General features: G+C 38.4%; 5 protein-coding genes across 7 annotated transcripts; 2 read left to right on the top strand and 3 right to left on the bottom strand.

Annotated features, from left to right (window-relative positions):
* Window positions 1-215: 215 nt before the first annotated feature.
* On the bottom strand, window positions 216-18,792 carry LOC129737662 (uncharacterized transmembrane protein DDB_G0289901-like). Its single transcript, XM_055728822.1, has 7 exons — window positions 18,590-18,792; window positions 18,396-18,473; window positions 11,379-11,507; window positions 10,785-10,931; window positions 10,495-10,617; window positions 628-834; window positions 216-558 (listed from the first exon to the last, which is right to left on the bottom strand). The coding sequence occupies exons 1-7, from the start codon at window positions 18,763-18,765 to the stop codon at window positions 216-218; spliced, it is 1,203 nt and encodes a 400-aa protein (XP_055584797.1). The 5' UTR covers window positions 18,766-18,792.
* A 17,879-nt stretch (window positions 18,793-36,671) lies between these two features.
* On the bottom strand, window positions 36,672-40,550 carry LOC129752773 (ADP-ribosylation factor GTPase-activating protein 2-like). 2 transcript variants are annotated; one of them, XM_055748545.1, is made up of 7 exons: window positions 40,206-40,550; window positions 39,948-40,139; window positions 39,743-39,874; window positions 38,761-38,922; window positions 37,914-38,643; window positions 37,612-37,839; window positions 36,672-37,551 (listed from the first exon to the last, which is right to left on the bottom strand). In XM_055748545.1, the coding sequence occupies exons 1-7, from the start codon at window positions 40,275-40,277 to the stop codon at window positions 37,406-37,408; spliced, it is 1,662 nt and encodes a 553-aa protein (XP_055604520.1). In that variant the 5' UTR covers window positions 40,278-40,550; the 3' UTR covers window positions 36,672-37,405. The 2 variants fall into 2 exon arrangements, with proteins under 2 accessions (XP_055604520.1, XP_055604523.1); XM_055748548.1 differs by lacking the exon at window positions 38,761-38,922.
* A 132-nt stretch (window positions 40,551-40,682) lies between these two features.
* On the top strand, window positions 40,683-41,999 carry LOC129738985 (cytoplasmic tRNA 2-thiolation protein 1). The gene is made up of 2 exons (XM_055730336.1): window positions 40,683-40,818; window positions 40,986-41,999. The coding sequence occupies exons 1-2, from the start codon at window positions 40,771-40,773 to the stop codon at window positions 41,967-41,969; spliced, it is 1,032 nt and encodes a 343-aa protein (XP_055586311.1). The 5' UTR covers window positions 40,683-40,770; the 3' UTR covers window positions 41,970-41,999.
* A 264-nt stretch (window positions 42,000-42,263) lies between these two features.
* LOC129751632 (nucleobindin-2-like) lies at window positions 42,264-45,285 on the top strand. The gene is made up of 6 exons (XM_055747245.1): window positions 42,264-42,399; window positions 42,524-42,707; window positions 42,900-43,004; window positions 43,107-43,943; window positions 44,061-44,108; window positions 44,169-45,285. The coding sequence occupies exons 2-6, from the start codon at window positions 42,552-42,554 to the stop codon at window positions 44,838-44,840; spliced, it is 1,818 nt and encodes a 605-aa protein (XP_055603220.1). The 5' UTR covers window positions 42,264-42,399; window positions 42,524-42,551; the 3' UTR covers window positions 44,841-45,285.
* Window positions 45,286-60,490: 15,205 nt separating this feature from the next.
* LOC129756498 (probable serine/threonine-protein kinase DDB_G0282963) lies at window positions 60,491-125,922 on the bottom strand. Of its 2 annotated transcripts, XM_055753403.1 has the most exons (8): window positions 125,781-125,922; window positions 110,348-110,585; window positions 77,490-77,800; window positions 65,526-65,614; window positions 63,081-65,444; window positions 62,673-62,834; window positions 62,370-62,495; window positions 60,491-62,215 (listed from the first exon to the last, which is right to left on the bottom strand). In XM_055753403.1, the coding sequence occupies exons 2-8, from the start codon at window positions 110,395-110,397 to the stop codon at window positions 61,847-61,849; spliced, it is 3,471 nt and encodes a 1,156-aa protein (XP_055609378.1). In that variant the 5' UTR covers window positions 110,398-110,585; window positions 125,781-125,922; the 3' UTR covers window positions 60,491-61,846. The 2 variants fall into 2 exon arrangements, with proteins under 2 accessions (XP_055609378.1, XP_055609383.1); XM_055753408.1 differs by lacking the exon at window positions 62,673-62,834.
* Window positions 125,923-128,917: the final 2,995 nt, after the last annotated feature.

Below are 128,917 nucleotides of genomic sequence, written 5' to 3'. Positions count from 1 at the left end.
CAAACTCATTGAGAGCCCCGCTCATTCCTCGCCTACTTACTGTGAAAGTCGGAGAACCTCGTGTATCTAAGAACCTTGGCCTCGACAACACCCCCAGGCCCCAGCTGTAGTTAGAATAAAACACTAGGATTTCAAGACTAGGAATTATCAAATCGAATTTTCATGAGCATGATGAACGATTTTTAATAAATAAAACTTATTCAGAAACAATTTTTTCAATTAAAACTAAACGAGCTACCATCGGAATACGCCGTCGAGCCGCCATCCATTCCGGCGGAAGTCGAAAATCCAGCCGAGTAGGACAACGTGATGTCTTTATAGTAGGGAATTTTATAGGTCTGGCTTCCCGAATGGGCACTGGAACCGCTGATTCCCCCGGGACCTACGCTGAAACCTTGTGAATGGGCTGCTGAATTGGAAGCACCGAAAGATCCCCCCAGTCCCGAACTCTGCCAAGAATTCGACTGGGCCCCTGCCGAGCTGCTCCCGAATCCACCCGTACCGAAACCGTGCGTGTACGAATTAGCATTTGCATTCGCGGATGACACTCCGAAGCCGCTGAAAAAGTGTTAATTCAATTAGTGACCTACCCATTTTGTACCTAAATGTTGAAAACGTTGAACTCACCCAAATTGATGGCTCATTGAGTTGGCATTTCCGTTCGAGGCCGAAGTTCCTGATACGCCGGCATTGATAACGGCAGTTTGGGCATTGGCTGCTGCTGAAGTACTTCCACTTCCGGCTGCTATTCCAGCGCTAGATCCGAACGATGGTCCTTGGGATGCTTGATGAGTTGCTGCATTCGCACTGGAACTAGATCCCGCGTAGCTAAATCTGTAAAATACGTTAAGATCCTGATCATAGCCGACTACCTATAATATGACTAGTATTTTTTTCAAAAACTTATATTTGTCTTGTGATTGCTTGATAAAAATGACTTGAAAAATTGATTTTGTCTAAAAAAAAATTGAAATATCAGCTTTTGTGCTATGCACTACAAGGTTGTTTGTAAGTAAACTTTTAGACTCCTTTTCTGTAATACTTAGAAACTATGAAATGAAAATTAATATTGCCAAAAAACAGTCAATCGACCTTATATCTCTCGTTTATCATGTAAAGGTCCCCTGTATAAAGAAACAAGGATGAGGTCTCTTAAAACTTCAAAACAAATGAAAAAAATCGATACACAATAATTTTAATTTTTGTAGCAGCAAAACTTGAAATTATGTGCTTCAGTTGCGAATTTTTTCCAAAAAAATGCGATGAAAACAAGGTAATTAAAAGGATCAAGTCTCCTCATTCTCCTCTACATAATTAACTTTTTGTACAAGTTGTGTATTTTTGTGTATTTGTGGAACAATTTCAACAATAAATTCATAAAATTATAGCCTTGAAGCAGTCTTGACATTTTACCAATTTAAGTAATTGAAGTGTGTAAAAATTTTAGCCGCAAAAGTACTGCAAATTCAATTCTGATGTTTGTTTGTTTGAATTTTTTTAAACCATAAAGTTTTTCGAAGAACAAAAGTTTTTTGAAATCACAAAACTAATCTAAACTTAAAATACAGATGGGGGTTACTTGATTCCTCAGCTCCAGTTTGAGGAATTTCTGACAAAAATCAAATGTTCTAGAAAAACATGTCAAATTGAGCCAAACCTCAATGCTGTAACCTCAGAGAATTAAAAATAAAAGTATGATTTCTGAGTTATTGAATTTTTGATTAAAAAAATTTACCCCACAGATCTTTTTTCTTCATATTCAACATGAACAAAATTGATCAGAAATATTTAATTCAATATGTCAATTATTGAGGAATGATAGTAACTTCATAATGCCTCAATTTCAAAGCAAAGCTTTACTCTTAATTTTTTTTTAGGAAAAGTTTTCTAAAATGTTACTTATGGATTCAATTTATGAGTGAATGAGTTGTGAGTAAATGAGTTGTGAGTAAATGAGTTGTTGAAAGCGCAGGTTTCAGTGGTGGAATAGAGTTATCTTTATTCATGTTTCGTCTGTGAGCTCAGTAGAATACAACTACATATATTAATTAGCGATAGCTAATTGTCACTTTCCACTTCTTATATTCCCTAACCGGGAAAATACTCATTTCTCAATGAGTACTTTGATATCTTACCCAGAATATCTGGCAACACTGTTGTGTTACCACGAACCCAATTTGAGTAGTCTCGCCTAACCGTGTGATAATGTAAACATTTGTACCGCGTTTATCATCATCACCTGTTATCAGCAATCATTGATCTATTGTTCTCGATTGCAAATTGAACAACAAGCAAGAGGAACCAAAACAAAGAATGTTTTGGTTCTGCTGCAATCGGCAGCAATGTGGATCCGCCAAAACCGTAAGTATCAACACCTCCCCTCAATTCGCAGATTGAGAATGCTGAACAGCTTCGCGTGCCTCGCCCTTGGTAGCGCATTCGTGAACGCATCAGCTGGCTGATCCTCAGTAGAGATGTGTCTTAAAAAAAAGCTGACCGCTTTTTACGATCTCCCTGATGAATGCATACTTCACGTCCAGATGCTTCATCCGCTGATGAGTCCGCGCCTCTTCCTCATCCTCTTCAAGGGATGTTGTCCTCCATTAACGTGAAAGGAGTGCTAACCACACCCAATTCACCAAGGAAGTTTGTTAACCACAAACCTTCATTGACCGCATGGCAAAGGGCTCCTATCTCAGCTTCGATCGACGACAGACTGACCGTCTGCTGACGTTTCGTTGACCACGAAACTAGATTCACGAAGGTCATGTAAGTGTGACTCGATACAAATCTTCGGTCATCGGAATCTTCGACATAAAATCTGCATCTGCATATCCGATTAGTGGTTCCGGTATCACGTTTCTGCAGTATACCAACGCCATAACGGTCATACGTCGAAGGTATCGCAGAATACGCTTCAGGCCTTGCCAATGCCTATAAGCTGGGCTGGCCTGGTATTTACTCAGTGCGCTAACCGCTGATCTCGATGATGTCGCCAGATACTGCAAACAACCGATACACTCTTTGAACGGCTTTTTCGGCGATAACCTCACCATCGTTCAGCGAACGTTCATGTCACAAAACCTGTGGCCTAGGGTAAGCCAATCGCTCTCCATGTCGCATACTTCTCCAGGACTGATTAATAGTACGCTAACCACAGCACTGATGTTCGGCATCGAAATAATTGCACACAACTAATCAAATCGTTGAACGGCTGCTCAGTGATAACCTCACTTCGTCCAGCCCGATTCTCGTTTTCTGTCATGGCTGCGGTGGTCTTCTGGAAAAAGCAGTCCCCCTGGCCCTAAGCTTGCTGACGATTCGAAGTTGCTCTTGCTCATGATCAGCGGCTACGTTAGCCACGTAGCATTGAGTAGCTTCTCCTGTTCGCTTTCTGCGTTCGTTCATCGCTACTCTCGTAGTCGCTCTCGTCTTGCGCCATACGCTGACTAGCACCGGAATCGATGATTCGTTGATTCCGGTGGCTGATAACCTCAGCACGCAACCGAACAGAATTTCTTGCCTGTTGCTTTCTGGTAACCCCAGAAAAACAACTTCTTGTAGCTAACAAAGCCCTCTCTCGGTAGTTCCGAGAATAAGCCAGACTTCGAACTATTTTGACAGAACTCGTCATAAGTGCAGCAAAACTTGAGAAGTGGTTGAAATTGCTGGCAACTAACCGTCGCCTGAGCCACCTCCTCCGCAGCACCCGGAATAGCTTCCAGACATCGAAGACAAGCTCGCGAATGCTATTTACAGCGCAGCTAAAAAGCACGAGAACGATTTTCTCGAATTGCAGCTTCATAGACTTTCGTTCCGCTGCTTCAACGCTTCGAGCGCTCCAAAAAGCTGGAGAGCAACGTTCAGCGGTATGAGCCCGATCTGGCTCTGGTGCGTTACTGAAGTTGCTGGCAACTGACCGTCGACCAAAATACCTCCTCCTAAGCCACAGAAAACTTTATCCAACTGTAGGCTTGGATAAGCTCACGCGTGCTGGCTACAGCGTATCTCCACATCACGAGAGTAACTCCCTCGACAAGCAGCTTCTTCCAACCTCCAATCCTGGCTAATACTCCAACTGGAGCATTTGAACCTGACCAATCTTAGTCACAGATCCCGAAAGTCCTCCTCCCGGCCGTTGGAAACAAAATCACGCTGCTAACTGCAGCGCGGCTTGTGTCGGCATCGAGATTAGCCCTCTCGGAACCCGACTTTCCATCCTCGAACTCCAGTGACACCTTCTGGCTGACCTGGAGCATCTTGTGGCCGGGGTGGACCTCCTGACCGTTGCGCTGCCCGGTTGTAGATCCAGGGACTGCTCCCGGCCGTCAGACGTGAGCTCACGCATGCTAACTGCAGCGTGACTCGTGACGGCATCGAGAATAACCCTCTCGGTTCACGAATCTCCCCGGACTTGACCTCTGGTGGAACCTCCGTGATGGCCTGGGACATGTCGCTGGCTCATGTCCCTATTCGGGCGCCAGGAATATAAGAAGTGGGAAGTGACAATTAGCTACTGCTAATTATTATAGTTGTATTCTACTGACCTCACAGACGAAACATGAATAAAGATAACTTTATTCCACCACTGAAACCTGCGTTTTCAACAGATTATGGGCCCAGATACGTCTGGATTTCGGAAAAACGAGTTAGTGAAAGGGGTACTCTCAAGTGAGGATCATCAGCGCAAAAGCCATGAGATGCTCCAGGTCAGCCAAAAGGCGCAACCGGAGTTCGTCGCCAGAAAGTCGGGTTTCAAGAGGGTCACTCTCGACGCCGTCACGAGTAACGCTGCGGTTAGCAGCGTGATTTCATTTCCGGCGGCCGGGAGGAGGTTGGAAAAAGCTTGCCGAGAGGGTTACTCTTGTGATGAGGAGCTACGCTGTAGCCCTTCCGCGAAAGCTGATCCATGCCTGCAGTACGATTTTTCTGCGGCTTTGGAGAAGGTGTCTTGGACGACGGCTAGTTGCCAGCAACTTCAGCAACATACCAGAGCCAGATTGGACTCATCCTGCTGAAGGTTGCCCTCCGGCTTCCAGAAAAGGTAAAAAAGTTGACGCATCTGGACGAAAGTCTATGAAGCTGCAAGTCGAGAATATCGTTCTCGTGCTTTTTAGCTGTTTGGAAGCTGTTCCGGGTGCTGCGGAGGAGGTGGTTCAGGCGACGGTTAGTTGTCAGCGATTTCAACCACTTCTTGATGTTTGCAGCATTTAGGACGAGTGCTGCCTATCGAAGTCTGGTTTATTCTCGGAGCCACCGAAAGAGGGCTTTGTTAGCCACTAGACGATGCTTTTCTGGGGTTACCAGAACACAAAACTCAAGATATGTTGTACGATTGCACGCTGAGGTTATCAGTCACCAGAGTCAACGCAAGATTTGCGATTCTGGTGCCCGTCAGCGTAGGGTGCGAAACGAGAGCGACTTCAACGGTAACAACGACGAAGATGACGATGATGATCAAGATTCCGTCAATCCCGAACCCGCCCAGAGACGCAAACAGAGAACAGGAATAGCTTATCAACGCTACGTGGCTAACGTAGCCGCTGATGATGAGGAAGAGCAACTTCGAATCGTCAAGGGCCAAAGGGACTGCTTTTTCCGGAAGACCACCATCGACAAGGGAATGGCAGCCATGAAAAAGATCGAGACTCGGGCTGGAAGAAATGAGGTGATCACTAGGCAGCCGTTCAACGATTTGATCGGTTGTTTGCAGTTTTCGAGGCCAACCATCAGTGCTGCGGTGTCCGCCAAAACCCGTGCCAGGAAGTTGTGCATCAACATGCTGACGAAAGTTGAATGCTGTATCATGGACTACGAAACATATGTGAAGGCCGACTTCAAACAGATCCCCGGCAACCTGTTTTTCACGGCCATTTTTTCGAATAAATTTCTGATTTGGCGAGTCATCTGCACGCGTGGGAAGCGGAGTGCACCTTTCGTGACCCAGGACACGATGAACGGACAAGAAAGTACATGTACATGACAGAATTCCTCCAGAAGCGGCTGCTTCGTCTCCTGAAGGCCCACAACGTCCCATCAATCTTCTGGGCGGATTTGGCCTCACGGCACTACTCCAAGGACGTGCTGAAGTGGTATGCAGACAATAAGGTCAATTTCGTGCCGAAAATGTTTAACCCTCCCAACACTCTGGAGCTCCGCCCCATCGAGAAGTTCTGGGCGATTATGAAGCAGCACCTTCTTAAACGACCTAAAGTAATGAAGACAGTCGAGCAACTAAAGAAAGTATGGGTTTACATCCAAAAAACGGTTGATTCACAGGATGTGCAGAATCTTATAGTTGGGGTTAAGGTCAAGGTGTGGGCATTCGCGTATGGACTGTAAAAAAATCGAGTAAAATGAAGTTTAATAATTTTCAATCTCTGAAAATTTGATGGCAATCGGATGAAAACTCAAATTTTGCGAATCCATTTTGTGTGTGTGGCAATTTCATCGTTGACATCCTTTATGGTATATAATTTGCTGTACATATTTTTAAATATTTCACGGTGTCTCTGGGAGAAAACTTTATTTTTCGAAAATTAGCATCGCTAATTTTTGCACCATTTGAAACCTGGAACTTTTCCCTTTCATTTAAGCCCAAATTTGAAATAATCCACCGGGGGGTCTAGAACATTTTATTTTTTTGAAGATTTTTTAACCTTTCTACCGGTTTTTTCAAAGTCAAAATCATACTAATCACTGTGAAAACGATTGTCTTTCCCTTAGAGCAAATCCAACATCATATGTCAGTAACATGATTTAATAGGAAATTTCCCTGGCTACAATTTTGTAGAAGACATCAAAGTGATACAAATTGAGAGAAAAGAGTTGGACTGTCACAAACAGAGTGATTATTATTTCATTTGAAAAATCTAATAAAACTTCTCACCACTGATTGTACTAAGACCAGAAAAGTATTCAACGAGCTTAGTTATTGATTGTTGAGTGTATCAATGTTCAAAACGGTTTATTTAAATTGAAAAATCAATCTTTTACATGAAATTGATCAGTATTATCTGAAGTTATGAGCATTTCTAGGGTCTCCCACCTATCTTGAAAATTTAGTTATTTATGTTCTGAGCTAAGTTAGATCGAACACTTTTTAAACAAACATTTGGGACTAGGAGACAAATCAGATTTAATTCTTACAGTTAAGCCCAAATTTCAAATAATTCACCTGAATTTCAAAATCAAACATCTTGGTTGAAAATCTTTCAATCTTTTTGATGATTTCTGAAGGTTTTCATACTTTTTACTTTTGATTGATTGTTAAACCTTAAACAAGGGTATCACAAGCATGATAAAGTGTCATATATAAAATTAAAAAAAAAACTCAATCTATTCTTTATGTTTGATTGCAAAAATTAGTGTTTTTGGAACCACTCGCACTCGTGTATGTAAGAATGTGGTCGAGTTTATGTAAGTTTTCAAGCAAAAATTCGAGATTGTTCATTTTTCTCAAACGTACATGAACTGAACCTAATCTTTCATTACCTTTCATTGATTTTTTTTTATAAAAAGGAAAAAAAGATTACAAAATCTCAACATCAACTTTGTTTTCAACAATTTTAAAAGGTTGATTTGATGTAATACTATTATCTGAAAATATTCTCTCAATTCACTTTAAGTTTTCAGATCTGAAGTCATCAGATTTTTTGTCATAAACAGTATTTGAAGCAGTGGCTTAAAATGCTTAAAATAATTTTTCTACATATATTTGCCCAGATAAGGAACTTATTCAAAATGTAACTTTGCTTAAAGTATGAAATGAATAACCTAATCTTAGTCAAGCAGGTGACTTTTTTTATATGGCCAGAACAAATTTAAAATCTATCTTTTGTCATTAGGAGTTGAAACATCGCGAGTAGGAGAGAAAGGGGGATTTAAAATAGCAATTAATTCAAATTTTCAATACATTGGAAAAAAAATTGAACCAAAGCTGGCTTGCAACAAACTTGTATACAATCTACATTGCACAAAATCAAACAATCGAGAAAATTAAGATCAAACATTCAAACAAAAAAATTCTAAACGACAGGTGATATTACTCCCAGCATCTTCAGTTTGGCTTTCGCTTTTTCAACTGTTTTAATTTTCGAAGAATGTATCAAATTTTTGTTTAAAATACCTTAAACATTATTTATTCCCCACTTAGGGATTTTTGGAAAAATTGGAGTGACAAAAAAAAAGAATTTGATATTTGTTCCGGAATAATATAACCATAAAAATGTTCATAACTTCAGATGATCCTGATCAATTGCATGTAAAAGATTGATTTTTAATGTAAATAAACCGTCTTGAACATTGATACACTCAACAATCAATAACTAAGCTCGTTGAATACTTTTTCTGGTCTTAGTACAATCAGTGGTGAGAAGTTTTATTAGATTTTTCAAATGAAATAATAATCACTCTGTTTGTGACAGTCCAACTCTTTTCTCTCAATTTATATCACTTGGATGTCTTCTACAAAATTGTAGCCAGGGAAATTTCCTATTAAATCATGTAACTGACATATGATGTTGGATTTGCGCTAAGGGAAAGACAATCGTTTTCACAGTGATTAGTACGATTTTGACTTTGAAAAAACCGTTAAAAAGGTTAAAAAATCTTCAAAAAAAATAAAATGTTCTAGACCCCCCGGTGGATTATTTCAAATTTGGGCTCAAATGAAAGGGGAAAGTCCCAGCTTTCGAATGGTGCAAAAATTAGCGATGCTAATTTTCGATAAATAAAATCGTTCCACCAGAGACACCGTGATTTGTTACATGGTCGAAAAATGATCACCAATATTCGAATTCTAAATTCAGAGGTACATATTCCATGCTTAATCTTGGCCTTAATTGATTTTAACCCCAAGATTGAACCTTTTACATAGCTGCTGGAACAGGAATAATCGTCACCTTGGAACTGGTAGGTAGGTACATGGAACTGGATGCCGAACCATTGGATTTTTGGACCATCGGACAGAAAGAAACACTGCAAAAATATCTTTGCAGCGAGTACTGACCGGACAGCCAGTACTGCACCAGTACCATCCATCCGGGATGCTTTCTTTCATGAATAGCTTGCTGGTTGGGACTGGAACTGGACACTGGATCATCTGGATTGGAACATATCGACCTGTAATCGGCACACTAACTCTAATGTACTAGCAATGTAACATTAGAGCTAGCACTGACCGGACGATCAGTGCGGAAGATACTCGAATGGCTGGTGTTGGACCTAACCAGTGCTCTCCATTCGAGTCAGATTACAGATCGACGAACATAGGGAGAATCACTTGGTGAAAGGGTAGCTTCGATTGTTGTTCAACACAAATTGGGCGGGAGAAATTTACAGGCGGCAACGCAACAGCTAACGTTTTGGGTCAACTCATAACGAGAGGGTTTTGTTATGGGACCGGGTACCTTACGTGTTTTTCCGGGACCTATACAAGCGGGATTGTCAGAACGGCGGGCTTGATGTTTATGATCTTTGACTCCACTGGAACTGGAACTGGGCCAGAGCGGGCGTGATACGACCAACGTGATTGCGTCTAGGGTATGATGCAGGCAGGGTTAACTTAACGCTGATACGGGAGCACCGAACTCCCAGCGAAAGCTGCACCCAATCCTGGTCACGGCACCAAATGTTTGGGCAGACCATTTCGAAGGTGTAGGGAAAGACATCTTGTCTTATTGATAACCGAAACTAAAAAGAATTTTTATTTGGTTTTCATCTTTAAATACATTTTTTCGCGCCTAAACATACAAAAGACTTACAAAACAATAAAATACTGGCAACATTAAGCGCATAAAATTATAGCAATGGTCTAAGGGGTTCTCTATAAACAACAAAATGAAATTAATTTAGTTTAACCAGTTATGACAAGATCGTTTCGGTTATCAATAAGACAAGATGTCTTTCCCTACACCTTCGAAATGGTCTGCCCAAACAATCACCAATATTCGAATTCTAAATTCAGAGGTACATATTCCATGCTTAATCTTGGCCTAAATTGATTTTAATACCCCAAGATTGAACCTTTTATTTTGAAATGTATTTTACTCCAATCAAATATGTACATTGTATAGTACAAGTTAGAATTGAAAATTCTAAAGTTAATATTTTTTGTTTGGATATCCTTATTTTAACTTTGAAAGGTATTCCAGTTAAAACTCTGATTCAAAATATCGATACTGAAATTTTGGTTTCAAATTTTCAATGTTAATTATGATTATATATTCTGTAATGAAATAAAATTCAAAAGCTCATCATTTTTTTTAATTTCTCGAAGTAATTTGTATTTTAATCTGAATCTGTTTAGTTTAAATTTTGATTATAAATATATGTATATCACAACATGGTTTTCTATTATTATCTATGCGTTTTTTTTATTCTTATTCCCCTTCCCCCCCCTATTCCCCTCATGGGCGGATTCTTCGCACGGGCCTGATGCTACATGCATTTGAATCGTTAAACATCATTGTCGAATGATATCGTTGAACTTACCCGGGATAAACCGCATTGATGTTGCTAGATTGTGCGTTGGCTGCTGCTCCTGAGTTGCTGGATCCATGCCCACTCCCGGAAGCGAAAGAGGCCGCGTTTGCCCCAGACGCCGAAATGCCCGCACTGAAAAAGAGATAAAATCAGTGCTGCGAATTGACGCACAATTTGAACTAAATTTGACACAGGTAAATAGGTAGGCAAATTCAACCAGAGCAAAGACATGAATTTCATTAGACTCCCGACTTCATATCGCCTCTGTTCGGTTCATGCAAATTGTCTCATTTTATTACCCTGGGAATCCGCCATTGAAGCTCTGCGAATTGGCGACTGCTGCAGACGCGCCGCCACTAAATTGGCCACTAGGACTGGTGCCGCCCGCCGTCGTCGTCGTGGTGGTCAATGAATTAGCATTGGCACTTGATGCTGATCCCGAAAAACTACGAGCCGAAATAAAAAGGAAGAGAAAATTAGCTAAGATATGCGCTTATGAACTAGGGTGACTGGTGGTTTTGTATGACAAAATTCATAGTTTAAGAAGCTAGATTCCAGCTTATTTTAATAACAATTGATGTTCTACTTAAATTGTTCAAATAACTACAGAAAACTAGAAATACTCACTTCCGAAAGAATACTTCATATCTATATGCAGGATTATTTCTAATAGTTCATAATCCTAAGTTTATGCAACCATTTATTCTTGTGTTTCTCGAATTCACGTAATTTTGTTCATTCTATAATTATTTTGGTACAATTAACAAAGGACAATAAACCAGATATCTAATGACTTCAGAACATCAATACCCTTCAAAATCAAAATTTTACTGTCAATTGGTTCTTTAAAGCTCTAAGAAATTTCTAGAAAAATAAAAACTAAGATAATTTACCCAACTTGATTGCTGTTGCTGCTACTGATAACTGCCTGGGCGGCTGACGATGTTAACGCAGTAGATGCACCGCCTATCTGTTGATTCAGTACAGTTTGTGAGCTCGCTCCGGCAGTGGCGATTGATGCCCTGTAGATCAAATAATGAAACAAAACTCGATAAAAAAAATCAGGAAAAATCTTTTCAAAGTTAAAGGTTCGATTAATATATTGTTTGAGTTTTTGCCGAGTGCGATTCGGTTTTGCTAGTTAGATTCGATTGGGTTTTTTCAGTATTTTTTTTTTTGTTTTGAAATGCTATTTTATGATTTTCATTGGAAAATGACATAGCTAGATAGCTTTGAAATTTGATTATATTCTATTTAAAAAAAAATCTAACCGAATCTAATTCAATTTTTTTTATCTGTAAAAAAAAACTTTTTATCATGCCGTAAAAATGAACAAAATTTGAAATTTTGAAAGATCTAAAGGTTAAATGAGATCATCATGACCATGGCCCTTATTCTACGCCGCGTGTGACGTGATGATAGTCGAGTCACCCAAGTCACTCTATTCCACTAGTCGGTTTGGGTGAGAATTGTCAATTCGGATGAACTTTGTGAGTTCTTACCCTATTCTCGTAGTCACCGTGGGTGAGAATCGTCGCATTCGGGTGACAATTTTAGGTGAATATTGTCGGTACCTTTTCAGGTGGTGACGGGATAAAAATTTAAAGGAAAATTTATGCAAAACGGAATAATTAGGCTCTAAACGTTTAATTACACTAAAGTATGATAGTTTAAGAATCAATCAAAACCAAAATCACTTCAATTTTTTATTTTTTCAATCATTTGTGCAGCAAAAAAAGTTTACTAGGTAGACGTTGAAAATAAATTCAAACATATTTATTAAAGCCTCTATAAATAAATCAATCAATCAATCAATCAATCAATTCAAACATATAAAATTGAATCTTATCCAATTCCCGTCGCGGGGGGATTTTTCACTTTCACCCGGTAATGTTGTTTTCGAACAAATTAATGTTACAGCTTTGAAGTCCTGTACTGAACCATTGTTTATCGACGTCGAGGTGTCGTATCCCATGTGTTGCCTCTTTAGTTGATCTGTATGCAAAGGACCAGTTTATTGAGGCAGCAGCCGTCGATTTCCGCTATTTTGTTGGATGTTTTTTTCCAAGCCGCTCCAGGAACCAAACATATAAGACCAAATTCTGTCCGATTCGCTTTATTCGCAGCTTCAAAAGTTATTCCAGCTGCCTGCTTAAACCTTGCAATCCGTTAGTGACCGTTTGCGTACCGAAATTTGTACATTTTGATTTTAAATTTAATTTTAACATTTGGAATCGCGAACGAAATAAAAACAAACCAAGCAAATTTCACACATGAGTTCATTCGGTCGCTCACCTAGAATGAACCTCTGTCACTTTACCCGGATCGACTCCGGGAATAAGATGACAAATCTCACGGTGACTCCGAGAAGAGGTGACAATCATCACGTCACGCGCGGCGCAGAATAAGGGCCCATGATTAAGTCGATAAAATAATCAAACTATATAGTTTACACAAGGAGGGGGAAACTGTACAAGACGCACCAGCGGGGTAAGGTGGCCCATGTTATTCTTTCTCAAAAAAAACTAACCTATGGCTTCGAATGATGTTTTTCTTCATTTATATTGTAGCAAACAAGCTTTTTTATCATTTATCAAATGAAATGTTCACAAAAACGACTTTAGTTCATAGAAACAGAAGGGTTAATGGAATCAGTGTGAAACCTGTTATTTTTCATGGTTAACATTTAAGATTTTATGGTAAACTGGTCTGAGCAATCTGATGAAACTACAGCTTATGTTTTTTCTACTCGCATGCACTTTCGGAAGACTATAAACATTTTGTTGTATTTTACTAACTTCACACAAATATTAACTAAAATCAATCATAACAAAATTGGCGCAGAATGCCAAAAAGACCACGTGTTTTAGGCACAAATTTTGAATGCTGTTAACTTTTGAAAAAAAAAAAACCAAATATCAAAACAAAATGCCATTCTTTCTATTTGCTGACTCCCAAATTATGATATCAATGCATAATTGTAACAAATTTCGTCCTTGTTCGAGTTAAAAAGGTGCACCAAAAGTTGACTCGAACAAATTATCGGGCGCCATGTTTGCCGCGATATTAGTCAAAAAATTGAATTTTGTTGCCTACCTGAAGGCGTTTTACCTACAAGGCTATAAAAAAGTGTATTTAGAAATGCAAAATTTTCGATAAGTTTAGCATTTGTAAATGCTTTTTTGGCAAAGTATGGTTAGTTTACAAAAATACGTTGAACATGTAATTAAACATTTCATGTTTCAATCATTACATTTCTTATAATCTTTGTTTCATTTCTTACCACCCTTTCTGTATGGTGCGTTCTGTCCACTAGTTTTGGCGTTCTACCCTGCGGTTTTTTTCTGGCTGTTTAAGTTTTTTTTACAAAAATATAATAAAAATCGTGTTTTATCATTTTTTTTTTAATAATACGTGAATCTGATCCCTGAATCGTCGTAAACTTTCAATTAGGTTCTTAGAAGATTGGTATCGCTGTAAATAGCGATTATGCTTAACGTGTGTCTTGTACAGGTTTCCCTTAATTACAAAAGAATTATCATATTACGATATCAACAAGCCGTAAGAGACAAAAATCAAATCGAATCTCAATCAGTTTCGTTGCTTGAAGCGCATTCAAGTCTTTTGTTCGGAAAGTCTTAACTTAACGTTTCTTCTCAATCATCACGTCACGATATCTTACTGTTTGGATCAGACCCGTACCGCAATCAAAACGCTCCAGAGTAAGCTTATCTACCTAACTGGTTGTAGGTTTAGCTGTGACGATTCATATTTGAATGAAATTTCAACATCACTGAAAATAGAACGCCTCAAAGTAGGCAGATATTACCAATTTTCTTTGCAGCTTACGACGGCACATATTAGTATGTACTGATCCGGATTTAAGTAGACTTTCCTGGTACTGAACGAAATATGTAATTATTATAGTACCGTAAAATGTAGACTTAATAAATCTATATCAGAATAAGAATCTATATTTTGAATTATTCATTAATAACTTTCCGGAAACAGCATTGATTTTGTAACCAGTGCGTTGTGTGAGAAGCCCAAGGTCGCTGTGTGGAGTGGAGGCGGACCGTACCTTAAACCACCGACGCCATACACAAATAATGGCCAAGGTAATGGACGGACAATACGCTGACGAACAGATGGCGCTGATCGAACGCACAAATGGGCAGCCATAGGCGGGCTTCGAAAAAGGCGCAATGGGGCGGAATTCCAGGATGGAGCCGAAAGTCCGGATCCGGGGCAATGGCCGACAGCTAATGCGATCACTCCACAAAGAACAACCAAACGATACGGTACTGAGTTCGTATAAGTGCACACGTAGTGTCATAGCACATCGTAACCAGGTGAGAAGTGATCGCTGCCCCGGAATCCATAGAACCATGGACTGGCTCATCGGAATTATTCTAATCCGCTCGTATTTTGACCCATTGCGCCAACAGGACCCCTTTTGTTTTACCGATTGGTACGTGGAGATTGGAGGACGTGAGGCACGAGGCACGGATCCAGAGGCAAACCTACCGCTATATAAGGTAAGCCTCAGTAGGCCTCATCGCGACCGGATACGCTATTCACCACATCCAGGCAGCAGCCGTTAACGCCGTGTGGTCCGAAGGTTGCGGAACGTCCGGGAAGGAGAAAAAGAAGTCGCGCCGAAGACCGACCGAACAATTTACCCCGCGCCGCTGTGCATTTTCTTATTTTATTGTGTATTTTTCAGTTTTCTAGACCTACTTCGAATGATGTTAAACGAAGTTGAATTTTGAACATTTAGTGGAATTTTAAACCGTTTATGGAAATTTTACAGGAGGGGGTAATATGCCTCATCTACAAGAAGGGCGACAAATTGGACTGTGAGAACTACCGAGCGATCACTGTCCTCAATGCCGCCTACAAAGTGTTGTCCCGAATCCTACTCCGCCGCCTAATGCCACAAGCAAACAGATTCGTGGGAAGTCATCAGGCCCCGGCTTCATGGTGGGACGGTCAACGACGGACCAGATATTCACATTACGGCAAATCCTCCAAAAATGCCGGGAACACCAAGTCCCTACGCACCAACTATTCATCGACTTTAAAGCCGCATATTTACGACACGATCGACCGTAACGAGCTATGGAGAATCATGGACGAGAACGGCTTTTCCGGGAAGCTGATCAGACTGATCAAGGCGACGATGGATGGAACGCAGTGCTGTGTGCGGATCTCGGGTGAATTGTCGAGTTCATTCGAATCGCGCAGGGGGCTTCGACAAGGTGATGGTCTATCCTGCATAATGTTCAACGTGGCGCTATAAGGTGTTATTCGACGAGCGGTGGGCGAAATGCGGGGCACGATTTTCAACAGATCCAGTCAACTTATCTGCTTTGGCGATGACATTGATATAGTCGGCAGATCATCTGCGACGGTGGAGGAGATCTACTGCAAACTGAAACGCGAAGCAGGAAGTATTGGGTTGATGATAAACGATCGACGGCGACGAGCTGGAGATAGTCGAAGACTTTGTCTATCTCGGCTCACTGGTGACCGCAGACAATGACACCAGCCGTGAGATCCGGAGGCGAATTATCAGCGGAAGTCGTGCCTACTATGGACTCAACAAGCAACTGCGGTCGAGAAGACTTAGCCCTCGCACGAAGTGTAACCTGTATATGACGCTCATTAGACCGATTGTTCTCTACGGGCACGAGACATGGATATTGCTCGAGGAGGACCTGCGTACACTCGGAGTATTCGAGCGACGAGTGTTAAGAACCATCTTTGGCGGCGTACAGGAGAACGGAGTGTGGAGGAGAAGGATGAATCATGAGCTCGCGCGACTCTACGGCGAACCCAGTATCCAGAAGGTGGTGAAAGCTGGCCGGATACAGGTGTTCGCTACGAATCCGGTAGGAACAAGACGAACGGGGGCGCAACGAGCGAGATGGTTAGACCAAGTGGAGCGTGATCTGGCGATCGTGGGGTGCCCGAGGAATTGGAGAACGGTTGCCATAGACCGAGTGAATTTTAGGAATTATGTTCGTCAAGTTATGTCGTGAGACGGAATACTATGTAAATAAAAAAAATAAGGGAAATTTTACAGTCACTCTCAAACAACATGAGCAATTTCCTCGGTTTTGTAATGATTCAAACTTTTTTTTCAGTTTTTCTGAAAAATATTCCAAGGCCCTCGAGACCATTCTGTGTGGCCCGCCAAACTTTTCTCAAAACAAAAAAAAGATATGTCAGTGACTTGATCAAATATATGCACTTCACTTGTTCGTAGTTGAATTTGCTCCACAATCATCCTGATTGTTATTTTTTTCTAGAATTTTAAGCATTTGTTGTTTTGATGTTCAACAGTTGTAAGTGCAATATTATTTATTTGTTTGGAAAACTTAAAATTAGTGTTTTTTCAGTTTCTTTTCTTGTTATTTTACTACCACTTTTAAATTCAAAGTCAATACTCAGCAGTTTTTTTTTGAAAATTTTATTATTTCATTGAATTTGTCAAAACGCCTGATGCAGTAGCACCAAGCAAGAAACTTATTATTTCTTATCGAGATGACCTAGCATCAAAGTTGCCTTCAAAAGTTCTGAATTCCTGACAAAAACAATATCTGTAATTCTGTGATTCGACTAAAAAAGTCTGTGACAATTATTTGTGATGCTATAGAAATGCCATAGAAAAAGTTTGCCAATCGCCGATGCATTGGATCAATCCACTTGGAAATTTGCTATCCACTATACCAAAGTCATAAAATTTTCAGAAATTTCTGTGATGTCGACAAATTAGTTCAATATCTATTCCACTGCAATGATCTTATACGCAACTTCAAATTAAAAAAAACAGTTTTTCATCGTTTGTTGAAAAAAATCGGGATCTCGAGGACAAACTCAAATTGTGGAAAAACTTTTCCAAAACGCATACAACAAGAATGATGATTGGATCGTTTAAAAAAAATTAAAATTTAACTATTAAGCCTAAGCATGAAATGCGGATCATATTTGGTTGCCAAAACTATAAATTATTATTTTAAGAGGAGAAATCACCGTGAATTTGTTTTATGAAATGCATTTGCGGCTTTATCGGTGAGGGTTAAAGAGTTGAAATGAAAGACGGATAGAAGATCAGAAGAAAATTCTAAGGTGGTGAAAAGAGCGAAGAGCATTTGAAATAGAAGCTTGACCACATACTAAATTCTTTGTCCCACACCAATTAACTGTATTGAAGAAGTAGTACCCAATAGAGAAGGCACTACATTTTTCGATACAGTTAATTATGGATGGTTCGACCGCCATGTGAGTGTGCACATGTGCCGAACGGACAAAAAATTTAGCATGTGGTTGCTCTGTTAAGTCTTCTATTGTGCGATATCGTTCCATCGATGGCTAGGTAGATTTCTTATTTTCGTTTTGTGCGGATGTTCCAACTGGATTGAGTTGTCGCATACGGTCAACGGTCAGAAATCTTGGCCTAACTATTTTTCGATTATCGGAACGATGTTTTGTAATTGATTTTTATAGCCGAATTATTTTTATTATTTTAAGAGGAGAACCTAGCCATCGATGGAACGATATCGCACAATAGAAGACTTAACAGAGCAACCACATGCTAAATTTTTTGTCCGTTCGGCACATGTGCACACTCACATGGCGGTCGAACCATCCATAATTAACTGTATCGAAAAATGTAGTGCCTTCTCTATTGGGTACTACTTCTTCAATACAGTTAATTGGTGTGGGACAAAGAATTTAGTATGTGGTCAAGCTTCTATTTCAAATGCTCTTCGCTCTTTTCACCACCTTAGAATTTTCTTCTGATCTTCTATCCGTCTTTCATTTCAACTCTTTAACCCTCACCGATAAAGCCGCAAATGCATTTCACTATAAATTATATTTAAAACGATTTAGAAAAGTCTTACCCGCTGTTTCCAAAGAACGGCCGAGGATATTCAGTGGTTGGCCTAGATGTTGTATAGCGATGTCTCGAAGGTCGAAAACTGAAATACATGCCAGACTTTTTCTTATTCTACATTTTCACTTTTATAAGACCTTCACTATTCTTTCCATGATCTAAGTATGTGCTATCAGTAGCATTCGAACTTCAAGTACCCACCCAAACAAATAGCCACCAATTTCGCGCCCAACATTGATTGCTCCCCGAACAATTGCAACATCTTCTTCATCGTCATCTTCGTGTTGGTCGAAAAAACCATATCTTCTCCCATGCACTTCGTTGCACACAAAGGATAAAATTGAAACAAGCAAAATTAGCAAGGCACTATTTTTCATTTTTGAAACCGATCGTCAACCGCAACCTCTCGAATCTGAACCCGAACTGTTGTTCTGAAACTCGTCATACAGTTCTTTTGCTCATATTAAAATAGAAGTGAGTTCCAACGGACATTTTGCGGATATTCCGAAGGGTTTCTGGCCATTGCTCGGCAGAAAATTACTACATCCCGCCATTCAATTTGCTGCGATCTTGATCATGCCGGGCCGCCAACCAATCAATGGGAACAACAATGCGGAGGAGTATTTAGTTGCCTGTGATGACTAAACCCCACTTGAGTGCGTCTACGTGCACGCGTGACAATCGTTCCAATTCAAAATGTATTACCGATCGAAGGTTTCTTCCTCAGACATAACACACAGATCAATTAAAATGAGCGTCCTTATAGGTGGTTAACTGTCGGTCAAGATTCAGGCTCACTTCCCGCGAGCTTAATCACGTATGTCCTATGTGTGCTAGAGTTAGAATCAAAAGTACAAAATCGATCCGTTAGCAAAGGTGAGCGTGGTATTCATTACCTTTGGAATTTCCCAATCAATGATTATATGTAGGTATCAGCTATTTTTAATCGATCAAATGTAAGATATAACCTGCGATGAAATATTGTCATGCTTTTTTAAGTTGTTTTTCCAAAATAAGTATGATGAGATTTTTTATGACAAACTTAAAGTCTTCATGAGATCTAAAATAAAGGTAATTAAATCCAACTTAGTAGTGAGTGGATTGCCCGGCATAAAAATACTTTGAAAAGTTGATGGCCTAAATAAAAAAAAAAAACATTCAAACAAAATATCAAACTTCTAATATTTAACCAGAAAAGTCCCATCTTGTATTCCAACTATAGGGGAGAATGAGGATACTTGATCCCTGGGGATACTTGATCCCTTAGCTATATTTCGAAACTGGAATGTCTTACAAAGATCAAATGTTCTAGAAAAATGTGCCAAAATGAGCAAAATAACAATGCTTGTAGTTTAAAATTTTTTAACAAAATGATTGTTTGAGTAATTGAACTTTGTTTGAAAAATTTCACAAAATGTAACTTGAAGATCTTTTTTCATCACTTTAAAATGATCTTTACATGGGAAAATTATGAAAGAAATATTTGTTCCAATGTATCAATCGTTCGAGCGTAAAATAAACTTCATATTGCCATATTTTCAAAGCAATGGAAAACTCTCAACTTTTTTCAGAAAAAGTTGTCTAAAATGTTGATTATGGGTACAATTGATCCCCTAGAGTTGGGTACAATTGATCCCCCTTCCAAACGGCATATTCTTCTTCTGAATTGATCGTTATGATTGCTGATTACGAAATTACTAATATTTATCCAAAAACTAATATATATCAAACATTTGTCTGAAGAAAAGAGCAAAAATAATTAATTTTCTCTTAATTATAAAAAATAGCGCCTTCAAGTATGCAATGTTATTAGCGTTGAGACAAAGTTATAGAATTTTCTTCTTATGTCTGCTCTAAATTGTGAAATGAGAACAAACATGACCAAAATAGTCAATTAACATTCTATCTTGGGGTTTTCTTTGATTTTTATACAAGGATTGAGCTTCCTGAATAAAAGATCAAGTCTCCTTCAATAGGGGATCAAGTCTCCCCTAACTTCAGAAAAATCACAATTTTTTTACTCCCACGAAAATGCTTCTTGTTCATCAACAGGTTCAAGAATCGTTCTAATTTTTGGAGCATAGAAATTTGAAGTTACAAGCTGTCAGAAAATGTCAAAGACGACGAGTTGCTAAATTTTTCAAAAAAGATATGGTGGAAATAAGAAAAGGGGATCAAGTATCCCCACTCTCCCCTATAAATTAGCGTAAATATGTTACATTTTTTTTTTCTAAATGTGACCTAAAGATGGATCTTGACTCAAACATTTAGTCAAAAAATGAATCTAATTGTGTAATTTGAAATTTACGGGAAAATAACGCATGTATTAAGGGGATTTTTTTTTTATTATCTGACAATTTGCGCCGGGGGTCTTCAGATTTTCCCCAAAATTGAAAATTTGGTTAATTTTTGCGACTTAAAAACACATGTATTTTTTCAGGTTTCTAACATTTTTATTTTTTGAGTTAGCTTCGGTTAGATTTTTTTGTCAATTAAAAATAACCATTTTTCAAAGCTTCATAACTCTGTTATTTTTCAACGGAAATTATTAAATAGCACATCAAAATGCATTGAAATTTTATCAGCTTTCCAAATAAAATAGTTGAAAAAAAAATAAATAAAGACCTTCAACATGAAAAGTTGTAAATAAACTTTAAATGGCGTCTAAAAGTACCGTCTGCACCACCGAATATTTTGCAAAAAATACCATTGAATAGCTCAATTTATGATGCAACTTTCATCTGAAGACACCAAAGTGGGCCATCAACTCCTTGAAGAGTTATGAAAGATATAATGACGATAAATCTCTTTTTTGCGACGAAAACAAACAATGCCGCCGGTCGTGGCCTAGAGGATAGCGTTCCAGTCTTCTAAGCCAGAGTCCATGAGATCGAATCCCGATCACGGCACATATAGTACTCTTTCTGTGGTCTGGTGGTTTTAGCATTTGTAAGGTGCTAGCCATAATATCCTTGAAAGATGTACGCCTTAGGGTTAAGTAAAAAATTAGATCTCTTCAAAGAAACATGAAGTTTCACTGAGATCCTATATGTGTGTGTTCGTTTTTAATGGTCGAACAACTGCACTCACATATGGAGGTAGCGCGCACTTCTAACAACATGGAAACAAAAGGACTTATCAAAGCAGGTTAAAAACATTACTTTTTCGTGCTTTGTAGACTGCCCCTACTCGCATAACAGTCCCATATGAATTTTCGTCATTTTAGGTCAACATAGGGATTCAAAAGAAAACACTAAAAAAGAGGTTTTGTTCTACAAATTTCGAAAAAATATCAGTGATCGAGTATGATTGCTTCGTTTTTCATCAAATGGGTAAATCCCATTTTATCAAATTGAAAAGGATTCAGTATAAAAGTTTAAGAATTTGCTTGGATCTCTTAACATCAACTCATACGATGTCAGTAGAAGTAGTAGCAGGAGTGCTACCTTTAAATATTCGGTTTTTGCAATTGAACAGTCGCTATTTGATTAATATTCCACGGTGACCCAAAATACGTTATTAAAAATAAAAATGACCACCAAAACGGCACTCGACATTCGATAGATATAGTATTCAGGCATCTATCCTTTGGAAATGTTTCATCGGGCTTTTTTGAAATTAGAGCGATTTTAAATTTTAAGTCAATTTGCATTAGATTTCCAATGGGGTTTTTCGATCTTATGTTCTATGACCATGGATTTTTCTGACTACACATATTTTATGACAATTTTGCCAAAAAACGATCGCATACTCGGAAGAAACGTTCCAAACAAATTTTGGGACCCTATGAGCATCGGAACTCCCAATCCTCCGATTGTGTTAGCGGAGACCAACAATTAGACATCATTCATAATTTTGCTGCAAGTTTTACTGACTCCGAGCGCACGTTTTATGGCACTTTGGAAGGCCCCCGATCCGTTACCACAGTTGTGCCGGTATCCAGAGTTGGTTCAAGTCGTCGTAGTCGCTCGGGCCCTGTGTGTAATACTGGAGGAGGGGTCTTCCAATCTGCCACTGCAGGTATGTTTACGTGTTTTTCTGATCAGTCATCTTCGCCCCTTAATAGCTGTTCACATTCCAGTTCGACTCTTCGGGTGTACTATCAAAATGTCAGAGGATTGCGTACCAAAGTTGATGAGCTTTTTTTGGCAGTTTTGGATCCAGAGTACGATGTAATCGTGCTCACCGAAACATGGTTAAACGATGAAATTACGTCGGTTCAGCTGTTTGGAAACGAATACAATGTTTTTCGTCGTGATCGAGATCCTTCCAGCACTGGTCTAAGCAGAGGTGGTGGTGTGCTTATTGCTGTTTCAAACCGTTTGACGTCCTCCCCTCTTACTGATCTAATTGGAATCGATCAGAACATCGAACATCTATGGGTGACTGTTGAGACGGGAATGCAGAAAATCTACATAGGCGTAGTTTATCTAAGCCCAGACGAGGCAAGCGATCCTTTAATTGTCGATGCTCACCTCAAATCAGCGGCCACTGTAGCGGATTCTTTACGTTCCAACGATCGGCACATCCTGTTGGGCGACTATAATCAGTCCCTTCTGAATTGGATAAAGCATTCTGCAAATTTCGCGTACCCAGACCCGGCGACTTCGTCATTCTCCATTATCTCCTCCGCTCTCTTAGATGCGATGGATTTTTTGGGTAACCGACAGATGAACCTGGTCACAAACTCTCGTGGTCGCATCCTTGATTTGGTATTTTTGAACGAGTTTGCTGTAGATAGCTGTACCGTCACGACTGCGATGGAGCCACTGATCGAGATGGATCTTCATCACCCACCATTACTTGTTGCTCTAGCCTGCCCTCGTTTTACTCCGTTCCAAAGCACAACTGACACATGCTCATTGAACTTCCGCAGAGCGAACTTCCCACAAATATCCGAAATACTATTTCAGAAAAACTGGTCGTTTATCGAAAGCGCTACTGACATTGATGAGGCTGTACATTTCTTTACTTCTGCATTGCACGAATCATTTCGTGAGCACGTTCCGCTGAAGCGACCTATTCGTAAACCTCCTTGGTCCGATGCACATTTGCGTTTGCTGAAACGGAAAAGAGCTACCGTAATCCGGGGTAATATTGATCACTTTTTTTCAATATATTTCGATAATTTTTTCTGTTAAGGGGAATGTGGCATGTTTTATATTTTTAAAACCAGTACTGGACTCCTATGAACGTAAAACATGGCTGCAGAAATTTATAAGACCTCTTTAAATTTGATTTCAAAATCGTTTTCGTCTCTGTTCAGAAATTCATGCTTTGGGGTGACATTGATCAGTCTCAATTCTGACGGTTTTAACAAGTTTTCTTGGTCATAAAGGATACAAAACCCCTTCACAACATTTACAAATGCTAGTTTATTAGTTTAACCTTGATTTTTAACGTTTTATTTCAAAAATATTTATAATCGAAAAAAGAACTATGATGCTGCCTACATTTAGGGGCAAAAACAATCATAATTGCTAAATAGTTTGAGCTTCAAAATACAAATGAAATTTTACCTTCACACATTCCCCTGGGCTCTCCCACTATATCCATTTTCATTTTTTCTTCGAAATTAACGATTTGAGGGTTCCTATCCATTTGTCAAATACGGGCTTACTCTTGGAAAATGTCCTTATTTATTAAATATAAAAAAAAAATATCATTAAATGGCTATAAAAATAGCGCTATAACTGTTCATATACAAAGAAAAAAAGTTGTTCTTTCACATTAAACAACCCGTTTGCTTCTAAATGCTTTTCGGTATCACCAGAAGAGCTATTTGTTTGCGAGCTTTGGAAAAATTGATATTTTAAGATTTTGAAATTGGATTTTTTACTAACAGAAAAAAAATTTCAAATACAATCCAAATTTTGCCTATTTGTTACTCAACTAATAGGCTTTCAAACACGTGGTCAAATTTACCCCGGTGATCAAAGATACCCCGTTTTACGGTACCGCAATTAAACGTTTTTCCCGTGCAAAAAATGCAATCAATAAACGAGAATTCAACATTGCAAGCAGTAATTATAAGCGCTACAATCGAATAAGATATTCCCAACACATTGAGCGCATGCAGCGGATGCTAAAGCATAACCCAAAACGTTTTTGGTCGTTTGTCAACGAAAAGCGAAAGGAAACAGGATTACCTACGGAGATGCTTCTAGGCGAGCGTAAATCGACGAATTTGGGACAAACATGTAACCTTTTTGCCGAACACTTTGCTAGCGTATTCACTTCATCGCAGGCCACATCTTCTAAAATTGAAAGAGCCTTACGTAACGTTCCCAGCAATATGGTTAATCTAGTATCAATCCATTTCTCGGAGGAAGAAGTTAAAGCGGCTATAGCAAAGCTTAAATTGTCGTCTACTGTAGGGCCCGATGGAATTCCGGCCAACATCTTGAAAAATTGTATCGATGCCCTATGGATGCCACTGTTAGTGATCTTCAACCTCTCTATTCGTACTGGAAAATTTCCAAGTGCTTGGAAAAAGTCATGGATGTTCCCTGTTCACAAGAAAGGCAACAAGAACAACGTATTGAACTATAGAGGAATCACATCCCTGTGTGCATGTTCGAAAGTACTAGCAATTTTGGTGTCACAAAGACTTTTCACCGCTGCAAAGTCTTACATTTCGGTCGATCAACACGGATTTTTTCCTGGGCGTTCGATAAACACGAACCTATTGGAGTTTACTTCATTATGCATCCGCACTATGGAAAAAGGGGGTCAAGTTGATACAGTGTACACTGATCTCAAAGCCGCATTCGATCGAATTGACCACCGTTTGCTCCTAGCGAAACTTCAATATCTTGGGCTTGGTGAAGGCCTTGGTCGTTGGTTCGAATCATTCCTGATTAATCGTTCTCTCACTGTTCGGCTGGGCAATGAAGAGTCTTTCGTGTTCCAGAATAACTCCGGAGTGCCCCAAGGAAGCAATATCGGACCGCTCCTGTTCTGCATTTATATCAACGACGTCACATATTCTCTTCCATCGGGCTGCAGAATGCTTTACGCTGATGACCTGAAAATTTACCGAAAGATTGAAAGCTTTAGCGATTGCTTGGAGTTGCAGCACTTGTTGAGCAAATTCATGGTGTGGTGCGATCTGAATTGCTTAACAGTCAGTGTGGAGAAATGTAACGTCATCAGCTTTACACGGAAGAAGAATCCGGAGATTTGGAATTACACACTCCAAGGTTCCCCACTTGAACGAGTTCCTGTAATAAAGGATCTAGGTGTAATACTGGACTCCAAAATGACATTTGAACATCACTTGAGCCATGTAGTAGCTAAGGCGAACCGGAATTTGGGTTTTATTTTGCGAACTACCAGAGAATTTACCAAATTACGCTGCCTACGGACTTTGTATTGTGCCTTGGTTCGCCCGCATCTTGAGTCAGCGGCAGTCATCTGGAGCCCTAGCCACGCCAACTGGATTCACAGAATCGAATCCGTTCAATCTAAGTTTACCCGCTCAGTACTACGGCTTCGCCCGTGGCCGATTCCGGAACAATCTCCCTCATATATGCAACGATGCTCTTGGTTGGAACTGATACCCTTGCTGATCGACGAGAATACATGAAAGCGGCCTTCGTTGGAAAATTGCTACTCGGAAGCATTGATGCACCAAACATTCTTGAGAGGATTGACTTCAACGTGATGCCTAGACAACTAAGAAGTCGCGAATTCCTTCGGCTTGGTTTTCATCGTACACTTTACGACCAGAACGAGCCTATCCGTGCAATGTGTGTAGTGTTTAATGATAAATTTAGCGAATTTGATTTTAATATGACCCCGGATATGTTTGTGAACCGCTTACGGGCTTCAATGTTAAGATGATATCGTTTTATTGTAGTACTTGATGTTAGATCTTATCGTTACTTTTATTTTCTGATCCACTATATTTAATGTGTTATGTAAAATCCCTAAAACTAGTTTTAAATATCCTGACAAACTATTGTATCGTTCATGTATTGTATTTGCTACATTCATCGATGGGTTTTTATGCCTTGTGCTTTTCCCATCCCATCCATTTAGACTAGTCGTTCGATGGATTAAAAATAAATAAACAATAAACAATAAACAATCACCCAGTTCAATGACTTTATAGAAAATTTCATGCCCGACAACTTTGTGGAGGACCGGAAAAAGATTTGAGTTGATCCTGAAAAGTTATTGACAATTTTCTAAAACTTTATTAGACTGATTGAAATTTTTCTATGTTTCTTAAGTTTTTTTTTCCAATTCCGCTTCACTAAAAAGCGAAAAGCTTTCCAGGCGTAGTTTGAATCGTTTTTGGGTCTTTGATAATGTTGTTTGGGATAGAATTTTCAGCACAAATGTGTATGTAATAGTAAATCTATGGGTAATAGTCATCATACGAGCTCACAGCTCTTTGAAACGAACTGCTCCTGTATCTGCCCAGAATGTGTTCGAAATGAAAGTTGACAATAACTTAAGCGTGAGGAAAACTCTTAGTATTACACGAAACTTCCGTAAAATGGGTATAAATTTTGAGCCTAATCTTAAAGAAAAGTTAGGCTCATATAACCGGCAATTAAAGGATTTCTTCTAAATCAAGAAGTTGGATGATATGGGAGGAAACGAAAGCGTCAAAGAAGCACCTATAGTATACTGCGTCAATGAAAAAGAAATTATTCAAAAGATTCGAGACTCGCGAAATATGACTGATGAAGAACTAACTTTTTAAATTTGGAATGGACGGTGGAGGTGGTTCTTTTAAAATTACTTTGTCGGTGATTTCCCTGGGACAGCAGTCCAGAGTCTCGCGTGAGCACCCAACGAGTGCGGTTCGTTTTTGGGTTTGCTTGGTTTTTTTTCGAGTCGTTCGTTTTGTTTTGTTTGCGATAAAAAAAAGGATGGAAATGCGAGATTTTATAAAATATCCGACTTATTAAAACGGTGTAATGGATTTGAGCAGTTTTTGGGTTTCATTATCATTGAAAAGTTTCGATTCTAGCCCTGTGGCTTTAAATTTAAAAAAAAAGTGTAGAAGAGGGAATGGCGTGGGTTTTCAGTGTCTAACAAGGAATTGCAACAACGCGGCATTTTTGTGTGTCCCATTGACGGGAAAGTGGTTGATGTACTAGCTCAAGCACTAAGCTAGTGTTTAAATTGGAAACAAAAGTGGAAAAAAGTTAATGTTGACACGTTTGAACAGGTCAAGGGAGACCAATACCAAGCGAAAGATACCGTTTGATTCTTGTTGGGCAACCATAACTTTTCTTGTTCAAGTTTTCGCTTGCTAATTGTTAGTGTGCGTGTGCGTTCGGTTTTCTCCAATCCGTGTGTGGCGCAGCCTACTATGGCACGACGACGCCGCCTGCGTTGCGCAACTTCGCGGTATGTTCGACGAAAAGCTAAACGACGGCAAACTCAGCGAAATCATCTGGATAGGGTTGCCAACTGCTATGAAGCTAAGTTTCATTAAGAATATTATCATCCTTTACTAAAAATAAATTGCTAAATTGTTTATCAAATAACATTTTCTAAAATTCTTTTATTATCAGTTCAGACGGTTGAATAGTTGTGTTGTTAAAGTGAGCTTATCTACATATAAATGTTACGATATTTTCTGTGCAGCATATTCAAATTCTAAAGCCATTATATAATTCATTAATATTCATTCTCGCTAGGCTTGCGGATGTGTTTTATCTCTTTTCAACTTTTTTTTTTTTCAAATATTACGATCCTTCAACTATAACTAGATTTTCCTTCAAGTATAATAGGTAATTTATAAAATAAATATATTGATGCCTGAATAAAAGACTAACCAACAGCTTACTTTGCTTCATTCACAATTTATATTATTCTTTCCTTTCAGTTCGTTTATTATTTTGTGATCATATTTATTGTCATAACATTGTTACAGGGACATCGTTCATTGTTATATGACCATGAGTTCACTTTCAAAATTCATATTGAATGTCATTAAAGCGGGTCATAGACTACACAAACCGCATGTGCATGTGCATGTGCATGTGCAAATTTGATGAATTCACGGCGATTGATTGATTCTATGCTCGCCTACACACGATACCAACATATTTATCGCGAACACAAACGATTGCTGGTGAAAACAGCAGAAGCAACAACAAAAACCCTCTCCACTTCGGCTGGGGCTGAGCAAATGGCCTGAGTTTTGTTATATCTACGAATCCATTCAAATTATTTAGTACTATTCTCAATTGAAACTGTTGTTTTTTGATTTTCTTAGTTCTAGTGCTTGGTTCAATCTAGTTTTCTAAATCTTGGGCGAAGGAGTTTAATATGTCATTTTTGTTATGTTATTTTAAAAGTATTTATGAACATATTTCATCAAACATTTACACATTTAATAATTTACAGACATTTATCCATGGATCAATTTAACTTTATATTATTCTTCTAGGAAAAAAGTGATAATCACTCGATTTTTTATGCTATATTTCTTTAGTTTCCGTACGAACTTCGTTTAATTTTTGCGTTTAACAGTATTAATAAGCAACCTATGTCAAAATAAGAATGATTCAGCATAGTTGATGGTGTTTAGCGCGCTTCTGCATTTTTAAACATTTTACTTTCAGGACGTCATGGTATGCTTCATAAAAATATATATTTTCCTGCTAATCATAGCTAAATTTCGCTTCTTCCATATTTATATTATCTTCGACTTCATAGCTAAAATTTTCATCCGAGGGGGCATATGAAGTACATAAATAATATTTGTCCGTAGATGCAGTGAACTCATACATATAGCATTTTGCATTGTTTCAATTATATTATATTATTTAAGATTATATCATATCGAATTTTATGTATTGTATTGATCTAGCATTCAATTGTTAATCATACCTTTTGTTATTTTCAGTTTTCGAATCCGGAATTTTTAAATTCATTTTCAGCCAGTTCAAAAGGTTAGAAAATAAGTCGTGAAACCTGAATTAAATCATCATAATTTGAATAAAATACTTCTTTTATTTTTAGATCGACCAAATTTATAAGATCGATATGTAGCTCAATTAAATGCTTCAGTATCAGCACCAAATGTTTTTTTTTTTCCTAATTTTCACTTCTAAATTTATCATTGTTGTTTCAGACTATCCAGTCATATAACCATCTTATTATACTTTGGACATTAATAACCCGAAATATGATTAATATGATTTTATACGACGCAAACTTTTAATTATTATATTTTGTGAAAAAGCAGAAATAAAAATCTCTCAAAAACACTTCCCTTTCAAGAAGTTGACGTCGTAGGTAACCAAAATGGGAGGTATGCTGTGGAAGAAAGAATAAGCTTAATATAATAAAATAAGCTTAATATAATAAATCATTTAGATTTTTTTAATATTTTTATATTTCAGGTTCAATTTAATTATTTAAACTGCTGTTATCCATCCTTTGCATAATATAAACCCTGTTAATTATTTCCAATTAAAGATAAGATTGTGAATTAATTCTTCATTTTCTAAATATTTCAGCAGCATCATCTTAACGATTCTTCTAAATCATTAATAATTCCATTATCTGTACAGCTGCTTTAAATATTTATTATTCAAACATAATCTCACCGATTCGATACTCTTCATTCTAACTTATCATCAGATCATAGTTTTAAATACATTCAATATCATTCCTTTGTATTATTTTCTTTAACATATTTGTAAACCAACACTTTTTAATTTGGTTAATTATCATATAACAGGTTTCCAGCATCATATATTAGATAACATTATATCTAATACATATTTTTCATTATAGCCAGAAACAACATCATATATCAAATAACATTATTTAATACATATATTTTATCAATTACATTATCATATTATATTGTAGTGTATCGTGTTACATTATATCATGTTATTATATCATATTACATAACATATATTGTATTTCATTATATTATACTGCTCAATTATTCATATTACCATTATTACAAATCTTAACAACAGGGGTAGGGGCATCAGGGTAACCTTATTTTAAAAAAGGAGCGGGTAGCTGTATGTGCTGGTTACCCGTTTCGAATACCGGACGTTTTTCAATTTATGTCAAGGGAATTTGGCATGGTTGTGAAAAAGATCGTATTTGATTACTTTTTGTAAAATAAGGATGCACTCTTTTTTCGGAAGCCTTGGGGGCGGGATTATAATTTGCATGCTAACTTGGCTAGTCAACTATATTGTTATAGTTTCTCGAGACTATTCCCTTACAACCCTGGATACCGTCAGTGACTCTGCTTACGATTCCATTCCCCTTAAAAGTCTCATTGAGGGGTTATGACTGTGTTGCGTGGTAGCCAAGATAGACGCGTGGGTTATTTTCTTGGCCATAACCGCGGCGCTGCTGCAAACCCAAGGTGGATACATACATACATACATACATACATTTCCCTGGGACAGCAGTCCAAAGCTGAACGTTTCAAGGATGGCGGTGTTCGAAGGTATTTCAGAAATAGTTATGAAAATTAGGCTTATAGTATAATAACGTCAAATTATTTAATCAACTATTAGGCTTTTGATTCTTGCTCTTGCCCCAAAACTGGAAGAAAAATATGAGAATATTGCTCCAATTTGGAACGCGTTACAGTTGCAAGACATCGATGGATATGTTGCAGGAGATTTAAAAGTCAGTTGCAGCCACGAATCCAGAGCTAGCAGAATTATGGACTGCAAGGGCAGGAGTGAGGCATATTTGTGCCTGTTGGAGAAGAGGCTTGAGAGAAGCTTAACTCCAGCGGGCTTTCCCTGTCCGAGGAAAAAATAAATAAATAAATAAATGAATAAATAAATATCCAACAAACGTTTGGTTTCACAGGGAAAGCTTGCCATAATCTAACGGATTCCTCAGATGTGCTTGAAGGTCATTTTGATGTGCAAGAACATTTAAAGGTATAAGTAAAATAGATAAATAAAAAAAAAACACTTAAAACTTAAAAATACCGATATCGCAGGCACTGAAGCTGTTCCAGGAGATTTACAAGGCATGCTTTAAGGAAAACTTAGATTCCGAGTACACATCACTCATTGATGAGTTTTCTACAGTGTGGGAGAATCTTAAACTGCCAAACTCTTCCAAATTCCACATTCTACGATTTCATGTAAAAGGTTTTTCCGAATACACCGGAAAATCGCTGAGTGTATTCGGAGAGCAAGCCTCGGAGAGTGTTCATCATGATTTTTCAGAAACGTGGAAACGATATCAAACCCCCGATTAGTTGTGATCAGTGCTCATCTTTTAAATGCTTTAGTGGACTATAAAAGTGGTCATCTGTGTTGATTTTTAATTTTAAATAAAAAACATCGTTTATTTTTATTGTTGAATCCAAGAAGGTAATCAAAAATGACTATTTTCAAGCCAATATTACGCTATTTACCTTGTTCGACTGAGCACAATTTAATGAACGAAAAAAATTGTTTAAAACCCAAAAACGATTCCAACTACGCCTGGACAAATATTCGCTTTTTAGTGAAGCGGAATTGAAAAAGAATTAAAAAAATTAAAATTTTAATCAGTCTAATAAAGTTTTAGAAAATTGTCAATAACTTTTCAGGATCAACTCAAACCTTTTTTCGGTCTTCCACAAAGTTGTCGGGCATGAAATTTTCTATAAAGTCATTGAACTGTGTGAATGTCATAAAATATCCATGGTCATAGAACATAAGGTCGAAAAACCCCATTGGAAATCTAATGCAAATTGACTTAAAATTTAAAATCGCTTTAATTTCAAAAAAGCCCGATGAAACATTTCCAAATTTTCAGGATAGATGCCTGAATACTATATCTATCGAATGTCGAGTGCCGTTTTGGTGGTCATTTTTTATTTTTAATAACGTATTTTGGCACACCGTGATTCATGTTCGATCTTCTCATATCATGGAAAAAATTGATGAGCTATTCAACTTGAACCCACAATCATCTTTTTTGAAATCCTATCGACAGTGTTTGTCCCGTCATCTCCAGAAATCCGAGTAAATTATTTTGATCTTAATTCAGGCGATATGTTTACAACTTTAAATATTGACACCTCTATACACGAAATCGTTTCAAAGGTTAAGGAAAGTTTACCTCAAAGACAAATTAAAAATATTTGTGAGGAAAAACTTTCAAGATACTCTGTGGAAAATAAATTTTTTACCGATGGTTCGTTTAAAGACGACATCTCAGGTTTCGCGATTTATAATTTAAACCATTCTGCTTACTTCAAGATGAGAAGTGAAGCTTGAACCACCAAAATCTAAGCGGGCTCTCGAGATCTCCAACCTGGATATTTCCCTGCAATCATCGTCCATCGTCGAACCCCCCAACAAGCGTCGATAATAACAAAAATCTCTGTAGCAAATAGTCTTTTTCTTCAACAATGTCTACAAGTGCGAATAATAACTTTTTATATGAGTGTTTTGATGATTTTCTAAAAAATAAATATAAAGTAGTATATGATAAGGGTTTGAAATTACTCCAATGGAATATTCGTGGAATGAACAATATTGAGAAGTTCGACATACTCAGAGACCTCCTAGATAGGTACTCTAAAATTATTGACATAATTGTGGTGGGTGAAACATGGGTAAAATCAGGCGACACACAGTTATTCACAATAAATGGATTCGATGCAATATTCTCTTGTCGCGAGACATCGCATGGGGGATTGGCCGTATACACACGTAGCGATTTAAACGCTGACACCGAGGAAATAGAGGAGGATGAAGGTTTTCACTACATACGGATACGTATCCCCTTGGGTAATAGCTCGCTACTTCTACACGCTGTATATCGTCCACCTGTATTTCGGTTCGCCAATTTCGTAGAGAAGCTGGAAAGTAAGCTGGCCAGTAATATTAAATGTCTTGACTCGATTCTACTCGGAGATACCAATGTGCCAGTCAACATGTCTAATAACACCGTCAGAGAGTACACGAGGATCCTGGAGTCACACAACATGTTTGTTGTTAATAATGCTGTAACCCGTCCGGCCAGTGGGAATATACTCGACCACGTTGCTTGCTCTCAGAGTATCATCGGCTCGACAATAAACGAAACCATTTGCATGGATACAAGCGACCATAGCATGATCGTTACTACACTGTCAACCAGTTCCGATAAAAAGGCCCAATCCCTGAGCAAAAGCATCGTCAACCACCAACAGCTGAATACTGAATTTGCAGAAGCCTTGATGAACATCCCAGAAAATCTATCCGCAAATGAAAAAATTGTTTTTATAGTTGACACATATAATAACACTCGAAATCGCGCCACAAAAACAATAACAGTGAAAGCAAAAGTGAAGAGGAATTGCCCGTGGATGACCTTCGACGCTTGGAACCTAATATCAACTAAAGACAAGATCTGGAAGCACTGTAAACGGAATCCTGCGGACGAACAGTCTAAAGCTGCCCTGAAACTTATCTCTAAAAGGTTGTCAAAACTTAAAAGCCACTGCAAACGGACCTACTACTTTCGACTTATGCAAACGGCAACCCCGAAGCAATCCTGGAAATTCCTAAATGAAGCCCTGGGTCGTAACACCAAAGAACACAACCCCATCACCCTCAAGTTTGGCGATGAAGTACAAACCGATCCAGCCCAAGTATCGAACAGTATCAACGAGTACTTTTGCAACGTGGGGCCTCAATTGGCTACAAATATCGTCAGCACCAGAGATATTCAACAGTTCAATGCTATTCGTTCGCATCCGCCCTCCCTGTTCTTGAGACCGGCATCTGTTGCAGAGGTTCTGTTAGAGATCAGTAACCTTAACACCAACAAATCATCTGGTCCAGATAATATTTCCGTAGCTACAGTGAAAGCCCATCACTTGGCTTTTTCCAACATCTTGACAGACATCTTCAACGAAACAATCGAAACTGGTGTCTATCCTGATGCATTGAAACTAGCCCGCGTAACTCCTGTCTTCAAGTCAGGTGACAGATCAAATGTATCAAACTACCGTCCAATTTCAACGCTCTCTGTCTTGAATAAAGTTATTGAAAAACTACTCGTCACTCGAATGAATGAATATTTAACTAGATATGACCTCATAAGCCCACGCCAGTATGGTTTCAGAAAGGGATGCAGCACTCTAACTGCAACAACCGAACTTTTGGAGGACGTGTACGATGATCTGGATAACCGTAGATATGCTGGTGCCCTATTTTTGGACCTGAGGAAAGCGTTTGACACCATTAATCATGCCTTGCTGTTACAGAAATTGGAATGGTATGGATTACGTGGACAACCCCTTCGGCTTATCGAAAGCTACTTAACATCTCGCCAACAATTTGTTTCCCTCAAAGGAGCTTCAAGTAGTAAAAGATTCATATCAACGGGAGTACCGCAGGGAAGCAACTTGGGCCCGCTGTTGTTCTTGATATTCATCAACGATCTCCCTCTGTTGAATCTGCATGGCAAAGTTCGGCTCTTTGCCGACGACACATTGATATCGTACAGCAATTCCAATCCTCTCCAGATAGTGGAATGGATTGGAAACGATCTGGAAATCCTTCAGCATTACTTCGACTGTAATCTTCTCTCGTTAAACTTGTTGAAAACTTCGTACATGCTGTTCAATTCTGGTCGTCGCTCCATACCTCAGCTGCCAATAATCCGTATAGGCAACACTCTAATTGAACGAGTGAACGAGTTTAAATATCTAGGACTACATTTCGATGATACCTTAAGCTGGGCAGCCCATATAGAGCATCTTAAACGAACACTCGCTCCGGTCGTTGGTGCCATATGGAAAATTTCTGCGTTCATTCCAACCCACTGGCTGAAAAATGTATATTTTGCGCTGTTTCACTCGAGACTACAATATCTGGTGTCACTATGGGGTAAAGCCTGTAAAAGCCGCCTAAGGGAGTTACAGGCCATGCAGAATAGAGCGCTAAAGGCTGTCTTTAGATTGCCGTATTTGTACCCTTCCGAACTGTTGTATAGTATGGACGATTCAGTACTTCCCATACGAGGTGCCCAGGAATTTCAAACTCTGGTATATACCCACAAACTCCTAACAAGCAGGGATTCCCATCACAACATGCACTTCGAAAGAATGGCGTCTCACCGCTCGTCCAGAAATGCAAATCACCTTCGTCTGCTCAGGGTTAGAACAGAATTTGGAAAGAAGAAACCCAGTTACTTCGCAAGTAAACTATACAACAATCTACCAGACACATTAAAGCAATGCCCAACGTCCTCCCGTTTCAAATCACAACTGCTGTCGATCTGCAAGCAAAACATCCATCGTTTCCTCCGCTAGTATCTTCTTGCCACATAGCTAAAAAAATTGTTATTCTTTTTATTCTCGCCCCTCCACCCAGACCACCGCCGCCCACAAGCCACTCCATCCAGCCGCCACCGCCAATCATCAAAACACCTCATCACCCTCCACCGCCACCACCACAACGCTGCAAACTAATGAATATACCACAACTCTATATTAAAAAATTGTGAAATAGCCTACGAGTAGTCCCTACCATTCCTTCAAAGAGCGATAATTTGCTCACTGGAATGGTTTTACATTTTGTGAAAAAAAAATTGTATTGAAATGAATTGTTAAACTGTTTTGATAGGGTTTTGTGCCTGTTGGAGAAGAGGCTTGGAATAAGCTTAACTCCACTGGGCTTTCCCTATCCGAGGAAAAAATAAATAAATAAAAAAAAAAAAAAAAGTCCAAGTTCCATTTATATGGCACAGTTAACAGCCATTTGGTATGTCTGTGAACTCATAGAATCTCTACCTACAAATAAATACCTAGTTGTCACAGATAGTCTAAGATCTTTGAATGCCATTAACAAATTGAGACTTTGTAGTAGGACTAACCAATTGATTTTAAAAATCAAAGAAAAGATAGCACATGTCTCTAAGAAGGGCTCTGAAGTTTCCTTTCTGTGGGTTCCTTCTCATTTCGGGATTGAAGGAAATGAGAATGCTGATACCCTAGCTAAACGAGGAACGACGATACGAAGTTACGGTCTTCGACAAAGTTGTTCAGCGGAAAATTTCCTTCAGGAATTTTATAAATTGGCATGTGAAAAATATTCGCATAAGTCCCATGACCAAAATTCAGCGTTAGAGCATACAATTGAAGGAAACTGTAGATAGAAAATGAAGTATTGAAATCAATAATTTAATGCTAAAAATCATAATAGCGGCAGGGGCGAATAGGGGCAGTATGGAGAAGTATTCACTGAGCATAGGGGACGGTTATCGGTACTCAATCATTAAACAAAACTGTATTTCTAAACTATGAAGAATATATATTTTTAATTCATCGTCGTAATCATTCACAAGTAGAATACATTTTATTACAATCTGTACAGAGCGATTTAATGAATGTTTTTTTTCTTTCAATATTTTATCTTTTATTAGAATATATTAGTCCTAAATAGTTATGTTATGGATTTACTTTTGGATCAGTTTTTTTCCCTAAATACTTTAGTTTACCATCATTCAACAAGTGGTCAAAATTGTTTCTACACATCGGTTCTGCTACTGAAGGGTTTTTTTTTTTTCAAATATTGTAACATCATGATGCATGGCATGAACGGATGCCAAGTACTTATAGAAAAAAAAATTATGTTAAATTTGTCGATTTCAAACATTCATGTACCTATGATCATAGTTATCTGATTGTTGTTCAGGTGTGCTTTAGTGTGGCTAAGAGGAATTGAGGGTGTAGGTGAAGGCTGCCCGTGTTTTGAATTAGTATTTAGAAGACTGGATGCATACAATATTGATGTTGATACTGGAAATGAGCTAAGTAGGTATTTCCCTGCATAACAATAGGCTACGTCGCCTTTATGGAATAATAAATTTGTCTTAACATATACATACAAAGAGTTGGAACAAAAGCGTACCTAAGGTAGCAACGGAAGAAAACGGATTTTTGCAGAAATTTATTTGAACTGAATTATAGAACAGTAGACAATGTTAAATTTATGTAAAAAAATAGAAAAAAGATCCTTTACCTAAAGATCTACAATTAATTTAAAAAAATAGCTAAGAAGCCTAATAACCATATTTATCTTGAATTGAAGTCATCATATCATTTGCCATCGTGCTAAGCCGCCCAGCAACTTTGGTCACACTCTGGCGAACGCTTTCTTTAACATCATCTAGATCCGGGCCATTGTACTGCAAACTGGGGCCTCGATCTGGAAATGAAATCATTTAAGCTTTTGCTTATTGTAACAACTTGAAGTGTTAGAACTTACTGCCCGCGGAACTTGTTGGATGTCCAAAATAATCTGCCGAGGATATGCTATTCGAGCCCTGAAACTTGGAAAGATTTGTCGAACGCTCGTACGCAGAACTTTCATCACCGAAAAATTGTTCTGATGAAATCCCCTTGGAATTGCCAAACTTCTTTTGGGCAGCATCCGTCGGTTCGAAATCGTTGCTGGCAGTTTTTTTGCTGCTATTTCTGCTATAAGTTGGCTGATCTGTACACAGAAAAGATAAAAATAACCTCATTTATTTAACCGAAAATTTCAATTCTGTTTTACAAAGAACTTACCACTTATACTCGAATTTTTGGCCGATGAACCAGCGGAAAACATCGTCTGAATGTTGTGTTTAGTATCAAATGGTTCAATCGTTTCAAAACCCATCAAGGTAGCATCACTATAGTCCTTGGTGTTTGAGGACGACATTTTGTTGCCGGTGCTACTGCTGCTGCTACCGTACATCGAAGTTGGATAATCATCGAAAAAATCGTTACCCGAATCGAATGTTTTAGAAGATAGCGATGTTCCGCTCTTAGTGACCGATTCCTGGGTGAGAGTTTTCATCTCCGTCATGGCCGAATGTGACATTCCAGTGCGGGATCCGATGCCCATGCCGAGCCGTTCCAGCTGTCTAGCTTTATTCGGATCGGTCGCTTTAAGCTTCTCCTCTTCTTTGTTTTGTTTAATCGACAAATCTTGATACGCCAAACGCACGCTGGCCAAAGTTTGAGCTTCCTGTTCTTCGCTCATCGGTTTTTCAACGACGGCAGCAGCTGCTGTCATTTTCAATTTGTCTGCTAGGTTCGCTTTCTCTTCGATTTCGGCAAAGTTTGTCTTCACACGCGTTGCTCCAAGGCCACCTTTTTTGGCACCCAGGCCGGCTTTCTTAGGCTGGATCTTCCTAACTCCAATAGTAGATTTTGGAGCTTCTATAGGAACCGATGAATTGAGAAAATCAACACTCGGTCCTTGTAGGTTACCAGTATTGTCCGGTACAGATATTGGAGCCAGTTTCGGAACCTGCAACACAAAATATTTCCGTTACAACTCAACTGAACTTTCAACTAGAGGAAAACAGCTGGTTAGGTTACACAAGTTAAGGGACTTGATTATTAAAATTCAAACCACAAAACTTACCTCATCATGTTGTTGCGACAACTGCTGCTTGACATTGTTGTTGTGACTATCGGTGGTAATTACGGAGGGACTGGCCTCAAAGCTGGTACAATCGGCAAAAAAGTCCACCTCTTCGATTTTGTTACTTTCAGTATGGTGATCATGCGTATTATCAATGTGAAGCTGGAGTATGTTGTGTGGGTTTTTGGTTCGATTCAATTCAATCACAAGGCGGCCAATGGATAAAAGAAATAAAAAACAAAAGAAAATATGTGTTGTGCTAGTTTTTTGGAAGCATGAAATGTGACTATTCAAAAACACACGGTTTTCATACGTAACCTACGCATTTTTTGGATACTTCCTATGGTGTCACTGAACGTGATGCATTCTTTTACTGTTCATCCTTATTTCGTTTGGATAGATCTAAACTCAAGTTATATTTGCAGAATACTGTTGCATTACTTTGGAACTTTAGGAGACGCCCTGCATAAAAATTTAGGCACATATGTTTTTTTTTTTATTTTTTTTTCCAAACCCTGGGGAGCACTTGCTTCTTTTAACCGTCGAATGCGGTAATTCGAAAGATTAGAATTGTGTAAATGTTACCTGGTCCGCTGAATCCGAAAACAATCTTTGACCAAAGGATGACACGTCACAGGCTGAGGAATCGAAGTTATGGAAGCTGAACCATAACATTTTTTAATAGTATTCCAGTGAGTTATCGACTGGTATATCAAATTATTCAACGAGTTAAATTATACATAAGTTCATTTTAATTTTCGATATTTAGTCCATAATTCGAACATTTCTTGAAGTCACATGACATGAATGCAGTACTCCAAAAGTGACTCTTGACCTTGACCCAGAAAAAGTTTAACTTTTAATTTGACTACACTTCTGGTCAAGCTAATGGAATATAACACGATCTTAATTATCGAATAAGGATGAACAAAAATTACAAAACCATTCCACTCTTTAACATTTGAATATCAATGCTACTTACCACTGTTCCGTGTAGTTGTAACGATTGTTGGGCCAAATTCGCAAGCTTATCTCTATACAGCTGGGCCGCTCTCGAGTTGTACTTTTGCTGAGCATCGGTCGTATTACAGTTATGTTGCCGGAAGAACTGGGCCTGGGAATCAAAGGGAAAAAAGCAACAACGTAATCATAATTTAATTTTGAATGTACACGTCATAGCTTCCTACAGCTTTTGCGTTGCCTCCAACTTGCATCTGGCGGATCTGCTGCCATGTCCAGTTCGTGTCCAGATTGGTCGATCTCACGAATGTTAGGTGCACACCCAGGCTCCGGTGCACGGCCGAGCAATCTATGCAGATGAATATTCCGTATGTCACTGAGGACCAGGTCGGATTTTTGGCTGCACAGTCGAAGCAACTCTGGAACACAAACAAATGTAAGTGATATTATAGACGATTACATCCTCGAGGGATAATGTAATTTACCTTGTTTGTTGGTATCGACCGTAATCGATTGAACACTGCATCGATATCAGATTTTACTGGAGTTGCTGCCATTATTTTTCACTACTATTTGCTATCTTTGCACCTTCTATTTCCACGTTCCAGCACAGCAATAAAAAAAAAACACCAATAAAGCTACGAAACTTCAACCTCTTTTTATCAGCAAACAAACAACGATATGATCTCGAAAATTAAAGCAACGTGTTAAAAATAATCTACTGTTTCTATTTAATGATCTCTCCGCCTAGTTTAATCTAGTTTCAAAGTTAAAATTAATATTTTCTGAATTCTTTGTGATATCTAGCACTTTTCTGCTTTTGAATTGAACTTTTTGACAGCAAAGTCCTGCGACGTGACACTGTGGCGTGAAGTTGGCGGCGATGGCGTTTGGCCCACTGAAATTTAAACAGCAATTCTTTTTTGAGAGAACATCTGTTCCTACCGATGTCTGTGGTAATTGAAATCAAAACAAAATATTTCTTGCATGGATTTCACGATTTGGTATCATTGTGGATTTTAACTATTTTGAACGTAAAAACCTTTAAAAATGCCGCTTTTATGTGGGACGTCTTGTGGGCGAAATGCGTTTGTCAAGGTGAGTTTCAAAAATGAATTTGGCGAAAAGCTTGTGCGCTTACAATTTAAGAAAGTCCCTTCCGTTCATGCTTCAATTCAGAACTAGCCTGAGATTGTTCATATGAATGGGGCAATTTTCCAAGGAAAGGAGCAATTTGATATCCGTTTTTGAATTTCCTCTTTCAGAGACCCAAAACGGGAGATGTGTTGTGCAAGGAATGTTTCTTTCTGGCATTCGAAACGGAAATCCACAACACTATTGACAAGAATAAGCTATTTCAACGCGGAGATCGTGTAGCAATTGCTGCCAGTGGCGGTAAAGATAGTACGGTTCTAGCACACGTGTTGAAGATTCTTAACGATCGTTACGACTACGGGCTCCATCTGTTGCTCCTGTCGATCGACGAAGGAATCACTGGATACCGGGATGATAGTCTGGAGACTGTCAAGAAAAACCGAGACGATTATGGTTTAGATCTTAAAATTTTATCCTACGAAGAACTTTATGGCTGGACGATGGACAAAATCGTAGCAAAAATTGGGCGTACGAATAACTGCACATTTTGTGGAGTCTTTCGGCGTCAAGCACTCGACAGGGGAGCACAGATGATGAAGGTCGATTGTGTTGCTACGGGACACAACGCAGATGACATTGCCGAAACGGTTCTGATGAATATTCTACGAGGAGATACTGCACGGCTGCGAAGGTGTTGTGACATTAAAACCGGCGGAGACGATGAAGATTCAATCCCACGTGTTAAACCACTCAAATATGCTTATGAGAAGGAAATCGTGATGTATGCCCATTTCAAAAAGTTAGTCTACTTTTCAACGGAATGTGTATTTGCTCCAAACGCGTACCGTGGACATGCCAGAGCGTTCCTTAAAAATCTAGAGAAAATTCGTCCTTCGGCCATCATGGACATTATCCACTCTGGGGAGCAATTGAAGTTTAAAGACTCGATTAAAAAGTTGACAAAACGAATGTGCACCAAATGCAACTTTATATCATCTCAGGAAGTTTGTAAAGCTTGCGTTTTACTGGAAGGTTTGAATCGAGGTTTACCTAAGCTGGGTATTGGTAAAAAATCGAAAGCAGAAAGAATGATCGCGTTGCAGGATGCTCAAAAGCAGCAATTAAATGTTCAATTGTATAAAAATGATTTTTGAACAAAATATATTGTTATAGGTATTCATAAACGTGGGTTGTTTGTTTTATTGAGAATATTCCAAATTCTGTTTGGCATAATTTTACTCAATTCATAATAGACGGTTAAAAATTTTAACACTGTCTTTTTTTTTTCATTTTTATGCTTTTTAATTGCTTCTACATGTTATCGTTATGCAGCTAATGTGAGCTGCAAAATTCTCTACACTAACATGAGAAGCATTCTGTTAAAATCGTTGTTCAAAGAGTTATCTGTGCCATTCCTTTCCCCCCCTTTTTCATGATCAAAACGGCGCTCTTTATTTTGATGACAGGTCTTTTTATCAAAACAGCATAAAATAAACAAAACGCATACATTTCGTGATCAATTCAGACGGACTGATGAAAATTTAGTTTTTACTCTTGAAATCAGGATTATTTTTCAAAAACTTGGTAAGTAACTATTAATTCAATAACATTAGATTTTTCGGGAAACAATTTTTTTTAAGTTACCTTCCATATGTCCTCAAAAACTTTAAACCAAGAACTTAGTAATTTTTGTAATGTTCTTCCATAGGGAACCCCGTACGCTAAGTACAAATAAAATGCATTCTGGGAACAGCATTTCCCGGCTGCTGTTCCGGTCATTGGTGCTGCTGGTTTTGGTAGATTGGACTTTCAGTCTGCCAGTGGTGACACCGTCCCCAAAACCAGAGAAAAAAGACGAACATTCCAAGGACAGCAACGTGGAACCTCTCGAGGTGAGTATGTGTTAGCGCGTGCCGAATTGCTAATGAAGGGTGACGCGTTCGTCTAGAATTGGCTTTGTAGATCAATCTAAATCTGATCACGTTGAAATATGTAGTGCGAGCTGCAATGTGTGTGTTTTACGGCAACGAATATCTACATTTTAGCAAACAATTTGAACATATGGTTTTCTCTTCGTTTTGCAGAATATCATTGAATATAACAAGTATCTCCAAGAGGTCGTTAAAGTTCTGGAAACCGATCCCGAATTTAGGGATAAACTAGACAAAGCCGATCAAGAGGATATTCGGGTATATTTTTTTTATTTAATCTTTCAGTAGATTTTAAAAATTACATCACTGCATAAATGAGTTGAATTGTCTAAAGCACTTTGTTCTCATTTACTTGTACAGAATGGCAAGATCGCACAGGAGCTGGAATACGTGAATCACAACGTACGCTCAAAGCTAGACGAGCTTAAGCGCATCGAACTTCAGAGGTTGCGTGAACTGGCAACACGTCAGTTTGAACTGACAAACGAAATTGATCGGGACCATCTGAAAATTGCTGAGCATGTTGATCATGAAAATCAACACACGTTTGAAATTGAAGATTTGAAGAAATTGATACACAAGACGTCGCAGGATCTGTCGGAGAATGATCGTCGACGACGGGAAGAATTCAAACAATACGAGCTGCAGAAGGAATTTGAAAAACAGGAAAAGTTACGAGTCTTGGACGAGGAAAACCGTAAAAAGTATGAGGAAGAATTGAAGAAGCAACAAGAAAAGCATGACAAGCATGGAAAAATACATCACCCCGGTAACAAAGCTCAACTGGAAGAAGTTTGGGAGAACCAGGACCATATGGATGGACAAGAGTTCAATCCAAAAACTTTCTTCATGCTCCACGATATAGATGGCAATGGTTTTTGGGATGAAAATGAAGTCAAAGTACTGTTCATTAACGAATTGAATAAAATGTACGAAGCTGGGGCCCCTGAAGATGACATGAAAGAGCGAGCCGAGGAGATGGAACGAATGCGAGAACACGTTTTTCAAGAAGCTGATACCAATAAGGATGGTCTGATAAGTTATGATGAATTTTTAGAGCAAACCAAGAGGGAAGAGTTCCAGAAAGATCCTGATTGGGAAACTGTTGATCATCAGCCACAGTTTACGCACGAGGAGTATCTGGAATACGAACGGCGAAATCAAGAACAAATACAACGACTGATTGCTGAAGGAAAGGTACGTCTGACCCGCCCACTTTGAATTCATCTATTTTTTTTCGGAAATTCAACGACTAGAGTTCTTTCTGAAAACAGCCATAAGAAAATATAATTATTTATATTTCGATTTTTTTAGCTTCCACCACATCCGAATATGCCACAAGGATATTACCCAGGACCAAATGTAAGAGAATAGTTTTTTTTTTAAGTTTTCATACAATTTATCATTCATTTGATTTTACAGGGTGGTTATCAGGTACATCCGAATGCTGTCCCCCAACAACCGTATCATGGCCCCCCACAAGGTCATCCTGGTCAAGTTCCACAATACCACGGCCAGCCACCTCAACAGGGACACCCGCAGCAAGTGAATCTTCATCCAAATCAAGTTTATCAACATCACCAAGACCCTAACTACGCTGCCCCACAAAGTGGCCAACAGTCCAACGTATACCAACATCCTCCACCACAGGCACAGCAACAGTATAACGGACAGCAACCTCTGCAACAGCAGCCAGTCCAACAACAGAACTTCCAACAACCTCCACAACAATATCAGAACAGTATTCCGCAGAACAATCAAGTCCCAGCTCCTCAACCACACCCACAAGCTCAGCAACCCCAACAAAAACAACCAGTGGGAAATAATCAACCGCCAATCCAACAACAACCTATCCAGCAACAACAACCAATCCAACATCAACCACAACCGATCCAACAACAACCAATCCAACAACAACCAATTCAACAACAACCAATCCAACATCAACCACAACCCGCCCAACAACAGCAACCAGTCCAGCAACAACCGCCACAACCTAACCTTCAACAACACAACAATCCGAATGCCAATAGTGTTCCCGCGGTTGGGCAACAGTACCAGCAACAGCCTTCCGTACAGCAACAGAAACACTAATGACGTGGTCTTGTACCTATTCCGACCGGATCAGCATTCACCTCAACCGAAACAATAGATCAAAATAACAAATAACTCACAGGCTCGAGTGCAATAGTGAAATGAGCACATTTTACATTTTTTCAGGAACCGTTAAATTTCCAACTACACCCATTTGATATTTTCTTCAATTTTCAACGAGCGGTGTTTTAACAATGCCCACAATAACTATTTAAAGACTGTATTGAATTACAAAATTTTGATTTAGGAAGTATGTATGTGTAACGGAGGACATCGGTGGATAAATCGTTCAAGACGTGAGTGACATTCGAAAATTGCACATATAGTGCATACTGTTAGATTCCATCTTCTCTCTTTACTTAAATTTTTTATCCGAAATCTACTGCTATAAGACAGTGTAATGACAATTCTGAATAAAAGAAAAATCTTTATAGCACAAAGCGAATTTTTCCTATCTTATTTATGTTTCATTAGCAATAAGCAATTTATTTTTGAAAGAACATCTTGTAAAAATATTTGATGTCCGCAGATCTTGATATTTTTTTCACATTGTATAAGCTTATAACGTTAACGTGTCGATAAAATGGAGGCACTTCGTATGTATTACCGGGATTGTCAACGGTATTCCGACAATGGGTCGACTCGTTATATACTCATCCGTATATACATACGCCCTAAACTCCACTTGGGGCCTCAGACAATTTCCCAAACCGGTACCTGCCCTAAGGCAATAATACGGCAGGGGGTGTCTAATTCACGCATATGCGCTACTTATGCAACACTCGCCAAGAAGTTCATATTTAAATTAAATGTTATCTTGACCTCCCATGATCATCTTCACGTTGTGGTTCCATCGGCTACGCTGATTGTTCGCAATTTGCGTCAGCCTCCAACTCCTTTGCAAAGCAGTCAATATCCGGGCGAGTCCATCACTGACTGCCTGTCATGTGTTGATGTCATCACACATCTTCTGCAACATGTTGTCCGCTGTAGTTTTTGGTCCGCAGACGGCGAATATATTGGCACGTTCCTCTTCAAATCTTGGACAATAGAATATCACGTGTTCAGGTGTCTCGTCCACGTCACCGCATGTTAGGCAGACCAGCGAAGCCGCATGTCCGAATCTGTGGTGAAACTTCATGGAGCATCCATGACCAGTCAGGAATTGCGTCATGTTGAAATCCACTTCGCCATGCATTCACTCCGTCCACTCCTTGATGTTTGGGATCAAACGATGGGTCCACCTTCCTCTTTCTGAGCTGTCCCACAGCTGCTGCCAGTTGGCCATGGAGCTATCTCTGGCTCGTGTTCTCACGTTTTGCGTGCCTCTAGGAGTCCTCCACCAACAAAACCGAGATGGGCATGACTCCCGCTACAACGCATGCAGCCTCCGACGAAACGGTGCGGTATGCACTGATGACCCTTAGCTGGTGAACGGTAGACAATGAGCAACTCGAGACCCCATACACCAAACCTTCGGGTAGTGGTCATATCACATATCTTGTCTGCAACTCCGGTTCTCTACCTCCCCGTGGTGCTAGCTGGGGTGCGGGCAACCTTAGCGGGGATTGGTCGCATGCAAACTGAGTTAGGGGGCTTCGTACGTGTCTGTTCTCCATGTCAAGTGCGGCGTGCGGAGTGCAACAACGTCCTGGTGGTGTTCGGGACCCAAAACAGCAAAATCACGACGGTCCTCCTGCGAGATAGTGGGGTTAGCTGCGGGCCTTGCGAGACTACAAAAAACATAAGCAACGAACAACAAATTTCGGATGGAAATCGGCAAAGACCCACACGACGAAAAGGGACTAGCGATTTGAAACTTGGAACATGGAACTGCTGATCTCTAAATTTTTGCGGGCAGTACCCACGTGCTCTCCAACGAATTGAAGAGCCGCAAATTCGACATCGTAGCGCTGCAGGAGGTATGCTGGAAGGGCTCCACGGTACGAACGTACCCAGATGGTCGTGCCATCTACCAGAGCTGCGGCAACACACACGAGCTTGGAACAGCTTTTATAGTGATGGGAAAGATGCGAAGCGCGTGAACGGGTGGTGGCCGATCAACTCACGAATGTGCCGGTTGAGAATCAAGGGCCGGTTCTTCAACATCAGCATCATCAACGTGCACAGCCCTCACCTCGGAAGTACCGGTGACGACAAAGACGAATTTTACGCGCAGCTGGAGCGTGAATACGACCGTTGCCCAAAACATGATATCAAAATCGTCATAGGAGATTTTAATGCTTAGGTCGGCCAGGAGGAGGAATTCAAACCGACAATTGGAAGGATCAGTGCGCACCAGCTGACCAACGAAAACGGGCTCAGACTTATTGATTTCGCCGCCTCCAAACGAATGGCCGTACGTAGTACCTTTTTCCAGCACCGCCTCCCAAACAAGTACACCTAGAGATCACCGTACCAAACGCAATCACAGATCGACCACGTTTTGATTGACAGCCGGCACTTCTCGGACATCATCGACGTCAGATCCTGTCGAGGCGCCAATATCGAGTCAGACCACTGTCTGGTGATGGTGAAGACACAGAGAACAGACGTACAAGCTAGCCCACGAAACTTGTGTAAAAATCCCAACACTCTTTTTGAACTAATTTTTGTTTTTTGGCTACGATTACGCCTTTTCGAAAACTGGGCACTTAAAAGTTGATTTGTAACTTTTGAACGGCGCAATAGATGACACTGTTTGCAGTCAATTTCTAACGTATTTTTGGTGATAGCATTTGAAATTTTACACTCTTTTTTGACGGTTTTTTGTTCGAGCTTGTACGTCTGTTTTCTGTGGTGAAGATACGCTCCGTAGTGAACAACACACGAAACCGGCGCCCGGCTCGGTTAAATATCGCACGACTGAAGCAACCTGAGGTCGCGGCAGACTACGCGCAATCGGTCGAAGCAGCGCTGCCGGCAGAGGGCGAGCTTGACGAAGTCCTTCTCGAGGACTGTTGGGATACCATCGAGACAGCCATCAACAGTGCTGCGAAGAACGTCATCGTCTATGTGGAGCGAACTCGACGGAACGACTGGTTCGACAAGGAGTGTAGGAGGGTGATGGACGAAGAGAATGCCGCGCGGGCGGCAGTAGTGCAAAGAGGCACCCATCGAAATGTGGAAAATCATCGACAGCGGAAGAGGCAGCGAGTCCGATTTTCCAGGAGAAAAAGCGCCGCCTGGAGGAGGAGGAGCTCAAGGAGCTGGAGCAGCTGCATCGTTCCCAAGAAACACGAAAGTTCTATCAGAAACTCAACGCATCCCGCAAAGGCTTCGTGCCGCAAGCCGAAATGTGCCGGGATAAGGACGGGGGAATCCTGACGGACAATCGTGAGGTGATCAAACGCTGGAAGCATCACTTCAATGAACACCTGAACGGCGCACATGCAGGAGATCAAGACGGTGGGGGAAGGTACTTCGCCGACGTAGCCAACGACGTAGAGGAGCCACTCCCAACGATGAATGAAGTTAAGGAAGCCATTCGCCAGCTGAATAGGAACAAGTCGGCTGGGAAGGATGGCATCGCAGCTAAACTCATCAAAATGAGCCCGGACAAGTTGGCCGATCGCCTACACCGGTTGATAGTCCGGATGTGAGACATAGAACAGCTACCGGAGGAGTGGAAGGAGGGGGTAATATGCCTCATCTACAAGAAGGGCGACAAGACGAAGACGAAGTACATGCTGGCCTGCGGATCCGAGACCGACCGAACCCGCTTGTCCAGTAATAACAAGGTCACGATCGACGGCGACGAGCTGGAGATTGTCGAAGACTTTGTCTATCTCGGCTCACTGGTGACCGCAGACAATGACACCAGTCGTGTCACCGGAAGTCGTGCCTACTATGGACTCCACAAGCAACTTCGGTCGAGAAGATTTAGCCCTCGCACGAAGTGTAACCTGTATATAACGCTCATTAGACCTGTTGTTCTCTACGGGCACGAGACATGGATATTGCTCGAAGAGGACCTGCGTACACTCGGAGTATTCGAGCGACGAGTGTTAAGAACCATCTTTGGCGGCGTACAGGAGAACGGAGTGTGGTGGCGAAGGATGAACCACGAGCTCGCGCGACTCTACGGCGAACCCAGTATCCAGAAGGTGGTGAAGGCTGGCCGGATACGCTGGGCGGGACATGTTGCGAGAATGCCGGACGACTGTCCTGCAAAACAGGTATTCGCTACGAATCCGGTAGGAACAAGACGAGCGGGGTGGTTAGACCAAGTGGAGCGTGATCTGGCGAAAGTGGGGTGCCCGAGAAATTGGAGAACGGTTGCCATGGACCGAGTGAAGTTCAGGAATTATGTTCGTCAAGTTATGTCGTGAGAGGGAATACTATGTAAATAAAAAATAAATGCACTGATGACCCGCAAATTCATTCGCCTTTGTACACTGTTTAGCTTCTGCTGGTTACACTGGATGTTAAGACAAGATTTCCAAGCCGCCACTCCATACCGAAGGATAGACGAAACTACACCCGAAATTATCTTTCGCTGACTACTTCGGATCCCTGAGTTGTTCGCCATTATCCTCGTAAGTGTGGCCGTTGCTTTTGCCGCCTTCTTGCATACATATTCAACGTGGTTTTTAAAGCTGAGCCGGTCGTCGATCATCACACCCAAATATTTAAGCACACGCTTTGATTCGATAGTGAATGATCCAAATGTAATCCTGCATGTTTGCGGTAGGATTACAGTACGCCTGGGTTACCATCCTCGCACCAGCCTATCCACTAGACCACATCAGCACTACGGCTAGTCAAAACTTTCATGCTAAAAAATCCCGACACCTCCGGAAAGCCCCAAATGACTAGACTTTTGAAAAAGTTATGTGCTGCAGGCTAAAATTAATCCTCAACCTAGTGCAAGATCTCATGCCAAATTTGGGCCAGATCGGATCACGGGAAGGGGTCACTCAACGAGCCTGAAGTTTGTATGGGATTTTAAGATATTTTGTTCGGGAAAAACATGAAAATCTAGTTTTTCATCAATAACTTTGGTTTCCTTCGGCCGATTGCTTTTGAAAACGGGTTTTCTTGAAGCCCAAATTATGACAAATATTTTATCCGAAGATGGAAATCGCTTCGAGTTAAAATAAAAAAAATATTAGGTTTAGAAAATGGGCAAACTTTTTTAAATGTGATATTCATCACGGTTAATGCTGCGTCGAAATGTTCGAACGCCCCTACTCATTAACAATGATGAATACCACCCTTAAAAAATTAGCTTATTTTTTGAATCTTATAAGAACTTTTTTATCTTAATTTGAATCAAATTGCAGTCTTAAGATGAAATGTTTGTCATAATTTGGGCTTCAAGAAAACCCGTTTCAAAAGCAATCGGCCGAAGGAAACCAAAGTTATTAGCTTAGCTTAGCTTAGCTTGATTGACTAATCACATCCACCTAAAACCATTGAATACGAAATGCTTCTCCATTAATTTTAGCAAAAAAAAATCTTATGAGACAACAAATGATTGGCGTTTTTTTCAATTCATAATATTTAATTACTTGGATCAGGTTATTGCTTCTTGATTTTGTATTTCGAACTCCATGTTTTCAAGCGTGGCTAGTAGAACGAATTCCGCATCGCCAGTGGTTGCTACTCCGTGATTGACCGAGGCCATCAGCTTTGATCAGAGGTCAAATGAATGGTGTTTGGGATTGGCAGCACATTCACAATGTCCAAAACTGATGCTCTCTCTTTGAACATCAATAACGGCGCCGGCCACGTCCTAGTAGTCAATAGATAGATTAAAAGAGAGAAAAGGGATTGAAAGATTTATAATTCATGCCTTAGGACCGAGGTCACCTCTGCATCCTAGCAAATAATTTTAGTTTGGAGATTTGGGTAGAAGTTATTGATGAAAAACTGGTTTTTCATGTTTCTCCCGTACAAAATGTCTCAAAACCCATACAAACTTCAGGCTCGTTGAGCGACCCCTTCCCGTGATCCGATCTGGCCCAAACTTTTCCTGAGATCTTGCACTAGGTTTAGGATCAATTTTAGCCTGCAGCGCATAACATTTTACAGGTTTTGAATTTTCCATACAAATTTTTGGCAGTCTATTATGCAAGCATGGCACACGGAAACCACAAATGGAAAGACCCACTCAGAGAGCAGTGGATAAATATTAGCTTAGTAAGCGTTGATTTCAGATTTGTATAAGCACCAATAAATCATTCCATTCCGAGCTGCTTAGACGCTCTTTAAATTAATGGCAACAAGACCCGGGACGGGCAAGCGGATGGCCAGGTGGTCAGCTATCCGAGAATACCAGGTGGCGGAGGTGTGGCCATGATACCAGTGGAGAAGCTGGAGGGTCCTGATAACTACGATTCCTGGTCATTTGCAATGAGAATGGTGATGATCAGAGAGGGCACGTGGCGAACAGTTAACCCTCCAAAAGGCACGCACGTAAACGAGGATCTGTCTGAGCGAGCTTTGACAACGATTTACTTCAGCATGAAACCTTACAATAATTGTAGCTTGGTTCAGAAAGCTCCTACGGCACAAGAAGCGTGGAACAGTTTGCGGACCACATTCCAGGAGAGCGGAAAGTGCAGGAAAACTGTTTCTACTTCGCAAGCTAATGCGCCTGGAACTTAAAGACTGTTCATCGACATACTCGACGAAGTCATGTCCACAAGTCAAAAGCCGGGTGAGATTGGATTTAACTTGAACGGCGAGTGGCTATGTCTTATCTTGCTCATAGGACTTCCGAAGCTGGAGCTTTAGCAACTCATAAGAAAACTCATGGAAAGAAGAAAAAAATCAAAAGTTAGTGTTTTAAATGCGGAAGGTTCTGGCATTTTACTTCAGAAAGCCAGCAGAAGGTAAAACCCACGGACGGAAGGAAACGTTCGAACCAGGTGGTGTTGAAGGCACATTAGAATCCGAAGAGCAATGCGCATGTTGGATTCTGGACTCCGCTGCAGGTCGACACATGTGTGTTTCCGAGAAGGCAATTTTAGATCCGATGCTAGTGGACGAATCGATTCATGTCTCAGGTGGAACTGAAATTCGTGCTTGGTTGGGCGCGTGGTTGGACGCGTAGAACAAACTGCTGAGACGAGATGTTCGTATATAGATTTGAGTACCTCTAACGTCTTATGTTAGATTGGCAACGGATATCACCGGTGTAAGGCAGACATATGTCTTTATCGGAAACACGAAAATTGGTCATTGGAGCAACGCTCTAGTCTACGCCGATGATCTGGCGATTGCCTGCGTAGATCCGTTGATGATCGAGAGTTTGATCCTTGGAATGCGGAAGGTGTTCGAGATTAGCGACTTGGGTGACATCTGATTCTTTCTTGGCTTGGAGATCGAACGAAATTCGGAAGGTGATTATTGAGGTGATTATGAGTCAACGCAAGTACATCCAGGAAGTTGTGAAATCAAGTGGATTATCCGAAGCATAAGTTTGCGAGATTTCCTGGGTACATCAAGTTGGAAACTCCAAGTAAACTTTTGGAAGACAACACCGACTACCAAAGCTGATTGGAAAGCTACTGTACATTGCGATGAACACCTGTCTCTATATTTCGGCTGCGGTGTTCATTTTGAGTCGAAAAACAAGTTGCTGTACACAGGAAGACTGGACTGAGATGAAGCATGCGGTACGACATCTGGAGGGAACCGAAAGCTATCGTTCGAGATTGAGCAAGCAGGGTGAGTCTGGCATCGTCGGATACTCGAACGATGATCGGGCAGAGAACATAGAGGAGAACCAAAGTTGTCTGAAAATGTTGCAACGGAGAATCTCAGTTGGAACATATCGCTGCTATTTCACGAAGGATTTTATGGATAAGAAGAGCGTGAGCTGCATTTACTGACCGCCTGAGTAAATTCCGAAACTTATTAACGAAGCCGGCTCCGAGGATCCGGATGGAGATGTTAACGCTAATGATCGGTCTTACCGTTTAGGAGGAGTGATGAGGAAAACTGTAATCCGATCTATTAATCGTAGGAATACATTGTAAGAAGACTAGTTAGTTCTACTTTGGAGTTCAATCTGAACAGACGTATTCCATTACGCCACTAACTCACTTATTGTTAGAACCGTGTATAAAAAATTGTTGAGGCCAAACCAGGTAAACTTTCTTCCCCCAGGCTCATGGCAATCCGGCTCGGTGATCTTCTTTTTGCTCCATTGCCGGACAAATACTTCTGCCTCCAACTCCTCCTTTGCGTTCTTCCGAGCTACCATTCTCCTATATTATTTAACACACTCAGACCCTTCTCCGTTCAGGTCCGGCTTTTCCGAAATGATATCTGGGGGATGTTCCCGAATGACGCGGAAAACACTTCGATGCTCAGTGTGCCAATCAGTAACATAAGCATAGTTTTATGACGAGAACCAGCACAACTCAATGAAATCTAAGAAAATATTTACCGTTCTGTTCCGATTTTCATGTATTGTTTACCTTTTTTGGATTTACTTCTTTTTTTTCTATGTAAATTGCACTTTTTCATTCAGCTCAATTTAGGTGGACTTAAACCTCGCTGCAAGATAAGATTTGCCTTTTTTTTTACTTTTTCCAGCTCGATTTAGGTAAATTTTACCTCGAAGAGGTAGACGTTACCTTTTGGCTTCCACGAAAGATCACCTTGCTAACCAGTAAATTTTACCTTTTTATTATTTTCCGTGTCTAGATGTCAGATATCTAAACCTAATTTTTCATTTTTTGTATAAACAATTCTAAATTTAATTTTTGGAAACTAGATAATAGCGCAGGTTGTTAGGGACTTTAGGCTAACAACCTACTGCTCCTGATATCTTGTATTGTTACAGAAACTGAGAGAAGAAATAACCGAATTGGAACTTTGGCAACGACTTTTAGCATGAAAACACGGACTAGAATTGGAACTTGAAATGTTTTGACCCTTGCCCAGCCAGGAAAGCTGGCTCAACTTGCTAGAGAAGCTAGCCGCCTCAAGCTAGAGATATTGGGACTGAGCGAAGTCCGTTGGCCTAACACTGGAGAACACAAGACACAGTCCGGGCAAGTACTGCTTTACTCTGGCATACGAGGAGAACATGCTACTCGGGAACGAGGAGTTGGTTTCCTGTTAAGCCCGCAGGCCCATGCGGCCCTCATAAGATGGGAACCGATAAACGAAAGAATAATCGTAGCCAGATTCAGAAAACGGGTTAGAAACCTTACAATGGTCCAGTGTTATGCGCCAACTGACGTTGCCGATTTGCAGGAGAAAGAGCAGTTTTACAGTCAATTGAACAGCGTGGTTGAGAGAATTCCGAAGGGTGACATTCAAATCCACTTAGGCGACTTCAACGCAAAGATTGGCTCCGATAATCAGGACTTTGAGCGCATCATGGGGCGCCATGGCCTAGGACTGATGAGCGAAAACGGAGAGCTGTTTGTAGAATTTTGTGGCAACAACAACATGGATCGCTCTTCCCCCATCGACCAGCACATAAGGTCACTTGGGTATCCCGAGATGGCCGAACAGAAAATCAAATTGACCACATTTGCATCAGTCGAAAATGGAGAAGGAGCCTTCTTGATGTCCGCAACAAACGAAGCGCAGACATTGCATCTGACCATCACCTCGTCCTTGGCGAGATACGACTGAAGGTTGCGCGTGTCCAACGGCGCGAGGAGAAAGTCGGGTGTCGATACGACGTCCGCCGGTTGGAGAATCCAGAGGTGAAAAGGGCATACGTTGAACAGCTAGAATCCCGAGCCTCGGAGCTGCCGACAGACGGAACAGTCGAAGAACAGTGGTGTGGAATCAAGAATGCCTTTATCACGACGAGCCATGGTACTCTCGGTCAAGTTTGTGGAAGACGAAGTGAATGGATGTCGGATGAAATCTGGAGGATGATCGATGATCGGAGAAAGGCGAAAGCCGGAATTGAGCAGGCATGTACCGGGTCAGCCAGAGCAGCCGCCCGCTTACTATATGCGGAGCTGGAAAAGGCAGTTAAACGAGCTTGTAGACGAGACAAGAGAGCCTGGACAAACTCCCTAGCCGAAGAGGGAGAAAGAGCCGCCGCCATTGGAGATATCCGATTATTATATGATATTTCTCGCCGCCTTAGTGGTGCAAGGACTAATGCAAGAATGCCGCTGAAAAACCGAGCAGGTCAGCTGCTGACAGATCGAACAGATCAGCTCAAGCGTTGGACTGATCAACTTTTCCGAGTTACAAATATCAATGGCCAACAGAACCCGCAGCTCGAGGTGCCCACAGTAAGTCGCATTAATGGCGTCAACTCGGAAGCGCCCTCGCTGGCTGAAATAGAAGCGGCAATCAAGGACATGAAATCCAACAAAGCGCCTGGAATCGATTGCATTCCTGCTGAAATGCTCAAAGCCGACCCTGCCTTGTCAGCACAAATGTTGCACCGTCTTTTCGCTGACATTTGGGATACTGCAACATTCCCGGCCGACTGGATGCAGGGTATCCTCGTAAAGGTCCCAAAGAAAGGAGACCTAACAGAGTGCGGTAACTGGCGTGGCATAACTTTGATCTGTACAACCCTTAAAGTACTCTGCAAAGTGATTCTGAACAGGATTCAGGAGAAAATCGACGCTACACTCCGACGGCAACAAGCTGGATTCCGATCCGAACGATCATGTGTGGACTACATCACAACGCTACGAATAATACTGGAACAAATCAACGAATTCCAGGACTCTCTTCTGCTGGTGTTCGTTGATTTCGAAAAAGCATTTGACCGACTGAACCACGAAAACATCTGGGCTACTCTTAGACGACGAGGGGTCCCAGAGAAACTAGTCCATCTCATCGAAGCACAGTACGAGGCATTTTCGTGCAAGGTCTTGCACGATGGTGTCTTGTCCGAACCAATCCCGGTAACTGCTGGAGTGAGACAAGGATGTATTTTGTCACCGCTGCTTTTTCTCATCGTAATGGATGAGATCTTGACTGGATCGATTGACTGTAGACCAAACCGAGGATTGCCGTGGAATCCTTCAACCATGGAGCAACTGAACGACCTTGACCTGGCAGACGATATTGTTTTGCTCGCCCAAACACAACAAGACATGCAGAGCAAACTCGACGACCTCACCGAAAGCTCCAAGACAGCAGGTCTCAAAATCAATGTCGGAAAGACCAAGTCGATGGAAATCAATACAGAAAATCGTTCCAATTTCGTGGTAGCTGGACAACAGGTTGAGACAGTGGAGTGCGTCCAGTATCTTGGTAGCCAGATTACGCCTGATGGTGGTACCAAGAAGGACATCGAAACCCGGATCAGAAAAGCCCGATTTGCGTTTGCGAGACTCCGAAACATCTGGCGGTCACGCCAGATCTCTCTACGAACTAAGATCCTAATCGTCAACTCAAACGTCAAATCCGTATTGCTGTACGGGTCTGAAACTTGGTGCACATATGCGGTGACGACGCGAACACTGCAAGTTTTTGTGAATCGCTGCCTGCGGAACATCATCCGCGCTTGGTGGCCTGGCAACTGGATCTCAAACGTTGAACTTCATCGCCGGTGTCATCAAAAGGCGCTAGAAATCGAGATTCGGGAACGTAAGTGGAGATGGATTGGACACCCGCTGCGAAGAGATGAAAACGAGATTTGCAAAGAGGCGCTTGACTGGAATCCAGATGGGCATCGAAGTGTAGGATCGTCCCTCGATTATAAGTGTTGTAATTGTCTACATCAATAACAAGTGTAAGTTTATGTATAATCAAAGACGGCATTGGAAAAGAGGAAGGAAGTGATTTGACAGTTTAGGAGTGAAAACGTGAAAATTAGAAGCTTAGTATTTGATAGAAGATTAAACGTTTCCGAATCGGGAAATTATTTAACTGGACTCTACAAATTGGCGACGAGGATGGGATGTGAAAACGTTGATGATTTACTGATACGAATCTTCCACCCAAAGAAATCAGATTTATTCGATTTTTCCCTAGGTGGTAGCTGTACCTGTACCGGCAGTTGCAGTACACATAATTTTTCATTCCTCGCGACCTGCGGTGAACTACAAATTGGTAATTGTGAAAACAATGCGAAGATCTCGAGGGATTTTTATGATTGAATCCTTAGTAAGTATATTGAAAGTAAAGTTCCATGTGTGAACACAAGTTGTTTGCGTGAGCGCAAATCGCCTGTTGCGAAGTTCCTTGTGTGAGCACAAGTTGTTTGGGTGAGCCTAAATCATGTCCTGTAGCGGAGTTCCTTGTGTGAGCACAAGTTGTTAGCGTGAGCGCAAATCATGTGCTGTTGGGAAGTTCCTTGTGTGAGCACAAGTTGTTTGGGTGATCGCAAACTATTTCCTGCTGCGAAAAAATTGCGTGAGCGCATATGTGTGATGTTTGCGTGAGTGTAAACGGGGAGACGAGTTCTTCAAATTGTTTTTGCGTGAGCGCAAAGAGCTATATGAGCAAGCACATGTAACACGTGCGATTTCGCGCGTGAGGATTCAGCCTCTCCCATACAACTTCCGCTTTCATCAAACGAGTGATTTACGCGCCACCTCATATGAGGACCACTCGTCGAGGTTGATTGCCCGGCTAGACTCCCGACCTCAGGGCGGGTTGTCCAAATGGATCCGAAAAAGGACACGGAATGATTAGGGGAATGGGGATGCCAGGAAAATAGACCAGCAGTTGCACCGTCGTGCCAAAAGGATAGCTGGGACGCAAACCGTTGTTCTATCCGCTCGAAAAGCACTCGCTTGCGCATCTCGTCATAGGTGGAACTCACCTTCCCACCTTTCTCCTTCCCATAATAGAGGCGTAAGCGAGGGAACTGATTTCCCGAGCAGTTCAACCCGGGGTAAATTAAAGAAAATAGAAAAAAACAACAAGCAAACTCTAGAAACTAAGCGGACAAAACACATGAAATACCTTTTCGAACCAGACGCAATTGTTCAGGGGAAAGCTACTTCAATTTACAATAACATCTTATTACGGAACGGAATAAATAAATACATTTATTTGGATGACGAGAACTATTTACAATATAACGAAGGTTTTTTATTATTGACTACATTGGTGTTTCTGTTTTTATAAATGTATTTCGTTGTTGGTTTCCTATTTACATGTTTGTTTCTATTTGTTCCTTTCTGTTTGCTTTCCCTAACTGTTGTGCGATTTGGTTTGAGAATGGGCTTTTAGTTAGCGAAGCTTCTCAAATTGGGAAACTGTAGATTGGCTAAGTTTTCAAAACTGTGTGTGATTTAAATGTTTCAAGGACCAGGGGGTTATATGCGCATATATGTAGGTTTCGGATTTGGTTACTTACAGTACCGTTTTCATGGCTCGATGCCGATAAAGCAGAGCTGGTCTGGCTCGTTGTCTGGGTGACTTACTGTTGTTGTTGTTGTTGCTGTTGTTGGAGCTGTGTGACCTTACATGGTGATGGTGGTGGAGTTGATTCTTCGGCGAATCAGGTGGCGAATTTCAATGTGCCGGATGTTTGGCGAACCGGCTGACGAAAACCGTGTGGTGACGGACGGTTCCGCTTCCGACGTGGCCTCGTCGGGCAAACCTTGAAGCCTCCCGTGGCTGGTGTAGCGAAGTTCCGGTGGAGTTGCTTAGCAATCGCTAGAGCTGTTGTGGTGATGGCTCCCTTTTTGATGAAGGTTTACGCACAACGCACAACACGCACAACTCTTTTTCCTATAGCTTTTTAATCTAGCTTCCTAAGCTAATTCGCGGGACAAAAACAAAATGGAAATAATCCTCGCTACTGCCTAAACCACGGTCTGGATCAAAGTGATCGAGCTTCGTTCCGTGAATCCTCAGTTAGGTCGCAAGTAGGAAAATCCTTTGACCTTTGAAGGGGAAATCCGAGGACCTACGAATCCGGTCAACGAACTTTCGAACCTGAGTTCGTGTACTCCAGCTATGCTCTCGGCATGACATTGGGAATCTCCTTGTGTCTTCCACAACAAGCCATCTCCCCCTTTCATTACCGAACCTCTTCGGATCTCTGAGAATATCTCGAGAGGTGACACTCGATCACTTGAGTCATGAAAGCGGATGTTGTATGCGAAAGTAGATTAAAAGCTTGCATTAAATATTGTACCAAGGATTGTATGGCATAACAATATGACGGAAAGCATGTCGACTGATCGTATCATTAGAACGGCACAATATTGATAAATAATAACAATACATAATTAACGTGAACTTATCTAATTATATGTACAGAAATGCCTTATTTTCGATTTTAATCGTTATTTATTTATTTTGAAATATATCTGGTGATTATGTGTGGGCGTTAAAATACATGTGTGGGCACATGAAAATGACATTTATCTAAGATATGTTACGCGAAATTTGAGAATTCCTTTGCTCAAATCGGAGAAAGAGATCTTTTCAAAAGAAAAAAAAGGAAAGAATAGTGTAAATGCTAGCTGAAATCTAGTGCAATTTCGCAGAGAAACATGAACAATACTCCTGTAGAATATTCAATGTAAATGCGAATGTATAAAGTGACTCATTTGGTAAATGCTCGATGAATATGGCATTGTACTGTGGAATATACAAAGAGTTTAACTACAACGATCCATGATGATCATAAAGTACATTTTATTACAAAATACAGCTCATTTAATATGAACCAATGTATTTCTATGTTTACGTAGAACATTGGTCTTAAAAAAGTAAAGGGGGGATTGTAGGATCGTCCCTCGATTATAAGTGTTGTAATTGTCTACATCAATAACAAGTGTAAGTTTATGTATAATCAAAGACGGCATTGGAAAAGAGGAAGGAAGTGATTTGACAGTTTAGGAGTGAAAACGTGAAAATTAGAAGCTTAGTATTTGATAGAAGATTAAACGTTTCCGAATCGGGAAATTATTTAACTGGACTCTACACGAAGAAGAGGCAGGCCCAAAAGCTCGTGGCGGCGAAGTCTAGCCGCTGAAATCCGCACAGTTGACGAGAACCTTGGCTGGCAGCAAGTGAAGACGCTGGCTTCGGATCGCCAGCAGTGGAGATCTTTTATCTCAGCCCTATGCGCCGGTCAATCGGCGCTGGACCCTTAGGTAGGTAGGTAGGTAGATAATAGCGCATCTCAAATCCAACAACGATTTTGAAAGATTCGATGTTTTGAGCAACTTAGTAAGATGGAGAGGTTAAGGTATGCCGCAAACCGTGGCCTAGATGATAACGTTCAAGTCTTCTAAGCCAGAGGTCATGAGATCGTATCTCGGTCACGGCATATATAGTACTCTTTCTGTGGGCTGTTGGTCTTAGCATTTGTAAGATGTAGCCATCATGTCCTTGAAAGATGTACGCCTTAAGTGTTAAGTTTGAATTAGATCTCTTCAAAGAAACATTAAGTTTCACTGAGATCCTAAATATATGTGTGTGTGTTTTGTTTTTAAAGTAAATATTTTGTGAAAAAAGAGAAAAAAATAAAAGATATCTTTATGGCTCTGTAAATACAATTTATACAAGATAAACGTTAACCATATATATTAAATCTAGCTATTCTGCTTTGGATGAGCCCAGAAGGCGAATCCAAAACAGTTAAAAGAAGAAGAGGCAATTTCGGCTTGATTTGTGTCGGTTGACCTTCAAAATGATAAAGCATATTCTTTAACATATTCAAATTAAATTGTATTAATAGAACACAATCAATTAGGATTTGTGAAATTACCACTACATTAGGCAAACAATCGTTTAAATATATAAATATATATTTGTCAAGATACACATGTAACCAAAGATCACTGAGATCTTCTACGACAGCATTCTGTATACACTTATGATACAAGATCGAATGGATACCTGCCAATATTTACCAGTTGCACGTAAAGTCAATGTTGCTTCAGTTTGAAAAAGCAAATTGCAACTAAGAAAAAAAATTCCTGTACCGCAACAACTGAACGTTATCAGGTGTATACAAATTATAGATTTTTTCAGAGCTTATTCCAGTCTAATTACAATCTGTAACCTGTTCGTCAGGTTAATTCCATAGAATGAATCGCTTCCTGTGCTCCAATAAACTATAGAGTTAAAGAAATCTTTCTCTATTACGCTTTTGTTTCAACCATTGTACGCTCAAGCTTAACCAATTATGAATTATCTAAGATTATTGGGAGTAGTTGAATGTCAATGTTTTTGATATTATAATTCAATCTTATGATTAACAACGTTTTGGTTAGTCTCGTTATTGCTCAGGATCTGCTTCATACAATTTCTTTCAAGGAATTGTGATGGTTTCATTTCCAACATAATGACGCTCAGAAAAAACTGTTTTGTTAAGACGTTTGTTTGAGTCTCACGATCCAGCTGGTTTGTATTTTTAATGTTAACACCACTGCATGAAAGAATTGATAATAGCTTTAACTTAGAGCGATGGGTTTATTTCTTCAGACAACTAGGTTGTTACTTACAAGCAAATGAAACGACTTTAGAGGAAATGTCATTCTTCGAAAATACTTGTAGGAAATTAACAATGGGTAGTTAATATTGGGTTAAAATAAAATGCAACGTAGAGAATATTAACATAGAAACGGACGCGTTTTGTTAATAATTGAATGGCAATCGTTTGAAAAGTTTGTTTTAAGGCATTATACATTTAGTATTTATTGGAAAATGGTACAATTGGTTTCTAGTAAAGAAGCGACAGTTTTAAACATATGACGTGCCGCAAAAGTATGTAATAGTGTATACTGTATATACTAATCATCTAAAACTTCGATTACATACGTAAGACTGAATTTCGAATAGAATCTATGATAACAGTGTATGAAAAAAAAACCAATAAATGTAGACAGATAGTAAAACACTGACGTACAAGATATATAACAAGCTTTCAAGGCCTTACATTCTGATATTGATAATCAGAAAATGTAATATAAATTCTTCCGAACTAGTTTTAAAAACTGAAAATTCACTGATAAAAACGAGGAAATTACTATGATTATGTTAAATTCGGCGTACGTTTTGTAGGCAAATTTACATATTTGCGGATTTTGATAAAGCTCGAATGGATGAGAAGAAGATTACCTGTTAATGCTGAAATATGCAGTCTATCGTCGCACGTAACTGGTCGGTCTAGGAAGTCCTGTTCGTGCCGTCGGGGGTCGTAGATTTGACGGAGGTCGTAAACCGGATGGCCGCAAAGCTGTACCTGTTGCTGCCAATGTACCGGTACTGCCCAAGCTTCCTATTGAACCGACCGTAGATTTGTGCTGGACAGCGTTAACTGTCGTTCGCATTGGTTCGATTAGGCTAGGTTTCTTTTGCCCTATACTGTTACCGCTCGTATTTACAGCGTAATTGCTACCGCTAATATCTTCGATACTATTGTTTACATAGTTTTGTACATTGTTAGCTGAACCTTGACTATCTATTCGGTATAAGCTTCCTCTAGAACTAGCCGATGACGAAGATAAACTCTGCGCGAAGAGAAAAAAACGCACATGAACAGTTAGTAAAGTTATTTTTTTTTTCCTTAAGTCTAGATTTTTGGCAAACGTAAATATTCAAACTTCAACGTTTTTCAATCAAAATAGTTAAAAATGTTTTAAAGGATTTAAAAAGTTAACTTACATTGATCGATTCGGTGTCCGAATCAACATTTTTCCGCTGCGTACTGTAGCTGAAATAACCGGATGAAGGTCGAACTAATCCCAACCGAGACGCTGCCTTAGGTGCTCGCAATTGCACTCCCGATATCTGAAACGATATTGATCATAACTTTTGAATATTGATACAAAATAAGTCATGTACAATGTTTTATATCACTATGAAGGACAAATAATGAAGACATATTATGATTAAAAAATAATAAAACATGACAAGCAGAAAAACAAAAAAAAAAAAAAAAAAAAAACAATCAAATACTAAACGTACATTAGGAGTTGGTGAGCTAATACTGCTGCTAGTAGTAAGTTCGGCTGACGAGGTTTTCTGCAGCGACATCGAACCAGAACTGTTTGTTGCCGCCGGTCGAACGAGAGAACTGGCACGAGGAGTTCGCAAATTTAACTGCAACTTGGAAGTGTTATTTTTGAGCTAGGGAAACAAATATAACATTCGATTGAGCCATTTTGAAAATTTTGTTAGTCATTCTATGATAAAATGCGATGATGGAAACATTACGAAACATATTATTTTTCAAGAATTTGATTTTAACGTAGTTTTTTTTTAACAAATAAAGGCGCAACCAATAGGTACTATGTGAGGCAAAACAACCACACAAAAATATATTTCGCATGCGTTAAACGAAGGTTACTAACTGATATAAACTAATTTACTTACCTCATTATTGCTATTATTGTGGGAAAGTTTTTGTGCTGACAAACCAAGCTGACCTGGAATCCTGTTCAGATTACTATTCGAACCCCCACTCACTTGATTGTGATACAAGTTGTGGTATGATTTGGATTTGATGCCCATAGGAGATTTTAAGTTTGATTGTAGTTGAGGTTTCCCTCCACCAATAGAACTATCTCCGTTAGCAGACAATTTACTGCCCCCGAATGACAATCTGGACTGTTGATAGTTAGGACGATTATTTTCCAAATTATCGGTTGAGCTGGATTTTGCTGTCAAAGGAAGGGAAAGATCTTTTCGAGAAAAACCATATCCACTACTTTGTGCACCATAACGTGGTTTGGAAAGTGATCTCACTTTAGTCTCAGGCTTGGGTATACCTTGAGGCATTTTGAAGATCTGTTCATTATTGCTCACACTTCCAACCGTTGGAACTCTGCTATCTTTTGGTGAATTGTAATCCACACGACTGAAGGCACTCGTCTCAACTATTGGCGAAACAGGTACCTCTTCTTCTGCTACAAGAGATACAGGTTCCGCAAAACAGTCTTCAATCTCTCCTGGGCCAGGGACTATTACCATACCCTCTTCTCGTCGTTTGCTGATACGAATAGTTTTGAATCGGTCGCGATTTTTCTTATCACTGTTTCCTACCTCTGGGGCAGTAGGAAGGGGATATTGAACGTCCTTTGCTTCGTTAGATTGGGATTCTAGCTCCTGTTGTGGTGTTACGGATGATACGGATTGATTCTGCGGGGACAAGGTTAAATGGACATCATCATTGTACCTACTCCTTCGATTGAGCAACCTTTCACTTCCACTCGAGGACGACATACTTCTTGCCATTGAATCTACTAATTTGTTGTCCAGAGGTGACGAAGACGATTCGGTCAATTCTACACGCTTTCGTATGTCTTCCTGTTGCTTTTCACTATTAATGCGAGAATGGCGTCTTTTAATATTATCAAGAGATTGGCGTAATTTCACACTGTCCCCAGAACGCCTAACATCCATTAATGAATTCAACATGTCATCGAAATCTACACCATTTTGTTCACTTTCCATGAATGATTTTTCAAAATCTTCAAATTGCTGCAACGATATTCTTTTTTCGCTCTCCAGCAAGTGAGAACCGTTGCTACTTTCAGTCTTCGAATTGGGAGTTAGTGGAAGTTTCCGGAATTCCACGTCAAAATCATCAGTCTCCATATGATGCTCTAAGTCTTGCTCGAGATTTCTGCTACCTCTCATACCACTGTCGGATATTCGCGCTACAGGACCAGCAGCGATTGGTGAAACATTCATTTCATATTGTGAAATATTACTGACTCGTTTCATTCTAGGCACTTGTACAAACGGTGTAGATTGAACCATATCCACCGAATTTCCACATTCAATTCCATTTTTCGATATTTCAAATGTACCATTGAAAGAATCATCACCAATATTATCCGGACTTACATCGTTTGGTACGAATGTTTCATTTTTAATTCCTTCAAATGTTTGATTCAACTCCGTTGTTTTCCTTTTGCAATATTCGTAGGTCTGGTTTAGTTGTTTTTCTTCTCCTTCTGTAACTTTAGCGGTACGATTGAGGCAGAATGTACCGTTGCCTGCATCAGTTACACCAAAAGTCGTGTCCACAACTTTGTCGAATGTCTGATCCACCACCATTGGCTCATCGGTGTCTACCTTGGGCAATGCGTCAAATGTACTATTGAGACTAGATTTAGGCTTGCGGTAGGTATCAAAATTTTTCCTCCGGTTGAATGTGCTATTGAGCTTATCTCGAGATGCAACAGGAGCGTTCGAATCTTTCGCTTCCGTGACCTCGAAGGTACTGTTAGCTTTCCTATGATCTAAAATCATTGTCACATCCGACAGTCTACCTTCCGCACTTTTGGTAACGCTTTCCAAAGAATTCTGCATCGTGCTCAGACCAGATAAATTTTCCTCAATACCGTTTAAATCGGTTTTTGATATCGCGTGATCCTTTGTCATTGTTTCATCAAGGCCCGAAAGATTCTCCAAAAATTTACGATCTTTTATCACATCGGCCAGTTTGTAACCATCATAAGTGCTCTGCGAACCGAGCATGTCATCTCCTCCATTCGCATTTAGAAAAGAGCTCACGTTCGTAAAATCTCCACTAGTTATGAGACTACTACCCATTTTCTCATTTACCGAGAAATCCATCGATGACATGATAGAATTCGGTGGAGACACATCATTCAACCAACTCCGCTGCATCATCTGACTTGAGTTCATCAGTGGGTTGGGGGTATTCGAAAGTGTCACTGGACCGCCAATTTGTACGTTCAGCAGTGGTGATGACAGTTTTGTTGGTTGCTGAAAAGTTAAGAGCGTGGGTTTAGGCTTATTTTTAAAACAAAACTAAACTTTTTTAGTTGTTAGGCTAAGCATATTCACCTCAGGTGCCGTTTCTAGGACTGGGTTGTATAGAGAGTCGTGTTTTTTCTTCGGTCGAGTGAACGTTCGTGTATCGATATATTTGGCACCTAAAGGACAGAATAGGATAAAGAAAGTATGTTGTTAATTACAATTTGTTTTATTACACTATTTTAATATGCAATAACTCAAATGTATTAGTCTAGTAAAACACAATGATTTTACAACTATACCCACAAATCAGGCTCAAATCCAATATTGACTTTCCTTGACGGAGGATTTATCGGTATAAGATTCTATGCCGGACCGACATTAACAAGCTTTCTAGTAACTGAGGTTGTCCTCCCAGCGACAAAAAACCAGCATCTATATCAGCATATTTCAAATGTTACGCTTTTTTGTTTTCAATTATGATCGTGAGGAAAAAACATAAGTTGTTTAAGGAAACTTATAGGTGCTTATAGTGTTTTCGTTTATTGGCAGTTGCAACCTAGTTACCCACGAGTTTTGCCCTAGCTGCTGTTATTAACCCATTCGAGACGGAGTGCACACCGTGTGTGCAATGACTTTCCGAGGCTATAAGACCGATTGCACACCGTGTGTGCAATGGAAGTAGTTTTAACTTTTTCATGATTTTGAATAAACTAGTGGACCAATTTTCATGGTTCTTGATCCAATAGAATCTTAAAAGCATAGATGATCGTAATTTGGCATTGGTTTCACTGTGTATGAAAATGTCTTCAAAATATCTGAGGTTGAAAATGTCTTATAAAATTAGGTAGCGCAGGCAGAGTTTCGTTTCGTCGATACAGACAGTAGGTTATTTGCAGGCTATTTGTGCTGTTTTTGTGGAAGTATGCGTCGGTGATTTTTAAGGTTATGGTGAGGGGAGAATAACTGAAATTGATATGCATCTAGGACCTGGTTAAACTTCGTATTGATAAGTCTAATTTTTAAATTCTCAAGCTTTAGAGCGTGCTGTTGGGTTCTCCAGCTCTTGACGGTGAAACCTGTATCTTATAGTTGAAACCAAGGTGAAACCTGTATCTTATAGTTGAAACTTTAACTTTAAACCTTAAACTTAAAACAATTTATCTAAAAAAAACAAATAAACTTCAGCTCTATGGTAATTGCTAATAGTATCGTTATCATGGATTTTTTTTCATGGAATGTGTTCAAACAATCATAACATGATTTTCTAGACAATTCTTGTTTTATATTGTATTGAAATTTTTGAAACTTTAACGTTCCGTTCGATGTGCCTTTATGAAATGTTGGACAAATCACCCTCCTTTCAAGGTGCTATTCAGCTGAATATACGCAAGATTATGTGACGATCATTAGATTTCTCTGTGTATATTTTTTATGAAATAAAGATCTACATTATTATAAGAGTTAGTTAGCCGGATTTAAATGGTTGAACAACTTAAATAGTTTTCAGATAGAAAAAATCCACAGGAAGACACAAGAAAAAATTGGGTTAAATTAAAACCGACAAAGTTGGAAACATGGTGATGAATCACAAAAGTAAACACATTTTGTAAAAAATTGAAAAAACTTATTGTTTGTTCAAACCACATTATATTTTTTTTGCATTTTATTCATTACTTTATAACCAAACAAAAATTAAACGAATGATGAACATATTTAAAATGATGGATTTTTATTTTTCTACCCATTGCACACCGTGTGTGCAATTCGGCTCCTCGAAATAATTTTATTTCGAGGAGCGGACTGCACACACGGTGTGCAATGGACTTTTTTTGTGAGTTTACGATTAAATTTTGGGAATTTCATTGAATTCATGTTTTTTAGATAAAAATTGATCGAATCAAACAATAAAAATTTTTCGCTCCTGGAGGACGCGTTCGAAAAAAGTCGCCGTCTCGAATGGGTTAACATACAAGTCTAAATGTCGAATCATTACCTAAGCCAAACTAATATTTTAAGCTGCAACGAATTTGATTATTACTTAGATTTAAAACGGATTTCAAAATTTATTGGGGGAGAGTAAGCTTTTAAGAAAATTCTAGAGTACTTCCATCTCTATTTGAGTATCGAGATTAGGTTAGCTACAATAAAAGTTCAGTCACATTTTTAGTCTTAGATGAACAAGACGTGTTATGTATGTGTCATCCGAAAATCCTCTTCTTGGCTAACCATCCAAATGTGCTAAGCGTTATAGAACAAATTCCGGTTGTGACATATTGTGTTCGTTTATTAATTCAGAAGTCCACCAGTTTTGTCCGAGATTTGAACCTCAAGCAGGCGGTTGCACCCCGTAAAAGTTGTCAGTGTTGGGGGTAAACATAAGTGTGAGTATAGCAACCATATATTTGCATCGTCCCGAGTAACGATTCTGTTTGTTTATTCAGAAAAAGTTTTGCCCGCGCTTGTGGAGAAAACGAAAATGGCATTAGTAGTTTTAGGACATAGGAGCGCAAGTTTTAAGTGATTCATCACTTACCAAGGGTATTCCTTTGCCAAATTTCCCCTAACCCCCAACACTCAGCGTGAGATTTGTGGTCTCCGCAGAGCAAATCATCATATGTGATGAACTTCCCATCCTCATATCGATTACACGGACTTGGCCGGCGTCGTTATTGATTCATATTAAAGTCTATAAATGTCAAAACTGTACAGTGAGATTGTGTTGCTTGATCCTAGCAATCCTTCACTTGGTTCATTGTGCAATGTTGATCTTTTCGAACAAATCACGGAGTACAACCATTATGCCAACAACAAAATTTGAAAAATACTTCTGTCTTTCGAAGCTGTAATTAATAGCTCTGAAATATAAAATTTTTCAGATTTGTAAAAAATTTATAGTATTTTTTGAGTTTTGGATTCTGTTCACCCCGCACAGTCCTTATTTACCCCATTTACGCTACCCATTTGTCATTGAAATATTTCAAATATAATTCTGTATTTATAATAATAGAAACATCGATGCAACAAAGTATACCGTAAACATGCGACTAACAAAACAACCTCAATATCGCCAAGGGTATAGGAAGTGGAGCATCATCCGCCAACGAAGTTATAATCGCTCAATTTCTAGAATAAGAACAGGCCACAAGGTATCTGCATCAATAGTTACTTCTGTCGTTCTATTGTTACTCGAATGATAATTCATACTAATGGTTTCGATTTTCTGCTGCCATATACAGAGCATTCCCAAAACTCGAAAATTTACCCTACACAATAGCATCAGAATCTGGTAAATAAACAAATAGGTACATCAACCCGCAACTCAGCCTCAATGCTTCAATGAATATCACTAGACATACTCATCAGGCAGGCAGGGAAGGAAATAAAACGCTAAAAAAAGTCATTTTGCTTGGCTTGCACGCATGACTAATCAGACTCTCTCGCGAAACACGCGACTATAGATAGTGCTATATGCAAACGAACAACCTTAACGGCAGCCTCCTTAAGGCAGCAAGCAGATTTTTGCGATAATTTTGATTCAAAATGTTATTGTATAAATTGTACCTGCAGGGTCTATCGTTCACAGTTGATTTTTTTCTTCTGATCTATTTTGTAAATGCAGTGATTTAAAAAAAAATCCACTTTTCTCCCTTGAAGGTTCAGTACACAAGATGTACTTGTTGCTCTCGAATGAAATTTGGAAGTACAAAACCGAATTTCACCCTTACTTATTCAAAAGTTAAAAATGTTCCAGTACGTAGATCTTGTATCCCTGTTTCAAAACTGAAATGTTTATTATGCTCATATTTTAATGAAAGGTGTTAGAAAATATTTTTTTCTAACAAACATAAAAGTGGGTATCGCAGAGAACAGACGTACAAGCTGACCCACGAAACTTGTGTAAAATTTCCTACGATCGATTTTAACCAATTTTTGTTTTTTGACTGGGCCACCAGATGTCTCCAAAAACACCGAAGAAAACTGTCAAAACCAAACTGGAAAAAAAAATTTGATCAGTTTTGAACAGGTCGTATGAACTGTTTGGCATGTTTCAAGAAAATTGCTGTTAAAGTGTCGTAACACTTTCGTCCGGTTGCATAATCGAAAAATATCTTTAAAGTTAATCGCTATTTCCTTCAAGTTAGAAGTGCTAAATTCTGGACAATGGGATGCAAAAGTGATACTTGAAAGTAACCCGCTTTGAGATGTCTAGAATCAGTTTTGATGGTTAAGACTCTGATCGTCAATAATGTTCCTAATTAACTAGAAATAGCCGATTCGTCCTCTGTGGATAACCGTTCAAGAAGTTCAAAAATTTCTTGTAAAACTCTTAGTTATTTTGACTGCCTCAGTAGTAAAAAAATAAAGGAATGAATGAAAGATTATCACCGGTACTTTTTATACGGTTCTTACTTATTGACTTTTTTCGGTGAGTGAGACAACAAGTCATTAAGTAAAAATCGTATAAAATAAATGAAAGTGAAGTCTTTCCAGTCAAAAGTAGCTCTTATTGCATATATCTAGTAGTGAACCTTCATATAAGAGAAGCGACATCTGATTCCTCTTAAAATGAAATATGTGGCAACATCGTCTAAATCTTGGGCAAAAATGTTCAAGCTCTAAAGTGAACGTTCCTTCAATCCAACAAAACAACATTGAACTCGATGCCCGAAGTATCGCGATAAACGGTATGAATGACTTGAATTTCGTTAACAATCAGATAGTTTTCTAACTAGGAACACGATTCACCAAAGCATTGAAAAAAATTGCAACTAATCATAAATTCATATGACCAGCTTTAAAATTATCTGTTTGAACTATAACAACAATCACAATATCTTCCTTGGTTGAGTTTTCAATAAGATAGATAAAAATTAGATTAAAATTATATTTGAAATACTGAAAACTATTTATAACAGCAATGTTCAATATTGCTAGATAAAATACTTCAAATCTTGCTCACAACCGTGCATGTAATTAAATATGAAAAAAAAAACATATCGTTGAGTGTTGAAGGCATAATTGGACATTTTGAAAAATGAAGCTAGAAAGATACGTGTTTGTAAACAATCAGATGTGTTGAACGGCGACGATGTTAATAATTTTACCACAGAATTTGACGAAGTACAATTAATAAAGTTTAATCGATTACCTGAGCCAAGATATCGCAATGTTGATAGAACTTGTAAATGTACCGGAATTGTTGTGGTTCTTTCATCCTTCAATGGGATAGCGTTCAATGGTTGATCCAATAAGTTAATAAACTTCTCAGCCAAAAATTTTGGCATTCGAAAGAGTTTTTCGAAATTTTCATCCGAAATATCAAATGGGTTACTAATATCTCTCAAATAACGACGTAGCCGAAGTAGTTCGATTTTTTCGTGGCGTTTAAATGTACCACTTTTTTTTGCATAGTAATATGATACAATCATTTGCTCTATTATTTTCAAGTTTTAATAGGTACAGACCCCGTTCGTTTTTGGCAACATGCCCGAACATTTTGTGTTGCCAAAATAGAATGTTGCCAAAATCGAACGGTTTTTTATCTGATAATTTTTTCTGTTATTTTTACAAAATAACCATTTTTATTATCATTACCGTTATTTTAAGTCTATTTCCGACCATTTTTAGAATTTTTATGGTTTTTTTTCTTATGTTTTTGATGCATTTTGCACTATTTTTGTTTTGTTTATAATCTTTGTTTTTTTTTTGGCATTTTTGCTGTTTTTGTCATTCTTCATAACTTTCAAGTTGATTTTGTCATTTTTAGGCTTTTGTTTGTATTTGTTTTCTGATTTTTTTTTTTAATTTTTCATCTTTTTGTAATTTTTGAGTACTTTATAATTTTTTTTTAAACTTTTGTTTTTGTTGTTGTATTCTATCACCATTTCTGAACGTAAAACGTATTTTTGGTGTTTGTCTAAATTATATTGGTCCTGCTATAGAGAAAACTAAAAGTAATGTCGCTTCTAAAAACCGTTCGATTTTGGCACATGTGCCAAAATTGGATGTTGCCAAAATCGAATGTTGCCAAAAACGAACGGGGTCTGTATCAACGTTTAATTTAACAAAAATCCTCACTGAAAAGAAATGTCTTTTTAAATTTCCGAAGCAAAAATGCCGAAGAAATTGAAAATCTCGTTTTCTATTTCAAACGTCAAAAAATGTCTTCTTTGAATTCACCGGAATGTCAATCTAAGACAATTTCACAACGAAAAAAATCCGAAGAGATTGAAAATCATGTTTTCTTTTTTAAACGTCAAAAAATGCCTTCTTTAAATTCACCGGAATTCCAAGATAAGAAAATTTAAAAAATGTCTTCAATAATTTTTTTTTCTTTCACGACATTTTTTGCCTGGAATTCGGCTGCAGCAGTTGAAATTTTACACACTTTTTTGTAGATTGTCTGGTGGATATTAAGAATTCAGATAAAGGATTTTGCACATACATTATCGTTCATAATTGTATGGAAATTGGAAGCACGCGCACTGTCACTTCTACTTTGAACTTCCATAACTTTTTATTCTGATGATATTTTTTTATCAAATTTTCTGCGTAAGAAAGATCAACTATCACACTGTTGTATCACAATATTTGAGCATTCTGCAGTTTGTGTGGCCTGAGATACAGTAATTCTACGTAAATCTGACTTTTCGGACTCTTACTATTAAAACTGCAATATCTTAGAAATTATGCTACACTTTTTTTTTTAAATTTTGCAGAGTGATTGTTGAAATACAAAGTTGGCATTTCTGAAGTTTTTGAAAAGTTCTACACGCAGCGAAAAGATTTTTTATTTCAAAGGAAAGTGCAGCGAAAACAAAGGAAAATTTCCTTTGATTTTGGGATAAATAAAAATTTCTTTGTTTCAAATGCATTTTCGTTTGTTTCAAAGAATTTTTCTTTTGAAAAATCTTTGATTCAAAATTTTGATACTTTGAAACAAAAAACAGTTTCTTTTGATTCAAAGTTGCTTTCTTTTGCCACAATGTAATTTAATTTAGATTTAAAAGCATTTATTCATTGAACCATTTTCTATTTATTCCAATTGGAAGCATTATTTTCTGTTGTTTTGAAATTCCTATTAGGAATTTCAAATAATAAAAAGAAAGGATTTCAAATTTGAAATTTATTTTTATTCACAAATAAATGAAACACTGGGTCACCCACTGGTTCACATCAATCGAATCATCCGGTTTAAATTTTCGTGGACCTGATCGCTGGATTGGAGCGGTGTCACCTCGGTTGAGGCATCCAGGGACTTGGAAAACCATCTATCGGTCGTGGTCCTGTAAAATTTCAAGCACTTATTGAAAATCTTCAATATTCATTCTTTAATTAACATAAACTTACCATACTTTATCCTGAATCCTCTTAACTAAGCTAACTCTGATCCACATTTTCACTCGACCAGCCAAACCGTTTTAAATTCTTTTAACTCAATGCAAAAAACCTTCTAAGTTTGAAGTTTTTATTTTAAGAAATTATTCCTTTGCATTGAATACATTTTTCTTTGGTTGAAAGGAAATTTACTTTGTTTCCAAATAAAAATGCAATTGAACAAATGTCTTTTGAATCAAAGAATTTGTTTAAAATCAAAGTCCAAAATTATTCGATTCAAAAAATTAATTCTTTCTTTCAAAAATTATTTATTTGAAACAAAACCATAATTCATTGATTCAAAGAAAACAGGAGATTGAATCGAAAAAATGAATTTTTTGAATCAAAGTCAGTTTTGTTTTGTTTCAAAATCCAAGTTTTCTCTGCGTGTATCGATGAGATAAAAAGTTACGCGAGGTACAATATTTCAGGTAACAACCAATGTCAGAGATGTTTTGACTGATTTGTAGATGCAAAAGATATTGTTCTCATGAAACGTCCAAAATTCTATAGAAATCGCATTAAAGATTTTTTTTCCTAAATCAAAATTATCGAATCACGTTTTCTATTCAATTTGCGATGGAGTGTTCCTCAAGAAATCTAAAATGAATGATTCTTAAAGAAAATCCAAAGTTTTTGCGATATTTATGTAAAACGGTGAACTACGTTTTTGGCTTTCTTACAGAAAGGCATAGCGAACGGTCAGTTGGGGATATCATTAATTAAGGGTCCAAGACCCCACTTTATATATACCAATCGACTCAGCTCGACGAGTTACGATGATGTCCGATGATTGTTTAAAATTGTTCTTTTCCATAGTAAATATCATGCTCATGTTGGCTCCAAAAAAGGTAGCCATTTTCTCAGCAGCAGTTGCCAGCAATCGCTAAATTAATTACGGAGGCGATAGAAAATTTGACAAGCAGCAGACATCAGCAGAGAATCGATCCCACGCCATCTAGCATGAGAGTTTAGGAGGCTAACCCCTAGACCACTAGTGAGCGTCGAGAAATGTGGCTCTCAAACTTGAACAGTTTGAAACATTTTGATAGTAAATGAGCTCGTTGAATATCAGTTCGTCTATCCTCCAAAACACGTACTGGCCACCTTTTTTTTATATGGAGTTTAGTAATTTTTGCTTTCGATTTCCTTTAATCATAACCTTTTTTATAAATTAATCATATATAATTCAGAAATAAGGAATCCATTATTGTGTAATTTATTTCCAAAGATAATTTACACTCTGTAAGAAAACCTCCAATCCACTGATAAGTGTATTAAATCGGGTTTTTTGTAATTTTTCACTTGCACCCTTTCTGGTCCCAAGAATGACCCTTTTCCCCGTTCTGACTCCAAACAATATGATCGCATTGATCGCTAGAAATCAAGATTCGGGAATGTAAGTGTAGATGGATTGGGCACACGCTGCGAATAGATGTGAACGAGATTTGCAGAGAGGCGCTTGAATGAAATCCAGAAGGACATCAAAGGAGAGGCAGACCAAGGAACTTGTGGCGGCGAAGCTTAGCCGCCGAATTCCGAACTATCGACGAGAATCTTGACCAAGTGAAGACGCTGGCTCCAGATCGTCAACAGTGAAGGTCTTTTACCACGGCCCTTTGCACCGGAGAATCGACGCGGGACTTTTAAGTAAGTAAGTTAGAGAATTTGTTTCAGATTTCTCGTCGTGACGTTCTTCTAATAAACGAGGGATTAAAAAAATACATAACCAGAACATACATCGCAGAATTGGGTTCGAATTTCTAGTTGCTGGATGTTTTCTTGATAAACAATCAATATGAACTAGTTTATAGAAATTAATACTTTTTCAAAATTAACAATAAATTTATCCACGAACTCAATGCCCAAACTCCCACCCTCCTCGTTGTGGATAAGCTTGGACATTTCCAAATCCCTATTTTCCCCTCAAGTTATCCACATGATATGCGGACTAAGTGGCCTTAGTGAATGTGCAGGAAAAAACGATTGAATACCGCGCGGACGGCAGTAGTGCAAAGAGGCACCCGTCGAAATGTGGAAAATCACCGACAGCGGAAGAGGCAGCGAGTCCGACTTTTCCAGGAGAAAAAGCGCCGCCTGGAGGAGGAGGAGCTCGAGGAGCTGGAGCAGCTGCATCGTTCCCAAGAAACACGAAAGTTCTATCCGAAACTCAACGCATCCCGCAAAGGCACCCGGCGAAATGTGCCGGGATAAGGACGGGAGTATCCTGACGGACAATCGTGAGGTGATCACAAGGTGGAAGCATCACTTCGATGAACACCTGAACGGCGCACATGCAGGAGATCATAATGGTGGGGGAAGGTACATCGCCGGCGTAGCCAACGACGTAGAGGAGCCACTCCCAACGATGAGTGAAGTTAAGGAAGCCATTCGCCAGCTGAATAGAAACAAGGCGGCTGGGAAGGATGGTATCGCAGCTGAACTCATCAAAATGGGTCCGGTCAAGTTGGCCGATTGCCTACACCGGTTGATAGTCCGGATCTGGGACATAGAACAGCTACCGGAGTAGTGGAAGGAGGGGGTAATATGCCCCATCTACAAGAAGGGCGACAAATTGGACTATGAGAACTACCGAGCGATCACTGTCCTCAATGCCGCCTACAAAGTGTTGTCCCGAATCCTACTCTGCCGCCTAATGCCACAAGCAAACAGATTCGTGGGAAGTCATCAAGCCGGCTTCATGGAGGGACGGTCAACGACGGACCAGATATTCACATTACGGCAAATACTCCAAAAATGCCGGGAACACCAAGTCCCTACGCACCATCTATTCATCGACTTCAAAGCCGCATACGACACGATCGATCGTAACGAGCTATGGAAAATCATGGACGAGAACGGCTTTTCCGGGAAACTGATCAGACTGATCAAGGCGACGATGGATGGAACGCAGTGCTGTGTGCGGATTTCGGTTGAATTGTCGAGTTCATTCGAATCGCGCAGGGGGCTTCGACAAGGTGATGGTCTATCCTGCATGATGTTCAACGTGGCGCTAGAAGGTGTTATTCGACGAGCGGTGGGCGAAATGCGGGGCACGATTTTCAACAGATCCAGTCAACTGGAGTCAAAGCGAGGTGGTTAGACCAAGTGGAGCGTGATCTGGCGAACGTGGGGTGCCCGAGAAATTGGAGAACGGTTGCCATTGACCGAGTGAATTATAGGAATTATGTTCGTTAAGTTATGTCGTGAGACAGAATACTGTGTAAATAAAAAATAAAAAATAAAAATGATGAAATTTTTTCTCGGTTTTCATTCCACATTTCTGGATATCCTGGATTGATTTTCAATTTCTTGTGTTTTCGGTTTTCCTAGTTCACTCTCCACTCAAAGATATCAGTGGATGCACGTCACGTGACTTGCAGAATAGAACTCCTAATCTTAAACTATCTTAAATCATCTTACGGCAAAATTCAATCCCATTTTTTTTAAATTGTCTACATAATTTTGAATATATATTTTTTTATTAGGCGCAAGAATGAGCCTAAAAAGGAAAGAAGCATATTAGCTGTTTAACTACGGAAATGTTTTATTTATCAATCGGTAGGATTATCCTTTGATTGTGGCATAGGTAAAATTTAAATTTGTCTTGCGCCCTTCTGTGTTCTGTGCACTAGAATTAGATTTTTCCGCTTGGGAGTTAAGCTTGAGTGGGCTCGAGACAAGCAAAACTGGTCTCCGCGGTTGATCGACGAGAATCATTGCAACAAAGCTTCGCAGCACCAGGTGATTGTTTGCAATCCGGCAACGACGACGGTTGGCAGTAAATTTGTCAATAGCGAATAAAAATTGCAGACAGCCGTGCTTTAATGGCGTTCCGTGAAAAGTGGCTGGCCTTCATTTCTTAGTGCTAGAATATGTATAAATGGGTCTGTCTAGTCACGTCGCAGTAGATGATTTTGTTGCAACTGCAACTACAAATATTTGTTGCATTTACGAATTTACGCTAAAAAGTTTTGACGATAAAAGAAATCACAATCCGTAAAAGAGCTTTAGTTGGATTTTTTGACTTTTTTTTATAAACTTTTTAAAGAGATTCCAATTAATCCAGCTGAATCCCTTTAGCCATAATGTAAGGTGATAAGAGTAAGGCAACAGGTGATATCAAGCAAAAGGTTATCTAATCAATCAACTTTTATGTTGTGAAGACAAGCTAACACGCTTTCACCGGTTTATTAGCGAACAAATTTTGGATAAGCATTATGCAATTATGCACGATACTATCAAAAAATCCCATAAATATCAACGAAATAGTAGCTTACAAGTCGAACTAAAAAGCTGCAATAAATTAAAAGTTACATTAGGTTTGCAACTGCAAAGTCTACAGTCCCGTGATTCATGTATGACGTTTACCAGCCCATTTGCGAATAAGAAAAACGGTAACCAACAATGCAAAATGTAAGAGGCGTTTCCAAAAACAACGTATGCGACCTTCCCACAAGCCTTGTGCGGTTGTTTGGATGGAACACGACAGGCCAAAATAAACAGAAAGCGCCACCGGAATAAGTGCTCAAAACACGTTGTAATGGTCTTACCAAAAGTGGAATAAACCCATACCAACAAATCAGATCTTGTGCTGGCTTGCTGACTGGCTGGCAGGGCTGGCACCTCTCTCTCTCAATCAAGAAAAACAATATAAAATAAAGCAGAACTTACCTTTGCCATCGCTATTGAAGGTACCATTGAGGTTGCCGCCGATGCCGTAGTTGTTGCGGTTGTTGGGAGTGAAGCAGTTCGTCGTTTGCGGGCCCCCGAAACCGAAACTGCTTCTGGTGCCGCCGTCGCCGTTGCCGTTGCTGTTGCTGTTGCTGTTGCTGCTGCTGCCACAATTATTGGAGGCTGCCGATGTTGCTGGTGGTGCGATGACGCCATTGCTTGTTGTGCTCGATGAATGTTGCGGGAATGCACCGCATGATTTCCATTGTTTTAAAATTTCCTCCACCTCGTCGTGCAGCCGTTGCGTGTCACTGCGGAAATGGTAAGATATTAGACAAAATAGAACATAATGGTTATGGGGAAGATATCGTCTAATGATTCTGAACGGGTGTGAAACAAAATCGAGAAACTAGAGAGCCCAGCAATAAAGAAATGTATTTCATATATCATCATACATCAAGATAATTTATTTTAGAGCGATTTATCTTTTATATGACCTCGTGTGTTCTTTATAAAAGCATTTTAAACATTTTTTTTTCAAGTTCCTTTCAAAAGAAAAAGATATGGGTACTCAGCTGAGCTGAAATTTGTTAAGCCGATGAAAAATCAAACGGGGCCACATACCCTACCATCCACTTTTTTGTATAACTCGAGAACTAATCGAACAAACGAAACCAAATTCGGCGTGGGAGTATTTTTGAGCACGAGAAATGTTTTTATAGAAATATTTTTGAAACCCCTCTCTCTCTCCAATGAGAAGAGTGGAAGAGGAAGCGAGGCTTTCATACAACATTTTCGGATCACTCGAGAAATTATTATTCAAATAAAACTACAGAGGGTATCGAAAAGGTTTTTTTTTTCCTATGATTGTTTAAGGCTTCTTCCTCCATTAACAGGAGCGAAGGGGGAAGAGGAGCATCCATTTAGACCTCTGGTCCGATGGATTAAGAAATAAACAAACAAAACAAACAATTTGTTTTTTTACATAACTCGAGAACTCATCGAGTAGATGGTAACAAATTTGGGAGGGGAGAGTGTTTAGATACAATTTCATCTTGCGACCTCTCTAGTGAAAGGGTTTGACTTGTAGATGACGAAAAATAGTGTCGCGAGTTCGTTAGTGAAAGCTCCTAGTGTTAGTATCGCGAGAAATTAGTTTAGCTCCGATTTCAAATTGCGACGCCTCTCGTGAAAAGGTTTGACTTGTAGGCGACGAAAAAAAGTGTCGCGAGTTCGCTAGTACAACTTAATGTCCACACTCAGAATTGAAAAAAATATTAAAAATAATATTTTTCATAGTTTTTCAGGCTTTACCGTGCCCACTCACAGTGTTATTTCTCTGGGTGTAATACCAGGGATATTTCTTGGCGAGAAATATCTCGGTTAATAAAATTTGAGACATCTCGCGGTAGAAAAAAAAGTTTCAGTCAGCAAACGCTTAAAGCTGAACTAAAACCAAAAAAGGAAACGAAAATCATTTTTGACTAAAATTTGACAATAAAATGACAACAATCTAACAAATATGACAAATTTATGTCATAAATTTGACAAAAAATTGACAATATAATGACAAAACATTACAAAAATAAGACAAAAATCCGACAAATGAGAAAAAAATTGACAAATGTGATAAAAATATGACAAAAATATGACAAAAATATGACAAAAATATGACAAATATCACAAAAATATAGCAAAATGTTTACAATACAATGACAAAACATGACAAAAAATTTCAAAGTTATGACAAAATCTGACAAATATGACATAAATTTAACAATAAGATGGCTTATATTCTAGAAACCTTTGTCAAAAATAAATGAAAATGATGAAAATAAGACAGCATTATGACATCAATCTTATTATCATGACCAAATTATCACAAAAAATTGATAATAAAATGAAAAATGCGGTAAAAATGACAACAATCAATTTGTAATATTTAATAATTTTGTCATATTTTTACATAGTTTGACGACATAGTCGGATTTTTGTTCGTTTGATTTCAAATTTCCAAATATATTAATTTGTCTGATTTTTATCACAACTGTATGACATGATTTTGTCATTTTATTGTCATATTTTTGTCATTATTTTACCACGCTTGTCATAGTTTCTTTATATTTGTCATATTTTTGTCAATTGTTAATGGCATTTGTCATATTTTTGCCATAATTTTGTCATATTCTGGTTAAAATATTGTCATATTATTATCACATTTGTCATATTTTCTTGTTGTGTTAGTAAATATTTTTCATTGTATTATAAATTTCATTCATATTCGTCAGATTTTTTTTGTCATAATTTTGTCAAACTTTTACCACATTTGTCATATTTTTTCATTTTATTGACAACTTTTGTCATATTTGCGTCATAATTTTGTCATATTTTGTTATAGTTTGTCATAGTTTTTCCCCCACGTTCTTCCCACACGCTAACTCGCCAACCCGAACACTCATTTCTAAACATTCCCACCCCTTTACACCATTAGTGAAAGACGTATTTTTTATCAAAATCCTTCAAAATAGCGATCTCAGCAGTATGAAATTTCCACATGTGTAGCGAGTCGAACAATCTTTGTCACCATTCAACTAAACTTAATGATAATAGAATGGAGCTTTTTTCACTTTCAGCAATGTTTGCCTGAAACCAGGGTTTCCAACATTTTTTTTTCAAAAAACAGGGAACTGGCGAAATAAAAATCAGGCAAAATCAGGCTACGTTAAAGTAACGGAAATTTCGCTCAAAGTGATGACCTTGTTTTTTTTTTCACTCTAATATGTGTTGTGAGCCTACTTGGTTGAATATTTCTACTGCATCAAGCAATCGAAAGATTTCGTTTAAATCCCTTTTTTAAATAAGAATTAACGGGAATCTTTCGATTGCTTTGATTCAGTCACATTTTCACTTTTTCACTTCACTCCAGTTCCTTACTACCCATTTTTTTGACATTCGCAAAAGTCAGGTAAACTCAGGTTTATTTTCAAAAATCAGGAAAATTCAATAGCTTATCAGGTTGTCAGAATCAACTTTAAGGTCTTCTTCTAGTGTTTTAAATGTTTTTTGAAAAAATATTGATAGCCCTAAGCGATAAATTGACTTTCAAAAACTGGTGTTTTTCTTGCGAGTGAAAACACACCTAAGTATTTTAAAAGTTTTTGAATGAAAAAGTGATTTTTTCACAAAAACATTCATTCAAAAAAATTGTTGAAGATATTTGTAAGCTAAATTTACGAAAGTTCTGTTTTGGAAAGCATTCTAACAAGGAAAAACCTGGTTGAAAAAAACTGTAATTTTATCCTGTTTTCTGTTAACCAAAGTATCAAATTTGATGGTTTTTTTCTGGAATCAATGGAGTGTTTTAGTTGTTTTTTGTACTGGAAGAAGATTTAAAATGATTTAGATTTTTGTAAAAATTTATTTAAGAGTGGTATTTCATTTATGAAAAATGCACTTCTGGAATGTCTGCTCTTATGTGAGAGCTGTTTGCACATTTTACGAAAAATTTTGTAGAAAAAATCGAATGTATTTCCGTCGGCGTGTCTTGCAAGTACCTTTTCATGACAAAATTTTGCCCAATAATTATTAAAAAATAACATTAGGAGCTAATTCCCTTTTAATTATATGCCTGTTCCTAAAAGTTTCCCAAATTCTCTAAACCCTTGTATGGAACACTTTGTAGCATTACTGTTTGGTTAATATCTCGGGTTGGTGAATGAGTGTGCAGAGAGCTTTCAGGACTGAGCATTCACGTATGAATCTACAGGGTCCGGCAATTGAAGTGCTACATTACATTGCAACTAACAAATAATTTTATCAAAACAAAAACTTTTTCTTTCAAAGTTAATACGATTTACGTCAAAACAGATCACATTATCAAAATCCATTGGCGCCTTTTGATTTTTTTGTCCTTGAGCTTAACCGCTCGCTGCAGAAGCTCAAGGCACATATTCTAAAAAGCCCGCAGCTGGTTTTTGTGGTATTTTATCCCGGGATTCAACTAAATGGCGCTTCAGAACTTCCAACCCGTCATGTTTTGTAGAGTAGACTTCGGGCTTCTTTATACCTTAGACAGCCAAGTCCATAGGGTTCAGGTCCGGCGAACTCCCCGACCACTTCGTGCTCGAAATTAACCCTCGAAAAAAAATTCGCACACAAAAATTGGAACCTCTTTCCTTCGTAAGCCAATGCGAAGTTCTGCTAAAAAACCACCAACCAAAACCAAATTAGGACGTGTCCACAGTTCGAGGACATGCCGTAGAACTATTTTCGATACGTAAATTGATTGATCTACACCTCTTCCTTCAGGGTGTTCGGTTGATCTTCACCAGGAAAGTACGGGCGATTCTGTCGTCTCGTGGCCTTTAATACGTTTGCATAGGTTCGTAATCTTTCTGGCAACTAAAATCTGTAGTTCTGTTTTTTTTTCACGAACCGCTGTATGGCGACAAATTCATCGGCAGACAACACGATATTCTTCAAATTTTTCATGCGCGGACCGCGTAAGCTGCGACTTTGCCCTTTTTACCCGCTCTTGCTTCTGTTCAAACGAGAGTTATTGAAATCTTAGGATTTTGTAAGGCTGAGCCTAAAGATCATCTTCATCCGACGGCGATTTTGATCCGGCGTATTAAAATCTATCGCCAATTTAGTGTTACTACGTCAAGAAATTCTCTCAGGGTGCATCTTGATGATCTTCACCATGGTAGGTGTCGCCACTGTAGCTTGACGATCCCCACCATACTATACTTGGATACTTCTGATCTCCAAGTATCTTCCAAATGCGAGCCAAAATAAAAAAAAATACATACACTCATTGGACAACTCACGAAATATGTCTTTCTACCATTTCACAGCCTGGAACTAGGCAATCAAAGCACTACGTTAAGGTTCGATGACTATTTTTAAAAAAAACACTTGATTACAAAATTAACAAAAATATCCTCTTACATCTTGGACATAATGTTAACAAGGTGACAAGATGTCATCTAACTCGCTTTTGTATACTTCGTAAAAATCACTCCTAAAGTTTTGTAGCAGTTTAATTGTCGGACCCTGTAGTTGGAATTGAACTGACCGATACACTGCAATAAATTAAATTGAATATTGAAAGCTGATACTGAAAATTTGCAGCACTGGTTGATGGCACATCGAACTGACGAAGTCAGAAAAATTATTGGTTATTTTAAATTTTACAAAAAGTAATTTAAAATTCTACAAAAACATGTGATTTTCACCCTACTAAGAAAAGGGGTTAATTGCAACAAACTTTGTTTTTAATGAAAAATCAAATGAGAACGTTTGAAAATTTATAGTTTTTAATATATTTGTGATGTCTTAACACATAAAGCACCAATTGCAGTAATTTTTGGTTTTGTTCAACTTAAATTTCACATTTTATTTAAATAAAAAATGTTTTTATTTGCATCAGGGTGCTGCATACATTTTTAATCACTCATAGCACAGAGCTCATAGCTAGGCAAGACTTTTAGCTTATCGGAGAAAAATTTGCACAACATTTCAGCGATCTATATTCAGTTTTTTGCTCGTCAGAATATAAAAAAAAATCTGATCTTTCCTGATGACCCTTAACCGTAAGTTACCGATCAAGTGCTTCACTACAACGCATGTTTCTAACTTTGATGACGATTTTGACAGTACATATTTACATACTATTCCACCACTCACGCACAGAATTTTGTTGAATAATCTACGGTTTTGATAGCTATCGATTTAATGATGATGGATTTTGAAGAAACTTTACAATTTTTTTCTTTTTCTCTGGCATCGTAAATATCTCGAAAACGCGTAAATTATAAAATTTCAAAATATAGATCAGATAGTACCTTTTACAGGCAACAAAGTGCTGTCCGATAACTATGAAATTAGCTATCAGCAAAAGAAAGTGTCCCATTTCAAAATGAACTAAGCTTTAATAGATGAATGTTATCCGAATTTTTGGTTGCTTGGAGTTTATTTTCTCAATTAGTAGTACACTTAAATTCTAAAGTAAAGAAAGCATTCTACAGTTTAAAAATTGTAATAAAACCATGCTACGTTAACATGTTTACGATGCACACTGCCGGCCAAAAGTTTGGGATCACCCTCTGAAAAACATGAAAATTTGGATCGGCCGTATCTCAGCCATCTTATTACATATTGGAATTCTTTTCATTTCATTTAAGAGATCGTAAGCAAAACCTTATTTGTGTGTATTTGACAAAATGTTAATATTGAGTTTATATGACTTAAATTTACCTTAAAGTTGGGACATTTTTTAAAAACCGAACTTAAAATTCAAACCCGATCATCTCAGGGTAGGGTGGATCAAATTCCAAAATTCGAATTGCATTCGAATACTTTTTTCATACTTATTAAAATATGTACATTTGTTTGATTTTGTGCAAAAAAAATTGCAATGTACTTAAAATATATAAAATAGCTACTTAAGCCATCGTCCAAAAGTTTGGGATCACCCCGTAGTATGGTGTAACGGCCAAAAGTTTGGGATAAGTCTTCGAAAACATGCATTTTTATTTCACACGTATCTCTGTTATCAAACAACGTGTTGTTTACTTGGTAAGCTGATTTGGAAGCTAATGAGTTGAACTTGCTTTATGGATATTTATTTGAAACATTTTTCAAGCCTTCTTTAGAACTTTAGCCAAAGTTTCATCATTTTCTGATGATTCCAAAGTTAAGTCGTTTTTGAGACAGCGTCCAATTCTGAAGTTTATTGACAAAAATCCAGAAAAGTCCCAATGGAAGACCCAAAAACAGCTAGAAATCAACTATTCGACCAAAGTTCCCATGGTTTAAGAAGTCATAGAGGACCCAATACACGGTAATTTCAAATTATTCAGAGACTGATTTGTTTTGATTCAGAAGTCTCACCATGTATGAAGATGAAAACAACTGAGTTGGAATTTATCAAAATTCTGAGTTGTTTTCATCTAGGGAGTTTCAAAACCTGGCACTTAGCGAAGACGCACACTTTTTCGAGCAAAATAGATGAAAACAACTCAGAGACTTCCGAAACCAAATTTGATTGTATAGATGCGATGGTCGGACACAATTAACGAAATAATCATGGTGAGTATAACTTTAAATTAGGAGGAACAAGACGAGCGGGGGCGCAACGAGCGAGGTGGTTAGACCACAGAGAACAGAGATCGGGCCCCGAACAAACATGTGTCGAATCCGTGTGTAAGAATTTAAATTGTCGGCCATTTTAAAACCGTTGAAATTGGCCCGAAAATCGCGCCACCTACTGGCTCTTAGCTAAGTTTTTATCAGATTTTCATTGTAAAAAAATTTCAGCGTGCAAAAATCCGAGTGAAAAAAAATTTTGCTGTCATTCTCAAAAGCAGGGATGCCAGATGATTTCGTAAAAATAAAGTCGTAAAAATATAAGAAAATAGGTACTTTATCTTTGGGTATGTGCGTACCCAAAAATAATAAAGTTCCAAAATATACCTTCATCTGATTTTAAAAGTTACATTTTCAGTCAAATATAGAAAGATATCAATTTTAAATGGCTCAAATATTTTCTGAGTTTGTTTATCTGCTCTCGCCGTAACTTTAAACGGAACAGAAAGGCTGTACGAATGGATTTACCGCTTAAATAAAACCAATACTTTCTATTTTTATAAAATGAATAAAGCTTTTTTTCGATACAGAACAAAATAAACCGATTCGTGTTATCATATTATTATATTTTTATAATTTTTGCATTCATCTTATTGACACAGAATTTAGTCTTTGAGACATTTGGCAATACAATCCTTCTATTATATATTTTTACAATTTTGCTTAGCTCTAATTATAACCTTCGGAATCTTTGTTGTAGACAATCGTTTCAGGTTTTTAAAGAATCCTGACTGGCTTGGTACATCGTTTCCATAATTAATGTGCTCGGAAAGGTGCTGTGATAATCTTAGCCTCCATTCGTGTTTTGCTGAATCAGATGGAAAACCAGATGGAATGTGACCGGTGCCAGCTGGGTCTTCTCGATCCTCAACGGCATCACTGCTTCCGGAATAACTTTATTTGGTCACCGAACATTTCCTGGAAAACAAAAATAATCGTCATTAACAAGTCATTAAACAAGAAGAATTCTTACCCAGGTATGATTTGGCTCCGGTTCCCAGCTTGTTTTGAAGTTGGTGACTGTTTCGTGTTGAGGGTGACGTTCCTATTGCTAGCTTGAAAGCTCATATCTCGATCCAGCAATTTGAGCAGCAAATTTTCCAGCAGCCCCGCGGCTGTTTCACGAGCGTGTCCCGGGAGTGGAGTGTTTCCACCCACCGGTTACATACGCTACCTACCGAACGGCTCACCTTGAGAGACGGATGAAGGATGTCGCAGAACGTGCCCGACTTTTCTTGTTGGTGTCTGATGTAAGACACGAGCCTCCGAGGGTACTGGTTTCATGCGTGAATGCTGTGGCCGTGTACTCGGTTGCGGCCAGACCGGACAAGTACAGCATAACTGATGAATGGCTTGATACGGTCGAAAAAGCATAATCGGTTCCTCATCGGGGTGCTCCAGACAAATGCTGGAGGAGGAGGTGTTCTGGCTGTTGTGATGATAGGGGGTTTTCACTTTCTCGGCGAACTGCTGCTGCTGCTCGCGTTCTCGACCGAGACACCGTTCGGGAGCCGGAGAGGCTTGAGTGGGTCCAGCTCAGTCAGCAGGTCAGCAAACCTGAACTGAACAAACTATAAACGAACGAAACCAACCACCGAACAAAATTTATTTAATAAGCCCGAAAAACGTAAACAAACCGAATCCCGGATCGACAGGGGTGCCAGAATCTAAATGCTTTGGGTTGGTGTATACACTATAAATATTTGCTAATAACAAGTTTCATTTTTACCCAAAATTGAGTATTTTTATACATGAAATTAAAACATTTATTGATAAATTTTAATTTTGATTTCATGCATTAGAACGATTTTTTTTCAAACGACAAATCAGCTGATAGCTGATCATAAGCTGATAAAATAACAGAAAAATAATTACAATATTAATAAACAAGGAAATGGTGAAAAATGAAACATAGAAAAAACAACACCAAAAATTATATTAATCGAAATATTACTTAGTATTCAGTACCAAGAACTAATAATTCCAAAACAATTTAGAAATCTTAAGTAAAAATAGACAGTTATCAACAAAGTTAACGAATTGCTGAACTTATTTCATTTTTATCTTCACGTTTTAAGCGTTTCATCCTGTCTTGAGTTATGAATAGCCCGCTGTGCTTTTGTTCGTAATGGGTATATCACCCAGTTATAGTTTTTTTTTGTTGGGGAGAGGCCACTGCGATCAGATGTTAGATCTTTTGTAGCATTACCTCGCGTTATTTCTTTCTACTTACATATGCTTCCAGATACATCTTCACTTTTGATAAGTGGCAGGTGAACACTGATTGAGCATTTGATGAGCACACACATATGTTAAATCCTAAGTGCAACCTTACGTAACATCAGTTCACACTAGAAATCCTAAATTCCACGTAATGTTCCCTTGAATGATTCGTCCATATATATGCATTCAAGCGTACAAACTTCCAGAAGTAGCGGCTAGCATGCTTTAAATGCTAAAATCCCCAACCTTCAGAAGCATTATTCATTTATTTATTCACTAGCTAATAATAATATTCTTTTTAAAATTGGTTGATTTGAAACAGTTCGTTCCATAGTTTAAAAAGGGTACATTTAGTTTTATCAACTGTACTCTTGAAAATGAGTTAATTTTAAATCGGGGTACTTTAGACATGACTGGAGTGTAGTATTTCTTAAGCGTGTGTAAAAATGAAAAAAAAGTGTACTGGTAGCGACACCTATGGGCTCTTAGCTAAGTTGCAAAAATGGCGTCGTCTTAATTGAAATCGCCGTTGGCATTCTTACACACGATTGGGGCTCCAGCCCGAACTCTGGTTCTCTGTGGTTAGACCAAGTGGTGCGTGATCTGGCGAACATGGGATGCCCGAGAAATTGGAGAACGGTGGCTATGAATCGAGTGAATTTTAGGAATTATGTTCGTCAAGTTATGTCGTGAGACGGAATACTATGTAAATAAAAATAATAACTTTAAATTAAATTTAAGATTGACAAAATACAGAATGAAAAAAGTTATTTAATTCAAAAGAATGAAAACAAAATTAAACAAATTTATTCTTTTTCCAGCAATCTCTACGGAAGCCATCATTCACAACTGTAAGTATAATTTTCTCAAAATTTTGAAGTGGAAATGATTTTCTTCTACGGCGCTTCCCTTTTTCTTGTTTTTCAAATCAGCTCAAAACAAACCGAGAGGGCTGGCGGCTGAGTGTGACAAGTTGGACAGCACGTAGTTCCACCGGATGGATGTGGTCAAATGGACCGAATTTTTCGAGGTAAAAATAAAATAAACTGGATCTATTCAAAACCACTTTAAAATTTCATAATTTTATGATATTTTTTCATTCAGTCGATCCCTGAACAAGTCTGAACCACCCTGCACAAAAACAACTCAAAATGCGCGAAAACCCCTACTATTCATTTCTGAGTTGTGCCGTTGTAATCAAAATTTGAGTTTTCCCAGTTTTAGCGCATTTTTAATTATTTTCCTTCAAATCTGAGTCAAGGAGAATTAGAGTGTAGTGAACTAAAATTTGAATAAAAGTGAAGATTATGGATTTCAAGCTCAATCCGTTGAGCTTAAAACATCACGCAGCGAAAAGATTTTTTATTTCAAAGGAAAGTGCCGCAAAAACAAAGGATTTTTTCCTTTGATTTTGGGATAAATAAAAATTCCTTTGATTCAAAGGCATTTTCCTTTGTTTCAAAGAATTTTTCTTTTGAAAAATCTTTGAATCAAAATATTAATGCTTTGAAACAAAAAACAGTTCCATTTGATGCAAAGTTGTTCTCGTTTGCTACAATATAATTTAGATTTAGATTTAAAAGGATTGGTTCATTGAACCATTTTCCTTTTATTCCAATTGGAAGACATATTTTCTGTTGTCCCGAAGTTCCTCTTAGGAATATTTTGAATAATAAAAAGAAAGCATTTACATTTTAAATTCATGTTTATTTATAAAATTAACACTGACACTGGTTCACTATAATTTTGGTCCTAATTTTGGCCTGAGGGCATTCTTCTTGGGCCGCTCAATAGTGGTCATCCAACTGGTGATTACCGCTGAAGATCGGGCCAAAAAAAAACCAGACCGCTGGATTTGGGGCGGAATCTGCCATGGTCCTGTAATGCAAGAGTTTATATAAAATCTTAAACATTCACTTTTTGATTAATGGATTAACACACACTTACCATTCTTCATCCTGAATCCTCCTAAAGCTATCTCTGATTCACTAGTTTTGATTTTCAACACAACCGGACAAACTTTATTCGAAATTCGGTTCTTGCTCAATCCAAAATATCTTCTAAGTTTAAAATTTTAATTTAAAGAAATTATTCCTTTCTGTTGAAAACAATTTTCTTTGGTTGAAAGAAAATTTACTTTGTTTTTAACGAAATGTGCAATTGAACAAATTTCTTTTGAATCAAAGAATTTGTTTGAAATCAAAGTCCAAAATTATTCAGTTCAAAAAATTAATTCTTTCTTTCAAAAATTATTCATTTGAATCAGAACGATAATTCATTGATTCAAAGAAAACAGGATTTTGATTCAAAAAACTGAATGTTTTGAATCAAAGTCAGTTTTGTTTTGTATCAAAATCCAAGTTTTCTCTGCGTGATGTTTACCATAAGCAAGGTCGATATTATCATTATGACCGAAACATGGTTAAGCGATGTAGTTAGTGATGCAATGATAGCTATTGAAGGTTTCAACATAATACGTAACGATCGTTATAGACATGGGGGTGGCATATGCATTTATGATAAAAAAAATCTCTGTTGTGAAATCATTGAAAGATCAAGTAACAGTAATAGCTCGTCCTACTGTTATCCCACTGAATTTTTATTAAGGCAACTTCACTTAGACTCAAATAGATTATTCTTTGGAGTCTACTACAATCCTCTGGACGTTGACTGCTCGAATATCATACGATGCCATGTTCAGCAGTATTCTCTTGATTGTAACAACAGTTTCTTTACACGAGACTTCAACACTGACTTAAGAAAAAAATCATGTAGAATTGATACATTCAAAGACACTATATCCTGCCTGTCACTCTGCTGCATTAATTCTGAATAAACGTTTTTCCATAACAGTGGTTGTTGGCAATTAGATCTGATTCTCACAGATTCACCCGATGAGATTTACCGCTTTAGCCAAATTTCTGTGAAAGGTATATCGCACCATGACATGATATTCGCATCTTTAAAACTGAAATACGCGATACTTATTTTCCCTTGAGGTGGTTCAATAAGGATATTGAAATGGCAATCATAAATAGAGACTGGCATACAGAGCATGGAAACGCTCACGAAGCTCTGCAGAACATAACAAATATAAGGTAATAAGAATCAAAGTGGTCTAGCGGATAGGCTGGCGCGAGTCTGGTTTTGGTATGCCTGGCGTACTGGGTTCGATTCCCGGTATCGGCAAGAAAACTTTTGGGTTCGAATCCCATAAGTGGCCGACAGGTAAGATGTGTTTCCTCTTATAACTGACTATATTATAAGAATGTTCAATCAGTTGCCAGCTGGCCAGGTATATACACGGATGCCGGAACACCTGTATGTAAACTAGCCCACCTGATCGATTCGTTCTTCCAAAATATACCTTACATCAACACAATACATTCACTCCATAACAGTTCATACGAAGCCATGGGGTCCGGGTATAGTGTACGCGTTGCATTGGAGATTTGTCGAACTTAATAATCTAAATAATGCACGTGAACACATACTTAGGCAGAAACTACGGTGAATCCATGCACCCATGGTGGATGACCAACATACAACATACAGGAACTTTTCGTTGACAAGCCTCACCTGTATTTACCGGACGTAAACAAGAAGACGAAATTGAAAAATTCAATGTCTAGTACTTGAGAAGACTTATGATCTGTAGAAACTACAAATTACTCAGTCTTTCATAACGAATTAACGATTGACACGACGGATGGCAAAAAATACAAAAAAGACTGCCTTAAAATGCGACCGTTTTCTCTGCAAAGCACTTCAATAGGTTCCACAGAGTTAATAAATACTTTTTTTTTTGTAAAGCGGCCCACCACACTCCCCCATACCAAGAGGCTCGTTTGAGCCCCCTGGTAATGGACGCTTTCTGTTCTCAGCATGCCTGACAGCAAAAAACAATTATCAACAACAACTTAACGCGAGCAAAATTTACTCATGCTGAGAACTTAAAAAAATATTTACATTATGCGGGGAAAGGGTACGATACGATAAACTAAATTTAGACATGAATCTCAGTGGAAAATGATTTCCTTTTAAGAGATCCATTTTATTTAACAAAACAACAAAAATTAAACAAGAATCTATTAAACTAATGCTCTACAAAAGAAAATTAAAAACAGAATGTTTTACTACTAATTGTTTTACTACTAAATTAAAATTAACAGATTAAAAATAAAATTATTGACTAATACGCAAAAAAAAACTGGCAAGGTGATTTGGTTATTGACTAGAGTATTCCTTTGAGGTGACGAATGAGTTGGGTTTTGAAAGAGCTACGGTTGTTAGTGCTTTTTAAGACTTCTAGAAGACTGTTGTAAGATAATGGTCCAATGTAGGAGATTCTGCATAGACCGAAAGATGTTGAACAGCGACTTTGAAGCAAATGATTCGACTGACGAGTAATTCGAGAGCGAGTACCTGAGCTAAACAATAAATTACGGTTATTATCTGTGGAGTTTAAATTATCGAACACGTACATTAATGTTTGCAAGCTGCACAGTTTAGATAATGGCAAAACATTATTAGAATGTACTTGAATAAAGTAATGAAGTTGGATAGAGGAAAGGTAGTTTGAAGATAGTTTTCATACAACGATTCTGTAACGTCTGCAACCGGGCAAGAAGGGACAAAGATGCCCTCCCCCACACTGCTATAAGGTAGTTAAACTGGGAATGAATGAATGCAAAGTAAAATTTGTTTCAATTGGATCTGGAATCTGCCATTACACAAAACGGTGGTGGAGTGATAAAAAGTCAAATATGGAGGACAATCAGCTAAATTTTTTATAACTTCGACCAAATTCAAAATTTTGAGCTTCAGGCTGATGTCATGCTGAAGCAACTAGCAACGCAACGCAACGCAACGTTCCAATAAGATTGCGTTGCAACGCATTGGTATGTCATGCTGGCGCGACCTGTCACTTTGAAATTCCCTACAAATCATCACTTCTCTACATCTGATAATGCTTTGAATCGTCTCCTTTCTTTCGGGAGCCATCAAAAACTCGTCAAATCACGACCCGGATTGCAAGAATGCCGAAAATTGAACAGACAAAATTCCTTGTTTTTTGCCGGAACTAAGAATTCATGAAAATTTTCTCGCCGATTAAGAAATTTTTTAGTTTATTATCACAAGTTCGGACAGATCTTCGTATCATTGTGCTTAAAACCCGGAATCACTGCTTCAAATCGAGAAAAAACAATATTCCTATTGGATTTACTACTAGTCGCGCTACAAAACACATTGGCATCAGATTGGTCGCGCTATACAAAGCGACCAGTATGACAGGTCTGCGCGATTTCCATGGAGATCAAATGAGAGCTGGTTAGTCGTGTGAACGTTGCGTTGTAGGTCGCGTTGCTAGTTGCTTCAGCATGACATCAGCCTCAGGCTATTTGAACTAAGTATCCATAAAGCAAGTTCAACTAATTAGCTTCTAAATCAGCTTACAAGATAAACAATACGATTTTTAATAACAGAGATACGCGTGAAATAAAAATGCATGTTATCGAAGATTGATCCCAAACTTTTGGGCGTTACACCATACTACGGGGTGATCCCAAACTTTTGGACGATGATTTAAGTTGCTATTTTATATATTTTAAGTACATTGAATTTTTTTTGCACATAATCAAACAAATGTATTTTAATAAGTATGAAAAAAGGATTCGAATGCAACTCGAATTTTGGAATTTGATCCAACCCATCCTGATATGATCGGGTTTGAATTTTAAGTTCGGTTTTTGAAAGTGTCCTAACTTTAAGCTAATTTTAAGTCATATAAACTCAATATTAACATTTTGTCAAATACACACAAAGAAGGTTTTGCTCACTATCTCTTGAATGAGATCAAAAGAATTCCAACATGTAATAAGATGGCGGAGATATCTTTACCAACATCTATCTCCATATATGGCGTATCGAGAAAAACGCGTTTGAAAAAAATACAACCAGGGTGATTTGCCAATCGTTGCACAGCTAAGCACATGATTTTGGTGTTTATGCTGTATTTTAGTCATTTCAACCAAATTCACTCGATTTTTTTTGTCGATGCACTCATACAGGATTGGTCAACAAGATCCAAAGGTTCAAGTGTTTGAAAAAAGTGACATAAAAATTTAAAAAATCATTTAAAACAGCTTGTTTTTGCCCAATAGTTGCACAGGTAAATTTTGCGTCGTGCATAATGTTGTCCGATTTTTTTCCAATGGTTGCTCATTTTGAAAATCAGTCACCATGAGGTCGAATAGGCTGATATTTGTTACGGAAGCTTATTATGAGAACTTCTAGTTCAAATGCAATCTAATTTTTAGACGGCCCCTTATGAGGGGGAGGGGGGGGGGGGTCTTCCATATAAACCGTCCAATGCACTTTCCAATTATAATCCGGGCCCAAAAAAAACACAAAGCCGTCGGTTTGAGTGTCTGGATTAGCATCTATCACACGTGAAGTTTTCTCAGAAACTCAAAACCACCTCTTTATTTACCCAAAGCCATTTGAGTGGAGGTTAAATAACATAATTTGCCCAGTGTTGAGCCTTTTTCTTTATATGTCCTACCAACATAAAATTTTATGTCTTTAAAATCCCATAGAATGAACTGAAAGGTATTTAATGCTTAATTTTTAAGTGGCTATTAACAGGTGAAAAGATTAGAGAACGTTATCTGTTTTGCCCCCTTTTACCCCTATGAAGAAGATGCGATTGTATAAAACAAATGTTTAAGGACTCACTTGGAAGTCGATCAATTTTTACATAATAAATCTCAATTTAAAACTTGAAAATGGACACAACCACGCCCAAAGTTTCAGATCGTTTGACTGTTTTATGCTCATGATATACAATTTTGTATAAGAGTTTTGTTTTCGAAAAGTTAATTGATTTAAATATCTTTTTAATATAAGTGGGTTTATTTGTAATAAATGTAACCTCTGTAGCATTTCATCAATCTTCAGGAAACAATCACATCACATAGAAATGCTTCCCAAGAGTTTTCCGGCTGAAAAACTGTTTTGGATTAAATTAAGTTTTACAAAGGTATGACTGTTTATTTTTCTGGATGATAAGGGCCAAATAAAGCTTCACATAGATGTCTCCAGTGACGGCAACTCGACAGCAGATTCGAATTCCTGAGAAAATTGCACGTCAGATAAGTAATATTTCGGGTCTTCCAACCTTCGACTTCTAGTTTTGGGATTAAGGGTCGTAGTTTTCCTCCTGTACAATATTCTGACAATATTAATAACAATATCAAGGGGATCGCTGTTGACATGGAATAAAATTCTTTTAGATTTTTCGTCACGAAATTAGAGAAACAATTATTTTTCAGGACAGCTTTTAGATTATTTACATAAAATGTTGAGTAAATGGTCGGGATAAAGGATTTCAAAATAAATCTGATCAAAAAGTAGTCTCTCAAAGCCAATGCAGTTAAGTTGACTTTGACACTTTTCAGACAATGCAAATTGCCCGACTTTCATACATGCATAAGTTTTTTCAACGAGTTTAATAATTTCAAAACTTCATTTTTAAGATTTGACGGTAGAAAAAATATACTTATGGATATATAAAGTGTCTTTGAATTATAGAATTAATTATTAAAAATCAAAATTGAGTGCAAAAAATGTGAAAATTCTAAGTGGACGTAAATATCCACTTATTCAGAAAAAACATGCCATATCAATAGACAATTCGAGTTGTTTTAGTTGCATGTAGTCAATGAACGTGTTCAATTTTGTATGACAATTTGTGTGCAAGAAGAACTTTTCGCATATACAAGAAATTCAAATAAGTTCGAAATGAATTTTGTTTCAAATTATTGATTTTTCCCATTCTTAAGATTAATTGTTTGCCAGCATGAGAAGAAGCAAAGTATTTCATGGAAAAAGTAATAAGCATTTCGAAATAAAAATTCGTGATCCATTGAAAAGCATTGTAAAATTGCAGGATTAGCTTTTTGAAGCTTTCAATAATTTCATGACATGTTTTTGTGAAAGTTTTAAATCATCAAACTTATTAGCTATGCAAAGCAGTATAATGCTATTTTTATTTTCATCCGGTCAACCAGTTTTAAAACTAGCTGTCAAAACACTAAAATTAAAAAAATATTTACCTATTTGAATTTCTTGTATTACAACGAATATCATTTCTGGGGTACAAGATAGGTTTAGTTTTTGTTCACATGCAATGTATTGCAAGAACCAAGAAATATTTTAAATATACAAATATATGTTTTTTGAACTTTCAGTACATCTCTGATGGTTTTTGAATGAAAATTTGGATTTTTCCGTACAAGCCTCCTTACTAACTCAAAACACGTTGTTATAATTCAGGACTTAATCAATCGCTTCCAAAAATTTTATGCTATTTTTAGCTGTAAAAACAACCAAATAAAGTTATTGGAGGTTTACGAATTAATAAATTTGAAATTTCCAAACAAATTTTACAGCAGAATTATGTACAACAATGGGGCAGGACGATATTGAGCGGACCAATTGTTGCACGATCCAACATATTTTCTGGTAAAGTATGAATCATAATTTTTTTTCAAAATCATGGTGTTAAAATTGTCCTACAAACGTTTCGTATAGAAAACTGATACGAAAAATGTTTTGATCTGACGTAAAACCTTATTTGCCGTAGAAGGAATTGGATTGAAACGAGATCTAAAGAACTAAGTTTGCCATAATTAAAGGAACCACCTTAAGGGATGAACTCAAATGAGTTCCCGAGAGAGAGAAACTCTCTCTTGGCCGATCAGTCCGATCTGGCCGTGGTGTCAAGCAGAGATAATTGTAGATCAATAAGTTCAGTTCGTTTCAACCTCCATCAAGAACACCTCGTCTTTAACTGTGCTGTGCCCGTCCCCCGTCCAATAGTTGTGAAAATAAAGTTATTTCCTTAAATCCGTCGTGTGTGTGTGTGTGTTAAAATTATAACCCGTCCTGCGGAATATCACTATCAAGGAACCTACCGAGGGCGTACCCACAGCAGAACCCTTGGGTGACCAAATTAGATTCGGACGTCCAGCCTTATACAGTCCACATCAGCAACCGAAGGGACGTGTCGAAACATTGGTCCTTACGAACCGGATAAAGGAACCGTACACACCGGAAGTTCTGCGTAATTGACGGTGGGGATTTCTAGGACAGAATTCGGGTATATTTCCGAGAGGACTTCAGCTGCAGTTCCTGGGCTTTTGTTGCGTTGTTCGCCATTGTGCTTTATTGGTATAACGCCATCGAAGCCATCGCTTTTGCGCCATTGCATTTTGTGGTGTGCCGTCACAACCAGCCAACCGCCATTGCAACCCGAGGAAGTTCTTGGAGGACGAACTTGGACCACAATCAGGAACAATATCTGTTCGCTAAACTTAGCCAGATACCTCAGGAAAGTAGAATATTATGCATGTTGATTTATTGGGCTTGTGGTTTAAATAAAAGAATTACTTTGAAACTTGATTCTTTGGTGGACTTGGGTCGATTGCGCATTCCCTCATTAGATATAGAGTCTTGTCAGCTGATTTTTGTTCGCTTTATTGTCTTATTTTTATTTGCTGAAGATTTCCCTGTCAATCGGGCGCGTATTGATGCGAAGCGTTGAGTTGAGCAATTAATCGAACACAATTTCATTGATTAATGAGTGTTGTGGTGGCAGTGCATCTTATTCATAAATTCGTCAACCTATGATTTAAGTTTAAGTTTAAGTTTATTATTCGAAATTACGGTAGCCTCAAAGTTAGCATATAACTGTTGTACAAGGTCAAGGATAGTCAACTTTAAGTGAGATTGCATACAGTTTCTTGAGATTTCACTCTTTAAATAGAATCACTGACGTAGCAGCTTCTTGAAGACGGCCATAGATTCAGCCGATCTGGATTGAAGTGGTAGACTGTTCCAGTGCGAAACGCCGTAGACCAGGATACTTTTCCTTGAAGTGGTGGTATGCCGAGGCAGAATAAACGATCTGGATCTTTCACTCTGCGTGCGTTGCACTATTTCTTCTAGGTATTCTGGACAGTTCCTGTGGTACAAGTTGCGCATGAAGCAACTTATGCGCTGGTGGTAATTATCCGGGAGGTCATGGCCTAGAATGCTGCTTCTCAGACTTGTAGTACTGTCTCTGCGTCGTAGACTGTAAACGAATCGTACCGCTGATTTGAAACTTCGAAGAAGCTGATTTTTCTGTGCAGCTGACAAACCGGGGTAGTACACCACGTCACAGTAGGAGAAAATCGGGATGATAACAGCTTGAACCAGCTTTATTCTTGTGGCGGTGGGAAGAACTGCTTTGAAGCTAGTGAACGTTCGAAGAGTCAAATAAACTTTGGAAACCACCTCGTTCACATGTTTATTCCAGTTCAGTTGTTCGTCCATGGTTAGCCCAAGATTTTTTATGTGCTTTTGGGTGAAAATTATTTCTCCGCAGAAAACAATGTTGTTGTTCATTGTTAATGAACCTGTTTTCGAGTAGATTATAGCTTGGGTCTTTTTCGGATTGGGATGTAGATAATTCAGCCTGCTCCATTGTTCGATGCAGGTTAAATCTTCATTGACTAGAGTGATCATGTCATCGAGGCGGTTGATCGAGCCAGAAGTATAGATCTGCAAATCATCGGCATACAGATGGTACTGGCATTTGAGATCATTGGCAATGCTGTTAATGTAGAGACTGAATAACAAGGCACTCAGGCAAGATCCTTGTGGTGTTCCATCGCTGAGTCTTCGCTCGGATGAGTACTGCTGCCCACATTTAACCACTTGTGATCTTTCGTTTAGGAAGGATGAAATCAGATCACAGGCTCCCCCAGAAAAGCTGAATTCACGAAGAAGTTTCGTTCGTAGAAGATGATGATTCACACAGTTGAAAGCCAGTGAAAAATCAATTAGAACCATAACGGTACACCTGTTTTCGTCCATGTTTTGGTAGATGTCATGGGTCACTTTAGATAGTGCTGTTGTGGTGCTAAAGCTTTTACGGTACCCCGATTGATTTGGTGCAAGCAGAGGCGGTTGACTAGTGTTCAGATGTTCGGTGATTTGATCGAGTAGAATCTTTTCTAGAATCTTTGATAGAGCTGGAAGTACGCTAATCGGCCGGAAATCTTTGGGTTCAACAGGATTGAGACATTTCGGGATAGGGGTAACAACAGCTTTTTTCCATGTGAGTGGAAAAGTATTGTTATCGATGATGGCGTTGAAAATGTGCACGAGAACAGGTAGGATGAAAGGACAAAGCATCTTGATGAAACAGATAGGTACGTCGTCACTTCCGGTGGCATTTGAATTGATTTCGAAAATTTTCTTAGCCACACTGGAAACATCTGTGCCTCGAAAGTGGAAATGTTCACTTTGTAGTTCTGATAGCGTTGCAGTTGTTGGTTGTTGATGATGATTGGGATCTGCTTGGGTTGTTGAGAGAATCCGATGGCCATCAGTGAAAAATTCGTTCAGGGGTTCAGGATTAAAATCTTCACTGCTAGATGTTCTCTTTGAGTTGTTGTGAATTCCTTCCCTGCGAAGGTTGTTCCACAACTGCTTCGGTGGTAGGTCAGGTGAAAAGTTTTTCTGAGCATAACTTTTCTTCGACTGTTGGATAAGCGAATTAACTCTGTTCCTTTCTCTGGTATATTCAATCCAGTTTGGATCCCCCTTGCATCGGTATGGATTACGGGAATACAAAGTAAAGGCCAGGTTGCGTAGTTTGATGGCTTGTTCAATACGACTTGTGAGCCATGGTATTCTTCTGTCTTTCACAACAGTGCGACGTTCAGGTGCATGTCGATCTAGGAGTGTAACCAACGATGATGTCATAAGTGCGACTTTAGTGTGTACATCCGCGGCGTCATAAATACTTTGGAAGTCTATTGTTAAGTAGTCGACTTGGAGGTCGTGTTGATTTATCATGCGCATTTCACGAATGATACGGTGTTGGGGAGCTGCCTTATATACTCTGAGATCAGCTACCAAGTAGATGATTTCGTGATCGGATATGCTATTTGCAGTCGCTGTTTTTGATTTGAGTATGAGATGGGGTTGGTCAGTTACAAGGAGATCTATAGTGCTCGAAAGACGGTCAGAGATGCGAGTCGCAGGAGTAGGTAAGACTGTGAGACTAAAGTAGGAATGTATGCGGTTCAAAGCTTCCAAATTTCTGCTGCGCTGGCTAGATGTAACGTTGATGTTGTAATCGCCCACCAAGAAAATACGATCAAAATCATACGCAAGTAAGTCGGATAGAAGTTTCTCGTATGCCTGGGCGAAAAGTGGGTTCGCACCACATGGATTGTACACTACAACTATGCAAATTTTGCAAAGGTTGATTACAGCTTGGAGGGCGAGAAACTCGAGCCTTTGATTGATGGGGACGTTAGGTTCATGTGTTGATTTCATCAGAATTGTCGTCTTGATTCCTTTCGTAATGTATATCCCAATTCCACCGTGGGTCCTACTACGATGTCTTCGGGTAGTTGGCAGGGGATGACTGATGAAATTGTACGAAGGGATACGTATAGGTCCGATGGGTGAGGAAGGTTTGAGCATTGTTTCGGTCACAGCAAAGAAATGGTACGGACAACGATCGAGGGCAATTTTGATACCATCAATATGCTTTTCCAAGCTCCGCACATTAAGATGGCCAATACGGAGAGATGTAAAATTGGTCATAGTAGAGTAGAGGGTTTCATCGACGGTGAGTAGTGCAGTGGTGTTATAAAAGTTGAGGTTCAGAGATAGCATCGAAGAAAACGGAAGAATTATTGCACTCTTTGTTTTGTGCTGTCAGCTCGTGCAGATGGTCGATGTTTTTGACATGGATGTAGTGCTGTTCGTTAGGTAACCGGATAGAAACTTTTCCATTACGGACGTAAACTGAATCTACAAGCTTCTGCAACTTTAGTCTTAGGGCGAGATTCCGAATTCGAAAAACCGGGACAGACAGGACTTCGTTGAGAGTAAAACGATAATCAAGTGGTGTACCTGGATCTAAATTGCAAAGCTTAACATCCTTGAACATTTTGAAATACCGTTGTAAAACTTGGTTCCTCAAATTGCAGTCATCAAATATTACGATTATGGTCGGTGACAGAGAGCGATCTGACCATTTGGAGGGTTTCACTTTGAGACGGAAAAAGTCAGTTACGTGTGGTAGCATGTTGGTAACATCGAGGATGGTAAATATTTTGGTGACGATCTCTTTAAGATTTTCATTAGAACTGAAAGGTATCTTGTTTATCGCAATCCGGTAATTATTCGATGTTTGGGAGAGTTTATTTGCGAGCTTGGCAGCGGTTTCAATTTGCTCTAATTGACAGCCGATGTTGTCAAGTATTTTGCTTTGCGTTGTTCGTCTATCTTCCAACCGGTCTGTATCTGCTAATTGTTGTCGAAGAATATCAAGCTGCTTTTTGTTGCTGGATCGGAAAATTGCTAGCTCTTCATGTAGTTGTTGTAGACGCGACGAAAGCTTAGCAATTTCTTGAATTTGTTCGGAAAGCGAACTTGCAGGGTCTTGTAGAGAGATGTTTTGATTCGGAGTAAGACTACCACGTACGCAACAATTGTAACATGAAAAATTGTAGTTTTTCAGTTCTGGTACCAGCGATTGTGGTATACGCATGCAATGGGTGTGGTACCATTTGCTGCATAAGTCGCAACTTATCCATCCGATGGAGTCACTATTTCCCTTTCCTTTCCGTCCTTTGACAGGGGGGTACTTCCGGCTACAGCAACTGCAAATATCTCGTTCTTCCATGGTGGTGGTATGAGCACTACGCACCGCGATTTTGTGTTTTGAACAGGAAAACTATACACTTAACACTTATCACAGATCAGTGGAGTTAAACTTTCAGTTTGAGGTTATGTGTAGGGCTAAAACCTTGCAAAACACTATCTCCATTAAACTGATCAAAAGTCCGGACAAATAACTAGTTCTTAGTAAAAAGTTTATGAAACTCAAACTTTGGTGCTACACACTGTATTTTTAATTGCGTAGACTTATTACAATTTTAAAAATTCGAATTCAAAAATTCCGACGTAAAAAGAAAGCGTCTGCTCGCAGCAGTGTTGCCAGAAACTCTCGATGATTTGATTACTTTTAAGTGAAAGTAAACTTTACTTGCGTCAGTTACTCTGTCAGTTAGTCTGTTGCACTAGTGGCATAAGGCCGTGTCGAAATCAGTACATTGTCGGATTTATTCAGTTGAATTGGTTTGATTCGTCAGTGATTCAAGAATTGTGTTCGTAACACATTAGACCGTGTCAACGTCAGTTTTTTGTTCAATTTACCGTGAAGCTCAAAATGGGTGATTATGATGTGAATGAGTTAAGGGAGCAAGATCGTCAGCTTCGAAACAGCATTGCCGGAGTTTCGAAGTTTCTTGTGGATTACAAAAAGGAGATTCATGAGAACCAGATCGATGTTCGCCTTGACACTTTGGAGAAAGCAGTGCAGAAATTCTTCACTATTCGCAGAAAATTAAAGGTGCTTCTGGATGAAGAGGACGAGGAACAAAAACCGGACGCAAAGGAGTCAGAATCTAATCGGAATAGACGATTGAAAATTCAACAGGAGCAACGAGAGGCCGAGTTCAACGAAATTTCCAACCAGGTAGAAGAAATGTATTTTTCTGCCAAGGCTTCTCTTCTCGCACTGCGTCCTGCTAAATTAGAACGATCAACTACAATGGGCGATTCTGAGGATACAGCTGGGTCTATCATATCACGAGTTAAGCTTCCTGATATTCATCTGCCGAATTTCAACGGAAAGTTAAGAGACTGGATCACTTTCCGTGATATGTTCCAAAGCTTAATCCACAACAACAACCAGCTGTCATCTGTGGACAAATTTACGTACCTGAGATCTTCTGTGACAGAAGAGGCGTTACAAGAAATAAGTTCAATCGAAATTTCGGCTAATAATTACATAGTAGCATGGAAAGCTCTTTCTGATCGCTATGAAAATAGGAAACTCATCGTGAAAGCCCATCTAGATGCCATTTTTGCCATCGAACCCGTGCGCAGAGAAAATTGCGAGTCTTTGAATCGTCTTATTGGTGCATTTGAAAAGAACCTGCAGATGCTCAACAAAATAGGAGAAAACACGGAAAACTGGTCAACTCTCCTAGCACACATGGTCACCTGTCGACTGGATCCAGTGACACTACGTCAATGGGAGTCCCATCACAACAGCAAGGAGGTGCCTACGTACGCAAAGCTGATGAACTTCTTACGAGATCAGTGTTTGGTGCTTCAATCGATTTCAACTACTAAAACTGCTGAACTGGAAGTCCATCGCCCTAGAATTACCATGGCTCACGTGTCCTCGCAATTTCGGAGACGCTGTGTATTCTGTGATGCACCATATCATTCGGTGTTTCGCTGTAACAAGATGAGAAATTGGTCAGTTGCTCAACGCATCTCGGAAGTGAACAGGCATCATCTATGTTCTAATTGTTTGCGTTCTGGTCATTCCCCAAATGAGTGTCCTCATGGTACGTGCTCTCGTTGCGATAGAAAACACCACACACTTTTGCATTTCAATAACTTCATGTCTAGACCACAACTCAACTCGCAATATGATATCTCCTCCGCTCCACCACCGCGCAATCAAGTTGATGCTCCAGTAAATCAAACTATGTCGGCTACACACAATCAAACACAGCGCAGTCAAACCCAAGAAGCTTACCCATCCACCAACTCCTACCCAGTAATCCAAACTCAAAACCCACAAGCTTACCCTCACCTGTCAGAAGACGATCAGCAATCTCACGCCTTCATTACTTCTCCAAAAGCAAGGTCTTCGCCGGTTCAGGTTCTATTGTCAACTGCACTAGTTCGAGTGGAAGATAGTTTCGGCAATTTCACCTTCGCAAGAACATTACTCGATTCATGTTCTGAGTTTTGTTACATTACTAGTAGCTTTTCACGACAATTAAAACTCCACGAATATCCGGAAAGATTAACTGTCCAGGGAATCGGCAATGCCTCTGTCATATCAAAAAGGTCAGTAGAAGCTAATATCCAACCACGTCTGCCAACGATCTCTAGCTTCAGTCAGAACATTCGTTTCCACATTCTTCCCAGCATAACCAGAGCTTTACCCACTAAACCTATGTCGGTCTTCCAGAAACACTTAATTCCCAAAGTCGTACTAGCGGATCCAGATTTCTGGAAACCAGGTAAAATTGATATGATCATCGGTGCAGAATTTTTCCTCAATTTATTGTGTGAAGGAAAGAAAAAACTCGTGGCTGATGGCCCAACTCTTCAAGAGTCAGTTTTCGGTTGGATTGTGTCTGGAAGAGTATCTCATTCAGAAAATCAGTCAGTTTTACAGTCAGATGAAAGTCAGTATGAAATGTTAGAAAATAAGTCAGTTACACAGTCAGATGTAAGTCAGTATGAAACGTCAGCATTTGTCAGTTCAACAGCTCAACTCGAGGAAATGATAGCAAAATTTTGGGATCTCGAAACATGTCACACGAAAAGTCTTTATTCTGTGGAAGAGACAGCTTGTGAGGAGCATTTCAAGCGAACTACTCGAGATTCAAAAGGAAGGTTCATAGTGAGTCTGCCAAAAAAACTAAGTGTCGTTCAGCGACTTGGTGAATCTAAAAACATAGCAACGAGACGTTTTATTGGGCTTGAAAAGCGATTGAATGCAAACCCAGAGCTAAAGGCTATGTACTCAGCATTCATCCACGAATATCTTCTGATGGGTCACATGCAAGAAATCTTAGAAAATACGTGTCAGAATTTATGTCAGAACAGTCAAAGATCAGATCACCAAAATTGTCAGAAACTTGAATCAAAACCATCGTACTATTTGCCACACCATGCAGTACTGAAACCCGACAGCACAACAACAAAACTCAGAGTAGTTTTCGACGCATCGTGTCGCACCACTTCCGGCGTTTCACTAAACGACGGATTGATGGTAGGCCCAGTAGTCCAAAATGATTTGATTTCTATCATCCTACGCTTCCGCTTGCATCGTTTCGCAATCAGTGCAGACATAGAGAAGATGTATCGGATGGTACGTATTCAAAGTTCGGATCAGTGCTTGCAACGCATTTTATGGCGAGATTCACCGAATGAAACAATCAAAACGTACGAGTTGACAACAGTGACCTATGGTACTGCTAGTGCTCCATATCTTGCAACGAGGTGTCTCAAACAACTAGGAGAAGAGAACTTATCATCACACCCTATTGGTTCTAAAGTTATCATGGAGGATAGTTATGTAGACGATAGTCTCACAGGTGCTGAGACTGTGGAAGAAGGAATAGCTCTAGTAAAAGAAACGATTTCACTCACCAACTCAGCAGGATTCAACCTTCGGAAGTTTAATTCAAATTCTCAAGAGATATTGGCGAGCCTTCCCTGTCATATGAGAGATACCCGGCCGGTATTGGAGCTTGACAATTCTGGAGAAATCGTTAAAACACTAGGCTTGAAATGGGATACTACATCAGACAAATTTTGCTTCAGTTTTCCTCAGTTGAAATCGTCAGATTCAGTGATAACAAAACGAATAGTTCATTCAGACGCTGCATGCTTGTTTGATCCACTTGGGTTAATAGGACCAGTAGTTGTCTCGGCTAAAATATTTATTCAAAGGCTCTGGAGATTGAAGATAGATTGGGATGACGCTCTGGACGAGAATTCACAGCAATTTTGGATTGATTATAAACAATGTTTACAGTACTTAAGCGCTATTTCAGTTCCTCGATGGCTTGGCTTTAGTAGAGGCCTCATGTCAGTCCAACTGCACGGATTTTGTGACGCCTCCGAGCAAGCTTATGGCGCGTGCCTATATTTACGATGTGTTACATCTGATGGATCAATTTCGGTACGGCTTATCACCTCGAAATCACGAGTGGCCCCTCTAGAAAATCTTAAGCGATCTAAACAGAAGACCTCGATTCCACGTCTAGAATTATCTTCAGCACTGTTACTCAGCCATTTGTATGAAAAATGTTTCCGGGAATATACACATATAACAGAGGCCTTCTTTTGGACAGATTCTATGATTGTAAAGCATTGGCTTGCTTCTCATCCTTCTCGATGGCAAACATTTGTTGCTAACCGCGTATCTGAAATACAACATATAACAAAGAGCGGGACATGGAATCATGTGTCTGGAATCGAAAATCCAGCTGACCTCATATCACGGGGAGCCTCACCACAGCATTTGATCGACCTAAAACTCTGGTTCGAGGGTCCCAAATGGCTGTCTCAAAGCCAACAATTATGGCCAACAGAGAACGTAGAGAATGAAAGAAACATTGATCCCTCAATACTGGAAGAAAAATCAACCACTACGCTTGTCATTTACGAAGCTCCAACACCCAACGAGTTATTCACACTGTACGAGTCATTCAACAGATTAGTAAGAATAGTAGCTTTATTTAAGCGTTTTCGACACAATGCCCAGAAAGTGAACCGAAATGCAAAAAAGGTTGGTGATCTTTGTCAGTCGGACTTGACAGATGCAACTCTCACTTTAGTCAGATTATCTCAGGCCGAAAGTTTTGCTACAGAACTCAAAAATCTCGAAAAAGACGGAGCAGTCAAACCGTCGTCAAGAATTGTGGGACTTGGACCATATTTAGATGAAGGTGCAATAAGAGCTCAAGGCCGATTGAGAAATGCTCAAGTATCCAGATCCCGCAAACATCCATGGATTCTAGACCACCATCACCCGCTTGCACGATTGATTGTGAGAGATTACCACATTCGACAGTTCCACGCGGGCCAGCAGCTGTTAATTTCAAGTGTTAGGGAAAGATTCTGGCCTACAAACATGGCAAACTTAGCCAGAAGTGTCATTCATGCGTGCGTGGCATGCTTTAAAACAAGGCCCAAAGTGGTTGAGCAGGTCATGGGTGACCTTCCTGTCGAAAGAGTCACCGAAGCTACAGCGTTTCTGAGAGTGGGCATTGACTATTGTGGTCCGTTCTTAGTTAGTTACCCTAACCGCCGAACTTCACCAGTGAAATGCTACGTGGCAGTATTTGTCTGTCTTTCCACCAAGGCTATACATCTAGAGCTTGTGATGGATTTAACCACCCAAGCGTTTCTAGGCGCATTTAGGAGGTTTGTTGGCCGACGATCAAAGCCAGAGCTTGTCATGTGCGACAACGCTACGACATTTGTAGGAGCTAGTCGAGAACTCAAGGAACTAATGCGCATTTTTCACTCCGAGCAATTTCAGAATTCAGTTGTCAGAGAAGCGTCAGATCAAGGCATCGATTTCAAATTCATTCCGCCTCGAACGCCGAACTTCGGAGGTCTCTGGGAAGCACAAGTAAAGTCTTTCAAAAGTCACTTCAGGAGAACTATAGGTTTACGCACATTGACTGTAGACGAAATGGTTACAGCGCTGGCACAAATTGAGGCTGTATTAAATTCAAGACCATTAACCCAAATATCAAGCGATCCATCAGACTTCAGAGCTTTAACGCCAGGTCATTTTTTGGTACAACGCCCACTTACTGCGCTTCCAGATCGGGACGTCACTCAAGAATCTACAAATCGTCTCACAATGTGGCAGAGGGCCCAACAAGTGACGCAGCAATTCTGGAAGAAGTGGCGAACCCAATACCTTTCCGACTTACAAAATCGAACCAAATGGACAAGAAATAGAAAGAATGTAGATGTTGGAATGATGGTGCTTCTGAAAGAAGAACATGCTCCTCCCTTGAAGTGGCCACTTGGAAGAATTACTAGTGTGGTTCGAGGAAAAGATGGAAATATTCGTGTGGTAACAGTGAAAACTCAAGATGGGACATTCGAGCGAGGGATCAGCAAGATTTGCTTACTTCCCATTCTTGATAACGAATTAAGAAACTCAGTCAGTGGTTCAGTCAGTAACCTGTCAGAAATCGTTGAGAACAAGTCAGATTAATTCCGTACAAAGTATTAAATTCACAATCAGAACAGTTGTTTCATATCAGCATGTCAGATAATTTGGGAACAGTAGAACAATTGATGGATACGAACTTTGTCAGATGCTTACTTGAAGCTGTCAGCAGCATTCCAAAATCAAACGTCAGAATCCATCAATTCAATTCAGTTTACTAAGTCAGTCGTATGTCCGAATGTCATTTATTTGTTCGTCTAACAGTCAGTTTATTAAACAAAGACCTCCACAAAATATGGCTCAATTGGTTGAATGATACACAACACAAATTCTACCACATTTTTCTATTTTTCATGGCATCGAGCATTTGCGGTGGATCAGCATTATGTCCTTTGCAAACCATGGCCAGATTCAAATACATCACCGAGTTAACTCCAATCGACGATACCATTCCCAAGGCTGACGGTTCCCTTCCAAGGCCCCCAGTATCAGGTCACGATGCTCCAGCCAGAATGCCACGTCCGGATACGCTAACGAACTCGACGGCTCATCAACCATGTTTGAAGCCGATAAACAATTTTGTCGTACCATCTCAACGACCTAACATCCTTTCCTAACTCGTCGATTCCTTGTCACCGAAAGATTACGTCTGGCCATCAGTAGTCTAAGTAGTAGCAACGCAACACACGTAACCACCAGAAAAATATATGGGTAGCAGCATCGACACGCCCTTGCCTTCCAGCCGATGCACCCGATAGGTGCATTCTCCATATGGGTCACCAAAATTCGTTCGAGTGGTTGCAGAGTTTGCAATTCAAGTGACCTACCTGAACGTTGACTCAAATGCAGCATTCCATCTAGTTAATTTTGGAACGATCCTAGATGGTTATCCAACAATTCAACGTAATACGGGCCAGAATTCAAAAGGTGTCAGCAAATTTATCCAGCGGCAGCAGCAGCAGGCAGGTGAAAAGCAGCAGCAGCGAATACCATTTCCACCAACTAGCAGCAAAAGTAAACAAACTCTCGTTCATGAGAGACCCAGCGGCTTTGTAACCTAAACCAACGTCTGCTGAGCGGAGAGATTCTTAATGAGGAAGAGTTGCCATCCAGTGGTTTATATAATTTGTTATCATTTGTTCTCAAACAAATTAATGTTAAATGAAAGGTCCGAGAGCAGGAACTTCCGATGTATGATTGTACAAGTGTTAGATATTTAGAGAGATTATTGTTAATTGATTATCATTTGAAACCCGTCTGGTTTCAAGGGGGGCGGCATGGATTGAAACGAGATCTAAAGAACTAAGTTTGCCATAATTAAAGGAACCACCTTAAGGGATGAACTCAAATGAGTTCCCGAGAGAGAGAAACTCTCTCTTGGCCGATCAGTCCGATCTGGCCGTGGTGTCAAGCAGAGATAATTGTAGATCAATAAGTTCAGTTCGTTTCAACCTCCATCAAGAACACCTCGTCTTTAACTGTGCTGTGCCCGTCCCCCGTCCAATAGTTGTGAAAATAAAGTTATTTCCTTAAATCCGTCGTGTGTGTGTGTGTTAAAATTATAACCCGTCCTGCGGAATATCACTATCAAGGAACCTACCGAGGGCGTACCCACAGCAGAACCCTTGGGTGACCAAATTAGATTCGGACGTCCAGCCTTATACAGTCCACATCAGCAACCGAAGGGACGTGTCGAAACAGGAATGTTAAGGTTTTTGTTAACAATTAGCTCAAAAAACACGCGAAAAAAACAAGAAAAATTAAATCTGTCATAAGATACACACTTACCAGCAGAAAATATCACAAAAGCCTCATTTAATCAGAAAACATTCCGAATTACACGATTCGGTATTATTTTTGAGGAAAAGTTGAAAAACAGCTGAAATATTGACAATTTAAGTCATGCTGTGCAACAATGGGTTAGGGGACAACGATTGGCAAATCACCCCAGTTTTAAATCGCTAATTAAAAATTATTTGAAATTTTTGCTTTTTATGAAAGACAAACGATTTTTAGAAGCACCCCGACGTGTTAGAATAGAGGAATATCAATTTTCATGAAAAAACAACGCGCTATCGTATATAGAACCTAGCTCACATACTATTATGTCTCCATTGTTTATATATCCATTGCTATTTTCTTATTTTTAGCTTTTGTTATAAGCTCGCATTCATTTGCAACTATGTTTTTATGTTGAATAAAGAGTCAAATTGATTATTTGATAGTTTGTTTGCGGAGTAGTGGCGAAAAATTGTTCCGGAGTAAACGATGTATATCAATGTGATGGCAGTTCTAGTTTTAGAATGTTTATAGATTAAGGTTGCCAGAATTTTTTCAATACCTATTCGGGCCGGACAAATCCGGTCAATTTAAAAAAAAAACCTGGCAAACCCCGGGCATTTTATTTCAGAATCGTCGACCAAAGTCCGGGCAATATCCGGGCAAATTTTGCCAAAACCCTTGAATTACTCAACATAAATCAAGAAAAAAAAATGAAAAAAAATATTTTCATCAAAGTACATCGACAGATTTTAACTCGTATTAGAGGGTTCCTAAATACAATCCATGATTATTTTTTATGAAACTTGCTCAATAAATTTCGCCAAATAAAGGGAATAATTCCGGGCATTTTTGAATGAAATCCGGGCAACCGGGACGGGCCAGACTGTTCCCAAATTTTGTATGAAATCGGGATAAAGCCGGAAAATTTGGCAACCTTAATATAGATCCTTTACTTAAATTGAGTTTTTAGTGTAACGGAATCTTATTTTCTCAAAGGGTTTTACCGTTAAGTAGTGCAAATGTTGGCCTATGATGAGGTACTGAAAATGGTTTTTGTTTATACTTTTGGAGATGCTTTTCACGTGTTGGTACAGATATGGCCGGTCAAAGTTTTCGTGTTTTGAGGGGTCGATCGAAACTTTTGGCCGGCAGTGTAGGTGTATAAAGGGTGAGTAGTGGTAAATTTTCAAAAAAAAAATATTTCAAAATTTCAGTAAGTTACTCAAATGTATTTAAACTTACAATAAAGTTTCGATCATCAAATTAAAAACAAACACAATAAGTAACTGGAAAATTTTTAAATTTTTGATAATAATATGAAGAATCAATTTTTTTTTTCATCTCATATATAAAGATGAGTTAGACTATATATGTTTATTTGTTTGTATGCACCTTATCCATACCGCTTAACCGATCAGCCTGAAATTTGGTACAGTTATGTTTTTGGACATAGCATACATGACCCAACATGGGCTAAATTACTTATAATGATGAAAATAAAGCTTCCTAATTTCATTTTTATTCTGATTTGTATTTTATGTGAACACGAGCAAGGCCGGGCAAAATCAGCTAGTTTATTACCGATCATTAGTATCTTCTATTGTATGTCTCTGAACAACAGCGATACTAAAATTATAAAATGAAAGCTTTGGGAACGTACGATCGTTATCGAAATCATACCCACGAGATTTTTGCATTCTGTTACTCGCATAAGCGAAACATAAAATGTGTGTTATCTCATCCCAGGGTACATGTGCAACGAACGGGTAAAAATAAAAACGAACATGATGTCCCTGAAGAGAGAGACCAACTACATTTGCAAGAGTTCAAAACTTACCCGTCGAATGAGTCATCAACGAGAACGTCGTCTACGTCGATGATGTCCATAGTAGTGATTTTCTGGCTTTAAAGCCAAGGCCGCACAATTCACGTGTAGATGATGATCGTGGTACTACTGGTTTCAGGCGGCTCCGGATCAGTTCTTAACCACTTGCGGGATCACATCTACCTCTTGTATCCACTTCATCGAGGAATAAATCTTGCGTGTTTCGGTTCGCTCTTCAATGCTTTTTTTACTGATTGGATGGAAATGAGCAAAAACAAAATTTCATCACATTACGAACACGCTGCATTCAACACAGTGAAGTATCTTTTGGTGCAAATTGAAACTAATTGTCTGCCGCTGCTGTTGCTCCCGTTTGGAGAAGTTGATTCATGAATTGAACTTCTGGTATCCTATAAGACTGGTTTTGTTTCTGAACCTTATAAGGTCGTTACTCCCAAAATCAGAAATTTGGAACTATTTCTGGAAACTGTGAATATAAAACACTAGAACAGCATGCTTTCGTATATAACACTTATCTTCTTGGCATTATCTGTTGGCAATTGAAGAAGGAAACAGCCATGTCAGAGAAACTGCTTGTCCTCACTATACAGCACAATTTGCGATGACCACACTTACTATACACACCCATGCTCACGATGTGGCAATCCAATTCAACGGCCAAGGAACTGTGATCTCTATTTAGCTCTTCTGCCGTAGGAATTCTATGCGCACATTCCCGGCTTCTGCGCTGCGTAGCATCACTCACAGAAGAAAAAAAACTACTTTTTTAAGCCACACGTCTGTTGCACTATGGCAGATCGAAATACACACAGTACTACATGGGCTTGGCAGCATGGCATGGTAGAATAGAGAATAACTGTGCATTCGGGCCCGCTCAAGTATGACAAACTAACTGGCACTAGATTTTGATTTCTTTTTTCCCTTTTTGTTCGATCCGACAAAGCTTCGCGTTGATCAAAGTCGAATCAATTAGGCTGGGTTTCATCATACAATTTCTAATTAGTGACATGTGTGGAAAATCTTCGATGAAATTTGAGAGCTGTTGAAGGGTTTGATAACTTTCAATTCAAAACTAATTCGCTGGCTTCCATCACACGAGAAACATCGTTCGAAGATTAGGTACAGTGGATCTACAACTTGAGTAAAAGGGTAGTTCCGTTCGACATTTGAATCTACCTAATGTATCTCATTTCGTAAGTTATTATTGAATATAAATTAAATTTAATAAAAAGCAAAAAAAAACCTAAAAATAACACCTATAAATAAAGAAGTATGGGACAACACTTGTTATCTTAAATGAACAACGAATTTGCTGACAACAAATAACTTAAGGTAGGGTTGCCATCCGTCCCGCAAAAGCGGGACATGTCCCGCTGTCCCGCTTTTTCCTCAAAATTTCCCGCTTTTTCCTCAAAACGCCCCACTTTTTCCTCAAAATGCCCGCTTTTTTTCTCGGAAATTTCTTACAAAGTTCACTGGCTTAAACTGGAAGAAATAAAACTTTAGTCTCAATTTCAATTTATTGGTTCAACACTGAAAATCTTTCAAATGCGTCTTTTATCGAAATAAGCAGCCTTTTTGAAATTTTATATAAGACAATACAAAATAACTCAAAAGTTATTAGCATTACAATAATATTCTGATTCAATGATGCTTTCTTGAAGCACGTTTAACCTATGTATGAAGAAAATATTTATTTAGTGGCTTCCAAATAATTTTTTCGCCGGAATCCTAATTAAATTGTCTTAAACTATAGACCATCTTTTTCGACTCAATTGTCCAAAGTATATTAAAATGGAAGCTTTCAAGAGTTTACAATTTCTTAACCAAATTACCAAACAAACAAATTTTTATACAAATTGCACAGAAGTTTTTCATGCGGTATAAAATCCGCCGTTAACGTGTACGACTTGAAATATTTTCGCTCAAAAAATGTGTTAATTCGTAAGAACCGCGGAAAATAGCGGTGCATATGGTGAAAACCTTGTAAATAAAAGTCATGTAGAAAAAACTGAGTGTAGTGTTCTTTCTATGACCAACTTTGGCTAATGGTAATTTTTCGGCTGTGTCCCGCTTTTTTTTCGTGAAATGTTCCGCTTTTTTCTAAAAGCCTAATTTAAGGTTGCCTCTTAAGGTCTGCCCCACAAAAAAAGGACATGTCTCTCTTTTTCGTGAAATGTTCCGCCAGAAAAGTCAGACTATGTATGTATGTTATCATTATGGACATGGTAAGAAACAAAAAAAAATCAAATTAATCAAATTTGATATTCTATAGTTTTTTGATAACTTGCAGATTAGAGTGCCACAAATGACCCAACATTTGGAAAAGCTATGCGCTGCAGGCTTAAATTGGTCCTAGGCCTAGTACAAGGTCTCATGCCAAATTTGGGTCAGATCGGATTACGGGAAGGGGTCGCTCAACGAGGCTTAAGTTTGTATAAGATTTTGGGACATTTTGTACGGGAGGGACACGTAAATTCATTTTTTCATGAATAACTTTGGTCCCCTTAGGCCGATTTCTGTTGAAAACGGTTTTTCTTAAAGACTAAACTATGACAAATATTTTATGCCACGACTGCATTTCGATTCAAGTTAAGACACAAAAGTTATTAAGCTTCAAAAAATAGTTATCTTTTTTAGGGGTGATATTCATCACTATTAATGAGAGACATTGCTTCGAACATTTTGACGCAGCATTAACAGTGATGAATATCACCCTGAAAAAAGTTACCCCATTTCTGAAGTCTAATAACTTTTTTATCTTAACTCGAATCGAAATGCAGTCTTCGGATGAAATATTTGTCATAGTTTAGGCCTTAACAGAAATCGGCCGAAGGGGACCAAAGTTATTCATAAAATACTGGGTTTTCATGTTTCTCCCGAACAAAATGTCTCAAAATCCCATATAAACTTTAGGCTTGTTGAGCCCCTTCCCGTGATCCGATCTGGCCCAAATTTGGCATGAGACCTTGTACTAGGCCTAGGATCAATTTAAGCCTGCAGCGCATAACATTTCACAAGCTTGAAATTTCTCATACAAATTTGGGGTAGTCTATTGCAGATACCAAATATACAGTTACAAAATTCATGTCTCTGGGAATTTAACATTGTAAAGTTCGTTCAATTTTGAAACTCGCTCGTCACAGTAAATCAAATTAAAATGTTGCTTTCGACTGTTTTACATTCAGTAATAGTTTATTGTTTATTGGCTGTGTGACAGCGGCCTAAAGAATACTGCCACTGGGATACTGGTCCATGTCGTACGATGCGACTTATCCAGTACTTCCCAGATACGTTTATCTTATATTTCTGTCTATTGGAAATCAATGAGGCTGTATCTAGGAGGGGGAGAAAATAGGTCAAGGTCAATTATTGCATGCAGAGTTCAGAAGTTTTTCACGTTCAAAACATTGGAAGAAAATGTTTTGAATCTGAATCAGTTTTAAATTCTTGCTAGTATTTTTGAACTTTTGTGCGTATTTTCTCTCGAGAAGGGTATGCCAATAGTGCATATGTAGTACATGCATTTGCACAAGCTGTATTCTTCCATATTTTCTGGTTTTGCCAATTCGGAATATGGTTTTTCATTTAACTAATCTCTTTGCTCTCCTAGTAACTCCGTTTGATAAAATCTTTTCACAAGTGTTCAAATGTGAATCGCAAACGCATCGCTTGCGGTCCAATTGCTTTCGGCTATCTGTTAATATTAACCGATTTGAAATCATAGAAGAGTATGCTCTAAATTACATCAGTTATATGTATCTGTTACATCAAGCGCAAAATTAGTGTATATTCCTTATAATGGACAAGTATTCAGTCCCTTCTATCTTTGGATTGGTAATAGAATTATGTGGAGGTAAATGTCCTTTTATATAAAGATATTTAATTTTTAAAATTGCGCCATGGTTATTCAATCATTCAAGTCGTACAAATATCGTTTCTTTGAAAAAAAAATTCAAAAAATATTTGTTTTAGGTTGCCAACAGGCTTTAAAATTCCCTATTAAATCAAGCTTTTGAATTTTGATCAAAACTTGTATCGCATATCGACAGTCATATCTGTTTCACCTAATATATCTGTACCAACACGTGAAAAGGATCTATCTCCAAAAGTAAACAAAAACCATTTTCAGTACCTCGCGATAGGCCAACACTTGCACTACTCAACGGTAAAACCCTTTTGAGAAAATAATATTCCGTTACATTATAAACTCAATTTGAGTAAAGGATCTATAAACATTCTTAAACCAGAACTGCCGTTACATGGATATACACCCTTTACTCCGAAACCGTTTTTCGCTACTTCTCCGCCAACAAACTCAAAATAATCAATTTAACTCTTTATTCAACATAAAAACATAGTTACAAATGAATGCGAGCTTGTAACTAAAGCTAAAAATAAGAAAATAGCAAAGGGTGTATAAACAGGTTAGACAAAATGTTACGTGAAGTAGGTTCTGTTTACGATAGCACGTTATTTTTTCATGAAGATTGATATTCCTCTATTCCAACATATAGAGGATGCTTCTAAAAATTGTTTGTCTTTCATAAAAATCAAAAATTTCAAGTGATTTTCAATTAGCGATTTGAAATAGGTTGTATTTTTTTCATACGCGTTTTTCTCAATACGCCATCATGGATATAGATCCTTTTTGTGTATTGGTAAATATTTGACACTTTATTCAACATAAAAACATAGTTGCAAATGAACGCGAGCTTAAAACTAAAGCTAGAAATGAGAAAATAGCAAAGGGTGTATAAACAAGGGAGATAAAATATTACGTGAGTTAGGTTCTATCTACGATAGCGCGTTGTTTTTTCATGAAAATTGATAATCGTCTATTCCAACATATAGAGGATGCTCCTAAAAATCGTTAAGCTATCATAAAAATCAAAAGTTTGAAGTAATTTTTAATTAGCGATTTAAAATAGGTTGTATTTTTTTCAAACGCGTTTTTCTCGATTCGCCATATATGGAGATAGATCCTTTTCACGTGTTTGTACAGATATGTCACTTCTCTTGTATTGACACATGTTCCCTTAGCTTTAGAATGGTTATAGTGTTAAGAAGAGTCAAAGCTCCTCTAAAGCGGGCCACAGACTACACAACATTTGTACAAATGCGATGAAATTCGATGAAATTTTGTCGCTGTGAGCACGATTTGCATAGTGTATGGCACTGCTTGAATGAGCGCCCAAACGGTTGGAGTAAAATCGGTCGGGATCGAAATATTTTGTACAAAACATTCTCCCAGCCGGGGTGCAGATGGTTTTTTTTGTTGCTGTTGCTGTTTTCGCCAGCAATCATTTGTGTTCGCGTGAAATATGTTTGTATAGTGTGTGGGCGAGCATAGATCAAACAATCGACGCGGAATCATCGAATTTGTACAGGCCAATTTGTGTAGTCTATGGCCCGCTTAATATCGTACTCTGATATTTCGTTATCATACGTCAATCCTGGTTCTTGAATCCACTGCTACAGCTTCGTGCAGTGTTAATATCCAGGGTTGCTAGCGATTTTTCGTTTTGAAATTCCAAAGTTTTTCCCGGTTTTCCTCAGGTTTTTTCCCGGTTAAAATGATGATTTTCTCGGTATTTTTATACTTGTTGTTGAATATAAAATCGTGGTGAATAGAAAAATTCAATGTAGAGCACTAAAACATCTAACAATTTTTCCTGAAACTTGTTAACCGGTAGGAAATTATGACAAATACTTCAACGTCTTTTAACACGTAGTCTTTTCGCTTCAAATTGACAGCTTTTCATAAATTTTTAGAACGAATCCAACGAAATGCATTTATTAATTGTTTTAATCCACAATTTCAACAATTTGGCAAAAACAAGTTCGGCTGACTCAATCTTCAAATTTTCACTGTTTTAAGCTTCTTTAGAATTTGTACATAATTGTAAAAAAATGTTTTTGTACAGTTGTATAAAATATGTTGAAAATACAGCGAAATATAATATTAAAACATCTTGTCAACTTGAATGGGAATTTGACTTACGAAACTGAAAATCATTAGATTGCAAAAGATATTCCTTTCGTCAGAAAAACGTAACTTTGCTTAAATGTCTCACGCTACCAAAATATTTGCTTTTGCATGAAATTCGTATATCAAACACTGACGCTGAAAACTAAAACTGGTAGTCGGAAACTAGATAAGCTAAAAAGTTAAAAATCTACGCTGAAAAACACCGAAATTCGATACTCTATATACCTATCAGAAACCATTGGTCCAAATTAAGCAAACATTGCAAGCAAACATGAGTTACCAAACGTTTTGTGTTTAGTTTTGTAGATTATAAATTCATAATGAAATTTATAATATTTGAGTTATGCTTGTAAGTTTAGGACACTTGCGGAGAGCGAAAAAATTAGATATCTCGAACAAAAATAAGTGATAATTTAACCTAAATCTAAATCAGACTGCCGAAAACTACTCTCAAATTTAGAAAATAATTTTAAAATATTTTTGAAATCCTGTGCAAATTTTCCTGACATGACAGTTTTCCCGGTGATGTACCGAAATTCCCGGTTTTTTCCCGGTTTCCCGGTGGTGAGATGAAATTCCAAAGTTTTTCCCGGTATTCCCGGTTTCCCCTGTTCGCTAGCAACCCTGAATATCGCTTGTTTCAAATTTGGTGTCACAGAAACTCATTGTAGTCGTCTAACCAGAGCGCTAACTGGTCAGTTAAATAAAAATATGTAAAAACAAGACTTTGTTTTCTGAATCTCCTGTATGGTCAAGCTATGATTCAGAGGTACTATTGTACCTATATTTACCTTAAACTTAGTGTATACATGTCCCTCTTTTGCCCGACTACATTTCATTAATGTATGTCAGAATTTAACAAAGTAAGTTTAAAAAAAGTCCTTATTTCCAATATTATGATTTAAAAAAAGCTTTATTGCTTAAAAATCCCTGGATAGGCTAAATGCCAACTTTGCCATTATAAAATCGTTTATTTGCCCTCATTGTAGCATCCTGGTTAGAACATTTTCTGATCATTGTAAACTGAAATCTCCTGAATTTTGTAGTTATGAATCAATAATGTATGATTCATTACAGCTCATATATGCCTGTTTTTCGTTTGCTAGGAAGCTTTTAGGTATACAGATAAAAAAATGTAACCTTACACTACAAGTGATTTTACATTTTAACACCGCCGCTGGAAAATTTTGAAAAAGAGTATAGCATGTTTGCCTCTTCGAATGAAAATTACATGTCAATGCATGCTTATTTCAGCACCAGCGTCAGTTTGTCAGATTTGTTTTGTTTTCATTCCTGTTCGTTTAAGGTTCCTTTCTGCGTCGGTAAAAGTTTTTAGTTTTTCTTTCAATCTAACCGTGATTGCTGATAAAAGGTAAATCAATATTAAAAATAACTGTGATTGACTTAACATTTTCACCCTGATTGTTGTTATTTACAGGAAATTGATGATAAATCCCCAAAACATCATAGCCCCAACTGTGCGATAGCCAATTTTCTGCTGTCTCTTCGCCCCAGCCGTCGTTTCCGTCTTCGAGGGAATCGTCGAAAATTAACCAATATTTGGAAGTTGAAGATCAGTTTATGTGTTATTCAATCAAAAAGTGTGATCGAAGTTAAATAAAAGTTTGTTTCTGCCTCGAACTGGTGACTTTTTTATTTATTAAAACCACTCCTTGTCCAATAAGATTCATGAGATGTGCTAAATAATGTAAATGTACAGTAAACAACACGCGTGTGCGCTACCGGGAATTTACATGAGTTGTACAGTTTTATTACACGCAAAAGCCCGATTCCTTTCTACCCATGTTGTTGCATGTAAATCTACGTGGATTTTTCTAAGTGTGTACTCTCGCATTTCCTGTTATAAGTGTATCTAATTCCAAGAATGTGGTTATAAGCTTCAATGCTTCAAAATCCAAACGTGGATCGGCTTTATGCCCTAAATATTTATTTATTTTTTAATCCTTTTATGGTTTTCAGATTTCTCAGGTATATGATGAAATTTGTGAAAAAAAGGCTAGGCACCATTTTCCCGTTGGTTTTGGATAACGTGCCGCTTTGAGCCTACCCCTTTTCTGATACCTGAGATGCAATTTCAAGTGTAATACATTTTTGCTAAAAATTGATCTCACAGATTTTTAGAGGATTTTTCAAAATACGGGGTAGTTATGAACACTTGTTTTCAGACATTGTTTGATTATTTAGCCTTTTGAATCCTCTGGAAACATTGCCAACGCTAAAAGTTATTACTGTATAAGAAATTATAGTAATTTTGAACATTATTACCTAAGTTGACACTACCGCTTTTCGACATACTTGTCTTCAATTTTCAACCCGAGTTCCGTTTATAACTTCTTTATGCGTTCATAACGAAGATCAAGGCTTTTTCTATCGAAACATATCGTCGTTTGTTGCAATGTAACAAAATTTAAGCCTAAAACACGTTTCTTCAATCATTACTGTGGTCCGTATTTTGGACCACCAGGTTTCTATTTTGGACCACCCTTTGGACCTATTTTGGACCACCCTTAAACTAAAAAAGTTTTTTTTCCTAAATGTTGCTATATTTCGACAGCGATTGATGCGCAATTATGCGAATTATTTCGATAATTTTGTCTTTTCTTATTGTTATAGACTAGTCAAGTTTTGTTTGTTCGATAAGAATGACAACAGTAAAATTCCTGTTATGTAGAACACACTAAATGTTATGAAAATTCTGACAGCACACTGAAATCTTGAAATTTGTTCTGCAGTGTTCAATACTAGCCAGTTGGCTTATCTTTAGGCTCAATTTTCAGAACGCAAATCTCCTTCAGGCGACCCAATGATAAGTTGAGAAAGTCTGACATCATGAACTTCGCGGCATCAATTGATGCATTTTGACTTCCAAAACCTTAGTGGATTTGGTTTGGCTTCAGTTCTGTAAATAGATTCAAAAAGATAAAAAGGTGCGAGATTTATGTTATTTTTTGGGCCATCTAAAAGCCAGTTTTTTTCACAAAAATTCAGTTTTAAGTTTGATACTAATTTTGTTCCAGGATAAAATTTATCGTCAGAGTAATTCCAACAGTTTTTTTTTAATTGCATAACTACAGGGGCTGAAAAACTAGATTTTTAGTACTTTATCGCTTCTAAAAATTGCATATTCCAACTACCTTTTCCCAAGTTTTGAAACATATATAGCTATAATTGAATATATTTTTTGATAAAATTATTCTAATATTAACAGAGATATTTCAATTTAAAAAAAAAATTAACTCGTTGCATATTTGCCGATTTGTTGTCGTTTTTTTCCAAACCCCTCCTTTAGATGAGTTTTATTTTCCGTTTCTTCTACCTACCCAAGTTTTATTCCTCGAAAATCATTCCTGAATGCACTCATTTTACTGGCAATCCTAAATGGTTGAAACTTTTAGACCAAACTTTTAATAATTTTTCATGAAGCATAAAAAACAATGACTTAATAAAAAATTGGTGCAAGTGCGAGTTTTCATGTTTTGAGGCTTCTTTAAGCTGTAACTTTTCACAACTGCTTATCAAACAGTTGCCATTCATGTAGATTGTTAGATTCACGTGATTCAAAGCATAGTGCACAAAAAGTAAGTTAAAACTATGATTGGCATGGTTTTGTGCCGATTAACCCTCATCCGCATTAGGGTGTCATTTTGACACCATTGCAAGTTTGAAGGCTTGTAACTTTTTGCAGAAGCTTCAAAATACAAAAATTTCTTCGGGGACCCTAAATGAATTCAAAAGTTCTTCAATATTGCATCTTTACTTTTTTTATGGACGAACCCTGGAAGCCTGGACAAAAAAACTCCCTTTTCCGACTTTTGGTGTCATTTTGACACCACAAAAGTAAAATCTACACTGAACCTCGAAAATACCCAAACTTGAGAACTTTCCCCGCCAGCCCGAATGAAACTCCCTCCCTACAGTTTTGGCTATTGGAGGCATAACCCAAAGTTAAGCTGTTAAAGGAGAACTCCTCTCCCAAAATCTGATACCGCAATAAAATGGAAATCAAAATAAAAAAAATACTGCAGGTACGGGAAAATCACACCCATACCTGCGCAATGGCTCTGCGATTACCATCTCAGGATGCTAACCGCTCGACCACCGGAGAGTTGTTGAGAGAGGCAGCTACATCACCTTATATGCGAGACTTCCTGCGAATGAAGCGGGAATAAAAGTTATCCCCCAAAAAAAAACAGTTCTTCGCTTTGAACTTACCCCCCAAACCTAAATCTGCCACGATGGAGGTAACAGAATCAGATGCGCTTACAACAAAAACCCCCCAAAAAAACAGTTCTCCGCTTGAAGGACAAGTTTGGCGTAATGGCAAGCTGTGATTTTTTCACAAACTTAAGTTGTCAATCTAGAGCTTAGGTTTGGCGGGTGGCAGTTCTCGAGTTTGGGTATTTTCGATTTTCAGTGTATTTAGGTCGTTTGAATTATTATGAACTTCATATAAAACTTACATCAAAAGAAACCTTGTAATGTCAGTAGAATATGTTTATAACATTATATACAGCTAAAGTTACAAGTTTTCTCGTTATTCAGCATGAAAGAAAAAAAATCCGAAAAAACATGCCTCACGAAAACTGCTGTAGTTCATATGTTACACGTCCAAAAAAATATTTGCCTTATGCATATGAAAGCTGAAGTTAATGCCTACATCATGAAGACAAGAAATATTTTTTGTAATTTTTTTTTATAAAATGGTCACAAAAAGTTCAAAAAAGTGGTCTAAAAAACCTACTTTTCATTCGATTGCTAGTAAATACTGTTTGAGCGATGGTAGAGTTTTAGAAAAAATATGACAACAAACTTTATTAAAATTCTAACATTTTGCTGTATTTAGATTTTTGATGCAACAAAACTTGAAATTACTGGAATTTTTCAAAGTTCACTACTTTGCGCAATTTTTTTTACAAATTGAAATTTCATCTGTTTTTGTGGTCCACCGTCAGGTTGTACCCGGATTTTCAGTGCTTTTACTTTGTTTGGACCAATCAAAAGTATATTCATTGGAAAGCTAATTTAATCTACATTCTAGTGAGGTGTTACAATTCACGCTGTGAGATTTCACAAAAATATGAAAATTATAAACGTAAAATCATTCCTGAATTTCTAGAACTACCAGCACCGCGTCCAGCAAAACGTGTTTGTTTGCTCTCCGAGTAGGTACGGTGGGTGGTGATTTGGGCAGAGAGCGAAGCCGACAGACGAAATAACTATGCGTGTCGTGCATTTTTTCGTCTGTCGGCTTCGCTCTCTGAGAAACGAATAAAATAATCTTAAAGAAACCCCGGTTTTCTCCAAAGTTAAAACTACTCGCGGCATTCGAATAAGTTGATCATTGATTTAAAACTTTCGATTTCTTTCTTCTTGTTTTTCGTAAGTATCTTAGAAATATTCTATTTTTTAAAAAGTAGATAATAAATTGAATTTTACCTATTTTCAGTTAGAAAGTAAGTTACAATTTAGAAAGACAGTTCAGAGTAGTCAGCGATGTTCAATATTCAATCAAAGCTTACAATTGTTTAATTTGTACCAACATTTATCAAAACGTATTATAGAGTGGGATCTGACAAAACTATACCCAGAAATACTTTTTTTTAATGCTCAATACGTGCTGATTCCTAAGTTAAATTTTAAAAAGTGAATCAATATTTTAAAATTTTGGAATTTTTTTGGCTTTCAGTCAAATTATTTAAGAAAAACAGTGTTTCCCTATTTCATCCCACGTTCCGGCGTAATGTATTTCTAGCTTCCATAAATTTTTTATACATAATTTGAAAAGACATACACCGTCTTAGCCGATTTTGGCTTTACAGACTGAATAAATGACGTGGACAACTTAAGATTAACATTTAACATCCAGTACCGAGATGGGAATCAAACCCATGCCATCAGTGGACCAGCGATTACCGTTTTACCACGCTAACCACTCGACCACCGAGACGTACCGTAGACGTACGTATAATTCGAGAACTTATCGAACAAATGGAACCAAATTTGGCATAGGAGGGTATTATACGAGAAATGATAGTATGATAAATTGAGGCCCCTCCTTTCTTTCAGTGGGGAGATATAAATGGAGAAAGTAGGCTTCCACACAATTTTTTGGCATATCTTGAGAATTAATTGAGATAATGAAATCAAATTTGGCATCAAAGGGTATTCGGGTACACGAACTTATTTCTATCAATAATAAGTACCCACTCCTCCATCCAGAGCAATGGAGACATAGAAAGCGGAAATGAGACTTTCTAACCAAGCAAATGGAACCAAATTAAGCATGGGATGGAAATATTTCTATGATTATTTGAAATCATTCCTTTCTTGCGAAAGGAGCATAGGATTGACGATATTGGAAAGAAGGAGGAGGGCTTCCATACCTTTTTTGCATAATCCGAGAAGTTATCTAACAAATGGACAAAATTTGACATAGGAAATTATTTTGATATGGTTCTTTGATTATTTGAGACACAATTCTTCTTCCAATGAGCAGGAACAGGGGAGGATGGGCCAATACAGTATCATTTGCATAAGTTCTCAGTTTACATTGACGAAACCCGCAAACGGAATAAAGTATGGAAAGGTATTGGAGTACGAGATATGTTAATACGATTGTTATGGATCCTTACGCCTAGCAGTTTGAAGAAGGTAGAAAGAAAGGGGTTCCATATAAATTTTGTTGTAAAGCTTAAAACTCACCAAGCAATGGGATTAATTTGATATGGGAACGTTTTTGGGTACGGAAAAATGGGAATAATTGTTAGAGACCCCGGCTACATTACAGCAGTGGGGAATAGGAAGGACAGGACAGGCTCCCTCACCATTTTTTTCATAAATTGAGAAATATCAAGAAATGGGACCCTATTTTATAATAAGGTTGATAGAATTAAAACCTGGAAAACCGGGCATTTGATTTAAAAAGTGGACACCATAAATCCGGGCAAATTTTCTCAAAACCCAGATATTCCTACTCAACAAAAATCATAGGAAAAAAATAGTTTTTTTTTTTTATCAAAACTCATCGACAGATTTTGAATCGTATTTTAGCCTTCAAAAAAACTTGCTCAAAAAATTTCGTTTTGGAGGCGTTCGTTTTTGTTTGATTTGCCAAAAAAAAAAGAATAAATCCGTGCAAAAATCTGGACATTTTTCAGTTAAATCCCGGTCGGGCCGGACTGTTCCCAAAATTTGTATTAAATGTCCGAGCAAACCTGAATAAAACCGGGCAATCTGGCAATTTTTTCAGGGCGAAGCCGGGAAGCAAGAGACTGGTTTTATTGATATTTAATTTGACAAAAATTCTCATCAAACAAATGGAGCCAAATTTGGCATGTAAAATTTTTCAGATATTCTAAATATTTCTAAAATATAGTCCGTGAGCTCTTCCCGCATTTTAAAAGTGGGATACATGTCAATTAAGTAATTAAACAATTTATAAAGCTTCTAAAAACAGATTTGAATTTTCAAAGCTTGAAAACAAATTTAGATAGTTTCAGAAAATTAGTTCATGTATTCTTTGTATTGCTATTCGAAACTTCAGCTGCATCTCTCATTCTATAACGGTGCCTTTTGATTAATGTTGTAATTTGATTTTAAACCATGCTCATGAAACAATTATATTTGAATAATTTTTAGAAAATTTCATTTATTTGTTCAAGGTGTAGCAAAGTACACCGGGTCAGCTAGTAAAACATAAAAAAAATTAAGAACGCCTAAGGAAATCCTATATGTTAGGAATTTTTTCTAAAAGCATAACATTTAATGCTTCAAATCATCATCTTAGCAGGGATGTTGCGCGATGTACGCTAAATAGATTTTCTTGTGAATCGCCGACAGTTGTACATCGCGTGATTTTCTCATCCGCTTAACTCGCTTAGATGCACTCTAGTCCTAGTACCTATTTTTCTTCAACTTTCCTCCATTCTCTTTCGGATCAATAAAATTTGTGTACATGCCATTATGTTTCGATTCCCATCCACAACGGCAGCTCAAACTTTTCGCCACACATCTAAAACCATGCCGAGGTTTTAGCTGCTACGTTTTGACCAACATGGAAGACCAGGTGGAGAAATATCAAAGCAATGAATGACTGGTTGCCTTCAAGGTTTTACTTTTTGGACGGTAGATAGCAGTCAACTTCAAATCAACATGCCCATAGCCGACTGACTTCGGATTTCAAGAGAAGCGAGATGGCTAAAACAGGCACTATTATGATAACTCGACGGTCATAGAAAGTGTATTCATAAGAAAGCTCCTCCGGCTGAGTTTGTTAAGTGAATACACTGTGTACATGACATATACTTACCCTTAAGATGGAAATTTTTAACTGTATTTTATTTCTGTCGGTTACTTTAAATACGCTTCTAATAATGGTAGAAGTATTTTCAACATCTTCTAAAAATCATTATTACATTTTTGTTAGTCGACTTTGAATGACTTATTTATCACTTACACACGAACTAATTTTTAAAAATACTATGTTCAATCTGAATCCAAATAAAAAAAATCTTAATCAGAAAGTTTTTTGTCAGATTTTTACTTGCATACCCTACCAATATTAATTATAATTAAATATTATTATCATATATAAAAATTGAGTTGTAATTCCTACGTTAAATTTACAACAGATTATGCGATTTTAAATTGGTAATTAGTTGGAAGGAATGCTTTCTTGTGAATATGCGGCAGTTTTTCATATCTCTTCCAATAAATGTACAAAAGGCGTTTGGCATTTTTTATAAACTTTCGGAAGGTTTAATGAAAAAATAGTAATTATGTATTCATTTATAAAATATGTCGTGTACCTAAATATATCCTTCAAGCTTATATACAGCTTTTTTATGTTAATACAGTTATAATTACTGGCCATTATATTTACTAACTCATTGAACCATAATATTGTTGATTTTTTTAAATAAAACCTATGACATAAGCACCGTTACGATTCGTATCACTTCACTTCTCCCGATTTTTCTTTCCCTCGCTCGCATTGCAACATACGACATAATCTTCATTTTCTTCACCAATTCCTCACTCCTTCATAAGGTATACTATTTTTAATACCTTATTTTTCTAAAACCAGAATACATATTGCACTTTTTTCTCCTGTCTTCAGAAGGTTGAATTTTTAATCCCCATTCCCCCGGAAACCAAATCATTAACAATAAACTTTCTTTCTTCACATTACGCACGACCGCGTTTGGGTTGCAGAAAACAGCATTACAAATTACGCGATGGACACGACATCCATTAGGGATTTCTTCCACTCCCCATTTTTTGTACGACAGCAAACAGCAGCAGCAGTAAGATTGAGTCACCAAAAATTTTTCTGCCAACTATTGAAATCAGCGCATTCCAAGAGACTTTTGAGCGGCAGACAACTCTTAATATAGCACACGTAAATATTACCTTTACAATGCACGATTTTAAGAACAGAACAGACCGAATTCCGGAGAAAATTTTGAAATTAAATACTATTCTTCTCTGTCATACAAACACTCGCGACGAAACGAACAACCAACCCAGCAACTACCACTTCGGATCGTTTAATTTCAAAGAATGAGCAAAGAGTGCAAGCGAAGAAAAAACTACCAGAGTCGAACTCCAGGACTGAGGGAATTTAAATGCGAAATGTCAAAGTTTGACATTCAAAGTCAAAACAAAGCAAAAACCCTATATGAAATTAACCTACTTTCTAGCCTTATCGGTTTATCCAATTTGCGTACACTCAGAGGAAATCTTATTATAAATTTCATAAGATACATCTTATGAACCACTTTTTTGCGTCCAAACTAATTTTTCATAAGAGTCTTATGAAATTCTTTCAGTTTTCATACGATGTTCTTATGAAAAATAGAAGAAACGGCATTGTGAAAAAATGATGAACACATTCATTCATAGCATCAGTTTTTTTTTCATCATCTAACAGTACGGAGCAATCGCCAGTTCATAGTTATTATAGTTTTCCTTTAATGTTAAATGTTATTGTTATCTCCGGAATGGTAAGTTCGATTTGATGTTTTGGTGTGAACGTTGAATATATTAGTAAACTAAAATAAATTATTTGTTTACTTTTCAGCAAGCTGATCGGCAAAAAAACGAATGGTCGAAGATTTAGATGCGGCAAAAAAAAACTTTGATGGAGCCGTCTGTTAATGCGCTGCTGATGGTGACAATGCAGGATTTAATTTTAAACGAATTTGGCAAACAATAAAGTGAATGTTTTCAGCACGAAATATCGAGAATTTTTCTTATTAGAAAGTGATTTACTGTTTCCATAAGAATCTCTTATGAAAAGCAACAACCTCTCATTGAAGTAGGCGTTCATCTTCAGAATTCATTCGCGTCATAAGACAATCTTATGAATTTCATTAATTTTTCTTATGGCGCCACTTCATAAGAGAATCTTATGGCATACATAATAGTATTTTTCTGAGTGTAGAATTCCAGAAGCGCCACTTTCGCTACTTTTGCATAGATGTGTTGTGAGTTACGGCGTGTTTGTAAACTGATTTGTTTGGGTGATGCATCGATTTGTTTGGTAGATGTCAAATCACCTTCCAATGCTTTTGCATACAGTTTGTTTAATTTACGAACGCCAGCATCGATCGAAAAAACCACTTCGATAGAACAAATCAATTTACGAACACGCCGTAAGATTTTTTTTTTTTCAAATCACATTTCATGTGGAGTACAAGACCCAACGTTATTCCTTCAATCTTTGCATCAAAAGTACGTGAAATTGTTCCTACAAAAATGTTCTTTTTTTAATGCCATAAGAGCCACTGTATCCGTGGTTTAAACAGCCGGTTTAGAGCCAAATTCCGACCCGAGCAACCGTATTGGTGATCCATTATACCAGTTTCAACTCAACTCAACTGATCAGATTTGGATCCAATTTGACGCAGTTCTAAACCGTTTGACAGTTTAAGGAACACGAGTGCGGTTGCCAGTTTTTTCATTGATCCAAAACTGATGAGATTTGGATCCAATTTGACGCAGTTCTAAACCGTTTGACAGTTTAAGGAACACGAGTGCGGTTGCCAGTTTTTTCATTGGATGGCATCTAATTTCTTTAGTTCAATTCTTGTATAAATAAGACCCACGAATAGACCACGGGTACAGGTGCTCTAAGAGCCACTGTATCCGTGGCCTATTTTTGAGTCTATAATTTATACAAGAATTGAACGAACTAAATTAGATCCAATCCAGTGAAAAAACTGGCAACCCCTCTCGTGTTCCATTAACTGTCAAACGGTTTAGAACTCCGTCAGATTTGATCCAAATCTCATCATTTTTGGAACAATCCTTATAAGGCATTTCCCCACTTGTCAAGCGAACAGCTGATTTCTCATGTTTACATTTTCTCGGCATATCGTGGTAGGGTAAACATAACAACAACATTACGCATGTTCAATGACCAGATAGTAACGAAATTAAATTGGCATAATGCAATTGTAGTGATTTTGCAAGTGCACCTCGATGAGAAGAATATAAATTCTTTATTTAATCAACTGTAAATTCATAACAAGTTAAGACATGAAGGTATCACTGGTATGTTAATAATTTTAATTGAAGAAGTTTTTAAAAGAAACCATTGAACAGTGCTTATCATCAAAGATCAAAATGGCCACCAGTTGGTGTTTACATTTTTTCAAAATAAAAACAAAATGTTACCCTACCACAATCTGTCTCAGGAAATACTCTATATACTGATGCTAAATAAAGTTGAGTTTAAAATGGTCTAATGGACTACACGTGCGTTTGCTTTGGTCGATATTTGGGTCTGTTTTGACCACGAATGCAGGTGCTCTCCAAAACGTCCGAAAACATCGTAATTGGGACTCAATTTGAATTAGTTCCAAACGGTTTGATTGTTAATAATAGAACTATATAAATATTATCCAAGATTTACGGCGCAATCGCGTAAATTTAGTTTTACGAGTTATGCATCAGTCGCTTGATTTTTTGGTAGATGGCAAATCACATTCCGATGCTTTTGCATACGTTTGTTAATAATTTAACGCCAATACTGATAAAAAAAATCACATCGATAAGAACATCTATTTAAGATAATAACGATCATTATCTTTTTTTTTGTGGATGCTTATAGAGCATTCCTGAGACAGATGGTGGTAGGGTCAAGGGGCTGAAAGAGAAGGAAATTTCCGAACTGACATTTCAGTACCGCACTGACGTTTTGGTACCAAAATCCCATTGAAATCAAAGGGGAACTGACGTTCTGGTTCCAAAAAGTCGGTACGGTCTGTTTGTATGTGATTTGACAGTTGCTTCAGTCCTTTGTGTAGGGTAGCATATTGTTTTTGTTTTGAAAAATGTAAACACCTACTGGTCGCCATTTTGAACTTGGGAGATTAGCACTGTTAAATTATTTCTTCAAAAGAAATTTTTTTTTTTCAAATTAACATTACATAACATCAACATTACCTTCAAATTATGTCATGTCTACATTTTTTTAATTCTAGCTAGTTTATTGCGGAAATTGCACCTATTTAGACTCCTGTGCAAATAATTTCCACGCAGAA

The sequence above is a fragment of the Uranotaenia lowii genome, chromosome 1, assembly GCF_029784155.1.
Source record: "Uranotaenia lowii strain MFRU-FL chromosome 1, ASM2978415v1, whole genome shotgun sequence".
Taxonomy (NCBI): Eukaryota; Metazoa; Arthropoda; class Insecta; order Diptera; family Culicidae; genus Uranotaenia; species Uranotaenia lowii.
This window is presented reverse-complemented; position numbering and strand designations above follow the sequence as displayed.

Excerpts from the sequence above, each read along its gene's own strand:
- LOC129737662 (XM_055728822.1), bottom strand. The coding sequence starts at position 18,765 with ATGAAAAATAGTGCCTTGCTAATTTTGCTTGTTTCAATTTTATCCTTT. Across the intron at positions 11,508-18,395 it reads CCGTTCTTTGGAAACAGCGG|GGCATCAATCGCCACTGCCG; the intron begins GTAAGACTTTTC and ends TTTGATCTACAG. Across the intron at positions 835-10,494 it reads ATCAATGCGGTTTATCCCGG|ATTTAGCTACGCGGGATCTA; the intron begins GTAAGTTCAACG and ends CGTATTTTACAG.
- LOC129752773 (XM_055748545.1), bottom strand. The coding sequence starts at position 40,277 with ATGGCAGCAACTCCAGTAAAATCTGATATCGATGCAGTGTTCAATCGA. Across the intron at positions 39,875-39,947 it reads TTGGAGGCAACGCAAAAGCT|GCCCAGTTCTTCCGGCAACA; the intron begins GTAGGAAGCTAT and ends TTTGATTCCCAG. Across the intron at positions 37,552-37,611 it reads TCCAACAAGTTCCGCGGGCA|ATCGAGGCCCCAGTTTGCAG; the intron begins GTAAGTTCTAAC and ends TTTCATTTCCAG.
- LOC129738985 (XM_055730336.1), top strand. The coding sequence starts at position 40,771 with ATGCCGCTTTTATGTGGGACGTCTTGTGGGCGAAATGCGTTTGTCAAG. Across the intron at positions 40,819-40,985 it reads GGCGAAATGCGTTTGTCAAG|AGACCCAAAACGGGAGATGT; the intron begins GTGAGTTTCAAA and ends TTCCTCTTTCAG.
- LOC129751632 (XM_055747245.1), top strand. The coding sequence starts at position 42,552 with ATGCATTCTGGGAACAGCATTTCCCGGCTGCTGTTCCGGTCATTGGTG. Across the intron at positions 43,944-44,060 it reads GACTGATTGCTGAAGGAAAG|CTTCCACCACATCCGAATAT; the intron begins GTACGTCTGACC and ends CGATTTTTTTAG. Across the intron at positions 44,109-44,168 it reads GATATTACCCAGGACCAAAT|GGTGGTTATCAGGTACATCC; the intron begins GTAAGAGAATAG and ends TTGATTTTACAG.
- LOC129756498 (XM_055753403.1), bottom strand. The coding sequence starts at position 110,397 with ATGGACATCATCGACGTAGACGACGTTCTCGTTGATGACTCATTCGAC. Across the intron at positions 77,801-110,347 it reads GTTGATGACTCATTCGACGG|TGACACGCAACGGCTGCACG; the intron begins GTAAGTTTTGAA and ends CCATTTCCGCAG. Across the intron at positions 65,615-77,489 it reads CTTCAATAGCGATGGCAAAG|GTGCCAAATATATCGATACA; the intron begins GTAAGTTCTGCT and ends TCTGTCCTTTAG.